At 39.0% G+C, this 123,010-nt stretch overlaps 2 protein-coding genes across 4 annotated transcripts; one reads left to right on the top strand and one right to left on the bottom strand.

The window, feature by feature from the left end:
* Positions 1-672: 672 nt before the first annotated feature.
* On the bottom strand, positions 673-36,033 carry HEATR1 (HEAT repeat containing 1). The gene is made up of 44 exons (XM_061471201.1): positions 35,665-36,033; positions 33,773-33,989; positions 32,692-32,833; positions 32,069-32,170; positions 31,227-31,367; positions 30,422-30,633; positions 29,062-29,195; positions 28,256-28,358; positions 27,810-27,920; positions 27,196-27,313; positions 25,837-25,944; positions 25,330-25,425; positions 24,261-24,349; positions 23,775-23,986; positions 23,390-23,511; positions 22,686-22,883; positions 22,010-22,193; positions 21,589-21,737; positions 19,927-20,119; positions 19,228-19,400; positions 18,741-18,908; positions 17,629-17,871; positions 16,794-16,925; positions 16,287-16,393; positions 14,904-15,047; positions 14,017-14,135; positions 13,625-13,746; positions 12,036-12,164; positions 11,202-11,432; positions 10,416-10,542; positions 9,376-9,542; positions 8,694-8,740; positions 7,733-7,856; positions 6,767-6,907; positions 6,269-6,558; positions 5,559-5,709; positions 4,912-5,070; positions 4,126-4,260; positions 3,762-3,866; positions 3,500-3,668; positions 2,628-2,782; positions 2,099-2,257; positions 1,314-1,422; positions 673-897 (listed from the first exon to the last, which is right to left on the bottom strand). Exons 1-44 carry the CDS (start codon positions 35,804-35,806, stop codon positions 809-811), a joined length of 6,468 nt encoding a protein of 2,155 aa, XP_061327185.1. The 5' UTR covers positions 35,807-36,033; the 3' UTR covers positions 673-808.
* Positions 36,034-51,832: 15,799 nt separating this feature from the next.
* On the top strand, positions 51,833-120,594 carry ACTN2 (actinin alpha 2). 3 transcript variants are annotated; one of them, XM_061471200.1, is made up of 22 exons: positions 51,834-52,250; positions 77,044-77,158; positions 77,727-77,846; positions 83,789-83,875; positions 84,948-85,035; positions 87,088-87,166; positions 90,512-90,593; positions 93,918-94,003; positions 95,419-95,511; positions 96,528-96,758; positions 97,904-98,051; positions 99,558-99,708; positions 105,817-105,925; positions 106,680-106,820; positions 107,214-107,396; positions 108,568-108,702; positions 109,178-109,357; positions 109,714-109,860; positions 115,572-115,649; positions 116,781-116,846; positions 117,738-117,896; positions 119,257-120,594. In XM_061471200.1, the coding sequence occupies exons 1-22, from the start codon at positions 52,116-52,118 to the stop codon at positions 119,413-119,415; spliced, it is 2,772 nt and encodes a 923-aa protein (XP_061327184.1). In that variant the 5' UTR covers positions 51,834-52,115; the 3' UTR covers positions 119,416-120,594. The 3 variants fall into 3 exon arrangements, with proteins under 3 accessions (XP_061327183.1, XP_061327184.1, XP_061327182.1); XM_061471199.1 differs by lacking the exon at positions 116,781-116,846 and having other exon boundaries at positions 51,833-52,250; XM_061471198.1 differs by lacking the exon at positions 115,572-115,649 and having other exon boundaries at positions 51,837-52,250.
* Positions 120,595-123,010: the final 2,416 nt, after the last annotated feature.

Here is a 123,010-nt window from a genome sequence, read left to right as displayed (position 1 = left end):
GTTGAGCAGGAAGTTCTCATGTGAACATTCTTTTTATTTGGCAGCAGACATGATAAATAGTTGTTTTCTAAGAAAATCCTGTAAGAGCATGAATGACCACAAAGGGGCAACCTTGCTGTAGAGATCTGCATGGTGTGCTATACCCTGAACAGAGGCCCGTTCCCAGCACTAGATGGGACATATGAGTACCTTCTTTATAGTGTTCTTACCAGTTGCATTTTAAATCATACTTTAGAATTTCAGTGCCTTTCATATTAGTGATGTAAGGAACCAGCACCTCCTGGTGCAAAACAGGTGGTGAATTTTTTGGTACATTTATTAACAGTGCAAACAATTTATTCTTCAGATAAGTAAGTGCTATTGCTTTAGCTTGTCTATAAAGACTAAAAAAACATGAATCACGATTTATTAGGATTTATATGAATCCTAATTTATTGTAACTTCCTTTTCAGTATGTTCTGTGGCTTTACTTTTTGCTTCCCTGAAAAGACAGAAAAGCAGATTCTCAGTACTGTACCCCAAACATAGCAGAACTCAAGTGTCTTGCGTGTCACTCTGTGCCCTATCAGAATTTGCTTATAGCTTGCTCCAGTCTCCCACTGTTAAGAAAAAAGCAGTTAAGGAAAAGTCATGCAGAAAGTCCCAAGACCATCCAGAAATTACAAAGCCAGATTCTTACAATGTTTTATTAAAAAGTTAAGATCTTAGCTCTGATAAAAATTAGTATGACTGACTAATTTTGCCTGTAACAGTAGCCTGTGTGAAGCTAACATGATTCAGACAAAATCTGAAAACAAAGGAAATCAACTTAGAAGTAGCTTTGAAGTGGTTCTCCTAAAATGACTTCTAGTTGTTGAATTGTCTTCTGACACAGCTGTTCAACTTCTTCACACTCATCTAGAAAAAGAAAGCAAGCAGGAATTAAGTAGAGCAACCACTGAAAGCTACCCTAGGAAGGCCTCATCACTCGTCAAGGCCAGAACTAGCTTGAAACACCAGGTATGAAATTATTATTAAAAAATACTTTGGCACTGCCTCAGGACTTGGGTGAATTATTTCTATTGTAACACTGATCTAAAACATGAAACTAGGGAGATGCGCACACTGAAGAAACTACCATAATTGAACTTTTAGAATTGTTGCATGCAACCCACTTCAGTTTGCACCCTGTGCAGTTTAACCTACTGTATACCAATATATAAGTTTTACAGCAACTACAGCAATCATACTGTCTGAACCTTTGAAAAGTGACCCTTTATTCTCTTTTTTGTCTTAGGCCAGTTGTCTGCACCAGTGCCACTTTAGAACATTACCTTCCATGAGTTCAGCTAAGAATGGAATGGATTCAGGTAGCAGGACCAAGTAGTTCTCTTTCAGTTTTTGTGCAACTTCTACCAAAGCAAGCAGAGCAGCAAATCGGACCTAAATCAAAACAGTAATCTTTGTAAGGAAACAAACATTTCAGTATAATTCTGTTTTCTCCCCTGCCTGCCTCCACTTTCTTTCCATTGAAGTTTGTAAACTAGCTCCTGCTACTGAAAGGAACTAGTTTTACACCAGTTTAAATCTCAAGATTTGGGTTAGGATAATGTGAAAGGAAAAAATAGGTCGCAAGAAGCAGGTAAGTTGATAAAATGGTCTTGAACTTCCGGTTGCAATGAGACTGTTTCAATGTATCAGAAGGACTTAGCTCATTACAATGACAACCCAAGTACTCCCCCGAAGAGCTACAGCCTGTCAAATAGGAGAGCCTTGACAACTGTATGTAGTAAAGTCTGGAGGTTTATATATAAGTGTCTTCCAATTCCCCCTCTTTTTTCTTACACATCTTTTACTCCAACAGCTACCCAATCTTTAAAGAACCTAAACCACACAGTGTGGAAGCTATCCACATGTGGAATATTGACAGAGCAGAAGGCCATCTTGTTCACATCTCTCTATGGCCTGGGAGTAGCACAGTACTCCCAATACAGTATCAGTATTTTAACTTAGGCGAGTATTTTAGTAGTGACTTGGCTAATCCAATTCTGTTTTCAGATACACTGTTCCCATTTTCTAATGCAACAAAAAAACAGTTTGAATGCTGACAGCTCCCAACCTTAGAAGAGGTGTGCCTCATTTTCAGCAGGATCTGGTAGTTCAGTGGTTTCCAAAGAGAATCATCTGCCATTGCCACTGCAAACTGAGCTATGCAGGGTATCAGGTGCGCTGTCACTCTGTCCTGGAACTTCTCATCTCCTCCAAGCGTATTTTCTAGCTGTGGAATAAAAAGCTTGTCAAACAGATCCAAACAAATAAATCAAGCCAAAAGCACTTCTAGCTTTGGCTTTTAAGTACTCAAGAGTTGCATCAAAGACCATCAATGGGAGTGCAACTGGTCTGCAAGAACTCAACAACATGCATGAACCTTACAGAATGATGATGTTTAGAAAGAGGATAAAAACGTAATTCAGAGCCTTAGGCAAAGCAATTAATACTGTTTTGTCTTTGGGCCACAGACAATAAATTAATTCCTCCCTTTTTAAGGGAGAGGACTGAGGTAAGGTTAAATAGGTAAAAATAATAAACCTTTCAGATGGGGAAAAAAAAGTCAGTTTTGAATTGTTTTTTCCTGTATATGTCAATACCTGATCAACCAGAGGCATCATCAAAGTTTCTGCTCTTTCCTTACTCAGGAACTTCTGGGTGTCAAACAGGAAGAGCTTGTGCAGACAATTCATGGTGAACTGCAACAGCAGACAGCTCTTCTCTGTGCTATTCTCACAGTCAAAGAAAGCTTCATCTGTATGTCAATCAAGAAGGGGAAAAAAAAAAACCGTAAAAAAAAAATCCCTGAAGCTTTCCCACAAGATAGAAACATCATTCATTTGTGAATATAGCTAAAGGATGACTACATAGCAATTATGTACTCATCACTCAGAACAATAAAGATGCAATATATTATCTGGCTTTTAGCTAATGCCCTAGCAGGTCTGGCACTGCTGTTCATAGTCAGCTGGGGATAAAAGGGACTAGACATGGGCTACAGGAAGCCACAGGCCATACCAGTGGATGTGGAGAATTTCTTCACTACAAATAGGATAAGCAATATAAGTTTCCCATACAAAAAACTAATACCTATTTTTGCCAAGAAAGCAGAGGAGTCTGAATACACCAGGTAACATGTAAGAGAAGTCAAAGTATGGAAAAACAAGAAAGAAGGCTGAACAAGTTGTCCTTTTCCCACACAATTTCATTCTCATGGAATTCACTGGGACTGACATTGAAAATTTTCATGTGGTCTCAAGTTTGTACTGGCAGTCCAGAGCCCATGGATGAAATATGTCCTTTTGTTCCACTAGAATAAGAAAGATGCCTTATTTATAAGATAAAGAAGAAATGAGGTATGTGCCATGAAGTAAATCCTGTAAGACTAAAGTTTCATCAGTTATAATTAACCTATTTCAGCAATTAAATTAGCCTGCCAACACTTCTCTATAGTTAGTAACTGAAAACTTACCAGTTTTAGAAACATTGACCTGGTTCAGTGTCTCAGCAAATGGCTTCAATAAATGACCAGCAAACAGGGTGAAGAGGCCCTTGAGCTTGTCTGCAATGCAATCTGCTATTCGGTGGAATGTCAGTAGTCTGTCTTTTAGGGCAGACTCTGTTTTGGACCAGTCAAAGAGCTGAAAGTGGAAGTCAGATTAGCTCTTTACTGTGTCTGTCCACTGGAAAACACAAATGTGCTGATGCAGATGTATTATATTTAAACTTCTTACCTTAAAGAAGAGGGGTCTGAAAGAAGCCTCGGAAAGTTTCATAACCATACTTATTAGACAATCAATAATGTAAGTCTCTGTCTTACCAACTTCCTCTAAATCATCCTGGGAAAAATTAGAAAAGAGAATTCCAAGTTTGAAATGTAAGACTTTCAGTTTTCAAATCATATTTTAGTTTGTTTCAGACTAAATACCTAACTGTGATGTTTTCTGCCCCAAGAACAATTCCCGAACGTAGAGTATTTGATACCCAGAATTTCCAAGCACAAGTGCCATGGAAACTACTAATATTTTTTTAAAAACAACTGATAGAATTAGCACGCAGAGGTTGAGCTGCTGTTGTTCATCCCCCTAAACAAGTCACCTTGGCATGATCTGTTCTGAAGTCCAGGGCTTTCATGAAAAACGCTGTCAGCTCAGACTGATGAGAGATCAGGTGCTCCTTCTCCATAGTAACAATGTGCTCCTTCAAAATGTTCATAAGGGGAACCAGGCAGTTCTGCAAAACAAAAGCAAAGCAATGCGAAGGCAACTGTGATACTGATAGTAACTGAGAAACATCATAACAATGAAATAGGATTTCAGCACTTCATACATTTACTCATTAAAATACTGTTGATAAAATAGATAAGCTTTTTCCTGTAATTTTGGGGGGTTTAAAGTAGTAGGATTCCTGAAAAGAGTCTGGTCTCTCTTGGTTGAAAATTATGACTCAACTTGTGTTCCCAGCAGATAAATCAAAGCCTTTATGAATGGACAATCTCTCAAGCATTCATCATCTAATATGCTAAGGATATTAAACTGGTGCATTTCTCCCAGGTCTAACTTTCCTGAATCACCACTTCAGTACAAAAGAAAACAGAGATAATATAAAGACTGTGCTAGGTTTGGCTGGGATGGAGTGAATTTTCTTCACAGCAGCTCACATGGTGCTATGTTTTAGATTTGTGACCAAAACAACACTGGTAGCACATTGACCAGTGCTCACAAAGCATTAAGACTTTCTTTGTTTCTCACTCTGCTGCCCCAGCAAGACAGGACACAGCCAGGACAGTTGGACCAAATTTTGCACTGCTTGGTTGTATTTTTTTTTCCCTTTCATTCTTTTTAATCAGAATGCAAAAGAATGATAAAAAATAGAAGTCCTTACCTTCCGGGTATTTGCCACTTCACTGTAACACTTCATAACTGCAGGCAAGAATATTCGGGGAGCAAGTCTTGTAGCTAGGATAGTTTTCAATGATGATACACGTAAGCTTATCTGGGAAGAAGGACCAAACTCGACCACAAACTTTTCCAAGCAGACAACCTATCAGGAAATCCAACAGAAGTGAGACATACTTGGAACAACAGGAACTTGTCTTACAATAATCTGTTGCAAATGGCAGACAGGAATGTTGCTGTTTGCAGCACCTGGAGCACCTTGTGTTAAGATGTCTGTGTACAAAGCTTCGCTGTCTTTTTCAGACTGAAAAAACACACGTCAGCAGTAAGGGGTCAGAATTACCCCAACACATTTGATGATATCATGGATATTATAGAAAGATCCTCCAGGATTCAGCTTCTTTTCCAAACAGGCAAACTACAATCTATCAGAGGGAGGAATAGCAGATGCTCTCATATTCTTTTAGTTATCTGCATAAGAAGGTGAGTGGAAAAGTAATATGTTATGACCTTCCACATAGTTGGCACATCTATTTCAGTTTCAGACAGAAAAAGTAATCTCTGTTATCTTCTTCTAGGAACTGGGCAGATCTTGTCCCCCTTTACATATCTGTAGGAATTAAGAGAACTCACCTGCAGCAAGCAATCCAAAAGATAAGGGCTAAGGAAGTGTGGTAATGTTTCTGCGACCTTCAGGAGAGCAGTAACAGCACTCAGCAAGTAAATCTCATTGGAGACCAGGTCCTTCTTATTTTTTAAAGTCTTCAACAATGCTGGCATCAGCCTGTGAATAACCAAGCATAGACAGAGGAAGGTGAAACCACTGAGCAGTTGGCGACACATTTCCAATCCCATAAATCCATCTGTTAAGCCCGCAGGGACAAATTCTACACAATTTTTTACATGTGTATTTGAGAAAACTCAGTATTCTTGGCTATTCTGCTGTATTTCATTTTTTCAAAGCTAATGAAGGGCATTAGATTTCAAATTGCAGAATGGTTCTGATCAGAAGCTATCGTTAAAATCACCTAGTCCAATCCCCCTACCATAGGCAGAGACATCTTTCACTAGTTCAGGTTGCTCGAAGCCCTGTCTTTTGTTTAAAGATTTAATGACAATAAGAAACTTGAACTCTACTGATTCTAAAACTCTTACAATTTCACCACTAGCTTCTTAGTTCTATGACCAGGAAGCACCTTTAAGCACTATGAATATCTTCATTCTTATCTACACAAAACACACGCAGGCAGACTGCCACTTGGCCTTCACCAGCATTCCTTCAGTAATGCATTTTAGCATAATTCCTGCTTCAATTGGTTCTGTTAAAAAGAACCCAACACTACCTTGGAAGCTGAGGTATTGCTTGGGCTTTCAGTGTATAGGTGACCTCAGCTATACATAGCAAAGCACTTCCTATCACATTCTTTTCCTCTTTCTCTGAAGAAATTAGATCAATGGCAGTTTTCAGAACAGGAACAAACGGCACTGGATTTTCTGCGCCAAAACCTTTGCAGAGCAGCTTGAGGCTGAACAAAGCAGTTTGCCTGTTGATGGCTTGCTCCTCCTCTTCGTCTTTTCTTTTACACTGTGCAATAGCAATGAGCTCAGGAACTAGCTCTAAGAGCTGCAGGATCTAAAAGGACAAGAGAACACACTTTAGGCATGCAGTTAGAAACTCAGAACATGCAAGGTAATGATGGTCAGGGAGCCTACATCTCACTACTCCTATGCTGCCTGCCAGACCTGGCTACTTGTCATCTTCATATAGACCAAACCACTTCTACATCTATTTCGCTCTGGTTACTTCTGCTAAAGGACTGAGCTTAACCACTTAGCCTCACCTGTCTCTTCTGCCACTTTGTGCGTTGCTGCACCTTATTGTTCAAAAGGTCCATTGCCTTACGTCTCACAGATGGAAGCTGATTTGTTATTAGTCCCCTAATAACAGGGATGAAGGTTTCTGTTGGCAATAAGGCATTAACCTACAAGAAAACACAAACAGAACAATACCATAAATGCTATTCCATGTGCTGTGACCTGGCAGCCTCCAAATAAAACAGGAAAACTCTCTTTGACTTCCCACATGGGTGTCAGGATCAAAGAAGAGAGGACAGGCCAGCAATGCTGGATCTGAGGCAAGCAAAAGAACAAAGCAGGTTCCAGTTACAGTACTTAACGTATGTTCACTGGCTGCTAAGCAGCCATTATCCACTACCTCTGAGATTTCCTCAGCAATTCCTCTTTACACTGGTGAGCTCTCCCTCCTTACCCTAAAATACTTCTGGTAGTGCCCTGTGCACATACATCAGGAAAACTGGAATATGCTTCACAGGCAAAAAAAAACACCCCAAATCCAGAAATAAAGACACATGCTCCACAGCATAAAATGAGATAGCCAGTCCAGTTCTACAAATATACTTCTGATCAGAAAAAGATTAGAAAGAAAAACATAAGGAATTTTTTTCTCAACTTCAATTTCATGTAGAAATATACAACAATTCCATTAGCATTAGTTAAACCCTTTTATGAGTTAACAGTGAGAAATGCTGCCAAAAGCCATTATTTTCCACCATGTAGTGAAATGACTGCATCCAGCCAGTAGAATACTAACTAAAAGAAACAGGCATTCCTGTCTAAGCTCTTAGCTGTAGTTACTGAAGTTAGAGGAGTTTAATCAATGATGCACCAGCCTGCAGACCATCCAATAAAGATTAGTACTAATCCACTAGGAAATCCTAAAAAAGTTGTATTAATAAGCAAAAGCTTATTAATGTCCCACTGCTAACATGAGAGCTAACGAGACATACTTTATCCAGCATATCATAGGACTTGTTAAGCAGAACCCTCCAAAATTTGGCTGTTGGCTTGTCCACATTTCCTTCTACTGAAGATGCCACAGTGTTAATATAGTGAAGAACTTCTTCTAATAGCCTAGGTAGAAAGGAAGCATCTTTTAGTAATAACAAGGACACTACAGAAGTTGACTTTCTTTCTGGTAAACATGAAATTTCACAAAACAGCAACAATTAAAGAAAATGAAACACCTAATGGAGAGACTAGCAGATCACATCATTAACAAAAAGCTATGGCAATAAGGACAATCACATGCACATTAAAGAAGTCTACCTATTACTCCCAGATTAGCATCTACATACAGCAGTAGTTCTACTTAACAACTTGAAAGCAAAAACGATCTGGAAAAATGTAGATGTTTAAAAATGAGCTTTTAAGGAACACAGCATTTAAAATAAATCCTATACCCTTTTTCACTTAAGTTAAGCTTCTGCAAAAGAAACCCTCAATTTTGTATCATTGGCTGTTATAGCCCAATGACTACAACTGTGATCACTGGTAATTTTATTACACCAGCATAGGAGCACCTGTGAACAATGATTTTTTTTTTTTTCCTATTAATGAAGCAACAAGTTTTGCTAAAAATCTGCAATTCTTTAAGAGACTCCATCAGCAACAGCATAACAGTTATGGCCAAGTATGCAAATAAGCACAAGCAGAAATGTAGAAAGAGTGGATATTGTGTAGAGCAATCTTTCAGAAATAAAAAGCTCTACATCATATAAAAACCAAAAAAATCAAACCCCAAACAAAACCCCAAACTAAATAACCTTTATATAATAAGTACAGGTTGTTGCTGAGCACAACTGAAAGTGTCCTTGGGGCGGAAAAAAAAGCCTAATGGAACTATATTTAAAAACAATCCCAAGTTGTAGTAAAAGCTAAAAATAATAGTGGAGCAGATTTAAAGCATACCTCTGTTCCAACTTCTGCAGCTCTTCTGTTTCTTCACATTCAACTATCTGGTTTCAAAAGTAAGAATGAACATGCCAAGTGTGAAACTTCCATCTCCTCACTGAGTTACCATCCCAGTATATGCAAATTCATTTGTTCTAAATGCAATGTCAACTAACATGGTAAGCATGAATTCCCCACATCTGCACCTAATCCATCATTCTAGAAGGAAATATGAGAATCTTAGGCAAAGCAGTCACAGTAGCAAATACATTTGATGCTGGTGGACGGCATTCAGTTGAAAAACAGGGAAGTACTTCCAGCTAGAGCCGCAGCCTAAAATTTGTAATATTTATTTTCTCTTTTCAGATTAATAGTATGAATCCCAGTCCAAATTTTGAGTTAAAGGCTGTGAGTGAAATCCCGGACTCCATAAAGCCAGTGGGAATTCACTGGGACCAGAATTTCACTTTATTACCTATTTATCAATCACACAAACAGTCTATCTGGAAAAGCTGTATTAAAAACCAATTAGCATTACTGAGAGGCTTCAAAACTCTGTCAATAAAGGTGTCAGTAAGATACACCAGATTTCATCCCCTTTGCATATAAAGCCATACTAAAAAGCAAATTAAATCTCATCTATTACAGTATGGCACAATTACTTAATGTGGTAAGTTTAAAAGCAATCTGCCATTATTACCTTCTTCACAAAATTCTGAGAGGATAAAAGCTGTGACATGAAGGAGACTGACAAGAATTTGAAATGCCGAAGTTGTTTGTCTGAGTGACACTCCACATCAAAGAGCTGCCCATCCTGATTTTTTAGCTTTGTCTTGCATGGTTTTGACTTTTTTGGCCCAGGATCATCTGTTGAAATGTTCACAAAACAAATTTGTAGCCAACAGAAAAAGATAAATTTTGATTTCTGGTTATGGAAGCAAAGTAAAATTACAGTCAGATGTCTTTCAAGGATAGTCATTCTGCAGTACCCAAAATGATGTCAGATTTCCAAGGAAGATGCTCTGGAATACCACAGGAGATTAATTTTTCATTTCAACAGCCTCAAAAGAAGCAGTGCCATTTCACTGCCGTGCCATCTGATCATTTTTACATAAAGAATCTTTTTTCTTGGTGCTAAAGCTATGGTAAACCGGCTACAAACATGGGTCTTTAGAGGCAGGACCTTATACACTGCATCACACACCAGAAATGATTGGCAGTCCCTGTGATCTTGTCTTCTATAACAGCTAAATTTTTCATTTCGGCTAAATGATGTACTTGATCTTTTAAATGAGGAATACTGTTTGATTCTAAGTGATCAAATTAATCTATAATTAAAAGGATTAATAAAAGGTAAATAATCACATATCAGCTGTATTATTAAGAAGCCATTATAGTAATTCATCTCCCTCAGTCGTCTGTCTAGAGGAGTAACAGAATCAGAATCATACAATGGTTTGAGTTGGAATGGACACTTAAGGTCATCTAGTCCAACCTCCCTGCCATGGGCAGAGACACCTTCCACCAGACCAGGTTGCTCAAAGCCCTGTCCAACTTGGCCTTGAATGTTTCCAGAGATGGGGCAGCCACAGCTTCTCTGGGCAACTTGTGCCAGCGCCTCATCACCCTCATCATAAAATATATCTTCCTTATATCTAGTCTAAATCTATCCTCTTTCAGTTTAAAACCATTACCCCATGTCCCCTGCAACTGGAGGGTTTACACGCATTTTGTGGTTACCTTCTTTGTTCTCAGGCAGTTCTGTCAAATACTGGATTATTTTCATCATGCCCTGGAACTGAGTCTGTACATTAAATTCACAACAGATGGAAATCCAAAATGCAGTGTCTGCTTCCAAAACAGCATCCTGTTTATGGTTTCAAAATTAAGAAAAAAAATAAATAAAAAAGATCAAGAATTAGTATTACTAATAATGATGAAAAGACTCAAAAATGCCTTACTGAGTTTGTGAAAATGTCCTTGTGAGCTGGATTAACACCAAGGGTAACAGCACTAAGCTCTTCGAAAGAATGTAGTTAAACAGTGTAGAGATTAAGTTGCTACAGCAAAGGCTGCATCTTTTCACCAATGTTGCTTTAGCCTTTTGATTTTCCCCATAAACTGTGCTTTCACCTAACTCATGGGCCTGCCTGCACAAAAACATTATAGTTTTTATCTTGGTCCGTACAGGAAGACGTGTATCATGTGTCACAAACACATGTATTAGAAAAAAACCTCTTAAAATATTGGAGCCCTTCATAATCAGATTATCAGCTCTTCAGGTCAAGCACTGCTGTACAATACGATACGATTTATTCAGGCTCCAGGACAAAACAATATTGTGTCTGCAATACAAATTCTATCGACATCCCGATGAGGTTCTGCTGTATTGCACAAGCTCAGAGCTCACTATATATTTTACTATAATCTAAGGGCTTGTCTTGAACCTCCTTAAAGGACAGATTGTGAAGAGAAAGGGGAAGCTCAGTCACTTCAGGAGAAAGGTAACCCCACTTGTCTTTTAACCTTGTCTGTGCTTGACGTTGCAGTCACAGTCTTGGTGACATACTGCTCGAACAGCAGCACTAGCAGAACCCAGAGGAACTTGTCTCCTCCCACTGTAGTGATCAGCTGAGCCAGGATTGGCAGGCGGCGGTGCTCCGGCACATGGGGCAAGGCATCCACAAACACACGGATGATCTTGATCACCACCTCTTCCACACTTCCAGAGGACTCTGACAGATCACTGTCTTCAGCCTGCGTACAAACAGGTACAGCAGTTCAAACAGATTAATGCAGGTGGGTACAAGTTCGTTCTTGTAAATTCAGAAGATAAGAAAAAGCCCTGCGTGCCTGACGATGGTATTACCAAAAGCAAAATCTCAAAGAAAACGTCAGTGCTCCAAAATAAACAGTTTTGAATCACACAGTTCCTTCTCAGTGTTTCAGGAAGATACTGCAAATAAAATCAGAAAAATAGGAAGGGGAAAAAAGAAAGGAAGGGGGGAGGGAAGGAAGGGAAATGGAAAAAAGGCAGGAGATTACTTGGCACCAGTTGATGATGAAAAACCTCAAATTTAAGTCCGTTTCAGGTCCTCTTTAGGTACAGGTGTGATACTGTTTTAGCTAAACCATTTATGAAGTGCGGGAGCTCATAACATTAAAAAGCAGTAGTCTGATGAACTGAGTTGGTCAGACAAGGAGCAACCTGTTAATACAGTTATATATAATTGAATTTCTATCTAAAAATAATCCTAGATTAGGCTACAATTTATTCTACCACTGATATTCTAAACCACTTACTCAATAATCTTATTGTTCACCTTTTTTGACACTTCTGCATCACATAGACAGATTTACCTGTATAAGAGCTGGAATAACCATCTGCACTGTCTTATTAATTACTTGGAATGTGTAAGTATCATCCAGACGCAAGACGTTTGCTCCCATGAATGTAAAAATAGGCATAATATTGTGGAGAACTTTATCCTGGAAAAGAAGACAGATGAGATTAATTTATTTTCTGAATTCTGCTGCTCTGCATATTATACCTTAAGGCATTTCTCCTTCCCACAAATGCCACAAGGCTCCTACAAAAGAAAATGAGACTCATTAGTATCTTCAAAATCTCCACTGAACTAATTTTAAATGTAGAGTGTCCCTTAAAGCCAATTACTATGTGACAGTTAGAGTTCTAAATATTATTTAGAAACCCAAGATACACTTCTAAGCAAGTAATTCTTGAGTGGAAATTGAGAGTTTAATCTGATGAAATACCTAGTGCCATGTAAAATCAGCTATGGGGAGATTTGCAGCAGCACAAATGTGAGTGTGGTGCAGTCGTTTTCATACCTTTCCCACCCACCCTTTTTTATATCTGTAAAACATCTGCAGTATCTACAATCATACAATGGAAACCAACCATGTTCATTTTAAGTTTTGTATTTTTGGCGGGGTTAGACTGTAAACACAGTAATTACTTTGAGGGCTGGGTTAGAGATGTCACCTAATTCAAGACTTAGTTTCCCAGATTTTACCAAAACTTAGAGCAAGAAAATATGGGCACATTTTTCATTCAGTTTTAGTGAACTGAACTAGTGTTTTAGATCTAAAAAAGAGAGATGAGACTCAGACAAAAATACTTCCTTGTACTTTGACCTTGAAAATCTTGTAGGAGCTAATATTAATGTAGAATTAAAAGCTTGGTTCTGTAGCAGGTGATGGCAGTATAATGGCGACAAAGGAAAACAACCCCAAGAATCAAAATCCAAATCCTCCACAGATTTGTCAAAAACATCCCAATTTATGCTTTTCAGAAAACACTATCCTTCCAAATGTGTGGAGAAAGTACTGAGGTAAAGATGAATATGCAAATTGAGTCTGATACATCTGGATACATTTTGTTGCTTTTATAATTTCAAAAGAATCTTAGAAGAGTGAGCGTACAGTCAAATATCAATCCATAGGCCTGCTTCTTGGTCAATTAAAATCACACCAACCTGGGTTTACCACCATTCAACTACATTTCCCAGTGTTGTACAAGTTAGGAACTTGTCAGAATAAGAATATATGTGCTACCTAATCTTACATAGAATAAGTAAACAGGCTGAATGTTTTCGCTCTGGCATATGAAAAAGCAGGGGAAAAAAGAAACAAGGCGCAAGAATTTTGACCACAGTGGGAGAGTGAGGCAAGACTGTTGTCAGAAAGCTATTTCCATTTTTAATGCACTTATCTGCAAGTCATAAATGACTCGTGACCAAAATATCAAGACAGATTTGATCTCAAGTTAAATGGAAATGAAAGCCCTAAAAGAGCAGGGAACCTGTATATTCCGCCTCTTGCTCCTTTCAGAAAGTTTCTCCCCATGCAGCAGTTCTGTCTGTTCTTCACTCTTCCCAGTATTTGGAACCTGAAGACTCAACACATAAATTTCAGGTACTACTTACAGGAAACATGCCAGCAACAGCACCAAGGAGAAGCAGTGCATGGTGATGTGTCTGGGGCATTTTAGAAATCCTGATGCACTGAACTATCAGTTCCACATTGAATTTTTCTTTGTCGAGGGTATCTGCCAGTAAAAAATATTAATTATTAAAAAATACTGATACTTCAATGGTCAACCATATAAGGAAGAAACAGCACACTCAAGCACTGGTTACAATTTGCAAGCCATACCTAAGGGATCTATAAAAAATGACTTAGAAAGCAACTCTGTGTACACTGTAGATGAATCTCTCTCTCCTTAACAATACTATGTAGACTGAAAGAAAGAAAAAGCCAGAGGCCATTGTTTCAATGTTGTACTGGTGAGAGAAGAAAGGAATCTAGCAATTTTTACCTGCTGGTATCTTGCTACGATCTGAAGTCAGTTTCTGACATATGCTTAGCAGGCAGCTGAGGATTAGCTGCTTTGTATATTCCATATTTTCTTCTTCTGATGCCATAGGTTCCAGAGACCTACACATTCAGGAATTATATTTAGAGATTGAAAAAGGAGACAAAAGTAAGTGACCAACTGCATACTAAGACACAAATAACCAATGGCAATCTTCATTCTACAGAAGTTCTAAATTGAGGCTTCTAAAAAGCATGGAAAAAAGTGTCTCCTTTTTTGTTTTCAAACACACCAACTGGTCTTATAAAAGACATTTAATCAAAGTGCTGTCAAGAGCATAAGATGTTTACCTGAAATATGATTGCCAGCCTACGTAAAGGCAAGTCTTAAGTAAAAAAGATAAATACCCAACCTATAGGTAAACTTTCCTAAGTGTCTGGAGATAGGGCTGGCAGGAAAGCAACAATTTTCTCAGGCTGCACTGCGTGAAGGCTGCTCTAGAGTGTTTTGAGAGGATTTCAGCCCTTAAGAGTATTATTGTAATAGCTTTGCAAAATACACAAGTCCCGTTGATTGTGCCAGTTTCAGCACTGGTATCATCCTTCTTAGCAATCCCAAGCACTCCACCTGAGAAACAAAAGCTTCACTAAGAAGCTATGCATCTTAACAATCTTAAAAAGCCCATCATATTGTTTAAAGGGGAAAAAAATCATAACAACGTCCTATTCCCCTCATCTGATTTACTTAAAAGAAGTTCAAGTAAAAAAAGGAAAGCTAAGCTACCAAACATGGCAAAAAAGTAGAGAGAAAGTAGCCCATATTTAACATTTTACAATGTCTGCTGCAGAAGAGAATGGTCAAGGACTTATGTGTTATGGAGGCATGATTACCGGCTCAGCAGGTTAAAAAGTGGAGATATCAATGCCTGCGGATGTCTGAGTTTCTTCTTATGCTGCAGCAATTCTAGAATAAGCATAATCCTCTGCCAGCTGAAGTGGCTTGTTTCTGGTGCCAATTCTGCATCTTGAGGTTTTCTAAAAAGGCAAGACAATCAATCAGGAGACACAAAGAAAACAGTAAAGTGTTTCAGGGGACAAACACGTGTAAGTGAAAAAATGACAAGTTTTCTTTCACATAGCAATATCCTTTACTGCTTCTCCTGGGAGAGGTAGCAATATGTTGGCTTTTGATTGAAACAGTGACGCATTTTGAACAATCAAGAGAAAATCCAGACCAAACTTGGAAAAACAAACAAGTATAGCATGCCTTCTGCATGTAACAATTCTACACAATGAAGCAGTCTTCTGTGGAAAAAAACCAAAATCTATTACCAAATAACTGTCCAAATGGTGATCTGCTTGCCATCCAGGAAACTTCCATTTTAGAACCGTTGTCTAACCACTGACTGTGCAGGAAATGGGAGTGTGTGTAAATGTGTGTGTGTTTATAAACTCTGACAGACATTTACAGATGGACCAATCTAATGGGTGATGATTGCTAAAAACGGTCAAGTGAAGGAAAATAAGAACAGCTATTCTAGGTCAGACCAAGAAAAGCAACTCAACATCCTGTTTCAACAACAGCTGACAGCCAATGCTTAAAGAAGAGAATAAGTACAGTGGACAAAACAGCTCCTTCCTTATGAGAATGGAGAGAAAAAAAAAGACTAAGATTTCTAAAAACTATAGAATCACAGAATGGTTTGGAAGGGACCTTAAAAGATCATCTAGTTCCAACCCCCCTGCCATGAGGAGGGACACCTTCCCTGCTGCTACATTCTGACTGTACCTATTTTTAATGTCTGCAGTTTTAATGATTATATTAACAATTTAACTGAAAAAAAAATTTACCGGTTTTCAGTCAACTATCAGGAATACTTTGATAAGTATCTGTAGGCTTCCACCTACAGATATGTAATACACCTACATATGTAATTTGGCCCACACATCTTTATTACTAACAAAGTTTAATACCTAAAAAACAAAGAATTTTGTCCAATTGTGTCAAGCCAGATTTATAAGAGCAAATGTCAACATTAAAACTACTGGATCTTTAAGTTTGGGGATTTTTTTATTTTTTTACTATAGTTCCATCAGTTCTCAAACAGCAACAGGAGTTGGTTTTCTCCTACTCAAAATAGCTCAGTTATTTTACCGTGCAGAGGAAAAGAAGAAATGGATGCTTATGCTTTCAAGATAAACCATGCAACACAGTAAAACACATCGCCTTTCCAAACTGTACAGTAATTATTTTGGAGTTTGTAGTTATTTTACCTCTGTTGCTGCATTTTCTGCCGTCTAGTTTGCTGAACAGTGGCCAGACTTGTGTTTTTTTCAGGAGGCTCCAGCTCTCTGACAATCTGCTCAGCACACACTGAAATCTGAAACAGTAGCAACAGTACCAATGAACAATGTGTTGTATCACACATTGATTTTTATTGATTTTTATTTTAAAATCACATCCCTTTCAGGCACATATGCATATATAATCCACATATTCAAGTCATATCCCAGAAAATGGAAATCAGTGCAGCAGAAAGAAGTGATTTTGGGTGAATTCATTCGCATAGTAGAGTGACTAATGCATGGCTTTTAAAGAAATACCTTCTAAATCAGTAATTTAATAAACTTTTCATGCATTAACCCAATTATATTCTGTGACAAATTGTTTCTGATTCCTTTCATGTTACAAATGATATAAACAACAAGTGTTACTAAAGTGACACAGAACTACTGCAACAGGTTTGAACATATTTCTGTGTTCTAGAGTTTGTCACTTACCCCTTTAAACACACTGCTAATTGTCTGGGCACAAAGTGGATTCTTGCAGTTTAACAGTAAGTCAAACAGCACTTTCAATAGCTTCTGTTGCACCATCCCGTCTGACAGAGCCGCAAAGAATGGTTTAGTAATCTGCAAAAGGGAAAAAAAGGATGCAGAGAAGTTTACTGTAAGAGGGCAACAAAAGTCACAAGCTCTGGAATTCAGCTATGTTGGATTATGTATCCAATCACACGTGCATGTTAGTGTGAACATATATCCTAAAAATATGCATATTAACTATGTATTTGTACATAATACAGGAATCCCCAGATGCAAAGCACATACTTGTGCAATAGCCATCAGACCTACTGATGCATGATATTTTTCATATAGCTTGCCTGGTGGGGGAACAAACTTGCTATTGCCAGCCTTTGGTAAGTATACAGTAATACCTTGTTAATAGAAGGCCTGAATTCGTAGCCCCCTTCAAATGAGACCATTTCTCACCTACTGTATTTTCTTGACAATTTTTCCTCAGAAGACAAACATGAAGTAAAGCTTCTGCCTGACTGACAAAAACTAAGGAGAATGGAACAGACAACGATAAAGGTATTAATTTGCATGCAAATACAGTGTTATTTCTATTTTGTGCTTGTCAAAATAAAGAAATAAAAGCAAGCAGCAATTTCTCCTTCTGGTAAATTTAAGAGAGAAAGTTTTGCAACCTGTTTAGATGTTTCCAAGACCCTATGGAGACCATTAAAACTAAAAGAAAAGCAGGTCAAAAGCTATGGACTCTTTAACCCTGAAAGTCCTGAACACTGCTATTGGCTTTAAGCATAAAAAGCCATACCTGCCCAAGAGCTGTGATCTGAAATGGTGGAATTTCTTCATAGATTTTTTTGGCAACATGCATACTTTTGATAAATAAATCCAGACTCTGCTGATTCTTACACAAGAGGGTTGCTGAATATTCATTAAACTTTCCAAGGATGAGATGCAGGAGAACAACTTCATCTTTCAACATTGCCTCAGGATTCTTAAAGACCTTCTCTAGCAACCGGTCTAGTGCAGGCAAGAGGTGAAAAAGAATCATCTGCAAACAGAGGAAATTCATAACAGAAGTTTTTATCCCTTCTCACTTCAACAAACGTCCAATAGCACACCTTTATTTTACTGCGACACCCCCTTTGGCAACAAACCGGTTACAGTATTTCATGCAACAGCTATTCAAGAGGAAAAATACAAGACTTATTGCAAGATATCACAAGTACATCCTCATCTGCTACTTTGCTATTCTCCTTTGCAGGGCAGTATTTCATATTTTCAAAGAACAGAAAAAAAGCAATTATTTTTCACTGATTTATGATTGCTGTCTCTTACAAAATCCGAATTTGAGCAAGAACACTCATCCTCTATGCAGTTCACAGTCCTTTTGAGACACATACAACTGAACAGAGCATAAAAATTCATAATTTCATTCATTTTTTGAATATCAAACTCATATATTTTCCAGCACTTGGAGAAGTCTGAATATACCAGATAAAAGGAAGTTAATACACACAAATAAAATTGGTATTATTATCTAATAAATTATGATTCTGTACAGAAAGCTCTACATTCACTGATACCTAACCAAGGTAATAAATTTCTTCTGGAAGAATCTTCCTACAAAACAGTCTTTTTCAGTAACATCAAGAGAGTTTCCTTAAGAATTCTACTACAAAATCCTGCACCCCTTGCATTCCTGGAGTATGCAAATATTTTGTATCACTAAAACATACTTTGCAGCACTACTGCATATTATTAGAGGTACCAACTTAATCCCTTAATACATTATAGTCTAATGTATTAGACTATAATAAATTAAAAAGTTATTTAGCAGCATTATTACTAAATGAAATTTTATTTCAGCATTTCAATCAAATGCAAAACTGAGAAAACGACTAGAAAGGTGGTACTTACCTCACCATGGACTTCATGAATCATTTTCATTAAGTTTCTTGTAATATATGATGGAAAAATGGGGTTCTGTACACAATCAAGTATATTTTCCAAAGTTTCTGACAATTTTTTCTGCTGGGATTTCTGTTTTGGTTGAGTCTCAAGCTCCTCAAATAGAGTTTCCATAATCTAGTTCATTAAGAAAGTGATAATTAAGTTCTTTCTTTGAATAAATATGCCTTAAACATCTATTGAATGCATTTGTAATAATGCAATCTAGATACAGAGTTCTTCATCTATAAATAAACCACAAGTTAATACCTCTTATTTGACTGATATTCTCAATTCTCTGTAATAAATCACTTAAATGTTTTTATAGCCTTAAAATAAATAGGCTACTATATTCTACAATGAACTTTCCCAGTTAACTTGATTTCTTTTAGAAAAGATAGCAGCTCACAGCAGCAGACAGAACTTGTATTAATGGACACTTCAGTAATGAAGATACCTGTGCTATGTATTTAGGGTCAGATATGATTTCTTCTGTCTTTTCCTCCAAATGCTGAAGAACAGGATGAAATAGAGACTCCTTTATCCCTCTCAAGGAATGGAGGCAGTTGAGAGCAGCCCTTCGTACTTCACTCACAGGACTACCCAAGTTAATTAGCAAAGATATCACCACTGCGAAAAGAGTGAGGGAAAGAAGGAGGAGGAGAAAACAGAATAAAGTGAGTGGTCAGAATTCAACATATCTGTCCTTCTAGAGGCGTCAACATTACTCTGGAATTAAAGTCATCCCTTTTCACTATAAACCACTACATCACACAAAACCAACATGACTCACAGATCATGGCCCTGAACTTCATCACGATCCTTATATTTGTGTTTAAGCTCAGACAGTTCATACATTGCTGCTGCCTGCCACATCCTATACTGCACAGAAAGTAAGGTGCTGTAGCTGACTTTTTCAGCATAAATGTGTTTCTTTAAAGCTTTTAAGAATGAAAAAAAAGAAGTGACTTCACCTGCTTTCAAGCTTAGGCTGGTAACTGCTGTAGTGAATCAGCAAGAGCTGTCTCCGCCTAGTACAGCTGAACATAAATAACCACAGATACCCTTTGTGGTATAAAATATATTAAAGTAGCATAAAATTAAGAGATACTGTGATTTAGTCTTAAGGTGAGAGATATAAACTGTTTTACTTTACCTGGAGATGATGGCAATAGCAGTTGTTTCTTTTTTTGGTGTGTCTGTGATTCAAGTAGTGCATAGCCAATATATAGAGCTTGAGTCTGTAGCATCGCATTGACTTCATAGTTCAGCTGATTTGAAAGGTTATAACTGTAAGTCCATAAAATTGAAAGGAACTTGAAGAGAACCTCTGAATCTTTTAGATGCACCTTAAATTTAACAAAAAAAGATAAAAACCACTTGTTTATTAACTAATTTATTTGGCAAAATGCTACTGGCAACATCTGATAAGCCATCCAAATTCAAGGAATACACAGAGAGAGAATTAGAGAGTCAGAAACAGTGTCTTTTGGGAAGAAAAAGTTACTGAGTTGATGCATTTGGGTAAACAGTACTTGCATATCCACAGGTCCAAATTCTTCTTAACAACTGGCTTATTTACAGATAATATGTAGTCTGTAGGTATGTAAATACAGTGGGGTTTTTTTTTCAGTCATAACAGACTGAAAACACATCCACATGAATATTTTTATAGTGTGTCAACTGCACAATTGTTATATGCAAAATAAATAACTTCTACTTGCTGTTTTGTGCAGCAGTAAGCTTAATATTAAAAGTTCTCCAAGTAATCCCCAAATTTTTCAGTCAGTCATACAACGTGATTTTTCAGAAGTCTATAAAGCAGTGTCTCGGAAGGGCTGGGCAGCACAGCGTTCTGCGCTGAATATTCACACCAAACTTCATTCTTAGAATTTACCCTGGCCGGGCTCTGGACAAAAAACTAACAAACTCTGAATCACAAACGTATCACTGACATCACAGACACAGGTCAGAGCGCCTTCTCCCCTCCTCGCCCCCCGTAGTAATAGATGCTCCAAGAAGATTCATTTCAGTTTTTCACTCATCGCTGCCTGTAACTAGCCAGGCACTGAATCAATCTCCTTAACAGCTCAGTGTCAGTACAACTTCACTAGATCTTGGAGTGCCTGATAATTAGACAAAGTTATATACATGAATTAACACCAGAAACATGTTTTCTCACTAAATCATTGCTATTACGTCCTTTCACTGTTTGTGCTTGTTTGTTCTTGCTGAAACAGATCACATTCTAGTAACAACAGCTTTCTGTCAATTACTTGCTTTTCTTTGCCTCAGAATGAACAGCTTTTACTCTCTGTCATCTAAACCCCAAACTGCCAAAATCCTTTATTCTCTTCACAAAAGTGCGTTGCTTGATGTGAGAAAATGTGGAATGATGTTACAAGGAAACATGTAAAGTCTTGTAAAAGTTTTCTTTTAATATTTTAATGTCAAAACTAACAAATTTTACAGAGCAACTGTTTGGTTTGCTCCCAGCTTGGACCAAAACTTTCAGCTCAGACTTCAAGCTCTTGACCTTGTCCTGCAAATCAGTGTGATGTTTCCACTTCTGCTTCAACTGGGACATTTATTGGCTTGTCTGGGTTTGCCTTGATTTTTTAAATTTTAGTTTTCTATTATTACTTGTAATCAGGCTTAACTAACCAGCTGAAGCTTAGACTTTCATCTGCCCACATCTAGCATGCCACAAGCAGCGCTGCATGATCAGTTCTCCATTTTCCTCAGTTTTCCTTGAAATTATGTAACTGCAGTAATAGTTGATGAATAATAATTCAAGCAAAAAATGCAAAAGTAATACCCTGAGTAAGAGGTTCATCAGTGCTCTGTACTGGACAGCGTTGCTTCCCTCACTTGCACCACAGACAAGCAGGTCAAATAGCCCCAAAAGGAGGTGCAGGTAACCTTGGCCATCTTGATTCAAAGCTTCGGGATTCCACCAAGTTTCCTCTAAAAAACACAGGGTATAAGTAAGACATAGTGGATGCATATGAACACCTTCAGAAACTAAAACAAAACACACATCTCTAGTTAAAAGAAGACAATACACTTGGCTGATTTCATGTTCATAAGTAAGTAATCTTTACAGATCCCAGTAACAGTAAAGGAATAAGGTTGAGGAAGCAAGTCTTGCTTGTTTCCAACAACTTCTGAAGACAAAATAATTCACCTTCCTTCTTCAGTTCATTGATATAAAAGACAGTTAAATCCTTAACACTTACCTTCTGAAAAGGAGAGAGGAGATTTTAGGCCATTAATGAAGGTTTTCAATAAGAACAGGAACATGGCTGACTCTTCTGCATGAGCAGTCTGATCGCTATTGAGCTTATCTATATAGGCAGTTAACAAGTCCTTAGGCACTAAAGTTTCCTCTGTTGTTTCAACAGACCAGTTTAGGGGAATTTCCTGTGAATGAAAATTCATTTTAGTTCATACTGTCACAATTTCATGCCATGGAAGACAGAAACTGAGCATTAAAATTCAGCAATATTTAACTTACAATCCTACTGAACAAGCCAGCAAAACATTTACTCAGTGAGTAAACCCCTGATATTCCTAAGCCTAACAAAGAGAGCACATGATGTTATGGGGTAGCTGATGGAAAAGCCCCATACTTGTGCCAAGCTCAAAGCACTGAAGCATTGAATTAGTTGGTGGGATGCTGGCTTAAAGCTCTGGAATTTAATTTTTCAATGCAGACTCACCAGAGTGGTAAAATAGAAGAGTGATTTTTAATGGCAGCTTCTAGTACTGCTGCCAAGTGTGTGGTTTTGCTCTGAAAAGAAATGAAAGTGAGATTTCCAGTCCTTCTCAAGGCTTCTGAGCTTCTTTTTCTCCAGTAAAACCAGATTTCTCCATCACAAAGAACATGGCCTCTCCACAATGTTTACATCTTACCTCTTCAGAGTCACAAGCTCTGAGACTTCTTATTTTTTTATCCAAGAAACGGAAGACTCTGATAGCCACTGAAAAATAACTCTCCTTCATCTGTGTATTGCAGCAGCACTGAACAAGCACTGAACCAATTATATGGGTAGTTACTTTCTGTCTCACACTGTCAGATTCCGATTCAGCAACGAGTATCAGATTATCAACCTTAGAAAGAGAGGGGAGGAAAAACAACAATAAAAAGTATGTAAGTCACTTAACTATGACCTTACACCTTTTCCATTTCCTTGTCCAATAAAAACCCTGTTACTTTCTATCATCAGTAACAAGTTACTGGCTGCTGTAATGGTACTCTCTGGAATCTAGTAATGCACAAACATCTTTTTCTATGAACTAACTGCAGGTATACTTGTTTGATCTCTGGAATTTTTATTCAGTAAACTAGATTCCTGGAATTTAGTTACACAAATCATTTGTCCAACAAAGGTAATAGCTTTGCTTCTTCTTTTCCTTTTATGAAGGTAGAAATCTGTTTTATCTAGATTGTATTAGAGTTTGTTATGCAATGTATACATATCTGCCTAGCAGCTTGATGACAGCACACTAATGCTAAGAAGAGCACATACAAAGTTCTTAGATATCATGTTTGTTCTACTCCAGTGTCCACCTGGAAAGTGGGATCTCTGAAGGTTAGGGTACCACGGTACACCTACCATTTGCAATAGTAAAGAAGGGTCCTCTGAAGCCATGTTTTCAGCAAACAGCAGAATCATTTTCTTGTTGGTCACTGCAATTAACTCTGCAGTCTTACTGGTTTTAATTGCCTCTTCAAGAGCTATTCCAAGAAAAAATAATAATCAGACAATCTAGGTATGCAAGTCACATTAAAACTGATGTCTCAGTATTCAGAAGCACTCAGAAACACACTAGACAATTTCTCAAAGAGTTTTTAAAAGAACTTCATGCACACTCACAGCACGATAACTTGTTAATGACAGCCAGCCAGTCTCCCTCACCATGTGCTCAGGTTCAGTAAGGATGATGTTCTAAACTGTCACAAGTTTTCGTTTCCCAGATTAGTTACAATCAATGCTTTACCTTCTTGCCAGCCTTTCAGTAAAGGGTGTAGGGAGCAGAGATCAGACTCTGACAGGCAAACAGCCATTTTCCAATGTGAAGATTCTGAATCTGCATCAGTGATTACCATAAAAGGTAACAACCTCATTACTGCTTCATCCAGGAGTTCCTTTTTCTCTCTCAAAACCTCCTCTGTGACCAAAATTTTTATTGCTTGCTCCAGAACACTGCACCTAAAAAAGAACAAGTCACACTGAAAGCCCATTGCTCGATCATACCACCAGCATTCCCTTGGCTTGTTCTCCATTTTCCATGGGAATTTTCTGAATCCAAATAGCAGTGAGAACAAACAAGGAATTCATGGGAAAGAGGAGGCAAATAATTGAATATTTTTCTTGTAATAAAAAGTATCTGAAGTAAAAATAATTTTTTAAAGTATTCTTTGGAGTTAGTTTTTAAAATGTGGTTTATACAGAAAGAATGTAGACTGAAAATGCACAAACATACCACTTTCCATCCTTTGAAACATCAGCCTTCTGGAAGATGTTCAGAATACTTAAAACTACTACTTCCGGATCAACTTGTTTCCTGAAAATCTGAAAAGTAATCAGGAAAAAGAAATGAAAATGTAATAAAATACATATCATAATGGAAAATGCATCTGCTCTATCAAGTGGAAACAGGGATCTACATCACTAATTGCATTCCTAGTGATAATCATGTAATAAAAATATTACCAGGGTAAACAGAAGCATATTGAGAGATATGCTAAAGTCCACAGAACTTATTGCAAGCAGAAAGGTCCTTCCCAATCCTAACTAATCTATGATTCTATGTCTGGTAAAATTGACAAACAATAAGCAAACCACTTTAAGAATTGCTTTTACTTTACATAGCATTAGTATGACAAAAATATAAAGCACATTAACAAAAGATATGAAAGTTTAAAGAAACACTCATATGCTTCTATTCCTATTTTTTAGTGATTGAGAATGAATGAACACAAAAGACCGATAATACTACTGCTAATAATATTCTGCACTACTACTAGCAGAAGCAATAGACAGACAGTTACTCTAGCTGGAAACAATCAGCACAATGCATACCAGAGTCCCATCCAGTAAACCTGAGCTGGTGTTTAGGACTTTGTGTGTCACTATCAACTGACCAAATGACTCTCACATGGAAAAACTCAACTGAGCACTTCTCACTAGTGCAATGACTTGTCACTGCATCATTTTCCATCCAAAAGGCAGATAACATGGCTTAGTCTTTTGTAGAAAAATGTATAGGATGAGCAGGAAGGACACTTCAAATAATAATCAAAGAATAAAAAACATCAACACAACCAGGTTAACTGCAAACACTTTGGGAAATATCAGCAAGCAGAAATTTGAGGTGGAATTGTGAGGTAGTAAACACAAGCCTCCTAAATTTGTGCTGCTTCATCCTGTTAAAGGACGAAAGCCATACACCAAGGACGTGAGTAGAATAAGGGCAACTACAATGAATATATTTCAGATACATATATTCAAGAAGAGCTAAAATCTCATCTGACATATCAAAAGCTACACACCTCCAAAGAACTGAGAGCAGACATTACAACATCTTTGTCGTCATCCTTGAGGCGATCAAGAATTGCTTCTTCTATGAAAGACCGATCAAAGCCTTCCTGAAAAAATGAAGGAAAATGAAGAGCCAAACAAAAAAAAAACATCATTTTTGGCAGCACAATTTACAGGCTTTTAATGAAATACCCGAATCTTTGCACAAGAAAAGTGGTAACATCATCTAAATTAAAACTCACAGGCAGACTTTCAACAACAAAAGAAAGCCACACATAAATGTTAACTTAGATCTTAGAATACAAGCATCTCTTAACAAACAAAAGCAGCATCCAGACTCCAGAATATGGGAAAATGGTGACAGAACCCTACTGAAAACACTATGAAAAACAGTGAGGATGACACACGCATAGTTTAATGTACCACCAATCTTCAACTGTTGTGTCTGGCACAAAACAGCTTTTTGAAGACATTGTATGTTAAGTCAGTTCTGTAAGTGATAGACTCAGGACACAAACCTTTGATGTCTCAATAATATCTTTCAAATGCTGAAGAGCCAGGACCCGCACAGCTGGCTGAGGATGATTCAAACTAAGCAGAAGGGAGGTATCAGAGTCTTCCAGAAACTGAAATACAGATTTCAGAGTGACACACTGCATGTTAAAAATACTTTAAGTACATAAAAGCATAACAGCAGTAATTTCTTTAGCATTTTTTGTATCAGAAGAAAACCTGCATAATTCAGACCCAGAAAGTGTCAATTACGGAACAATGATATTGTGTAACTGTTTCAAATTTGTTCTTCTTCACTTTGACAGACAGTTTTTGGAATATAGCTTCAAAAGTACAGTAAGCCACAGGCACCTTTTTGTCCCAGGAAAGCACTACACTTATCTAAGGATTCTGAGAAAGCTCTGGTGACACTGTCAGTGTGACAGAGCACAGATAGAAACCATTAAAAAGTTATCCCTGCCAGTCCAATTGCATGCACTTATCTCAGGAACCTTAAAGGCTAGAAGAGAGTCATATGAGCCTTTGCTCTGCATGCCTTGTTCTTCTGTTAATCCACTTGCTATGCAGTCACAGAATCTGTGCCTTTGTTAGATCAGTATAAAAAATACATGAAGCACTTTTTTACATAGTTTATCATCTTTTCCCAAGTGCTTTCAGTCTTTCAATAATTGCAAACAACAGCCATAACACTAACCATCTCTTAATAATAAATTCCTTGGACATACCCATATCTGTTGTATTTGTGGTTATTCTGCGTTAGGCTGAGTTTCAATTGCTCTTCAGAAATGCCACAGAAGAACTCTGTAGTCACTGTATTCATCAATGTTACTGACTGTGAACATCCATAAAATCAATGCAACAAACAGGACCATATCACCTCCTCTCAACAGCAATAAAGTTGTCAACTTTCGCAAAGCAGACACCTCTGACACTGACAAAATCTTTAAATGAGATGAGGCCTCGCTGGGCACCACCATGTTGTCACTATCGACCACAACAGTATATGTAGTGGCCATGTTCCTAAGGAAAAAAACTGTCGATAGCAACTGGGGCAGGTGGAAGTGTACAGATTTTAACCATGACAAGAAGCTCACATGGCTGTTCATGATAAACAAAACTTAAAAGATCTGACAGCTTTTGATTGTACCACAGTTTCGGTCAAAGCCCTCTCACAACACCACATTTAAGTAAGTTGTGGGTTTTTTTGGTGGGGTGTTCTGTTGTTATTTTTCTGTGGTGGGGTTTTTGATGGGAATGGTAAAGACTGTTTTGAAAGAGGAAAAAAGACCAGAACTTCGCCAATATCAGCCTTCTGACGGCATGACCAGATAAGAGCTAGGATCATGGACTGAGCTTCTACCTACCTTGTATTTGCCACAGCTTAATGAAAGAGAAATAAATTGGTGAAAAAGATTTTGGTCAGCTTCATCTGTGCAACCTTCCAGATGTTTCTCCAACACAGATTCTAATGCTTTAGGATACCTGCCAACAAACAAAACCCCAATGTTTTCCACAGAGTATTACAGAAGAATGTGTATTTATTAGAGAAAGGGAAATACAAGGAAGCTGAATGCACACACACTCATCTGAATGCATACACACACCTGAACTCATCTGAATGCATACACTCATCTGAACCAGCTGCTTTAAGTAGCTTTGCAAAGGCAATCAATCATTATGTCTTAACACAGATGAACACTATGTAGACTGCTAGGATAAATAATGAGCACAAAAGGTAATGCTACACAGCAAACAGCTGTACAAAGCCAGTAAGTCTGTGTCCACATATTACAGTGATAATAAAACATGCAAGGACAGAGCAGTAAAATAAAGTTTGGAGGCAAAGATTAGGAGTCAGTTATTTTTACTGTATTTACTTGGGCAAGAATATTGTGCTTACTATAGCAAATAAGCCGAGATGATAGCTGACATCACCACTCTACAGACTGAGAATCTGTCATAGCAATATGGAACTTACTTTCTCTCAAGAAGTCTGATAAGAGGAAGCACCTTTTGATTGAGTGCAGCCATTTTGGTGGGATTAGATTCAGTCTCTGTACCACAGGAGATAAACTCTTCAAGAAACTTGCTAAAATTACAAATGAAAGAAAAAGCCATGTTTTTGATAGAACAGTTTTCATTAATGTTATAAAGCACATTGCTAAACAGGTTAGGATTAATACACATTACTCATTGCAAGTACAGATTTGCTGCTGATCTGAAGTTTCACTTTGTCCCACAGGTACTCCCAACCAGCACTAAAATCATGGGTCTTCTGGATTACGGAATGTTTTTGTTTCGAAAATCCAGGTTTGCAGTTAACACAGAAAAACATGCCCATATAATGCTAATGCCATTGTCTGGAATTAGTTATTAAACCAGAAATTGCTGTAGTACTGCAGAAGAAAAATAAAGTTAACTCACGAAGCCAATAGATTATCTAAATCCTTTTCCAGTGGTATACTCTGAAGAAGAGCTTCAAGATGTCTGACATAAATCTCTGTCTCCTCAGATTCTTCTTGCTCCTCTGAGGACAACACATAATCATAAAACATGAACAACAGTTCCAGAATAATCCCCTCATCCTCATTAAAGCTAATAGCTTGTACAGGCATCATGATCTGGTGAACCAAGCACACAACTTGAAGATCACAATGTTTGTGGATTACTACCATTAACTCTCTGTGAGCTGCTAGCAATGCTTTATCCCAATTTCATTAAAATGACAAAGGCTGTATTGCTACCAATAAATTCAAGAATGCTTTAGAATGTTCTAGACCTGCTGCCACAACCAGTGACAGCAATTCCCCACAGCATTCCCTGGCGTGAATCTGGACCTCTTCAACAAAAGTTTTCCCCATAACAATTTGGCAGTTACAACCCCAGAGTAAAAACAGACTTAATAGTGTAGACACAAGCTACTGTGTACTCTACTCGAAAATGGTTTTGCAGTACTGCGATACATCTCTAAGAGTCAGAATTCATATATCAAAATTGAGCTACCGCTGAAATACTGCAAATCACACCTAAATCAAATCAATGTAAATGTAACAATGCCTAAATAGCCTCCACTGTAGAGCTTGGAAAAACAAAAACCAACACACAAAAGCTCAATCAGGCCTTCAAAGGTATTGGTGCAATTTTAATAGCGGAAGCAACTAAAACTGGACAGCTACAACATTCACCATAGCCATCTGTCAACAAAATTGTAATACTGCATGATAACTTACCTGTATCACCTTTCATGACAGTGCTAACAAGGTGAGGCAACAGGTAATGCAGAAGAGGAGAAATATCGTAGTCTGTTGAAAGGCCTTGCAAAAGCGTTACAAGTTCTGGGGTTTTGCACAGATAATGAAATGGCCTGCATAATGGAACAAAAGAAACAAGTATGTATTCTCCTGGTTACCAACACTTCCAAACCACGCAGAGTTCATAAGGATTCAATTTTCAGCAATAAGGGCAACAGCCTCATTGTAAACAATGCTGAAAAGACTCAAAGGGTTCCACTTCCTTATTGCCAGAGGTTCATTGGCACCTTTAATAACCAAGAAGAAAACAGGCTGCTGCAGTCATGTTGAGCACAGCTGCTGCGACAGCACAGTAACGTACCCATGTTTTTGCAAAGTTGGTAGTACTAGAGAAAGTGCTTGTATAGATTGCATGAAGAGATATCCCCATATTTCAAGGAGCATATCTATTACCCAGTGGCAGCAAAAGGAAGGGTGGAGAAATAATAGCTCAATGACAAGAGATCCACAGAAAGAGTAGAAGTAATTTGCCTTCCTGCTAATAAATTTCTCTCATCTTGTCTCCTTTTATGCCAACTGGCTGGGTGCTGCACAATGCATCAAATATGCCTCCCCTTAGTTCCCCACACCTTAGCTTTTAACTTATTTTCCTTTACTATGACTGTGTTCGAGTATCTGGAAGGTAATCACTGTACTTTCCTCAGATTTATTCTACTGGAATACCCACACTAACATCTCTGCAAATTCCCTGTATCCTGCAGGAGTTCCACCACCATGTTCAACATGTTCACGTCAACAGCACTAGCTAACTGTACCTGGGCAGTGAAGACAGATCGATGGGAATGAGATAATACATGTACTTCCAGAATACCTGACTTGTGGAACCAAAGAAGTGCTGGTATAGAAACATGTACACTTCACGTGTCAAACTATATGAAATCAAAGCCCTTCCACTGAAGGAACGGACTATTTTTTTCCAAGCTATTCAAATAACCTCTGATTTGCACCACCATTATCATGCTGTCTTCTCTTCCAGGATTCCCACTTTCCAGTAAACCTACTGGCACAGCTCAGTTTTACACATTGACAGCAATCCTTTACTGAGGGAAGTGGCTGAAGATGGACCAAAAGACGACACTCACCCCACTGAGACTCCTGAAGCTGTACCCAACATACAAATTTTCAAAGCAAGCTCAAGGAACTTCCAAGCCCTTTGAAATGTCAACTACCAAAATTTCTGACAGAAAAGTATCCCATTAATGAGGATAAAACCCTTCAAATTATACAAGTGGAGTCTGAGCTTTTAAAAAGTGGGAAAACTCAATTCATGTAGACTTACTTTTTCCCAAGTTTGTCTCTCTTCTGAGTTTGCAGAAGCAGGTTCAAGCACGCCAGCCCATCCCTGACCAGTGAGGGCACTTTAGATAATGTTTTGCTTATTTGTAACATCAAGGAATTCACCAAGGAAGGCTCCACGGTCACTTTTACTGTCATCTGACAGATTATCATGTATGTTGCAGCTCTGTAATCCTGTATAGATGATTTCAAGCCCTAGGAAAAGAGACAAAGGTGAATTTTTAACACACACACACACACACACACACACACACACACACACACAGAACTACTAAAAAATAACCGTAATACATTAACATAAAAATAAGTGTCATTATGACATCCATGGAATCACACTACCTTCTCTATGGGTTAACTTCTAAAGGATCTATAAAGTAACTTTCAAGAAGAGAAAACTGTCATGCAGGGTGCACAGATACAGAAGATATATCCGCTAACTGCTGCTCTATTCATTAACAAAGTAACAATCCTAGAGGAAATAGGATATTAACAGGGGCTGTCCACCCTGACTCCATTTCCTCATCATTTAGCACAAGCCTCTGAAACAAGGCTAATTCAAACTGTGTATCCATTTCTCACAGTTCCAGTCCTCATGCATACAGTTCTTAAGTCTTCATCTGAGGTGTGAAAAAACACTATCCATGGACCTTTACCTGCCTGATGTTTCAAAGCAGGCCAAGTGATATGATAAATTTTACTTGGAAAGTCCCTCTCAAATGTTAGCTGCAGATGCATGTCTGCAGAACACAGTACACTTCACACAGGAAGCAAAACAAAGCTTCAGGTACCTTTTGAATGTAAGGAAGCAGCATAGAGACTATAGTGTTTGTTATCTTCTCTGCGGCACCAAGAGCTGATACAATGGTGGAGGCATAAAACACAAGCAGAACTCTCAATTGAGCTGAGTTGCCAGGACACTCTGAAAAGACCTGGACCACAGAGAAATCAGTTTTCACACATCAGGAAAAAAGAAAACACACATACAGCTTCCTCACAAACCAGCAAAACCTCAGAACTCCAGCATGTAAGATCTACCAGCTCCTGCTGGCACCACTGAAGTCACCATCTTATCCTAGCAGTAACCCCCACCAGAGGTTACTGCTCCTTCCTGTAGATGAGGTAGAAGTAACATATTCTAGCTCTCTAAATAATTTGAGCTGTCACACATCTTACCCTTCTGACACTATAAAACTAGTTCTCTATTTGGCATTAACTGAAAAAAAACCCAGATAAATTTACTCACCTCCTAACATTCTGAAGTTCTCATTAATATTTGAATATGTACATTTGAAAGACCTATGACAACCCTCAAAAAAGATACCCAAATTCCAATCAGTTACAAACTAATAGCAGAAATTACTTTATTATAGAAATTAAGACAATTAAGTACTTTGAAGTGATACAGTATCGTTAAATAATACAGTATTGCCAAATTGTTTTGTCATGTCTCATTCCTTACAAGAATTTCTGATAGACTGTCCGTATAAATAATAAAAGATATTTTCATATTATTTACTCCTTATACTGTTTGATCTGTAATTCAAACTATCAGTAAATAGCGTAACATTATACAAAGATGGGGAAAATCAAGTGACAACAAATAAATAATCTGCCAGAATAAATGAACAACCTTCACAGATTTTGCCACCAGCCTGCAGATGAAATCCATGAAATCCAGGTCTTTGTAGCAGTGTGTAATGACAGTACCCCTTGCCAGCGGGACTCCGGGTTTCTTTACATGGTGAAGAAAGTAAAATCAGAACACTCCAAGGTAAAGTGAAGCACCCGAAGCAAAAATTAATATAATCTCTAAATTAATCCTACTGATAAGTTAACATCACTTAAACAGAAACAAGCAATGGAAACCCGCACACCCCTCTGGAATTTTTTGTACCTACATTCAGACAGACAACTGAGAGCATTACATGTAATCTATATTCAAATAAACATGAATTCTAGTAACTGACATATCTTCCTAGTAGTAGCAAATACTTGCACCCTAAAAGCACACTTTAAGTTTGCCCAAGCAAAGAGTAATTACAATCAAAGCTTTTTATAAGTAACTTTATATTTGAACAAAGATAGGAGAAACAACAGGTGGGCATCCAGGCTCCAACCCTGCAATTAAATCTTTCCATACAGTTCTACAACTAACCACATGAACAGGTGGACCTGTTCATAAACCCAGTAAGAGAGTTATTATTAATAAAGTCACTCATGTTTATCCTAGCTTGCATCTGTTCAATACTTTACCCTTATTGGATCCATCCAATGCCATTTATGAGTTGGGCTTGTTATATTTAAAAGCTGAATAACTCTCACAAATAGATTAGTCTCGTGATATGGCAGAACACAACCAATCAAACTGTCTTGATTGTAGAGATGGATGTGAAATCTAAGGGAGAAAAAAAAACCCAAACAAAACATTACATCCGCCTTGTGTATGTATACATATATACACACTTGGTTTTTTAGCAAGATGAGAGATCACTTCCACACTGACTCAGACATATGGTCCACCTACAGTCCAGAATCCCAAGGTGGCCCCTAGCCTGCATGTGCTACAGGAGAGAAACACTGCTAGCAATTTTTTCCTCACTCATTTTAGACTCCTACAGAACTTCAGATTGCCGTATTTTCTTCTGCATAGATTTCAATATTAAACCAAACATTACAATAATCTAGCATGAATTTCAGTATAATACATATATTGGAAAAAAGTTGTGATTAACAGGCTGTATCGACAAAATCACCCACTCTCCCATGACATATTACATTTTCTGCATCTGGACAGGAAAATGTATATAAATAAATACAACACCACTCACAAAATAATCGGTTTGTTTTTTCTTCACACCTTTCTCCATAACCCTGAAACAAGAATACTTAGCCCATGTTATAATATAGGGGCATGCTAGCCATGGTTCACAGTTAATACTGAAAATTAGCCATATTACACAGCCCATTGCTAAAAGTGTATTATGTAAATGCCTCTCTAAGTCCTCTGTAACACGGCTAGAGCTGGGCAAATTTGGTGAAAACTAAGCACAGAAATAATTGCTTTTATACAGAATATCCTGACAAATCAAAATTTTCACAGAGATTTATCAAAATAAAACATCTAATTGGAAAACAAGACCATCTGGCCCCATACAGACTAAGCCTGTACATTTTAAGATTTTAACCTCGGTTTTAGTTTGTTGTTTTTGTGGTGTTTTTTTTTTTTCCTCCAAAAAACTAAAGTAACATTATTTGAAATTATTCTAATTAGGGAAAACAACCTGACATTTCTAGTAGCATTATCTGTTGACATGTAGGATATTCAGTGGATTACCTGTGAATCAGCCATTCAAGGCACTTCTGGGCTGGTTTAAGCATAAAATAAGGGGACAGGTGAATCAGAAACAATGAAATATTCTTATTGAGCTGCTGATTTACTGCCTTAGACTGAACACTGCGTTCCAGGCCTTTGGACGTGGAACTAAACAAACTGGACTGGAACACTTCAAATGAAGGATCAATTCCAATCAGTTCTTCTAAGCCAGTGCATCCTGTGGAAAAAAAAACAGAAGAATGCTTTAAGTGCAACAGTTCTCTTTCCTAGTCCTACCCACTTATCTCCTCACTGATATGTCCAACTTCTTTGCTATACTGGTATACATTACAGTCACTAAGAACGCTAAACCAAATAGTAAACAGGTCTAACAACAAGATGTTTGCTACGCTTAAAGTATTTAGCTGACAAAGAACTCTCACAGGTAGGCAGCAGGCTGAGAAAGGTGAACTGTGCTCTCCATTTGCAAGAGTAAGTACTACGTACAATTCTGAGCTCGTCAGTAGGAGAAAAACATTACCATATAGGAGTGAGTCCAGCAGAGGAACGCGAATATGGCAAGGGGAATGGAAAATAACACAGAAGGAAAAGAAGGAACTGAGTTTGTTCAGCCTGGAGAAGACAGAATCAAAACGAAATCTTCCTGCTAACTACTTAATGGGATATAGTGTAGGTTTTCTAGAAGAGGGAGCCAGACTCTCCTCCGAGATCCACAGCGGAAGGATGGGAAGCAACAGATGCAAGATGGAGCATATGAAACTTCCAGCCAACATACAGATTTTATTCTTTTTTTTTAAACACTGGGGTGGTCAAACTGAATTAGAGGCTAAATATTGGATCAGAAACCATAAAACCTCCATCCTCAAACTGAACCAGACACAGCCCTGTAAATATTAATGGCTAATCCCAAAGGAGGCAACTTCAGCTGAAAGAAAGAAACCAGGCAGCTGACTGAAACGTGGGGTTTAAAAATTATTATATGCAGCAGTTCTATAGTAACTATTTAAGAAACCCCAAAATGCTCTGTGTTGCATCAAAGACATACATATCTACAATCTTGTTAGGTAAAATTGATTTACAGTATCAATCTTCATGGTTTTAGAGAACAGTTTTCTTATTCAAGAAGCATCCCATTCCTAGGTAAAGTTCTATATAAAAAATAAAAAGAGATAAGCACAATGGGTTTGAAATTTTTAAATCTCTTCTGCCACTTTACATTACTTGTGGTCATAAAGTTACCAAAAAGCAGGGCATCTCAGCATGTTATCATGAAATCAGAGAATTATGGTTGGAAGGGACCATGGAAGATCTCCAGTCCAAGGTCCCACTTAAAGCAGGGTTAGCCCTGACATCACACCAAGTTCCTCAAGGCATTACTCATTTGCAGTTTTCAAAAGGATGGAGAGCACAACCTCCCCAGACAACCTGTTCAACTGCTTGACTGTCCTCAGAGATAAGATGCTTCTTTTATATCCAGTTTGAACGTCTTTTGTTTCAACTTACACCCTATCCTCCAGCCATACCCTTCTTTGGACCACCTGATCCACTTGAACTCTCCACACAGGTATCCCCAGGCTGCTCCTAGAGCCCTCAAAGCCTTCCCTTCTCCACTTCTCCAGACTGAGACCAGAGATGTTCTTCCAACCAACCTCCCATTACAGGGCAAATTCTCCAGCTCTCACCCACTTTGGGGTCCCCGACTCTTCACATGCCCAGAAATGTGCTCCAATAGGACCCACTCCATTATTTCCCCGAGGACCGGAGTGATGCTGACTACCCTGTAGTTTCCGAATCACCCTTCCAGCTTCTTTTGAATACGGGTTTGGCCCTCCCATTTATCTTTTTTGGGTAGATGATTTTCAAAGTCACGGCATCCGGACAGCCCAACTCACCAATTGCAAAGAACGTGTCCCTGTCAATGGCAGCGGCTTCCTTGCTACTGAACAGCAGCGATGCTACTTCGCTGCGGTTTAGGAGGCTGGGATCATTCTGGGGAAGCGCCAGCCGCTTCAGCTGCTCCGCGAGGGACGTCATGCTCCGTGTGCCCGGGAAAGCAGCCTCCAAACAAACCTAACGAAAGGGAAGCGGACCAGGCCCGCCGGTAACGCAGCTGCACGGACACACGCCGCCTCCCACCAGCTCCCGCTGCGGGCCCCGCTGCCAGCTGCCCCCCGAGGGGCGCGCACAGGCGGGGATGGTCAGGGCCCAGCCAAGCCGGGAAGACGCGAGACAGCGGCCGGCGGTGACAGCGCACCCGATCCCGGTCCCGGTCCCGGTCCCGGTCCCGGTCCCGATCCCGGTCCCGGTCCCGATCCCGGTCCCGGTCCCGATCCCGATCCCGGTCCTCAACACCGACCTGGCTCCGCGCTGCACCACTCCACGCCGGACCCCACGTGCCCTGCGCGCTCCGCTAACCCGGAAGCGAAACGGGAAGTTCCCTCCCAGGCCCGGCGCAGAGCCGCTCGCCTGGTCCCGCCGGCGGGAGCGCTGCTGAGAACGCGCTGCCATGCCGGAGGGGGTCTGTGGTGTGTGGGTGCTGCGGGTGCGGCGGGTGCTAAGGGCGGGCTCGCGAGTCCGGGCGGCTGCCTCACAGTGCAGCCCTGGGCCAGGCGAGGGTGTGGAGCCCCGTAGCGCCGGCGAGCGGGTGGTTTGGATGCCGCAGTGCCTGTGAAGAGGTTTTGTGCTGACTCCGGCAAGGCAACAGCTCAGGCTGCTGGTGTAAGGGTGTGCGCAACAGCTGATGCTCACCGTAGGATTTTTCCGTATCTGGAATGAGATGGTACTGTCAGGGAAGTGCGGTACTCCTATGAGGAAAAGGAAAGCTACAGCAGTGTGTGTAGGCTAGATCCCAGCTGCAGCACCATGGCTTGTAGGATAGAAGAGCCCTCTAAAAATCAACCAGTCTAGCCCCAGAGCAGGGCCAGTTTAGAGCAAGTCGCTCAGAGTTTTGTTCATGTGCATTTGGAGTATCTCTTTGGAGAATTCCACAGCTTCCCTAAGCGTCTCATGCCAGGTTTGGTTACCTTCAGATTTAAAAGAAATCCCTCATATGAAAACCCATGGTTGGACAGGTTGAATGGGGCTTTGAGCAACCTGGTCTACTGGAAGGTGTCCCTGCTCATGGGAGTTGGAACTAGATCGTCACTGTCCCTAGGAGTGTTCACAAACCGTGTAGACGACGCCCTCAGTGACATGGTTTAGCGGCAGACTTGGCAGTGCTGGGGAACTGTTGGACTCGATGGTCTTAAAGTTCTTTTTCAACCTAGCTGATTCTATGATCCTGTGACTCTATGGCTTGTGACAAACCAGGAGAAGCCTGAAAAAGAAAAGGGGGCAGCAATAAAGCTGACTTCAGTTGATGTCAGCCAATGGACAAAATGGAGCCAAATGTAACCATTCCAACAACCGATCTGTAAAATTATTTCCATATATTTGCTGAGAAGCTGTATAGCTATGGCAGAAATAACAAATATGTTCACATAGTAAAGCTGTCTTTATTGGCAATCATTTAGCATACAGTATAAACACAAAAAGCTGATAAACATTTAGGGTTGAAGAGGATTGTTTAAATGCTTAACTGTATCCATTAGGAGTATCCACTGATTTCAACAAGACTTTGCTTACATTAAGTTAAACCTGTGTAGGAGTGGGATCAAAGGGAGGAAATGAAGCTGGATGTCACTGTGCCTAATTGTATTTACTGGTGCCTTGTCAGCATGTACTAACTATATATCCTGTTATTTCTGACATGGTATTACCTGGATGTAATGACAGCAGCTGCTGACCTGTTAAGGGTTGTTACCACTGGAGTTATAACAACATTAAGGTGTTTGAGGGCTATTACTGATTGCTATAGTTTTTCTGATTGTTCTAACACTGAGATTCTGATCATCTGGCAAATGAGCTGGGTAGGGGTGGTGCAAACTAAGAGACCAGTTTATTGCACTTTTCTACATTCCCTGTGGCTTCTGCGCATCTTGTTCCTTTATGAAGCCTTCATGTGACCTTATTTTTAGCATAGTTTAAATCTGCATAAATATGCATGTTTCTGTGTCTAAAAATACCAAACATTAAAATATGCAGATTTCACAAAGGACAGAAAGCTGTTTCTAAACCAGAAAACTAGTAATTTTTTAGCAACATGGTTCATTATTTGAATACTCTAGCCAGAAATATAAACCAGAAGTTTTAAATGCTAAAATGTGTTCAGGTTTTCCAGTACTCCAGGTTTTCTGTGGTGAGCTGCAAGACAAGAGTTTTATACCTTTGTGCTTTTTGTTCCATCCTTATTTGGTTTCAAAGTAAAGCTGGGATTCCCTTTGGAAGCTAATTGGAGGAACATAAATACCTTCTGCAGAAGGAAAAATATTTATTCTTCATTCCTTTTTCCTGGGAAAAATTCAAACCCAGGAAGTCTATTAAGAAATATGCTTAGTTTGCACTGTAATTCTCCACTGGTGAAGCTGAATATCACAGAGATTTCCTCCATGCTGGACTACAAGGAGGTGCTTTTCTGAACTTAAATCCAAGCCGCTTTCAGCTAGTCGCCTTGGTTCTCAGTGCCTGCATCTTCATATAGCTTGTCTGTACAGATGTACAAAGCCATACTACAGCAGAGATCACCTCTGCTGATGGCTGCTATTAAACTGCATTTGACCAATTAGATTGCCTGTTAAAAAATCCACTAATTTTTATATGGAAAAAAAAGATCTGTTTCAAGTGTTTTCTGCCAGCCCATTCACTCATAAGCATTGGTGTTTGAAAAGATTTGACTGAGAATTGCAAACATTATGGCATATTTAATGTTCTTTACATCTGGGTAAATCTGTGCTATTGCTGGGGCAAATATAATTGTCGTCTTTACAGAGAGAACTATCTAGTCTTTATACCCCTTTACTTCCAAGTCACCTCACCAGCTGTGCATATGTAGGGCTATGTCTACCTTGGGAAGTGATGCAACCCAGAAGGAGGAAATCTGTAGAATGATGTGGTGCTGAAGAACCTTCACGGCATGGTGTGTCAGAGGTTTTGTGCAGACTAGATCTTGTTATGCCCTATACACCAAACTCCCATTAGGTACAATCCCAGAGTGCATCTTCTGGTTTGGTTTCATGCGTAGGCAACAGGTGGTGAGGGATTTCATTTTAAAAGGAAAAGAGAATAATTTCATACAGAAAAGGAGTGTACAGTAGCATTCACTAGCAATAGATCAAAATGAAGGTAAGGAATTGAGTACTGCCTATAGAATTTATTTACATACAAAGAGTGCTCTTAAGTACTCTGAAAAGCTTATTAATTCATTTGCTAAGATGATGCTTCTTTTTCCTTCTTGTACCACCTCCTGTAGTCCTGCGAGCCGCCATGATTTTGGATTGCTACAACAGTTTGGAAGGAGATTGAAGGGAACCACCTTCTGTGTGCTTCACTGTCACTTGCTAATACTCTTGGTATGTTCTCTGATGTTTCCCCATGCCATTTCTAATAGGGAGTGTGACAGTGCCTGACATCTAAAATGTAATCTGATTGCAGCATAATGAAGTAATACTAAAATCTTTCTAATATATGTGCAAAGGAGACTGTAACTTCCTTAGAGTGTATCAAGTTTTCTAAATTTTTAAGCAACAATAGATGCTAACAGGTATCTGTGTTTAATGTGGCTACAGGTATGCTAACTGACCTGCAAACCAATCCGTATTCTGGAGCAATGGCTTCCTATTTTGTAAGTAAAGGTATCCTTATTGTCAAAGGACATATCTTGTTTTGCTGTTGATTGTAGGAGGCATGCCAAAGTTTTGTAGTTTTGCAGGCTGTGCAGTTAAATCTGCTACTAGGAGCTAATCTGTGTCCTTTGGTCTTAATTTGTGTAAACATCTGTTCCCTGTTGGAACTTTATAATTAAGATTGCATCAAGGATCTCTGAATTTATAGAGTTACTGTAATTATCAGGAAGAACAGTGCTTCATAACTTAAGGCTGCAGTAATGTATTTTCCTCTGTTTTCAGTTCTTTGTAGTCTCTGTGCCAATGCAGCAGTCGCTCTTCACCTCTGGGCATTATGAAATGATGAGACAATACCCTTCTGCAGCGTATACTTTGATAAGGCCTTCAGGCTGTTATTCATTGCCTAAGCTTTTGTTAGAAGCAATGAAATTGGAGCCATTTTATCATGTAGCAATGCAAATACATAAAACAAGAGAGCTAAGATTTGTTTTCCCTACCTACACTTCCTTCCCTAAGGGCTTGATCTTTTGTGCTCACATTAGTGAAACTCAGGGTTAATTCTGATGAGGTCAGTGAAGTTGTATGAATGTGCAGCTGATGTAACTGGAGTCCGAAACAAGCATGATTTGATGATGGTTACAGGGAATTTCAGTTCTCATTGCTGGAACATGACTGAAGGGAGAATAAATCTTCAGCTGAACTGAAGGGCTGGAAGAAGCTTCCATGCTAGGCAGTGTATCAAGCACATCATCGACTTACTGACTACTGTGGCAGGCAGAATCACATTTCCCTGGCTTTTCTTGGAAAATCTACTGCAGCTTCCCCCAGCCATAAATTCTCATGTGTAGCTGCATTCCAGATCTAATAATAAATAGAAGCCCTCTGGATGGGGTGATGGGAAGCTATTTTGGGGATTTTACTGTATCAAAGGCTTTCTGATGTGGTAATTGTCGTGTTTAAACCCAGTCAGGCAACTCGTTCACTCACTCCCCCCCTTCTTTCCCTCCCCCTACTCCCGGAGGGACGGAGAGGAGAATCGAGCACACACCCCCCCCCCCCAGCCCAACCAAGCACTGACTGATACCTCCTCCCACCCCGCAGTCTCCCAGCCCTTCCGGGTAACTCCCAGTCATCTCCTGGGCATGACGTGCTGTGGTATGGAATACCTCTTTGGTCAGTTTGGGTCAGGTGTCCTGTCTCTGCTTCCTCCCGGCTTCCCCTCCTCCCTGGCAGAGCATGAGGCTCACAAAGTCCTTGGCCAAACCAAAACATTATTGTTATCAGCTCTGTTCCCAGGCCAAAAGTCAAAACACAACACTGCACCAGCTACCAAGAAGGAGAAAAATGACTGCTACTGCTGAACCCAGGACAGTAATATAAACTGGGTGCTTTTGAATGAAAATTATTATAAAGGAAGATTTTAAATATGTATTCTGAATAATTAGAAATAAAACCCAAATAAACAAGCTAGCTTCAGCTAGGCACATGCAGAGAAATCATTGGCTTGAAAAGGGTAGGTAATAGTCATCTTTGTAATTTTGTAGGTCTAGTTTGACCCAAAAACATCACAGAGTGTAAGGAAGATAAATGGAGATGGTGAAAAATGGAAGAAAAAAGCAGTCCTTTCAGTGCTGAGCAATTTGATGAATTGTGATTTTTTTTGTTTATTGTTTGAAATCTCAAACTAGAAAGTTGAATTTTAATGACTGCACAATTGTTGCAATGAAAAACAGGAAGATGTCTCATAATTGCTGTGATTGTGATAGTCCCTTGTCATGATGTGGTATTTATTAGGCTGGGAAATATGATACTGTGTGTGTATGTTAGCTGTTTATTATTGTGAAAAGGTACCTGTGCCAGACAATCTACTGAGAGAGTAGGTGTCATAGATGTACTGTGTGGTAGTTGTGGGTCACGCTGTTTAATATATTGGGAGAACTTTGTAATCAGAGTGTAGCAATGTGGCCATTAGGGACTTGAATGTAATAAGCAGTAAGGAGAGTTTTGTGTATGTGTACTAGACGTGTCTCTTCTTTCACAGCAGGGCTGTAAACAGTAAAAGAGACAACAAAATGAAGGATGTGGAGAAGGAAAAAGGGATCAATAGGGAACATACTTAACACAGATACATTTCTTACTGCAGTATACTGTCTTGCTATCATCTCCTTCAATTGCCAGTTATTCAAACAACTGCCAGGCACTGGAATAGGAGTAGATCTCATATGGTGCAACTATCCATTCCTGATCTGCAGCTGTTGGAACCTCTATTTGCTTGTCAGACAACCATTTGTTGGGGTTTTTTGAAATGCTGAAGGAGAAAGTGTCATTCCTGTCTGGGTGCACATTTCAGCTTTTTTCCAGGTTGGCCATTGGAGCCAGTACTGCTTTCATTTCTTCATTTGCCCCAGTCATTGCCAGTCCATGGGCCTTGTCCATACCTGGTGAGTATGTGGTTTGAACTAGAATGAGCTCCCAACTTTACATGGTAATGCCTGAAAACAGTATGATCCACATTTAGTACCAGAGAGAAGAATATATATCTGCCAGTTTTGCTGTTCCATTATATTCAGTTACACGTTTTTATCTATCCACTTTCAAAAATTTATTTATTTTATATATTTTTTTTTTTGTGTAGGAATGAGTCATGTGTTCATGTAATGTCTACTGGGAACACTAGGAACAACTGAACGTGTTTTAACATATATATATGTGTGTATCTGCATTTCGGTGCCATTTTAAAACATTTTTTGCTTTTGTAGTGCCTTTATTGTGCATTGGAAGCTGTTTATGCTGTTACGCATCTTTGGAATGCTTGGGAAAAGCCCCTGTTATTAGAAGAAATAATGTGTTTGATTTAGATGATGAGGGCATACAACTGAGTTTGCTGGTGGTAAGCCTCGATTTCCAGATTTGCTGATTTACTAGATGTGCCATGTTTACAGAGTTAAGATAGCGGCCCTGCTGTCTCGAGGTGATGTAAAGGCTCTGTGCTGCCTTTCATAAGATAATCTTGACAACTGGAAATGTTCCTTATAACGGCTAGTAACTCTTACTGGCAAAAGTATATGTCAGTGTTTTCTTTGATGCATTTCTTACACTCATTCTGCATACTTTGTGTATGCCGGTGACTTAAGAGAGTTCTCTGCAGAGAAACTACTTGGGAGAGAATTAAAGGCCCAGTGACATCAGAGGCAGCTCCTTGGGCACACTGAGAGAAGGGTGCTGTTTCTGCAGAAGGCTAGACAGGCACTTAGTATACTAGGTAGGAAGGCAGCCTGGTCTTGAACATGTGGTGAAGGGGAGTGTGTGGTGCTAAGAATCACGTGATTCTGCACTGATGCTGATACATCTCTTTTAAATAAGCCTGGCGGTGAGGGATAAAACAGTTCCTGCTGCAATGCTCTCTAATACAAAACCACTTCAAAATCTTACTTGCTTTACTTGTAGTAGCATCCCTTTGGTTTGCAGCGCCATCTGATTCTTAAAAGTATGGTGATGTATGTGCCTTGTTTTAGTCTGCAGAGGGGGAACAAAAACGTAAACAATTTATGACTCATTTAATCTTGAAAATGTGCGTTGTCTGACTGTGTCATTATAACACATTTAAAGACTTGTGTGTGAACTACAACAGACAGATCTGAGGTGCAAACCATGGTGTTCTTTCTTGAGCAGAAGCTGTAATGGTTATGTAACTGTAAGACCTCACTGAAAACCTTGAATGCTTTCCTTAGTTTTTTTTATTAAATGTCATTCAATTCAGAGCTTATTTCTAATTACTTAATTTATCATGTATTTATAATTAGTTGTAGAGTGTATATCTTAAAAGACCATCAAGATCACAAGTCAATGATTGATAGACTATGCCAGTTAAGTTTCCTAAGTCATCTTAATTCAGCTGTGTCACAATGCAGACCTTGGCTGCATAGCCACAAACTACTTTGTTTCCAGAAATCCTTCTGTTTCAGAGTACTGCATAAGCAATAAACAGTGCTCTGCAGCATTATAATTTCTCTTTTTTGCTCAATGAAGGTCTGTTGCACTCATCTGAAGCATGTTCATGATACATAATTTGTGATTTTTGGCTCTGGTCATCACAGTGTTGGTATTTGTCTTCAAGTATTCCACATCTCTTGGGTATTTGATTTTCACATATTTCCTTATTCTTCATAGCATTAGTATTATTCCTGGCCTACAAAAAGAAAACTGAGGCACATACTCCAAACTGTTCATAGTTCTATTTCCTCATTCAGTGGGTGGTTTTAGGAGAATGAATGCTGGTACTGTGAAGTCTGTCTTTTCCCTAAATATCTTAGAGAGTACAATTGCATACTGTCCTTTTGCCGACTTGGTGTTTTGCACCTTCAGGTCCAGCAGAATCCTGTATTTGTCTGTTATTTCCATCACACGTTGTTTTAAACATTCTCTCCTGCAATTGAAAGCACAGTCTGAGACTCTCCTGACTTCCACACTTGTACTTACCTGTAAAAAATCAGGCCCTGCAAAAATAAGAGTCTGATTGGCCTAATTTTCCACAGATCACCTGTGTGCCAGGTTTACCCATAGAGGAGACGTAATGGGGATTGCTGAGCCATGTGGAACAACTGAAAAGGTGTCTTTGTGTTCTAGAAGTGCATCTGTAGCTGAATAGACTCCCCTAGAGAAGTCCAAGCTATATTTGAACTGCAAAATAAGTGTTCTGCTGAATGCTTTTATCTTGGGAAAAGAGGCCAGGAGAAGATGTGCTCAGACATCTTAACTAAAAAATAAATTCCTAAGTTTGTATAAATACATGTCTTCCAGCCTATAAGGGCAGGTTCACTTTTGTCCTAGTTGCTGACTTCACCTCCAGTAACTGTTGTCCATCTGAACTGAAAAAATACCTACAACAGCATCTGACTTGAAAATAAAACCATACACAACCAAGTCTTGAGATTGGCTTGGATATGGAATTCTGGAAAACTACAGGTATTGTGGATTTAGCTGTGGGACACAACAGAGATCTAGACTGCATATTAGCATAACTCCACTGCATTTATCCTATAGACAAACTGGTTTCAAAGTGAAGAAACACACAAATACTCTCCTCTCCTCTTTTGCTTATGCTAAATGGGACTTACACAGAGAGAGAGGTGAGCCAGTTAAGAAAAAAAGGACTTGTCCACATTCAGAGGGATTGACATTCTGCAAGAGCCTTCACCATGAGTAGGTTTTGCTGGTAAATCAGAAGAGCAACTGGTCTCATACTGGAAAGTATGTTGTGCAAAACTGATATCATTGCTCCTGAGATGATAATATGGCCAAAGTCAGTGAGAGAGATCAGAGTTGGACAGGGAACAATTGTCTTCAGAACAGGAATTGGAAAATTCAAGCCTTGCTGCTTTCATGTCAGGCATAGCAGGAATGTTGCTCGTTTTCTCAGTGCTGATTCTTAATACAGCTGAGTGTCAAAGTAAAGCTTTGTGGGGCAGGACGTAAGTGCAACAGTTCTGGAAAAAGAAAACTTGTGCTATACATGTTGCAAAAAGAACATGTTATCCTTGTTTGTCAGTAATTCAGGTTATGCCTAACACTGCCTTAGAGATGAATTAATTGTCCGTTTTAGTAATCTTTGTATTGCTGCTGTGGAATGAATAGTAAGTTGTAGCTAGTATTCATTGTGACAGACTGGCAATTTGTTCAACCAGCTTTCCTTCTTGAATGTGTAACCTTAATTTCATTAATGTTAGTGAAATTACACCAGTATATCTGGAAAGAGAAATGAGGGCATTAAGACTGCAACTTGTCTAAGGTCATTCAGGCAATCCATACAAATGCTGAGTGTAGAACACAGCAGTGTCTGATATCCAGTGCCCATATCCTGTGCCCATAATCTCTACCTCATACCTCAGTGACTTAAAACCTGCCAGGTCTCCTCTGTGCCCCTTAGATAATTCTGGAAACTCTGACTTAGTTGATGATGCTTGTTTCTAGATAAATAAAGGCATGTTGTCTGTGCATTCCTCACACACATCTCTGTTCTCTCTTTTCAGTGTGGCCAAAACTATTGCTGAATAATGCTGAATGTGCTTTTTTAGACAAATAGTCTTGGGTAAATCAGTTATGGGTCAGAGGCTGGCTCACTAAGGGATTTTTTAACTAGTTCTATTCATGAAGTACAAATTGTACGGTCAGTTGAAGGCTTTCACATTGCTGTGGTCGCACACTTTCTTCCTTGCTTAATATCTTTGTGTGATAAGGCTAAGCCAACATAAAACAGGAACACAGCCAGGATTCTGGAAACACGATGATGTGAAGGTTTCTTCAGGAGGTTTGTAGCAGGCCATGCTATACCCCTAGTCCTGCCCATTGCATTCTCGTCACTGAACCATTTTTAAAATCCTGGATCTGCCTCACCATTTTTTCCGATCTTATGCCAGCACTATTTGCAGTTTCCCCACCTGTTCCTGTGTGTATTACGTGGTAACTGTGCGTATTGCTCTACAACTTCAGAGTGCTAGCAGTCCAACCGCAGCGTTGTGTGTGAGCTGCCATATACATTTCCCAGTTTTTCCTTTGATGTTACATTTCTAATCCATGCAAAGCATTTGTTGAAGCTTCTGATATTATTTAGTTTATTTAGTGATTTAATCTTTGTGAGTTGCATCTACCCAGACAAGAACCATTAAACACAAAAGGCACCCACAAGAGGCTAGCTGAAGGGATAATGGTTTATTCTGAAATATTTAATAGAAATACGTCAGAATGTAAGGTTTGAGGGCTCTTCTCATTCAGGAAAGGTGATCTTGTGTAGTGTTGCCGGGCAGTCACCATCACAAGGGGGTTTGCCGCTGCTGTATTAGGTCTTTCAGCACTCACATTGCAGTTTTTGATTGTTATTATGTAGCACAGTAATGCCTAATGATACTGTGGCAGAGACCAGATGTGGAACGTTTCATACTACTATCTGCCTTGAAACCTCTCTAAGAACCAGGACCATCTGCTGCGCGGGCTGCAAGGCAGCAAGTGTGGCCCTACAAATAGTAGGGACACCCCCTCCAGAGTATAAGGGACCCTGAATGCCTGAGCAAGCCTGACATACTAGCTAATGGTAGGCATTTTTTGGTGCGGGCTACACACAGGCACAAGAGACAAACAGGGGGGTGAAGGGTGTACGACAGGTAAAGCATGCTGTAAACATAATTGTTCTGTAAGCTTCTCAGGGCTTTTAGACAGGAAAAGCCTCTACCCCTGAGAACTTGTGTTGTAGGTGGACATTAAGGACCAAAGGAAGCATTGCTAACACTATTTTAAAGATGGGATAGTGCAGCGTGAGAAGCTTGTTTCTGTGTCTGTCAGTAAGAGTAGTCTGATAGGCCAACACTTAGCTTTTGGGGAAAATTTTATCTGAATTGACATGCTCAAGGTCACACAGGGCATGTTAAGCCAGTATGGATCATCCCATGTCTCAGCCCCGTGATTTTCGTTCCACACAAAAGGTTGGCAAAAGCCAGTGGTCTCAGCGCAGTCAGCATTTTCTCCATACTTCTGAAGCCCAAGATATGCTTTGGTAGTATTTGTCTGTCCTATAAATGCTTCTTGCTACACTTCATCCATGGCTGAATTTCAGGGACAGAGTAAGTTGCCTCTATATATAGCTGATGAAACACTTTGGGATCTTCTGACAGTGTCAGTTGCTACTATGAAGCCAGCAATGCGGGTTTTTTTTTCAGATTTCTATGCTTTTATTTCCAAACCTGTCACTTGAAACAATATACTTTAAAAAAATATAAGGTACACTTGGTTCTGTATAGTTAATATCATCAAGTGTGAATAGAATGGGTATTTTTCAGTCAGAGTTTGTGCCTCTTGCTGCAAGATATAGGGGGGCTAATATGTGCAATGCCCTCAACATTTCTTAGCTCAGACTAAATCAAAAGTTTGGTTCCCAGATAGTGTTCTTTTCTTCTTCCTTTCTGCCTTTCTTCTGTATGTGTTCATATTGGGAATATGAATCAAGTGTAACATTTATTCGTGTTGTCTTTGTACTGGGTTTAATTCCTCATTTTGTAAGTTTTTTCTAAACTTACAAAATAATGCATTTCCTCCATTGAAGAAGATGGGTTGTGTTTATTTTGTTAGGAAAAAAAAAAAAAAAGGCTATTTCTCCCAAACTAATAAAAATTAAATACATTTTATAACACACCCCACAGTTCTGTTTAGCTTTGTCTGGGAGATTTAGCATAGTTTTTGATACAATCCAACATTTTGGCCCAATCTAAATTATCAATATCTTTAAATAGTTCAGATATTTGTTTGCTAAGCTTTAAATGAGTGGATATTTACCACAAGCAAAAGTACATTTTTAGGGACAGTTATGACATGCTTTGAAAATACGAGGGCTTTTTGACCGCACTGTTATTATTCTTCTAACAATTTACACAAGAGGACAATCATTTTGAATTTATTTTCTTTTATCTTTCATTGACTCCTTTCTTGAGAAGCCATCCTATTGTTCTTTTTCACAAAGAAACAGGCTGTGCCTATGGAAAGAGGATTGCTTAAAGACTCTTCAAGTCGTAAGATGTCATAAGATTCCTTATTTCCTACGGCCTTTCTGAGACAGTTTTGGCGGAGATGAACTATTGTATTCCTGCACAGGAGTGTAACACATGAAAACTAATGGTAATCGTTTTCACATCAGTTGCCTATTTCATATGTGATTGTTTAAGTAGGGAAATCTGGCTAATTTCTTATTCTAAATCTCACTAAGTTCAAATAGAAGAATGATCTGGTGAAATATTGTTGCAATGTTCAGCATTTTGGAAGTTTTATTAAAAGTCTAAGGTTTTGTGAGGAGGAAGAGCAAGAAGCGGGTTAGAGGGATTGAAAGTCTGATGAACATCGAAAATACAGAGGAGTGAGTTCTGGATAGAATGATATGATGGCTTTTGGGAAGCAAATGGGTGTTAAATATAAACTGAGTGAAACAATTTTCATTTCATTTAAAAAAATAATTATAAAGATTGACACAGGAGGTGAAAACTCTGTTTTCCTTTAGTTAGAAAAGCCCTTTGATTCTCACGGAGCTTAATGCAAAGCATGCCAGGAGGCTTTCACTTAGGTGGTGTTAGATTCAAAGATCCCTCCTAAGTTGGAACAGTGATAAGAAATGCTGAGTAAGTTCATCCACAGGCCTGCTGCTGCTGTTAGGAAAGTTCTGGCCTTCTCATGGGCAATGACATCTTGTTGCCATGGTGTTCTCCTGGGGTAAAGGCATTCTTCCAGATAGGCCCTTACTACCATTTATGTTAACATGAGCTCACACCTTTTCCCAAATAAAAGATAAAAATAGTTGACAATTCAGCTCTGCCATCTCCATTTCTGGCCTCCCTGTGCTACCTTATTTCTTCTGATCTGTTTGGCAACCATTGATGGTGCTTGGGTATCTTGCCATGTCAGCTTAAAATTCTGTATATATGGTTTACTGTGTTTCTTCCTCTTTTTCTGCTTTAGGTTTTTGTCCTTTCCTCCCTGCTCAGCTCCCTTATTTCTGTTTTGATTTGATTTTCTTTCTCCTTAGGCATAGTTTGTAGCTGTGAGGCTCTGCCAGCTTCAGTGGGGATAGTCCTAACCTATCTCTGATGTGGGAATAAGCTGATTGAAGCACATTGCCTTATTCATAACTACTCTCCTGGGGACAGCTTTCCTTTTCTCTAGGTGAGCTGGAAGAGGCAGATCCCTTTCCATTTCAAGTTTGGCATCAGAGTTCCATTTTGGCTCTCTTTCCACTACGGACCTCCATTCATATGCTTCCCATTTACCATCCACACAGTTCATTTATAAAATTAAATTAAAGTAGTAAACAAAACACTAGATACTCCTCCTAAAGCTCCATCTATAAATATCTCCCCTGCCTACTCATGCTGTCTGATTAAGGGGAAGTAAGCAGTTATTTAAAGAACCTGAAATGGGTCAGATTCCATCAAGATAAGCAGGTTTTTAAAACGGGGATATTCTCTTTAGCTTGCTGTTTCATAGGTAAAAAGCCCAACTGTCTCAAATGCACATTGAGGAAGTTGAAGCCGTTTATGTTGAGTTAAAAAAAAACAAACAAAAAAACCAACAGATTTTTCATTCTGAAATATTTTCTTTTTCATCCAAAATGAATTAACATAACCTACACAAAGTGGTTTTTGAAATATTTGCACCTTATAGAAAAATGTGGGTCTATTCCTCTTTGGAAGTAACTTGAAATCTTTTTATTTTCTCAGACTAGATGAGAGATGATACTGTGGGTCTACCTGTTGGTTTCTTAGGACAATGGTGACTCCAGTGCTAATCCGTAGTGTGACTGGATACCCTTTGTCATCATAGTGCCTCAGGTTTTATTTCATGACATGAGCACTCTGGCCTTTGTTACAGGATAAGGGTCAGCAAATAAAACGTGGCTTTTAACTAATACCTCCCTGTACGAAGCCTCTAGTACCCGTAAAGCTCCCCTGTACTGCACAGTGGGAGTGGTGTGGTACTGTCTGACTTCGTCAGCCTTTAAAGGTTGGAACAGATGGTCCTTGAGGTCTTTTCCAGCCTGGAGTTCTATGATGGCATTCTATGATTCATCCAAATAGATCCTCAGAGCAGGCAGTGCCAAGAAAAGACATGAAGATGGTTGCAATGGCTCACCTCTAGTGAGGTAGTGTGTAAAAAGTCACAGGTTTTGGTGGTGCAGGAGAACTCTTTGCACGAGAGACAGCTCTGGTTCAGAGCATTACAGCTTTGCATGTGTACTTCTGGGACTCCTCTGGCTTCTCCCTGCTCTTCCTCTAGAAATAGAATAAGAAGAAATAGTTTTACTGACTTCAAAGGCTTACATAGTCATTTAGGTGATTGAAATCAGATATGTATCGCAATCTACAGATGTCTGCCCAGCTGTAAAAATAAACCACACAAATTACACCAGGATACACATAATGTGTGCATACATTAAGTATTTTGGTTTGTAATTGCTATTTGATACTGTCTGAGAGTATCCTAAGAGAATGATCATCACAGGTGGAAATATAGCAACCTTGAGAATATTTGCATTGAGCAGGTGAAAAGCATGTGATTCTGACTTTTCTGCTTAAATTTGAAATTTGATTTTTAGACTGTTTATCTTACAGTATATATACATCAGTCTTTGGAAGTTCAGCTTGCTTTGCATGAAACATGTTGCAATCCTTTTCTGAATTCCAGTCTGCAACCTTAGTGCTGCATTTATGACATTTTTTGAGCTGATGGGCAGGTATTAGTGGTGCATGTATGCGTGTTCTTCTAAATTGCGTAGACTCATGGAATAGAAGGTGGCTTGGCAGGAAGTGCACCTTTAGTTAGTAATAGGAAGTGGAGGACACATGATGTTAATTGCACTGGTTATTTGTTCACATTGGCTTAGAGACCTCTGGTTGCCTCTACTGAGTGTAGTTCTCCCTTGTATCTGACTGTCTTTTACAGCTTCCAAAAGCTCAGCTTTTGTGAGCATTTTCTTCTTCCTAGGTAAGGCTGGAATTGTATCCAGTGTGGACAGTGCTGGAGGGGATGACCTTGGCTAATGGTAGGTGCAGGCATTAATGACAAGCTACATGAAGAACCTAGTAAACTTGCCATTTCCCAGAAGAAACATTGTCGCCAGGGCAACTGAAATGATATGTATGACATGGGAGATAAGGGTCATGCTTGCCAGGATGTGTGATCTCAGGGCTGGCTTTTCATATTTTACCCTGTGGAAAGCATGGCTAAATGTTTCCTGCCACATATTTATAAAGTTACTAGTTCCAGAGACCTTTGTATGCGCTTCTTGGGATGTACTGAGCATATTTCCTCATTAAAAAGACACGTGTTGCTTTTCTACATTGTGCTCCCGTACTTTGTGGCTTAACGCCAAACCTGAGCTCCACCGGAAAGTTGTTTCGAGTATCCTTGTCTGCACTGGCTCTTGGGAGCCTTAGTCTGGAAAGAAAAGCGTAAAGAGGCTCAAGGGTCCACTTGGACTTCAGACTAATGAGAAGCAGTGTCCAACTACATTAGCGAATTATAGATGAAGTAGAAATCGTGTCAGCAGGGAAAAAAAGGGGGATGAGAGCCAGGTATTTTGTCACATTGGAAGCAAGGACAGACAGACAGAAGAGCTGACAGTGATTTGGGGCAGAGCTCTTGCAGGCGGTGCGTTCCTTACCCCCTCGCAAGGCGGTCCCGCTACCCGGCACAGAAGCGGCGCCGCGCCGCGCCGCCCCGCCCCTGGTGCAGCGGGTGGTGGCCGGGCCACGGGAGGGCCGGGTCCCGCCGCCGCGCCATGTGACAGCCCGGCGGGGATAATAAGCGGCAGCGATGAGCCGCGCTGGGCTTCTCCGGAGGGTCAGCCGCAGGGACGTACAGCAGCAGTAGTAGGGAGAGAAGGGGCAGGAGAGAGAGGGAGGGAAGGTCACCACAGGTCAGCACCTACCTGAGTTTCAGCTTCTGCTCTCAGCAACTCGTCAGTATTCACTGCCTGTCACCTTGGAAAAAGAAAAAAAAGAAAGAAAAAGACACTGCTACTTACAACCCGTCAGCAAGTAAACTAAAAACGTAGTACAAGCCACAGCAGCTGAAGCTGATCCCCAGGTAGCATGAATAGCATGAACCAGATAGATACAAACATGCAGTACACCTACAACTATGAAGAAGATGAGTACATGACCCAAGAAGAAGAATGGGACAGGGACCTGCTCCTGGACCCAGCATGGGAGAAACAGCAAAGGAAGGTCTGAAAGTAATGTGTGTTTGTGTATGCCTCTGTGGGGAATGGTGTCCTTTCTTACTGCCATGCTGCATCTGGAGTTGCCAGGGCTGTGCAGTAAGGGCTACTAGTTTTGTAAGAGAATATATTTTACATTGTATAAAGCATGTGTATGATGTATACTAGCTATGCCATATTTTGAGGATAAAGTATTCACTTTTTGAATTCTTAAACGAAACCTATGTAAGGTGAAACTAATGGATGAGAGGAGTTTCTTTTTATATTGCACTGGAAGTATTCTGTCAGTACCTCTATATTTATATATTGGTATTTCAGTAATTTTTAACTTTAATTCCTGGGTCTTCCTTTCAGAAAGCAAACTCTGAAATGATGTCTGTGCCTGGTTGCTTTTCAAAAGCAGTAAATGGCAATTATAGACAGGGACATGAAGGAAATGGTTCACAACTGGTGCGCTAAAATTTTTGCAATATTCCTGAGAAAACACTGAGAAATCACTTTTGAAATTGTGATCTTGCAAGTCAGCTTTATTAGAATTTGCTCTTAATTCTGACTGAACGGTCTGAGAAGGAAAATATTGCCTAGACATAGATCCAGGCTAGAACTGAAAAACTGTATTTCATGATTAGGTTCCCACATGCCAATTCACTGTCTGGGAAGAAACAGATCTGTAAACTCCTTGCAACATACCATTGCAGAAGAAATGCTTCTTACCTTTTAGGTATAAGAAAACTATTGCACAAGCAAGTACTGCACATGCTCTTTTTCTGAACACAAGCAGAGATTATATCCCATTGGTACTTTTGTCAGTGGTTTGGTACTTTAGTAATATTTGCAGTATCTAATTTCAGAACACCGAGTTTTAAGCAGCATATAGAAAAAGAGAAATGTTGTAAAGGATTTGTTACTTCCTGATGTAAAAGGTGATGCTGAAGGCACAGCTGACAGATCTGGGATTAAAAGGTTATCTGCTGGTTACAAGAATGAAAAAAATAAAGAGGGGGACTCAGAGAAATGGTGCTCTGGGCAAGAAGGTTGAATATACTTTTTGTGAGCAGCTCACTTAGTAGAAGTTGCCATACTGATGACAGTCTGGCCTGCTGTTACCGTCACAGCTTCTATAAAAGCAATACTATAAAAGTATAGCTATAAAAGTAAGAGCTGTTAGAACTGTTGGGGCCACTAGGTTTGCTTTCCATTAAGATGGGTAGACCCAGTATTTTCCTTTCAGTTCTCACTTATAGCCTTCCTTCTTCCTGAGTTTTAGGTGGTTTTACTCATTTTCTTGCATTTACACTTGTTAGGATCCTCCTGTACAAGTATAGTGGGAGAAATTCTGGGGGAGGTTGAAGTTCACGTTTGTTGATCTACCACCTGCTGCAACTCTTAAGCAATTATTAAGCTGTACTCATCAACACATTTGTTTTAATTTACATGGTGGACTATGCTTTTTTTTTTTTTTTTTATAGTGACAATGGAAATTATCTTGGTGCTTCAGTGCTTTAGTGATTTGAAACTGCTCAGCCAAAACAAGTCTTGATTACATCTGATTAGGATTCAATTGTCCAGCATTTCGGATAATTCTGTTTTCAAAATAAAGAAATAATGCACTGGTTGCTAGATAGCACTAAGGTGCAGTTTTCCTACGATGCAGATAAATAATAAAAAATAAAGCTAATTTGGATTTTCTTTACAGTAAGTATCTTGACTTTTACAGAAGAGCAGGGAGCAGTTTGTATAAGACCCCATAGCAAATGCTTTGTTCCCATTCCTCCAAACAGACAGTGATTTTTCAGAAAGTCAGGTTTCCACATTGATCAATTAAACCAAACTTTGCTTTACTTCCACAGAGTAGGAAGATTGCAGCTTTGCTCCTTTATGTTGGCTTAGTTTTAATATTAAGTTGGTACAACTTCCAAATAAAATTCATGGGAGGGAATCCTCATTCCTTGTCCTGGAAAGGAGCCTAAATTTATTATTACACGAAAAATAGGTACTTTTGTGATAAAGGGCCTGCTAAACTTTATAAAATTTCAAGGCTTCTGTATTTTTTCTAAGTGGTGCTAAGAGTTGCAGCAAGTGGTTTCTTTATTTCCTTATTTATGAGGAGAAGATTGCAGATGCATGGGCACAGATCTTTGCTCTAACTGGTAATACAATATTGAAAACTGATCTCAGTGGAGCCCTGGCAGTTGGCAGCATATATTTTCTATTAGATAGTCTTGGAACAGACCAAAAATAAATGCCATTGTTTCTATTGTGGGCTGCCCTCTCCAGACTTGCCATTTCAGTGATACGCCTGGTATGAGATCTGTCAACAGATGCTGGTAACACATGATGACGTCCATAGGATTACAATGGACGTGACGCCTAATTATAACCATGGTTCATAGAGTATTATGGTCTGCTGTAATCCAGGCTCCTTGGTGGTTGCAGATGTCAGATTAAATATGAAGTACACTATAGGAAAGGAGGCTGAGTTATAACTTAGCTCTGTCTCCCTGAAAGTGAACAACAATTTAAATGCTTTAGTTGGAGTTACATTTAGCCTGTGTCAAATAAAGAAATCGGGAAAATACAAGAATTCGACCATTTGCTGCATTAGACAGTATTGGTGAAAACTTAAACAGGTTTATATGGTTGGAAGTTTCAGGCAGCAACTTTAAAGACAGACTAAATGACACCCCCCAAAAAAAAAAAAGTCATATTTTGGATGGGCATGCTGTCTTCAGTAGGAAATAATTAGAGAACTAATTACAGCCTTGGTGACTTCTAAACATGTAGATGGGAAGCATGAGATTGGAAACTTCTGAAATCTACTTGACCCAGCACACTTCCACTGGCCACATGTGCTTAAACAGCAGTTGAAAGACCTATGGAAGTGGTCCCTTGTTCATTCAGCACCACATGGAAACACAAAAGTATATAGGAAAACAAAAAGTCTGGCCAGAGGGGGTGGGATTCTCTTGTTCACTCTGCTCTGTAACCTTAGGCAAGGTCAGCTCACCTCAGACTTTGGTTTTCCCACTGTTAAAAAAGATGGCAGCAGTGATAATTGTAACAACTGATAGAAGTGGCTGGTTCTGGGGGATGTCAGACTAGTGATTAGCGGTCTCTCAGTCCCTGCCCTGATGGACTGGAGTGGAAGTAAAAATCATGCTATCTCATAGTAGAAGACTTAAAACCTCGTTTCTCTTCTCTTGATGATAAATTTATTTCTTAAACTTCAAAAATATTTCAACAGATTCCACAAACCTTTTAATTTTCACTAAGCCTGTGTCTTAATGTAACTAAAAGGAACATAGGAAAATGCAATGTCCCTTAGCTTAGGAAACCAAGTACAGCAGTGCTACTCAAAATGCAAACATACTATATACTGTTTGCAACATGTTTGAACTGCCAACCCTCTTAGTGAGCTGTGTGTTAAATGGTGCCCTTTCTTATTTGTAACTTTTGCTATAAATACTTTATTTTAGGAGAATGGGGGTTTTGATCTTTGACGTGAGGTGTGGTTTGTTAGTTTTTCAAGGAAGTCTTCAGCCTTCAGGATAAAGATCTGAAGCTTGTGATTTCTTCTTCAGGGCAGTTGTATTGTAAAGCACTCAACTGGCTTCACGTATTTCATGTGGGTCTTCTCCAGTCATTCAGACATGTCTGTGACACTTCTGCATTAACACATGTAAGGAAATAAACAGAAACATACTTCTTGCCTTGCTGATACTATTATACATAAATGATCTTATTCTAGCTTGCTTTATGGCCCTGATACCACTGCTTTGTTAATGCAGAATGGGTTTTAATGTAGGTCAATGAAATTTCTGACCATTTTGATGGGGTTTTATGCTGGTATAGAACAAACAAGCAGACTCAGAATATTTATTTACCTACATATTGCACTCTGTCAATGCAAATATTCTTGATGACACTGAATGCTATGCATGAGTGAGGACTTTGGAAAAGTTTTTTGGGAAAGAAGCTGTGTCTTTCCAGTCTTCAGCAGTACATAGCAGATTACATTTTCAGTGTGGTCTATAAGGATTATCTGCATTACCTCCTTTGGCTGGTAACACAACTCCTGTTGTCCTTGCAAATAAGTAAAAAAAAAACAAAACCAAAAAATTAAAAAGAGCATTTGGAAGTTACATGCATGACAAATTCTTTGGAAGAAGCTACCAGGACTATGAATTATGGATAACACCCTTCTTTTTCTAGTGTTGCTGCAACTTCTAAGTTCAGCAGATTTGAGAGGTTCATTGCAGTCTGAAAGAAAAGTTGACCTTGTGTTCAGTCTGACTTCAGTGTCTATAAATAGATGTACAGTCAGTGTCCTGGATTCACTCTGAAGCTTGTGTGGTCTTCTATGGATGGAATCTAAACTGATTTCTTATCAGAAACCTTTTCCTGGAAGAAGTCTACTGGTGAATGAGAAGACAGATGAAGTAGTGGAAAGCTTTATGCTTCAACCAGGAGGAGGAGGAGAGAAATAACCAAGCCTGAATGAATGAGACAGAAATGTAAAGCAGAAAAAGGTTGGCAGGAGAGGCTGGGTGCTACTAGCAAAATTCAGTACTGTAGAACCACTCCTCATGGATTTACAAGCTCTGAATTGAAATCATTGTCATGGAGAAAGTGCAGGTCTAACAGAAAACAGAAACAGAGGTACTAAAAGGAGAGTATGAGGTGGTTCCATCTAGAGACCCCCTCTTCCTGTCCCAGTACCCATACAGTATTGAAGCATGGAAGGGTCACAAGAAAACTCAGGGGGTGCGATGAAAGCTGAATAGATTGGAATGTCAAATCCCTATTTTCACAATTTATGTGGGAGTCCAGTCTTGTGGAGTATGTGAATGGTGGAAACCCCTTGTAAACTTGAGGGTTGGACTAAACAATCTTTATAAGTCCCTCCAACCCAAACCATTCTGTGATTCTTTGAGAATACAGCAGTATCTACAGTGTGTCCAGGGCATTCCAGCCTAGGTCTTGCCCTTTTACAGAGATTATCTGGAAATAATCAAAGTTGGGGGTTTGGATGTGGTTTTGAGGGGAGGCAGCGTTTGGGTTAAGCTCCCATAGCACACAGAGAAACCAACCATCTCGAGGGCTTTAATGGGGTGAGACTTTTTACCCATGTGGAACATCAGTGGGATTGTTGAGAAGGCACAGAGATTCATCTCAGCAGTGAATGTAGGAGGTGTGAGGGAGGCAAAAAGTACACTCCTTTCTAAGGGAATATCAGCCTTCTCATTACTTATTCCCAGTACTGACCTGTTAACAGTTGGATATTTCTTATAAAGGTGGTGGTCCTGGGTTGAGTATATTTAGGACTAAATTCAGGAGGTGATTTAATTTGTTAGGAGGAAAATCCTCCAGAGTCAAAAGCAGAATGATAATCAGTGGGAAAATCATGTGCTGTACTGAGACCTACGTTGCAGTTCTTTGCCTCCCTTCCCCTTTATGCACCAAATTAGGATGACATAGGTACCTTGGGAATTATATAGCCTGAAATGCAGGATCTATAGAAGAACAATGTCTTGCCAAATGATACATACCACTATAGATGCTGGTGTGCCTTTTGGTAACATGAAGTTTCAGCAGTCCAAGGCCAAATGCCTCCCCTCCAGGTGCATCAAGAATTTTCAAACAGTGGATGCCAAAACCTCTAGCATTAAGAGCACACATGTGAAACATGTTATTTCTGTTCGAATCCTGGGTGCTCTTCAAGTGACCTTCTCAGTGGTAGATGGCCCCATGTAGGGTCTGACTCAGAACTTGGTAGTCAATGGTTGGACTTCAGGGTTTTTTTTCTGCCACATCATGTCTTGATTTTTCAGCAAACACTACAACGGTCCTAAACATTAGACACTGATACAATAGAAGGGTATGAAGTTGCAGTTTCTCTCAAGCTAGGAAGAGTTGCCATGAGGGTAGAGGGACTCTGTATAGAAATATGGGATGTGTTTATGGCTTGTCCTGTACAATTGGCCTCTTCAAGATTAGTGCTTTTTAAAATAGTAACATGTTAAATTCCTCTTGCTGATGTTACTTGCATGGAATGGTGCTTGAGAGGAGCATGCTGAAAAGATAGTGGAACAATCATATTTTGTCAGTGCGCTTCATATTCTGTCTTGGAAGCTGTCAATAAGGTCTGCAGCTAAAGAAGGCTCGAAATACTGTGGTGCTGGTGTAGGAAGGAAAATTCAAAGAAAGCTATTATGAAATTCAGTTAACTAGAAGTGTTTATGGAGGTAGTTTTTCTTTTGAATGGGAAGGTTTTCTTTATACTAAGTGTAAGAGATCAATATCTTACTCAATATTATATTTTTTTACTTAAACTCAGATGGCCCTCTGAATGCTGACCCATTCCAGGCTCGGTGTGCTTTTGTTACTGTCATCAAATGGGTAATTCCTACAGTCCCAATTCAGCTGCTAATTGCTAATCACTCCCAAATATCTGCCAGCAACAGAACTTGATGGTTATGAAAAGAAAAAAGAACCATTTTATAATGGGAAGCAAAGACTACCCCCTGCCTGCACTCACAGTACACACCATAGCTTCCCCTGAAATTCATATAGAAAAATGTCTGCAGATACACTGATCCAATTAGTAAGACAATAAGGGTGGGAAGAAAGTATGGCTCTAAGTGGGTTTCCATAAGCTGCAACCAAGGTGCTTAAGAGCTAGAGAAAAGCTGTGTGTTAAGCAGTGGACTTTGCTATAATCTGTTTGGGGTAGGAGGTCTGCATCTTGCTGTGGATCTGTGTTTGGGTCACTGGAGAGCTGGAGAGGCATGGGAGGTGTTTGCTTGGAGGAGCACTGAGAGTCTTCAGCTCTGAGACTGCAGAAAGCAAGGAATCCGTGCTCATACAGTTTGTAGCCCTGTGGAAGCAAAGCAGAGCTGCGGTGTATTTTGTAAACTAACGAATCGTAGTAAGAAAATACCATGATTACATCATCAATTTCCAAATTAAACTAAGACAGCTCTGCAAGCTGAATTTTGCTCTTTGCCAGTGGGGTAACACAGTTCAAAATCTTCCACCAAACCCCTTCCATCCTCTTATACAAGCAAGACAGAAGTGGTTTCATCATTATAATGGAAAAATTGGATACCAAATGCCTAATATAAATTTAATAGCTGTTGTAAATTCTGATCTCATTTAATGATGTTTGGTTTGGATAGTAATTTCTGTATTGCACTGTACAGTTCTACTGAATTAATTTCAGTGTGACTGAGCATTAGGATTTTCTTCAGTTGTGAATGATGGAGGTTGAAGCTAGATGATCTTCAAGTCCCTTCCAACCCAAACTATTCTATGATTCTATGGTAATGATAGTATTTTAGAAGTTGTACTGCAGAGCCTGCTTACAGAAGAATGCACTGGATTTGTATCTGGACTGCAGAGGGACATGGTGCAGGAAGAAATGTGTCAGTGAAATAGAATTAGGTGGAAATTTGTGCTGCTTAGCTTTGTCCCAAGTCAAAAGACATCCCTCCCACATGTTATTTTATATCCCTGCAAGCAAACAAATATAAAAGTGCTTACACAGCTGGCAAAGTTGAGTTGTTCTGGATAGCTTTACTGCCAAGCATATTTTATTCTGAGCTCTAATTATCAGGATAAACAATGTGTAAATGTGGTTGTATTCCTTTACTGTGAGCAGTGAAAAGTTGCTGACCCTGAATGTGTCTTTTATGGCTATGCATACTTTACTCTCAGCTGATACCAGAAGGAGAATGCATTCACATCAAGCACTCCATTTCCTCCTAAATTAAATTTAATTCCTAGTAGTTTAGGGTGATTATACGTTCTTCAGTGTCTGAAGAACATCATTTCATGAAATGCTGTGAAGAGAGTGCATGACTTTTGTTCTTATAATTTCACTGGTTTTGTTGGTTTTAAATATGCCTCATGTTGAGAGGCGATGTGTGAAGCTGATCATAACTATAAAGGTGCTATACAGTGCTCCTTTTCTACCTGATAAAATCAGGCAGGTATTTAAAGATAGAAGTTAGCTCTTTCCACATCATTTAACTAGCAAATACAATGTTGTGATCACCCTCTGTGACTGTTTCTCTACGTATTCTGTAGTTGCTCTTTCTGCTTTCTCTTCAATACAGATCAAGATGGCATGGTCCTAGTAATCCTCAAACTACTGGTATGAAATTATTACAGGCCAGGTGTTACTGCTCTGCAGAAACAGAGCATCTGCAGAGATATGTGCAGCAGACTTTGAAATTCAATGAAATTCATCTTTTAGGAGGTGTTCCACTTGAAATGGTAGCTGTGGAAATACACTTGATTCTTTAGAAAGCCTGTCCGGAGGGAAGCAGAAGCTGCCAGTTGTCTGGCTAATGTTTAGTTAGTTTGTATATTTGTACCTCAACTTTTAATGTGTGCTAACAGGTGAGAATTTTTGAATTTGTGCTCTATGTGCAAGAATGGGCACTGCTGCTCCTGGATTTCCCTTTTTGAGTTGTAAGGAAATATCACTTTATGTCTTCCTCTCAAAAATAGTGGTTGTAATAAGTGAGTGCTGGCTTTACAGATGAAAGTGCTAAGTGTTTACTGTACTTGGTATGGGTAAGATTTTCCCTTTACTTCAAATGCTTCCTCCCAACTCTTCTTAACTGTCAGAATCCTTCAACTTGAAGTCTGATGCTTGTTCTTATTTCTCTTCAAAACCGGTGAGAAAATCAGTCCAGCCATCCATTATTTTGATAAACGGCAGAACCTAATTTAGAGCAGATGGCTTCTACTCTGAAGATCCCCCTAGAAAAGCCTTGCTCACCCCCACTACCATAGCAGGAATCTGTGGAAAGTGACTACCCTAGTCTAAAATTAGTATCTGTGATTATTCCTTAAGTGTCTAAGGAAACGCTCGTATTTTTTATAGGCATTGAGCACCCAGGCATTTCCACTGACGTCAGGAGGAACTTCTGTCTATTTTGCACCTCTGAGAATCAGCCTGCTATTTTGGCACTCGCAGAAAGGCCTCACATCTAGCATTAAGCGGTAGTTTTATTTAACTCCGTTTCATGTTCAGTCTTGGCACCAGTGTAGCTTTTCACTGCTGCACGACTTAAGACATTGCACTCTTTAATATGAAGAAAATTGGTACCCAGCTGCACTAAATACAAATAAAAAAAAGATACTAAATGATTGTGTAGCTCTGGTGTGTTATTTCACCTAGAGGAGTTTCTTCAGGCTATGGAAAAGCTCTATAGCCCAAGTTTATCTCCAGCTGTACTCTGGAGTGTTGGTTCCACCATGAGTTTTCTTTGACAGAGCAACTGACCACCTTTGACTCTACCCTGTCCATAGACTTCTAGTCCCCTTCATTCACTTCAGTACAATGATCTTCTACTATATACAAGATCACTGAAGAAATATGAAGCAACCCTCAGTGTTCTTAGCAGTTCGTAAACCAGTTTGCATTGCAGCCCCACAAGCTGTGCATGTACACATTATGTAAATGAACTTACCATCCATCTGACATTGATGCCAAAGGACAAACAAAACACCATACATGAGGCTGAAGTTGCTTTCCTTTTGTCTATAGCCTTAATTTCCATGACCAGGCACAGTCCCAGCGGGGCTCCTGTTAAGAATAGATCTGCTATGAACAAAGAACTGGGTGTTTAATTGACAGAGCAGTTTGCTTATCACACTGTGCTGTCTAAAACACAGGTGTTTATGCTTTCAGCAGTTACAGCCATCCTTGTTTGTTTACCCGTCTATTCTTAGCTAAGTACTTGAGAACAGGTTACTTAATTAAATTTCATATTCCTATATAATCAAGCTATCCAAAGATCCGGAGTAATTATTTGCTTTTTATTTTGGTTTGTGGTTTATTTTGTTTGTTTCTTTTTTTTTGTTTGTTTTTTTAGAAAAGCTCAGTAATTTAGGAACCTGAAGCTCACTAAAAATTACTTAGGAACTCCAGATTTTTTCTGAAAGTCTTCTGGTTTATAGGATATTTAAAATAGCTTAGGAAATGTTACTCTGTAGCTCATGTCTCATTAAAAAAAACTTCAGAGTTAAAAAAAAAGAAATCAACTCGATATGTTTTAGTAGTATCTTGAACAGCAGAGGCTACCAAATTCTTATAAAAACAGGTTTTTAAAACAAACATGAAATTAAAATTGATTTTTTTTAAATCATTATTAACAATAATAAAGAAATTAACACAGATTATATGCTTTGTGTACTGAGAAATATTGCATTGGGTAAACTGGCATATATATCACTGAAGAATTTTCTGTTGCATAATTGGGAATTAACGCATGAGGTTTTCTTTTCTCCGTAAGACTCTCAGCTGAAACCTTAGTTTAGATTACAAGTAAAACTAGGTTGGGTGATCTTCAAATGTACTAAATAGGAGAGAGCAAAGATGACAATTTCTGCGCAAATATTGTGGGTTCCGACTATTGACATTCCTTTCCCATCATTTATTAATATCTAGGACTTAAAGATGTGTGTTGGTTTGGTGGAATTGAAAATCTTTCAGAATCTGTTTTAGTTTTTTCAGTTAGAATACATGCTTTTCTGATGATGGAAGTGTTTTAAGGAATGTTGATATATAGGACCATACTTTTATCTCACTCTGACTGTATTGACCAATTTACAATGGATTTACTTACTCACCTGGCAATGTAGTATATAATTACTGGATAAAGATAGCATGGTGAAGAAAATCAACAGAGAAAGCAAGGGAAAGACATTTGGAAATCCAGTCAACTAAATCCTGGATTAGCCTACTTTAATAAATCCCTCTATTTCCAGACAGCATACCTTTAGTTCCTTCCATACTATAGTGTGTGAATATTTCTTTAATCTCATCCTAAATAGTACTTGGTTATTTAAATATGTATCTGCTGAAACAAAAATGTTAGCCAGCCCTGTCTGCATACAGGAACGCTGTAGAGCACAGCTGGTGGAAGAAGGACCTGAGACTGGAAAGGAGAATAGAAGATATGATCTCTTTATAAGAAGCTCATTTTGCACTGATAGGGTAGTGGTAATGCATCTTCTTTGTTTAATATACTTGAGAGAAAGCCCCAGGCAGTATAAAGGGCATAGACTCCACCTTTAAAGCACACATGCAGATTTGTCCCTTTCAGATCCAACACAGTATGGGACATTTTATTTTGGCTTACCTATAGTTTGTTTTGAACTCTCCATGGGAAGAGGCAAATACAACAGAGATTGGATTTGTTCCATAATAGCAAAGATGTGGCCAATTGGAAAAGAATATAGATAAGAGATAAAACCCCAGAGAAATAACTGGTCTCAAATCTTTTATCATTGTTGAAATGGTTTCCTCCAAACCTGTTGGCATTTTCATTGTGAATCCTTTTTGGAAAATGCCTTCTAGTTTGTTGGTGCTCTTGTGAAGTAGAAATGCTGAGCATGGAAGGTAGTGCTCCAGAATTAGCTCCTTTTGAGCCATGTAGCAGTGAATGGATTTCTTTTGACCTTATGTTTGAGTTTTTGTATATATTTTGATTCCATGACATACTAAGTACCTTTTTCTACCCTGTGTTTCTTAGTTTTCCAGTAGTTAGATCAAAAAAATGTGCCTTAAATGTGGTTCTTTGTCTAATTAATGCTTACAGTGAAACCTCCCAAATATCACTTTGCTCAGAAGCGAGCTGGAATGCACCAGAATGCAAATAGCTCACTGTTCCATTGATTGAGTATGCCTTCAAAAGTATCAGGAGTTGTTTTGATTTTGTTCACAAACTTGTAAAGAGCAGGAGAGAGAGGGTGCATGAAAGATGTGTATGCAACCATGCACCAGTACATTGGAGTTTCTAGCAGTACCTGCACTTGCTCTGCAAGCTCACTGCTTAGGTCCCTAGTTTCCTACCTGATTGTCTGCGGAGAGGTAACTTTTGGGCAGCACTTTGAGATATGAATATATAAATGCAAAGATGCAGTCTTTGTTGCATGGGTGATAGAGTTCATTAAAGGTTTTACAAAAATGTGCGCAATGTCTCTTTGCTGCACTCAACTTTGTGCATTGGCAAATTCGTATGGCTGGGTATGAACTGGCTTATCTGTAGATATGCACTGTAAAGTTTTGTGGTGTAAAGTCATCAGGAATGCTGTGTAAGCTGTTAGTTACTATAGCCATACTACTTCATGTTGCAGTGTTAGAATTATTTGGTTTTCTAGTGTAAATTCAAGGTCTGCAAAGTGCAGTGGATTGGAACAGAGACTATGTTATGTATGTTAGTATGCTCTAAAGTTAGGTTACCCCATTAGGGGAAAATACTGTAGTGCCATGCAAATAGTTGGCAGTCCTCAGAGGTTCTAGGTGCTGTACACTCCCAGCCATGCTGTATGGGAGTACTGTGGTACAGTCCTTGCGGGCAATGCTGCTCTGTTTCTACAGATTTCAGTAGGAGACAGTTTGAAGGGCAACATTTGGCAGTTGCATGTAAAAAAGACCCCAAATCTACCATGATCTGTTTGTTGTTAAATTATTAAATGCTAGAAACAATATGGCCTATTGAAAGAGATCCGCATGTTCATAAACTTTTCCTTTAAAGGAAATACAAAATAAACATCTGAAAACAAAGGAAAACAAAATCCTTGACCAAAAATAGATTATTCAAAACTTCCCACTTGAATTGCTCTATTGGTCCTTTTTTTTTGTTTGGTTTTGGTTTTAAAGCTTTAATCTCATTTAAGAGCTGAATTCTGAATATGCTTGATTCACAGATACTTTTTTTCAACAATATTTGTTTTTTGAGGCTTGTGAAATAAGTTTTTCCACTTGCTACAGCATTTTAAATTTGTGAAGCGTACATCAGACTGTAAAATACTGCACAACCAAATTGAGAGATGAACGGCGCCCTCCTAATTCTGCATTTAGAACTCTCAGTCCATGGGGTGTATTTACATTTCACCTCTACTGTGGGGTGAAGTTTTTGGACAGATGTGTGAAGAGGTTTTACTACTTGAAAGAAGTTGTACAAAAAAGCAAGAACTCAAATGTTGAGTCTTTACTTGTCTGTCTTTTCACTCTCATTAGAGAAAGCAATGTGAGGGCTATTATAACTCAGAAATTTGTTTGTGATTTGAGAACTTTATGTTTCCTTCATAGATTATACCACTTATTTACCATTCTGTAGTGCTAATCTTGTACATTGAGAGTTTTAAAGCATTGAATAATGGTATGTAATCTGACAGAGGTATTAGTTCTAGTATAACAAGATCTTGACGTACCTGTTTTTTTACACAAAGGCAAAGAAAGTAAAGTCATCAGAAAGGTGGTGTATAACTGTGAATGATGTCATGCATATTGTTATTGAAGATGAAGAGGTAAGATCATTGCAAGCAGCAATGGATTACTCCCTGTTGCTCCAGGGCTGCTGTAACACAGCCAGACATTCTCATTTGAACAAAGTGTTCACAAAGAGTATTACCTGTAAGCTGTTTGTGACCATATTTCCTCAATGATTCAAGCATATGATGTGAATGGAGAAACACTACGGCAAAAATAGCCATTCGTATCCAAGAAAAAGCTGACTTCTAAACCCCCTGACTTTTGTCACTGCTTTGCAAGGTGGTGACAATGTTCATTAAAAGTATCAGTATTGCAAAGCCTTTCGAGTGGAATATTCTAATAACTCCTACCCCCCAACTCATGATGAAAGATAACCTTGCACTGAAGATGGACTTTTAATTTATTGGTTGGGAATGCATGGCTGGGGGAACCTTTCACTTTTAGGTCAGTGTTTTGAACCCAGGCCAGGTGAATAAGTGACAAGGTTGCTAACACACACAGACTGTTTGGTAATGTCTATGAGGTGAGTTGTACTCTCAGTTTAGCTCTCTGGGGGACAGGTGTCCCCATCATTTAAACCACCAGAAATGGCAGCTTCACTGGAGGTGCCCAAAACTGACCTTATTAGTGAGAGGTAGCAACAGTGACTTTTCAGCCTAGAGGTGAAAGCTAAAACAATTTCTGTATGTGAAAATGCTTTCTCAGATTGCATCTGTGGGGTTATTCACAGACATTGCTCTTCTCTAACAGTTCACTTACTTAGTGACTTCTTTCTCTATACTTAAGTGGCTGGCACATTTCATACCTCACTAAGAGTTTAAGAAGCAAAAGATAAGTAGCAAGAACTCAATTTACAGTAGTGAGTAACTGGTTCATGCTAAACACCTAGCTTTGATTTTTAAATGTAGAATTAGCTTTGGATGACTGAGAACAATTGTTGAAAATGTTGGTAATCGTGGTGTTGTTTTCCATCTGTTCACAGTAGGTTCTGTTTCTGATTAGTTTTAAAGTTCTTTAATGACAAGGCATTTATAGTTTGTCAACTTTCTTGCTACAAGCTCTTTTTTGGGCTTTTTTAAGGGTAGTATTTGAGCACCTCAAAAGCAATGGTGAATTTTCCCCCACAATAGTGCTGTGGAATATGGAGGGTTTATTATTCTCATTATCCTTGAATACTGAAGTGGGACACTTGAAAATACTCAGCTATGGCTGACATCTGCTCCCATTAAGCTTATAGTCCCATATGAAGAATCATGGGTCATAAAATACTCAGCATTTAGGACAAAAACATTTTTAAAATTCAAGTCTTAAATTACTTAAAGGTTGTCACAAAACTGGGGAGAAAATATGAGTGTCAGGATCTCTTCTCCAGGATCATAATACACACCTTGGGAAATGTGTCTACCTATAGCACGGATCATTGAATCCACTTTCATTTTAATCCTTCATTTTAATTTGGTTTGTTTAACTTTCCATGAACACTCTGCTGCCTGTTGATTTTGAATCTTCCTCCTTTTTTTTTTTTTTTAGTATTCTCTGTGTTCACCCTTCTACTTTCTGTTTCTCCCATGTCCATGACAAATTTCCTACAAGATCATATATATTTTTTTTGTTGTTGTTGTGAAGGGACATCAGGGGTCATATGAAAGTAGGAGATGGAAATGGGGATCACCATACAAAGAATATGCTGACAGAAACAAAATTTACAGCTATCTGTTGCATGCCAAGTGCTTGGATTCCTAAAAGGGAGATGCTTTCTGCTGCTGAATGACTTCTTATTTTGTAGTCTTTGGATAACATATATAACTAAGTTTTAGGGCTTCTCAGCCACAGAATCTGTAAGGAGTCGTCTTGCCTATTCTCCCTTTTCAGGACTGCAGTGTAGATGCCAATTAGGATGGGAATCTTCCATGAACATCATAGAAAGAATGGCTGGAAAAGAATTTAGTCCTACTCTTGGGCAGAAGCAAGTATGATCATGCTGTTCCTGACATGTTTATCCAACTTGTTCCTGAGGATGTCCAAGAAGGATTCACATTTACCCAGCCAATCTCGTCCTTTGTACTTTGATGCTTCTACAGTTAAAAGTTAATCTGAATCTCCCTCATTGGTTTTTTAAGATCATCACTATCTATCTATCTATCTATCTATCTATCTATCTATCTATCTATCTATCTATCTATCTCAAGCTCTATCTTCAGTGAACACAGAAAACCAGTGTATTCTTTTCTTTGCTGTGACTTCTTAAATGTTTGAGACAAATATTACTCTCTTTTCAAACTCCTCATGATTAAATCCATGCAATGGTTCTGTTATTCATAGATGAAGTTTTCTAGAATTTTATTCTTTTCATGGCTGTTTTGTGGCTTCTGTCCAACTGGTCCATGTTCTTCCTGAATTTCATGCCCCAAAGAGGGGACAATATTACAGCTGATCTCTTTCCAGTATTGAGATCGGAAAAAATACTTCTGATGTTGATACATCATTCTTCTACTTAGGCGTTCCAATATTGTATTTGCCTTTTACAACAGCACAACATTTTTTTAAATAAGGTTAGGTTGTGATCTGCTGTTACTCCTAGATCCTATTCTTCAGCGCTACTGCCCTGCCGGCAGTTCTCCACCCTGTGTTTTTGCGCTTACTTATTAGTGGAGGAGGGCAGTACTTCAGACTTGTTGCTAATCTGCATCCAGCTTTCTTCAGGTAATTTCACTGATTTGTCAAGATCGGTTTGAACTGTAGCTCTGTCATGAAACATGCTCACAGACCCATCATTTTGCTGTCATATTCAAATGTTATAAACACACACTCTATTCTGTCATCTAAATGAGTAAGTGAAGTGTACTATAGGAAATGCTTCAGGGCAGCTTCCTACAGAAGTATACTTAATAAGCCCTTCTACTTAATAGTGAGCCATTACCTACCATTAGCAGGAATAAACACAGGCTTGCTAAACATTCCTTTCTCTCCCTTGCACCCTCATATGTTTTGTGTTTAGTTCTGCTTTTAGATAAATAGCTCTCTGCTTTTGCAACTAGCTTAGCTATGTGACGTAAAAGAGGTCTGCTTCTATAGAGTCCTGCTGGGGGGAGCCTTTAAAATGCCCTAGCTTAACTGGTGGAATGAGGAAGAACGGCTAGATAGGCAAAATCATGAGGAGAGGGCATGCACGTACCGAAATGCTGGCTTAGAAGGGTAACACAACATGTATTTTTTCTTGCTTGTCCTTGGAAGTTTAATTTTTCAAATATAAGATTGGATTCTGCAAAAGTTGAAGTTATATTGTAAAAATAAGAACAGATAAAGATGTCTTGCAAGTTTTTGTAGTGCAAGATAAAAGTGTGCCTATGCTTTTACTAAAGATTTTAGTAGGGTTCTTGCCTCTTTCATTTCTGTGTTGTTTTCCTGAGCAGGGTTCTCTTATTTAGTGGTTCTTGAAATTCCAAAAAATGAAAAGTAGACTTAGACCAGAATTGTACCTCAGATCCTGAACACGTTTTAGTTTCAAATAGGATTTTAAACATTGCATGTGCTTTTACTTCTAAAACATCAGTGTTTCTGATTGAAATACATTTAAAATAGAATTATTTTAACTGATCAAAACACTAAAATGGACAGCCCTGTGGTGCTGCATGTATTTTGAGAAATTGCACATGCAAAACTTTCAGATATGGGTGTCATCAATAGTAATGAAAAAGGAAGGGGAATAGACCTGTTGTAGCATTATACTGATGGTCCATCTAAGTCCTGAGTTGTCTGAAGACTTACCTAAATTTTCATGCTTAGACTGACACTTCTCTTTCACACATAAAGATGAGCTCCTGTGCTGAAAACTTCTGTATATTTCCAGCTATCTTAGGTGATACAATAAAGATATTATGTGTCTACTCCTAATAAACCTTGCAATATTTTAACCGGCTTAGTCCCTCCAAAAACCTTGAGAAAGCTCTTATCTTCCTTCTTTTCCTTCCTGTTCTTCCATTAAGAAAAAAACACTGAGGTGAGGGCAGTGCAGGCAGTGACCATGTTGAATTTCCAATACATCTTGCTGCCCCCTGAGTTTTCTTCCATTTTAGTCCAATGGGACAAAGTAACCTTTCTTCTTGTCTCTTCTGAAAATAAGAGCAACACTCACTTTGTAACAAAAGGCTCAGTAATCTTGACATTTACCAGGGTTCAGCCTTGCCAAGTTACTCTTGAAGGGGTATTTACAAGCTCTGTTTTTTTAGTTAATAGTGAGTGGTGTTAAACAGACGTGCAATCATTCAGTGCTGGGAGGGGGTTGCATGTTTTATTGGAAACCCTAGACTCTCATAGGATTAGGCCACCTGCTTTGTAAGGGCTGAGGTCTCCCCATGCTTTTCCATACAAGCAAATTGCAGAGTGCTACCAAGACGTGTGCAGTGTCCTATGTGATGAATGCATCCCTTTGATAATGTCTGCTGTGAATGATCAAATTAAGGAAGGATGACCAACAATCAAGGGAGGTGATTCTTCCCCTCTACTCCACTCTTGTGAGACCGCACCTGGAGAACTGCATTCAGTTCTGGGGCCCCCAGTATAAAAAGAATGTGGACCTGTTGGAGCAGGTCAGCAGGATGTCCACAGAGATGATCAGAGGGCTGGAGCACCCCTCCTGTGGAGACAGGCTGAGAGACTTGGGCTTGTTCAGTCTGAAGAAGAGAAGGTTCCTGGGAGACCTTAGAGCAACTTCCAGTGCCTAAAGGGGCCTACAAGAAATCTGAAGAGGGGCTTTTTACAAGGGCCTGTAGTGATAGGACAGGGGGGAATGGTTTTGAATTGAAAGAGGGGAGATTTAGATTAGATATTAAAGAATTCTTTACTCTGAGGGTGGTGAGGCACTGGCACAGGTTGCCCAGAGAAGTTGTAGATGCCCCATCTCTGAAATCGTTCAAGGGCAGGTTGGATGGGACTTTGAGCAACTTGGTCTAGTGGAAGTTGCCCCTTCCCATGGCATGGGGATTGGAACTAGATGATCTTTAAGGTCACTTTTAACCGAAACCGTTCTATGGTTCTATGAACTGAAAGTTCCCTTAGTTACTAGAGCGGATCTGCTGACAGTGCAGTGTATGCTAGCATGTCATCTCTGACACCATCTGTTCAGCTATATATATGGATGTGGTTAAGCAGGGAGGGCTTTCCCCAACTTTGAATTTGGGGGCTTGTGATAAGGCTTCTAAACTTCTTTTTTAGCCAGTTCCATGGTATCCTCTCTCTTCTTCCCAGGAATTTGGCTTTAACATACTGCCTATGATTTGAGGGTTTCCTTTTAAAGACCTTTGGAACACAGTAAACATTTTCCCTACTTTAGCCTTCATATCAGCCTTCATTATCCTTTTACTGGGCTTCACTTGAGTTGTTACTGTGCTCTGGTGTGTTCTGTTTTAAAATCCCATTTTGTCTACCAAGTGTTTTGGCATGATCAAGTTGTACTAGTGAACCACCTCTCCTTTTATAGTCCTTCCAGTTTTTTAACAACATGTACCAATGCATTGAAACAAGGGGAAATAAGAGCAAGGGGGCAGTTAATAATATTTCAAACCAACAAGTAAAATGTAAAGGTCTATTTATTTTCAATTCATAAAAACATGTTATTGCACCTAATATGCTAAAACTGCAGCGAATCTAGATGTTCTAGGAACATCTAAAAGATACATGTGTAGTCATTGGTTCACATCAAGCTGTTTAATAAAGGCTGTGCAATTTTCTGCTGTGTGTCACCTTAATGCCCCTTTTGGGAGCAGAATTAAATAGTTGAAAGAATGAGGGCCAACACAGACCCTATCCCAAGCCCAGAGAAAAGCCCTGATCCTGCAGTCATTAGAGCACTGTGTGGTTACATGAGCTAGGGGATCATGTTGCAGGTTCACAACTTATATTTTAAAACATGGATAACAGACAGATGGGAAATTCTTCAAGGGGGAACCTCAGTCTGGCCTAGTGGGAATGTTCTGGCAGAGCTCTTTCTGTAACACCCTTGCCATGTACTCAGAGCCCAGTAATGTTCTGTATAGCTACAGAGTGAATCACTGTATCCCATTTAGCCTAAAAGTAATGAAGACCCTCAGCTAGCTAGAGAGGAAAAAAACTTTAGAAGAAGAGTTATAAAGAAGAGCTTTAAGAAACATCTCTATCAGATTGAGCTAATTAGGGATAACATGTATGTATAGAAATGTATTCAATGTTCATATTTGAAGTTAGTTTTCTTCAAGTGTCTTCTGCCCTGGGTATTAGAATTTAAGGTCCACTTAAAATGACTTTTGCTTCTGCTGTACTTAACAGACACAGGAAGTATCATGTTTCCTATAAGTGCAATATTTTTCATAGCTCATGTAAAAATTGGATTTTGTCTTTATTTTCTTATGTAAATGTTACAGAAAGTCCAGAAACTCAAACCTGAATGGCTCATGTGGGCTAGTAGCCTTTTTGGAAGGGGCACAGACAAGCAGGCACATGCCTTCTAAAATCAATATTTTAAAACTTGTAAATATTATAGGAGACAGGAATTGATTTGCACTGGAGAGAGTTATGAGACATAGGTACAAAATAGGATACAGGTCTGCAATCCTTTATTGGGCTGGATTCACTTCTCAATTTCAATTCTCAGGGCAACTAAATAGATCTTCCTGGCATGTACCCTGTACATGTCCTTATGCAGGGTATGCAGCTGTTTTGGTGATGTACATTTTGGACTCACTGTAGTGCCAAACTTGCCCTGAATCTTCAGCAGGGGGAACAAGTTGTCTTGTGGCCCACTGACAGGTTACAGTTTTGGAGAGGGTGGTTAACAGTGCCTTCTCAATTCTCTCTATCCCTATTATCACACACACATGTGAAAATTAATATTATAGCATCTTGTTTTCTGGCTTTGAAGCATTCTCAAAAGTAAGTTATCATTACACTCCCATAAAACTGATGTGTGGGTTTACTCAGGAGTGTAGGAGAATTCATCTTTTAGCGATACCACTTTTCCCATCAAAACATATCCTTTACTGTGCATGTGTAAAAATATTTGCACAGAATGGGTGTACCCTATTATTTTTTTGGAATTAGCTGCAGTTGATTGATAATTGATTAGGGATAGCTTCTATTTCTGCCCATTGGTTGCACTCCTACTTGTCAAGGGCTTGTGAAATTAGGTGGCTTGAGTAAATTACCAGGTATAGTTTGGTGGTTTTTTTTCCCTCAGGTACACACTTTGCTGTCACAGCTTTATGAATCCAAATTATGGAGAATATGCTATTGCCAGTGTTCATAATGAGGCCAAGCGGGCATAGAAGATAAACTGAACTCCCTTTTCTAGAGCTAGCTTTTCTAAAATAGACCTGTGACAGCAGTGGACAATTAATAGTGCATTAAGAGAACATTTACCTGTGGGGCTGCAAATTCTTTGGCTTCCTGCCCCGCAGCCTCTCTTCTGTGGTCTCTCATCTAAGAATGCCAGCAAAGTTTCTTCCGTAGTAACAACTTTGGAAAGGAGAAAAAGTGATTTATTTATTTTTAAAATTAGTAGAGCCACCTATGGTAAATACATTATAAAAAGAAATGTCTAGCTTTCTAGGCACTTACTTGTATCCCTCCTGGTATTCGGTTTGGTGCCTTCTGTCCTGCCTTGTTTCTCTGGTCAATCTGATATTCTGAAATGTGCTGTACAGTTCAGCAGAAAAAGGAATTTGCATTGTCTAAGTCATTTAATAGCTTTTAAATCTCAGTGGATTACAAATTTGCGGGGTACTACATGCTGGCTGTATCTTGATCTCCCTGACTTGAACGTGCTTTGAATTGTTTCTTAATAGCTATGAATAGAATTGTTAGTTAAAGCCAAAGCAGTGAGAACAAGTGGTGTCACAACAAGAATAGAAGGATGAGGGTGAAGTAAAATGTGGGTTATGGAAACTGTTAAAATTTGCAAGTTAAGTTTTGCAGTAGCTTCAACAGAGTCACTTACGGGTTGCATCACTGAAACATAGTAAACACTTCCTTAAGCAGCATTCCTGTAGCCATGTTTGGTCCCAGTAAAATAAGCCAGTTTGTAAGGCATCAAGCTATTAAGCCACATGCCAAGAGTCTGCTGTAATGTACTGCAGCAACACTTCCCATGAGGCTCAAGACGACTGTCATGAGGGGATAGCACCATTTCATGACCTGATGCACTGATGAAATAGAAAGCTCTAAGAAACTGTGGTTTATATAAAAGATCTAAATCTCATATTCAAGATACAGAAGATAATCTAGGCTATCTAGATACAGATAGTAAAGAACCCACACACAATAGAGTGCTTCAGCAGAACTTCATGTGAATGGAGGCTTTCTAGGTAATTCCAAGTTTATCCTTTAAAATGCTACAATATTGATGACAAACTCCCATGCTACTGGAAAGAATCTTAAATAACCTGCAGATATAAAAATACAGCCCATAAAACCAGTGACTGTCATCAAACTGTTTATTGAAAACACCTTGACTCAGCAGTAGTAGCATCTTTTCCTTGTTTATATCATAGCAACACTGGCTGCTTAGTGTCTTCGTAAAATGAACAAGATTCAGAAGAGAACTTGTTTCTCAGCAAATTCAGTGCCATAAAAATGTCTGTTTAAAATATATGAAAACTTTGTGATCTTTGGGTAAAACTTGTGTATCTATCAGTGTGGTACTCAGTAATTTGAAACAGCTGTTGTAGGGGCAAAATAGAGGACCACAGTGAGATTAGAGGTGGACAAAATTCTAATTTGCTTTTATATATGTATTTATATATACATATATAAGGTAAGGCGTGCCTGGTTCCATTTTTCCTTAAGAAACTGAGAAGTAGCTTTCTTCACAATAAGAATCAGATTTGTATTTTAAGACTGCTCAACTGGTGGGCTCATTGTCATTAAATTAAATGAAAACTGGGGAAATCTCATTTACTTGAGTAGTACAGGGTCAGAATGTTCACTATAAATGTCTAAAAGAGGAGATAAAAATGGCTGAGGTTTTTCTTCAAATTCCTTGTGGAGTTCACCATGATGTGCTGGAAAAATTCTGCAGACTGCAATAGTGTCTGCAGAGAAGCACATCACTTAACCTTAATTCTACAGACTGCAATAGTGTCTGCAGAGAAGCACATCACTTAACCTTAATTCATGAAAGGCTCATGCATTTACTGGTTCAGCTTTCTAATACTTTTGCCAAATTGCCATGCAAGGTTCATGTGCATTTACCCTTGGGTTCTTTCATCTGTTTTTTCTGTATTACCATAACATTGTTCCTTCCAAGGGTACTTGTTATAATTTTTTGGTATTAACAAATGACTTAATGTGGTGCTAAACCTTTCTAGATACGTATCAGTAGAACAGAATACTGCTTAAGGCAGGCAAATTAATCTTATAGACTAGATCCTACCCCTATAATGATCCAAACCAAATACTGTCTTAAGACTCCATCATGTTGAGCCCTGAGGGTAGAGGTGCCTAGTATCTCTGCTGTGTTGCTTGATACACTGATTTCAGGTCTCCCATAAGCTCAGTAAAGCTAGTTGCCTTAACATGAGGAAAGTTCTACCTTCTCGAGTGACTGTTTTTCAAGCTAATATCCCTTTATTAAAATAGATACATTTACAGAGGTGCTTCAGTGCAGCTATACTTATCTTCATCTGTATATGCAAAGATTTTCTTACGCTTCTGCTTGCAACTCTCATCCTCTGCAGGTCAACAGAAACCCTGCCCAGATCCGCTTCCAGTACTGTGTTTTCTCCTCTCTGTCTCTGAATATCAAGAATTAGGGATTTCACTGAACAGCCCCCCCATATCCATAGCACTTCTTGCTTCTTCCTTTCAATTGAATAGAAGTGGATAAAACTAAAGTTTAGCAAGCTGTTTCTTGTCACTGTAGGAGCTCTGAGAAAAGAGCCCAGCAAGCTGCACATAAATTCTTTGCATAAACTGAGTGTAACCCGGCGACAATCAGAACGTTCTTCTTTAGCAGAAAGTTGCATTTTCAAGAATAAGCCATTTTTGAAAATTCAATCTATATCTTCTTAAGGTATGAAATCTGTCTAAAATGTATGAGATTCAGTTTCAGGGAAAGTTTTTGCCTTCATCTAGTTGCCTTTCTTATTCTGTTTCTGAAAGGTCGGAAATAAAATGGCTTAAAAAAACAGGCAAGAAAAAAGCCAACAAAAATTTCATATTGACAATGGGGATTTAGAATATATTTTATTTTTAAAATCTAAATACATTACATATTTTTAATCATGGTAACAATATTTAAATTATATATTATAGTATAATAATATTATTTCCATGGCAACCATGGTAATAACATTTAAAATCATGGTAATTTGAAATAGCAAAGGAAGGAGAATTCCAAATATGTGGCAGTTTTAAGAAGCGGAAGTCTAACTTACCAAAATGTATGATCCTGTCATATACCTACAGTTAAATACCTGGTGAAATACCTAGTAAATTTTTTTCCGTATCTTAACTGAAAAGCAAGGAAAATTTGTCAGAAGGCTGAGGAGTAGTGGGTATTTGAAAAAGGCTGATTTTAACAACTACATTTCCTACTAGCCCATAGTTTTATTTCATTCATATGAAGGTAACATATACATGACCTGTGTAGATCAATGGACTTAGTTCTGCTTTTTTCTGTGAGTAAAAGCAGACTTGGCTATTCTCCATGGAGAGGGAAATGTGCGTGGTTGCTTTTGTGACCTATTTCCCCTGCAGATTTAAGTACCTGCATTTGTGTGTTTCCTGAAGTTGTAGCAGTTTTCTGAAAATCATACAGTTAAGAAATAAAACCATTGGTAAGGCAGCTCATAGCTGCAAGATCTGAATGCAAAACTTCTGCACTTGAATTATTGTAAGCTTTCAAAACCCATTCTAATTGTTCATGTTTTCAAAAGGCATTCTGTTTCCCACTGTAGTTGCAAGTAAGAGAAGTCTTTCTTCAGTTACTTCATCCTAAGGAGTGTTCTCGCAACTTTCTGCCTCTTAGAAATGCATGCTATTTGCCCCTGGCATAGATAATCTGTATAAGAACTGTTTATCATGAGTTCAGGTAGTGGAAGTTTTTGCTTCTGTGCTTGCTATTGCCTCCATTTTTTCTGTTACCCATCTTCCTTTTTACTATATAAATCTTTCCTTCCAGAAAGAATGTGTAGCAAATAAGTCCCGACATAAAATTATGTGCTCAAAGAATGTTGAGTAGTAATAACTATTAGATAACTTTTGCCTTTATGTGCAAATCTTTTTTTTTTTTTTAAGGATACATTTATGAGCAGAATCTACCATATTGCTTCTAGTCAAGCAATTCTTTGCATCTTCATGAACATCTGGGATAAGAATTTTGAACTCAGCAACATAAAAAATCAATGGGAGTTGGACATCCAAATTTTAAGACTGCAGTAGTGAAAATCTCAGATGCAGCTTTTACTGACATGGCTTAGCAATTGTTTTAGAAAATGCCTTGTTGATAAGATTCTTTTTTAAATTACTATTACAGACGTTTACAGCCTGGTGCAATTCCCACCTCAGGAAAGCAGGCACGCAGATTGAGAACATTGAGGAGGACTTCAGAAATGGCCTCAAACTGATGCTCCTATTGGAAGTTATCTCAGGTTGGCTGAAATGAAGTTTGCTATGTATTTACAGCACGTTAACTGAAACACTGTTAAAGAGCAAAACCGGTTAACAATTCAAAACAGTGAACACATCCTGCTTTCTTAATATTCAGCTCCTCTACCACAGACAGGAGCAATGACCTAGAAGTTGAGTAGCAAGAAGCACTCACCTGTCAAGGACAGGTTGGAAGAGTCTTGGGTGACATGGTTTAGTGTGAGGTGTCCCTGCCCATGGCAGGGGGGGGTTGGAACTAGGTGATCTTAAGGTCCTTTCCAACCCTAACTATTCTGTGATTCTATGATTCTGTGTTTAGGGCAAAGGTAAAAATTTACTCTGGTTTTACTGCTATATCAAGAAAAGCCTAAGTCAGATATTTCAGCATTTGAATTTTCTCCTTGGGGTGTTGTTCGAAGCCCTATGACATGCTTTCAGAAAAATACCTGTTAGAATGACTGCTACCCTTTAGACAGTGTTCAGGGCACATTCACTCTTGAGTTCTAATCGCTTGTGTGTCTGTAGCCAGGTGAATGTAACAATAAACACTTTACATTTGTTACTCTGCAGGGGAAAGACTACCGAAACCAGACAGAGGGAAGATGCGCTTCCATAAAATTGCTAATGTCAACAAAGCTCTGGATTATATCGCCAGCAAAGGAGTGAAACTTGTGTCAATTGGTGCAGAAGGTATGTGACAGAGCTTGACAATGCGTTGTGTTTAGATCCTAGGCATTCACATGGCAGACGTCTGACAGAGACACTTGGCCAAATCATGTGGGCCACTCTTCATATATAGATGCCTCAAAAATCCATTAATATCTATTGCTGACTTATATCTGTGAAAGGACAAGAGGTGGAAATTTGTGGACACCTGGAGAGAGATGGGGTATAAATGGTCTCTAAGATCAGTTTATCTTCAGTGTTAAATGGAATTGTCTGTTTCAGTGGGTGTTCAGATAATGACTTCTTCTTTCAGAGCATTATGTTTTTCTTACACATTATTAAAAGTAAGGAGCTCCTTTAGAAATCAGGTTGGATTCTAGGGTGTGTTTTATCCAGTTTGGGACATTTGTTAATCTTCAGGAGGTATTATTCAGACAAGACAAACGCTGACATCACTACCAGGTGGCTGGGACCTACTTCCATTTTATTATGAGACTGACTGTGGATATGGCAGCTGTGTTTCTAAAATTCACATGTAGAGTTAAGGGAGTGATCCAAAGAAATGACAGCTTGGGAGAGACTGAACATATGAAGACAGTGGGGTTATTTACTAAAGTTATTATTTTTTTATTGTTCTGTTGTTCAGGTAGTTAAATACCAACATGCAGTTGGCTAGCTAAATGCTCACAGATGTAAACTCTAAGCGAAAGAAGGCAGGCTCTCACTGCAAGTGAACCTACACCTCCTATGAGAGTCAATTCATTGTTTAATTAGGATTAAAAAGGTCTGTCTAGAACTAGCTGCTCCATGGAGATAATTGTATTGCTTCACATCCCTAGGCCTTTTAAGATTGATTTATGTGCCTTCTCTTCTGGTTTTCTGGTTTCTCCAGGCTTATATCTGTCTTTATTCTGGCTTTCAAACCTTCATCTCAGGGAGCTTAGTGTAATTGTGGCTGAAGCAGGAAAATTCTTAGGTGGGATAGGAGCACCTGTAGAAGTAGTGGAGAGATCTATCAATATTCATTGATTCCTCAGTGGTTTGACCTAGCCCATTTTGTTCTTCAGTATTGTTTTCCAACCGTGTTCAGTTTCTAGATTTAGAACTCCAAAATCCCAATATGTGTTCTCCGGGCAGAGCAGTTGTTTGAACTCACCCTTTACTCATTAGAGTCTGAACTGGATGGCCCATCTGAGGCCAAATCCATGCCATCTGTCTTTAAGCACATAACAGACGTTTTTGGGGAATATGCCATCAGCAGGGAGAAACAGGCAGTTCCCTAAGCTATTTCAGATCTCAGAAGAGCTCTACTGCATTTCAGAAGTGGCTGCCCCCCTCCATAAGTTGTACAGGCAGTCAGAGGCAGCTGGGCCTTTTGCTTTATTAAATGAAGTTGGATCGAAAAATATGCCACTACCTCTAAACCTCTGCTATTAAGGTTATTCTGAGAGCGACATGGCATTGAACAGACAGCAGAGGGTACTGAAGAGACAATTTATGTATGGAAATGAAAATTAAGATAGCTGGTGCAGAAATACTGAGAGTACAGAATGTGGAGCAAATGAATGATAGTTTCTCTCATATCATGCTGGGACTCTTAGGCTTCATGACTCAAAATAAGAGTGTAGCAAGAAGAGCGGTCATGGGACAGAGTGGTGATTATCTCTGATCACAGGTTGTACTATGTTTTGCACCAATGTTTTCACACCTAGGTCCTTCAAGTAAGGCTGGAGTATTTAAACCAAGACACATCAGTCATATCTGCTTCTGAAAGGAGCAGGCCAGCTCTCTGCACTCCCATCTTCCTCATTTTGCCCTGCTTATTGCAGCTCATTACTTCCATGGAACTCAGCGCTTGAGCACTTTCTGTATCACCTGAAGGCAAAGCATCTGGGATAGCTCATATCAGCCATTAAGCTCATTTAAACTAACCCTACTGTTCTCCTTGGCAGCAAGCGGCATGAGTTTAGATGCTCTGTCACAATAGGCAATTCTCTCTGGGAGTGAGGCAGGAACAAGAGGCAGTAACCTCTTCCAGCTTCTCAGCTAGTTGCTGTAAGGTGATGTCTGTCCTTGCACTCAATATTTCTTCCTGCATGTAACAGCAGGCCATACTTAGTAAGCCAGGATATTAAGGTGATGTTCTTGGGTGTGCTGCAGGTTTTTATTGCCTGTTTCTGGAATTTTTGATCTGTAAAATGGAGGGATTAGAAGCAAAAATTCATTTGTTAGCATTAAAAGCCACATGTTAAATTCTTGGATGGAAGCACAGGAGAAAAATCCACTGATACTGTCATATCAGCTGCAGAGAGGATCCTGTCATTGTAAGACATTGCACTATGTCAAGTATGGCTGCTAACACACTTTAGATTACATCCATGTGGGCAGGAGCAGATAGATTTGTGTGCCTTCCACTCCTACTCTAAGCAGGCTGAACACAAAGCCAGCTCTGGCCCAGGCGTGCTTAGTGCTCTGTTAAAGTTTACCACATCCCTTCTACTAAATTTGTTATCTAAGGCACAGTGCCGTGCTGATGCAGCAATGCAGTATCACATCTGACTGGGTATAGTTTCAGAGTGTGGGACCTCTGGCACCAGTACATGTTTAAAGAGTCCCTGTGCCCCCTTGTCCTGCATACTTGCTCCCACACTGCACAGCCCTACCCTGTCACTTAGGCTGACAACTGTTTCTTGAGCTATGTTGGAGGCTGGATCAGCAATCTGATCCGGGTTTAAAGCACACTTCACCTCTTTTCCGCCTTTTGTTACATTTTTCAGCATTCTTGACTGGGCAGTCATTTTAGGATGAAGATGGAATGAATGCCAGCAAGAAGGCAGAGGACAGGCTCCTTAAGCTTGTATTATTATCAAAGTCCTTAACCCCTTAACTCACTGCCCCTGTGTGTAAGCATGGGGTATATGGGCTTGTCTGCATCCATCTGTTTTGGCATTCTCTGAGTTACACGGATGCTTGGAATACTTTTTCATTTCCAAAGCATGAAAGTTTTGCTTCTATATCTGCTGAGGATCATGTTTTATTATCTGACATGCTGAGGGATCTATAGCATGTAGGCCCAAGGAGACCAACTGGTATTTAAAATGGGGCCTCAAAACAAAAATTAAACTGTGATTCCTGTAGGAAACTAGTACAAAACTCAATTTAGTATTTTTAAGGAGCCAGGAACTGTCTTTAAAGGCATTATTACTGTTCTGAGGCTGACTTCTTTGGGCTGTCTGTGTAGTGGAGACAGGTGATCACCTTTAACTGTGATACTGAGCAGAAGTCTAATTTAGCTACCCTGATCTGCCTTGTGGAAGAGTCTTTCGCTCCACTGGTGATGAAATGAGACTAGAGAGTCAAGAAGCTAAAGCAAAAGCTGTGAAAGTAGTCCTTACGAGCCATGCACAGTCCAGGAGTTAGAAGTTTTCCCTTAAGCTTTAAAAAATGCAATAACTCCATTTGTAAGGTAATTGCATCCAAAAAAAAAATATGAACTGAGATATGGAGAAACACAACAGATAAGTATCTTGTTAATAGGAAACACTTCTTTCACAGCTGTTATTCTGCAGGGGAAATGTATTGCTTTTCCAGGGGGCAGGAGAAATCAAATCAAAAGATCAAACGATCTGTGAATCTGCTACAAGGAGGTTAGAATAAAAATACATAAATAAACCCAAAGCAGAATGAAAAAATGACACTAAAACCTTTGAGAACTTGCCACACTGCCTTGCTTAGCTTTCTCTTGAGGTAGTTTTTATTGTTCTCCCTTTCCCTTCTCTCCTTTCCTGTCTTCATAGGCCAGCAAGACCTTTTATTTCCAGAAAGCTGTAGCTTTGTGTATGTGAGGCGTAGGAACTATATTCCTCCCAGAGCAAGCAGACAGTGTGAAGAAAACACTGAAGTCTTTTTATTTCCTGTAGAGGAAAATGATAGGATTGAATAGGTATTTTTTCATCACTGATACTTTTCAACATTTAGCAACTTTGTTTTCCTTCTGTTTAGATATTTTCCTGTCTTTTATGCATGTCTTTTTTGTGTGTTATGCTAGCAGTAGATAATAAGAAACCAAACCTGGCAAATTGCTTGAAAAGTCTCCTTGAGGCACAACATAGAAAAGCCCCTCTCTTGCTCTTTCGTTCTGTCTGTGTGTACATATGGGTATGTAAATCAAAACAATGATGCAGTGATTAGGCGAATCCATGAACTGATTGCTTGACAATCAACAATGCCTCCTGAGTATTTAAACTCATTTATTTTACATTTGAAGAAATTATTCTTTACTGCATATACATATCAGACATCCTATCAAAATACAATTAAATACTTGACCAAGGAGGCAGGAGGAGAGAGAATTACTTTCATGCTTTAACTGCCATTTGGACATTTTTGGCTGGGAGAGTTTAGTTCTGATATTTGAAAAGACTTGAGGACTTCCAGGAGTAATAGGGTAATAATAATGCATGGAAGGCAGACTAAGGTAAGAATTTTGGTAAATTAGTGTAGAACACAAATGGGAAATCTGAAAAAAATAGCTATTCCTATTTCAAGTTGGATTATCACACAAGAAAAGTAAGTATAGAATAGTGATGGGTGGTATATCTCCTACCACATTTGTTAATTCCATAGGTTCAAATGACAGCTTGTGTCACATACTACTGCAATTTAACATATATCTTAAGTCTTGGGGGTAGCAGCTGCTTTGTTCTTTAAAAGTTGCTCCTGGATTCAGAGATCTTTTAAGTAGCAGAGAGACTGCATTTTCTGCTGGCACCTCCATTGGCATTTGATGTTAAATTGAGGAAATTCCTCCTGCTGCAAGTTCTTCCCTCTCCTTCCCTGGAACACCAGTGGGCCCCCAGGCAGTCACAGCTGCTCCACTGCTAGAGGAAGGCTGGAGGTGACTTTCAAGTAAGAGAGCAGCTGGTGCCTTCCTGCTCCACTGCTTTTGGTGTGAGGTGACTGGGAAGGCAGCCTGTAGTTTCTCTTTCTCACTGTTCCACTGTCTCCCCTGCTAGTACTAGACCCTTATAGTCTCACTATGTTTTCCCGAGTCTCTCACCATACTTTTCAGGTTGATTTAACATTTTCACCATGCCTAAGTGGTCTGGCTGTACATTTTTTTGGTGTTGAGAAATTTAAGTGGTATCACTCTTCGTATTACAATGTAGGAGCACTGAATTCTGACTTAGCTTGTGGAGGGGACTGCCATGAATATGTGAGAAGGGCTGGAGAAAGCACCTTCCTAGAACCCTCTGTTATAGGTTGACTCAACCAGTCCTGAAACAAATTGAAACCTCAGAGGTAGAAAATCCCTTCTAATATCAGAGATGCATAAATGTGCCCGGCATCAGAGCTGTAAGACATTACAACGTTGTGGCCATGTTTCTGAGCTGCTTGACAGGAAGCTATGTAGCTTAGTCTCAGGTAGTGCTGTCTCTTGATCTGTTCTTCATATCTAGTCTGTGTTGGTACTATAGGTAAAATTTTCAAAAAAGGTCTAAATAATATAGGGGAATTTTTGATAACCATTTTATTAAAAAATAATTGTTAATGGCCTGTAGTTTCTTAAAATCTGTGGCAAACTGTATTTTTTTCAGTTCCTTTGTATCTGAAAGAAGTAAAGCTGATGTTCAGACTTTAAGAATGAATTTCCCCTCAGGGTCTCTTAAAAAAGTCAGCCTAAAAGGTAAAGATCTGGAACAATTACAACTACCTGGAGAGAAGCCTTTCAGTGTGGAAGGGCTGAAATGACCATGGCTTCAGTGATCTTCACTCCAACTGCCAGGGTAGCACAAGCCTGAGTTTGTTGAAAATAGAACCCAGATGAACTCTGTCGAGATAAAGAAATATGGTCGGTAGATACAAATGTCTTAGATGCAATATATTGTTTATTGAAATACATGATTAAAATAAGAGAAAATGCAAAAAAAGTCTAAAAACTACTACTATCTCTTTTCTCACCTTAGAAATTGTTGATGGCAATGTGAAAATGACTCTGGGTATGATCTGGACTATCATCCTTCGCTTTGCTATTCAGGATATTTCAGTGGAAGGTAATAGGAATGCAACTATGTTAAATAATTAAGAAATTTCTTCAAGACATTTTTATGTGAATTGTGCCCAAGGGAGATGACTATTTTAAAAATTAATTATTTTTTCACAGAAAATGATGCTGAAAGTTCCCTACCCGGTGACAAAATAGATTTCTGGAGGGAAAAAGTAATTACCCTCCTTATCCTGACAGAGACCTTGAGCCAGCTTTCTAAATGCAGAGGTTCTGGGCATGTCTGTCAGTTATAAAGATAGATACATGCCTGGGTTTCTGGGCTTCCATGGCCTCAAACTATGCTTACCTTGTACGGTTGTCCTATTCCCAACATATTTTCTTAGTACTGTCCATTTCTTACATTCTTTGCAAATATTATCTGATTATATCCCTCTTCTTTCTAAAACTTCCCCCCCTTCCCCCCTTTAGAATTTATTTTCTTAACTCTCATTGGTAACTGGCTCCAAACGTGTGTTGTAGTTACAGTATTATTTAAATCAAGTCTGTGCTGTGAAAAGTCTAGAATTCTAGAAAACTCATCTCAATTTTCAACACAAGTAGTCCCTTCAAGCTCAGCACACTGTTCTGCCCGTAATTTGTGGGACACTAAATGTGGACCTAAGGGTCTGTTTGATCGTTTCTGTCCTTTACTTATGCATTCAGATGCCCTTAGGGTTCAGATAATAAAGGTATTTGTTCAGCACTTATACCTTCCCCCAAGCAAACTGACTGAGGCTACAAGTATTTTCTGTCTGGCTCTATGATGTTTGTATTAGGTATTCTTCTCCAAATATACATTCTGTTAACCCATATAATTTCTTAAACTTCTAATATCCCAGAATTATTGTGCAGGCGGAGACTGTAGTCTGAGTTGTTCCATTTGAACTGACCTCTGGGTCCTAATGGAACCTCATTAGTCTATTTGTATCAGTTATCTTTTAGGATTAAATGTTGGCTTATGCCAGGCAGTTTCAGGTGGCTGACCACATTTTAGATGACAAGAAATTAATTACTTAAGCACTTGTTACATGATTCCTTTCCTTTTTTTTTTTTTTTTAACTCCCTGGTGTCTTTTACAGAGACCTCTGCCAAAGAAGGGCTGCTGCTGTGGTGTCAAAGGAAAACTGCTCCTTACAGAAATGTGAACATTCAGAACTTCCATCTTAGGTAAACTTCCATTATTTCAATGGGTAGAAGCAGTCAAAAATATTATAGGTAATTTTTTTCCAACAGTTGTGTAGGTATATATTTAATAGAAGAATTTCACTCTTCGCTGTTAACTAGATTAGTTTCAAATTTTCATGCTTTATCTTCAAAGTCTTTTTTTTTGTTTAGCCTTTGGCATTATTTACCATGGCTTACATAGCATTTAAAAGAAAAAAATCTCTCCTGCATACAGAATGACCATATTACATTATTAGAGGTCCTTGGTATATGGGAATATCTGCAGCATAGTGACTTGGCAAATGACTGCTTTCAAATGAAAGCCACTGTAGCTATAGACTGGTTTTGGCAAAAACACCAGTGTGTGGAGTATGGAAATATCTCATTATGATGAATCAGTCTTTATAATTTTGTAATGTAACTATAAATAAAGAGCCAGAAATGCATTCAGTACACAGCATTAGCACTTTAATTACATTTTTTTTCCAAATCAGGACTATGAGCTAAGCTGGAAAATTTAGGGAAGCTCCAGCCTTGTGGTTCTGTGTTTTCAGTAAGGGCTAGAAAGGGAGTTCTAGGCCGTATGCAGGCTGCCTGGTTTTGGAATTTCGCTGAGCTAGGTCCTGTAGCTCTGCCAGTGACCTGCCTCATTAAACTACACGACTTGTAATTTGCACTGTTTAACCATGTAATCTTGCCTTCCCTGGAGCCCTTATAGTACTTAAAACAAGAGCTCTGTATTGTGTTTTAGTGTTTTGAGTTAATTTGTAATGACAACACCTAAAGCCCATGTAGTGATAGAGAAGGTAAGCTCACACATGCATCCACAGATAAAAAGAATTTGTTTTATTTACAGCCCCTACATTGTCTTTAAGAGATTTGAAATTGATTATGTGTTACTTTCCTTGAATGTACAGAGGTATATTTCAGTAGAGATTTATATGGATGCAAGGTATGCTGTAAGTTACAGCATGAGAATCTTAGTGTATATGCATACGTATGCTGGTCTGATACATGGTATGGGGAAAACATCTTGAGTTGAAGTACCTTGCTTATTGTTTGGATTGATCAGCTCTTACAGAGCTACTTTACAATGGGTTTTCCAGACTGCTTCAGTCTGTACCTTTTGGAAAAAAAGCTTTTTGTTAGTTTGGTGCTCATTTTCATTCAGTTTTACCTTCTGGATGATTTTATACTATACATTGTATGCATTTGCTGCTTAATTTTATTACATTTTTATTGGAGGTGGATCTATTATTTGACAGACCTAACCAGACATCTTCATGACAGGGATTCTAACAGTCTTAACATGTTTAGTAAACACAATTACTGCACAGGGTAAGACCTCAAACTCACAATCCCAGTGATTGCATAAAGGGTTTCCATAAAGTATCTCTAAGAATAATTGCTTCCGGCTGAAAGCAACTGCTCATAATCTTTCCAAATAAATGTTATTTGTAGCTCCATTCATTGTCTACTCTTGCCTCAAAAGGTAGTGGTCCTGAAGTCACACTGAAGTGTAAGAGCTCAGATTGAAGCTATCATATGTGTGAAGTGTTTTAAATAAACTAAGCTGATTTATGATTTCTTACTTCTATGAGCATGACATTGTTGTGCTATTAAAATTGTCTGAAATAACTGACACAGAAAAAGCCAATCACTTCAGCAAATTCAAGTAGTTGCAGGTCTGCTCTCCTTTTATTTATTCACAAACATGCTGCAGGTGTAATAGGAGATTATGCAGTTTCATCAATGAACGTGTAATCCTGGAACACTGCACAAATTAAGCAATTGAAATTGGGACCTATTGTACATCATGTACACTGCCTAGAAAGTATTGTGGAGTCCTTCTATGTGTATGGAGTGTAGAGTAAGAGATGTACTACAGGAAAAGGAGCAGAGTAACAGAAAAGCTCAAAGGGATGATAGTTGACAGTATGTGTCAGAATTTGACAGGAGAGTTCCTGCTTAATTTAGGCCTTGAAAAAGGATCACAGTGTAAAATGCCATGACTTTATTAACTAATCTTTTTCCATTCTATTTTTTATTGTAAAGCTGGAAAGATGGCCTTGGATTATGTGCACTTATCCACAGACACCGACCTGATCTTATTGACTACTCCAAGCTAAATAAGGTCATCAGTCTGGGTGGTACAGCATGCTGTCCTGCAGTGATTTGGCTCACTTCTGGTTTGCTTAGCATGTTTGCTACAAGACAAGCTGACTGAGGAGTGCATACTAATTCTGACTGGCTTTCTAAACATGTCACCAAAAAAATGGTGACATGGAGGAAAGGACCCCATGTCTGTCCTGTGTCCTTTCCTTTCCATTACAATGACTTTAGCATTTAATTGCAAATAATCTAGTCCTCAACTGCCAGGCAGTTGATGAAGTCTTTTGTGATGCCCAATATGGATATTAAATCTGATGCATTGTAATTCTCTATTCACCATTGGTAGTAATTTACAGTCTGTCCTGTTCTGAATCTGGTGTAAATGACTGTAGGTTGCAGAGCAATAAACAATGACTTGATTATTAATCCTAAAATTCCTTAGAAGAAACACCTTGGTAGTCAGGACTACTCAGTAAATTACAGTCTACCATGGAAAACACCAATTTCACCAATTATACTTATACTTTCAGACAAGTGGAAACGAAACCAATGCCCTTACTTCCTTAGGGTAGGACCTCATGGGGATTACAAAACTGTTTTATTCCAGTGTGCTACTCTTGGCAAAATGCATGCTTTCTAAAAGATACCAGCCACTTTGGCTTGAGGGGGAGGAATGAGGAGCAAGTAATAATGTGAGAATTTCTGAGTACCATTACTGCAAAATAGAACCTAAAAAGAAAGTGGCTTTTCATGTCTTTTCATGTTAGCTCTCAATTCATACGTACCATTTTCTGCTCCCTTGAATGAATGCATCTTAAGGTCTCACATAAACATCAGTAAATCAGAAAACTTAATCATGTGTTTAATTTGTTGAGTGTAACTTCTTACTGATGAGAGAGAATGGAAATCATAGACTATATTTTTGATTCCATGCACTTCCATTACATACTGATTTTACTAGGGATCAGCTGTTATTAGAAAGCCTTTGATGAGGGAAAAGATCAATGAATGAAATTATTTGAAAACTTAGTTTGCTTTATATATATGTCAGATATATGCTGGGGTCTTCAAGGTGAGCAGTGATGAAAATTAAATGAACTAACTCCTGAACACTCACGATTTTAATTTAGGCAGTTGTGAAGACAGCTGCAGATCTGAACCAAAGGGAAAAATATTAACTATCAACACTAGTTTGGTCTCTAATGCTATATATAACCTTTCCTACAGATAAACATATTCATGGAATGAATGCAGAGACAGCTACCTGTCTCTGCATACGTGTTCTAAAGCATGGCACAAACAGTAGTTAGTTAGAGTGAGTTTGTGCTTTGAAAAGTGGTACACAGTAGTAAAGAACTTCACAGTACAACCATCCTATATGAGAGGACTGAGAAAAGGGTATAGAACATAATTAGATCTGCTTCAGTATTACTATTTCCCTCTTAGAGGTTTCCAAAATAAGAACAGGTCAGGTTTCAAACTGAGGCTGAGCTGTGGCACATAAAGCACATGCAGAAAAATCCTAAAATAGATCTTGCTTTTCTGACCTGGCTGTGTTTGATTGACTGCTCATTTTGGTTACATTAACAGCTGTCTTGGTGTCTTGTTTCGTGGTTACTTATCTCCTGCATGCTGTCCTTTCCTTTTCTCACCAATGTGTTTTGTGTGAACCCATAGCTGGAAAGATGGCCTTGCTTTCAACGCCCTTATCCATAGACACAGGCCTGATCTTCTTGCTTATGACAAATTAGATGAGGTATTTCTTTAGCTGTAGCAGAGATTTTTAGTTACTGTGGCTTGTAGTTTTGTTTAAAAGGATGGATGATGGGGATCTCCAATTATTCAGAAGTTTCTGTGGTTTTAAACAAATCCTTTACCAGTAGAGCACTGTTTACTCATGGACTCGGTAACAAACACACAAATAGGAGGTGCTCATCACTCATCCATAAGCAGTGTTTTAAACTAGTCAATAGGTCTCACTTAGATTTAGTGTATTTTTGTCCCATTTAATTTCAGTAAGAGTTTTTGTATACACAGTTAATGTGCATACACGTTTTATTACATATAGTGTCTTATGTAATAGAAGAAATAAGTTCATGGGTTTCAAATATTCTTCACATTTGAAACTTCTCTTACAGTGATGCATGAAACTGCTAAATGATGATAAAGTGATAACTTATAATTAGAGACTTTGTATTCTATTATACCCAAATTGTTAGGTTTCAAAATGTAAACTGTTCTTCACGACATATTTTATTGAACATGCAACTTTCAAAGGAAAGGCTAACTAGTATCGTATGTTTATATGATACCTGACATATGTATGCGCATGAGGAACAGACTTCTGTGAAACTTAAGCAATTGCTGTCATTCCATATTAAATAATCTTACTAGGTTTATTTCAAAGGAATGCAAGAAGCATGCTTGAGACTAGATCCCTTTCTATGAAGTGTTTGTATTCAAACGGAAGCCCTGGAAATTCCCCATAGAGAACAAATTACCATTTTTTCAGTGCCATGCAACATCTCTAGCTTTGCTCTTTCTGTGTCTTATTTTCCCAACCTCTCTCTGTGGACATCGGCATTGTTCAGAATATATGAAAATAATGAAAGCATTAATGGCATGGACTACTGTTTCACATAGGGTGTTTACTTTCCAAGCTGATACGAGAAGGCTGCCCTAAGACAAGCCCTAACCTGTCACTGTCTTCCATTGTCCGTAGCGTAAGATATGAAATAAGTGCTGTTTATCTGAACTGTGCTCACTGTTTCCTTTCTCTTTTCTTCAAAAAACCAAAATCAAAATCTCAAACCCAGACGAAGTTCCATTTGTAGAGGCATTACAGATTTGTCTGTCCAAGCCAAAACTGAGAAATTTTGCTCCTTCTGGAGAGTTGTTCTGTCTGTGCTTGCTTTCTCTCATGCATGCACCTGACCGACCAAAAACTCAGTAGAATTTGTATCACTAGAACGTAACACAGAGTAGCTATAAAACATGCGGGATTAACTTTATGATGAATTGTCTAGTATAGTCTACTGGACCAGCGGCCTTTACTGTATGCATTACTGCTGTACTTTATTCAGAATTAGCTCAGAATTATGAGTGTACACTGCATACATTATTTATGTTCCCCTCCAGAATATACTTGTATCAGAGTCCTAGTCGTACATGATAGGTTGTTACTGTTTACTTTTGAAAGTATAGCAGTAGATAAACCAAAAGTTCACCTAGACTCAGCTTTTTGAAGAATTATAGTTGTGACTCCAATTTCCAGTTTGGAAAACAGAGTCAGTTTTAGTGTACGTACTGTAGTCTTGCTTCAAGGAAAGACTATCTTTAACTCGTTGTCTTTTCTTCTTTGATACAGGATGACCCCATAGGAAATATCAACCTTGCCATGGAAATTGCTGAAAAGCATTTGGATATCCCTAAGATGTTGGATGCAGAAGGTGAGAGTTGTATCTTACTAAATTTTGCGTTACTCACTAGTAGAAGACAGTAAAACGTATTATGTAACTAGGAAATTTTCAACATTCCTTCCACTGGAATCATAATGGAGCAACCTGCTTTGTTTTCAAACATTTTTTTTTCCTTCTTGTTCCCCATGTGTTGGATAATTTCACCCTGGTGGTTTGCTATTGTCTATATTTATTATAGTACTTTGGACCCTCACCTCAGGACATCTCAGCCCCCACAGTGATAATTGGGGTAAAATACAGGATCAAAAGATCCTTGCCTTCAAGAAATAACTGTCTCATAAAGGGAAATAGAACTGTTAGCAGTTTAAAGCATATTCTATTTTTAAAATGTTTAAGTGAGAGGGACAGAAATAGTACAGAACTTTGAAAATATACTAGCAACGTGCATCATATGGAAGAGAGCTAGGTTGAGAGAAGTAAATTTTTTGTTTATTTTAGCTGTAAACCTTTTGCAGTGATGGTTTTAACAATAATTTGATATTTGGTTTCTCCAATAATCTTTAGAATTTGTTGACAAATAACAAAAAATAATATTTATGAAAGTTTCTGGAATTTCTTCAAGACAACCAAACTTTTGTGCTCCAGGCAAAAAATGCTGCCAAAATACTGGAATTTGCCTACACTAGTGCAAAGCCTTCTTCTCCAAGTATGCAGCCTCTGCTCTGGTGGTTTCTCAGTAGAGCAGAAGTGACACAGGAATTATCCAGAACACTCATACTGGCAGTGTCTACTCTTCTTCAAGTCTTTGGCATGAAGGTTAGGCCAGTGCAGAATGATTTGGAAAATCCAGGTTGTGATCACTTCATTGAAGAGGTTTCTTGGTTTCACCTTTATGCTTCAAAACACATTGTTTTAATCTTTGGAACTGCAATTGCCATTTGAAGTAATAATTATTTTACTCTGAAATACTGTGCAAGGGAATATACAGAAGTGCTACCTCCTTACTATTGAACCTCATTTTTTTCTCTTCACATACAATGTAAGACACCTTTTTTTCTCCTCACCAGATTTTCTATACATTCTAGCCCTTATCTTACTATTCTCCTTCTTGCAGAGGAGGAGGAAGTAAAATCATGCTGCTTCTAATACCCTTTAAGTATCCATCATCACTTTTTCCTCTCTTTATTTCCACTGTGCTCTCAGTGGAAACTTTGCAATGTTTAGTTCACAACTATGTGAAGCAGATGCAAAATCAATAAATACTTTGGTCCTGAACTTGGAAATCTCACTGTTAATACAAGAAATTGTCACCTCATTCTTGGGTCTTTTCACACCAGTATCTTCCCACTCCTTAAATTGGCAGGAATCCTTACAGCTTGCACTGGCATCTTTCGTCACTCAGCTCTAACTGGTGTAAAACCACCTTTTTCTGTTAAGAACTGTAAGGGTCCATTTTTACCAATGTATCTGTATGTTGATTGCACCCTCTGTACTTCTATTCTTTCTTGCGGTAATAGGGACAAAGCTATCAGCCAGCCAAGCCAAACTCTCCTGTGATTTATGCTATTAACTAAAAAGAGTGATTCAGGGATTGCAAAATTGTTACTGTCCAGGCTTTTCTTAGCACAAAATATATTTCTACACTGCAGGAGTTATACAGGTTTCAGATATATGTCAGTACCCCGTCAGTCATGGAGACCCTGTGCTAATGTACACTATACACACTCCTATTTTGTGACTGTCAGTGGTTGTGTTTAACTCTGGAATAATTCTAGTGACTTAGATGAATTTGCTTTGGAGTGACAGTGAAGCTGAACGCAGTAATTCTGCCAGCCATGCCATTTGCTTGGAAGTTTTCACAAACCAGAAGGTAGCGATACAGTCTCAGCCTTCAAATGCTTTTCCATTTCAAGGGGCGTTCGATCTTTTCCATTTACCAATTCCTAAAGCTTGGGTAGTTTTGCACCGGTATCAGTAAACAGATGCAACCTGAATAATGGTGTATTTATTTTGAATCTTTACAGCACTGAGGTGGCATCATCAGCGTAATCTGACGGAAGTACCTTGTGAGAATTTCTGAGCAGTTAACCCTCTTCTCTCTACACAGATGTAGTAAACACTGCCAGACCTGATGAAAGAGCCATTATGACTTATGTTTCCTGTTACTACCATGCATTTGCTGGTGCTCAGAAGGTGAGATTGTAGAAGATGGATCAGATCTCATCCTTCACCTTCTGTCTTGTTTCTTTCAGCAGTTTTTCTGTTTCTGATCCTTTTCTCACTAGTTTCTAGAACAGCGTCTTATAGCTGAGCTCATTTCCTGTTGCCTGATTTTCTCTGTGAGCCACTGTCTCGGTAGAGCCAGTAGTAGTCTATCCATTTGCTCCGTAGAAACAAACCTTCCTATCTCATCTTTCTGTATATTTATTAATAATATCCAGTAGGGTTTTGACAGCTGGTTACTGAATGGAATAGAGGACATTATTCTCTTTAACTTGTGTTAACTGAACTTGTGTGCATTCTTTTGAAGCACCTATAAAAATGCAAGATGAAAATAAACTCATAGTGGAAAAAACAATTACAATAGCAGAATGTCATTGCTTCCCTGCCTGCTGGATATTATTCCTGTTACAGATGTCAAAATCATCATAACAGATGCTCGGAAAATAAACCCTTCTCTTAAGCTTTCAGGATTGTTTTTAAAATATTAAATGCTTAATGGTAAGTACAAATGGCAACATAAAATGTTTCTGCAATGCAAAATGGACACAGAATCATACACAGGCATCTCAGAAGAGCTCTGGAATCATGTCATAATGAAAAGAGGGAAAATTTTAAAAAGCAATGCTGTTCAGAGTTGAACATACTTCAGGTATTAATAATATAAACAATACGGATATGCAATGCTAAGGTTATAACTAATCCACATGCAACTTCCAGAGAACATCTCCCTGGATCAAAATCTGGCTTTCCTGTGTCTTAATAAACCCCCCACACATTCTAAGTCACCAGACGTAAATGCCAGTTCTAGTGCAAATAGTCCTGGCAAAACCAAGTCCACTTCCCTTGTGACAGTACTGCAGGATCAAGCTTATTAAAAAAAGTCCATCTCTTTGTAAGAGCTTGTGTTGAATTTCTAGTGTACATTTTATTCTGTCAGCACCCATCAATCTAACACTAAATTTATTACAGCTTCGTAGAGTTTCTAGAACACAGCGCTATGGACAAGAAAACAATCACAATGACACAAGTTGTGCTTTAATTTATGCATTCTGTTTTCTACTCCTCAATTCTTTTTTGGTTGATTTTTGGCTTTTGTTTTGTTTTGTTTTAATTTCTCACCCCCTCTTGTAGATATTGTGAATACTCCCAAACCTGATGAGAGAGCTATCATGACATATGTGTCCTGCTTCTACCATGCTTTTGCTGGAGCAGAGCAGGTATCCAACTGTCCCTTCAGGTTGCTGTGTTTTTGACTGGTTGTTTCACATTTCCACTAGTGTATTAAAACCTCCCTAATTTAGTTCTTTGTGGTTTTAATTAACAATTGCAAGTATTATTTGAGTACTAATACTTGTTTTTAATCAACACTTGATTAAACACCTGTTTTAGTTACATGTTGTGTAGCAGGTTGAACTTCCTTAATACCAATGGACCTTTCTGTTTCTAACTTTGGGTCTTTATTTGGTGGTTATAAAGACTATTTCAGAAAAACTATATTGGAAGATACTGTGAAATGGAGTTGTTGCTTGTTGCTACATCAACATCTTATGCAGTTGCTGCATAAAAGAATGCTTGACTTTTGGAGATGGAGAGTATTCTAGATGTACTCATGCTGACTAGTAATGTAGGACTAGATTTTCAAAGATGCCTGAAGACACAGAAGGGCACAGAAGACATCCAACACAATATTTGTGCCTGCTTCCCACTGAATCCAGCAAAATTATTTGTGGATCAAAGTACCAATATAAAAGACAAGAATCTGTCATACAGAATGGGATTCTCACATATGTGTCATTTCCCACCGTTCCGCTTCATACAGTTCTAGCCTGTAAATGGCCATAAACCAAGTTATGTAGGTAAAAAACAACTAGCCAAAAAAAAAGAACTTTTAAAGTAGGCAAATTTTGCTTCATCCTCAGGATTTAATTTCCCTTCCTGTCTAGTAGGCCCTCTACTCCCTACAGCTATGCCATTGTGCCCTCTTGCTTCTGGGTATGAAGGTTTTGCTGTTTATGCAAAGGGGGATTCCAAATACTCTGTAAGACAGGAGTCTCCACAGGTATTTATTTGATTAGATGTACTCCAGACTCACATTTGTATGAAAGTGTGACCTGTGATGTCAACCTACCAATGGAAATGTTAAATATGGCAGAGCTGCACAGTGCCTTCACAAATAAGTTTGGCAGGAGGCATGAAAAGATTTGCTGTCAGTGGTTCAGCTGCATATATTCTCAAGGGTATATTTACATATGATGTGCAGATATAAAGTGGTCTGGGACTCCTGAATCGCATGTGGTGTCTTTACAGTGTAGCTAACAAATCTAATACTTCTTGGTGTGATTTAAAAAAAATAACCTAATGGGATAACTTTAGGAATGGCCTAAGTCATCTTTGGAAGTAAAAGATTTGTTAGATGACTGTAGTGGCAGTGCGCAATTCCCCTTGTATGATAAGGCCGCTGGAATCTGTGACTACGGAAGGAGATTAAATATACATCCAAGTAACATAGGAGCACAAATCAACAACTAGAAACCAATGTGATTTTTTATTTTCAGCAGGCACATTCTTCAAGCCTGTACCTTGCTCAGAATGCGTTTATGAATACATCCTGTTTATTTGCTGTGTTTTACAGGCTGAGACTGCAGCTAACCGGATCTGTAAGGTGCTTGCTGTGAATCAGGAAAATGAGAGGTTGATGGAGGAGTACGAGAGACTAGCAAGTGAGGTAAAGACAGCTGTTATCTGTATTGTGGTTACAATTATGTTGGTAAGGTACTGAGAGATTCATGCGTTCTCTGCAAGACAGCAAAGTGAAGACACTATACGGGTAAATGTCACAGGGGTAGGATACAAAGCTCGGATGCCCAAGGTGTCAAGGTTCAGTGACTCCTTTGCCATAGACTTTCTGTGTGACCTCCAGAAAATCACTCAGTCTCATTAATGGGCCAAAAAGGATGTTCTGAGAAGTGTCATTGGTCTGCCCCAAAGCCAAACTTGCTGTCCCTGTAACATCCAAAGGCAGCCATCCTTGTCCACATGTGGACCATCCAGGTTCTTGTCACTCCAAGCAAGCCTGTTGGCTTTGTGCACTATAAAGCACCCCCAGACAGGGTCAGTCAGGGTGTTCACAATGCACCTGTAAACGCAGGCAGCAGTGAATGAAAAAAGGGGCATGTTGTTCCCCTCCTGTCCTTTCTTGGTAAATGGCAAATTGTCGAGTCAGGACTACGGATGTGTAGTGCACAAGTCAGAGCTCGCTTGTGTTTAACGCATAACATGCGAAAACACACTGGGACCAAAGACACAAAGACAGTAGCATTATGCTGGCGCTAACTGACTTCTGAGTGAAGGTTTTTATATGACCTGAGTTACTTGGCTGGTGTCTGTCCTGATCTCGTAACTTTGACTACTTGGGACATCACGACCAATAATTTTGAAAGTGGCAAGTGATTTTAGGTAACTCAGGTTTTGAGTAAATAGCTAGAGACACCTTATATGTGTCTTCATCTTCTGAAAATTGGGGTATTTCTAGAAATACACAGAATGTCTGGGAAAACTAGTTACAAGAGTATTGCTCAGCCTTAGAAGCATTATGCTTACTTGCCTTTAAGGCACTGACACCGACTGAAGTCATTAATATTAAAATGGAGCAAACTCAATTAGGATTTGTGGATTCAATATGATCTTTTTTCGGTTGCTTTTCCGTTGCCTTTATTTCAACTGTTTGTGTTGGTTTGAAAGCTTTTAGAATGGATTCGCCGGACAATACCTTGGCTGGAAAACAGGACCCCAGAAAAAACAATGCAGGCTATGCAGAAGAAATTAGAGGATTTCCGGGACTACCGCCGCAAACACAAACCTCCCAAAGTCCAAGAGAAATGTCAGCTGGAGATCAATTTTAACACCCTGCAGACAAAACTGAGAATCAGCAATCGGCCAGCTTTCATGCCATCAGAGGGGAAAATGGTTTCAGTAAGTAAAGGAGGCATCAATATTCTGTTCTCCTTTTTATCAATATTCTCACAAAAATTTCAATCTGAAGGATTGAAATGCCATTTTAATTCATCCTCAGAAACTTCAGTTTGTTGCACTTCAGTAATATCAAACCGGCCTTTTTACTTGTCACCTTTCATTCTAGAATCTCGCTTTCTCTTAAGCATGCTCATGCCTCTTTGAAAGCTGTCCCCAAGAGCAAATCGTCTTGAAATGTGAGACAGTACAGAGCTTCCTTTGGGAGTGTTATCAATACCTCTCTATCAGTGAGACCAAATATGGTTTATTGAAGCAAAATTCACAGTGGTTTCTCTGACATGTTGGCCATCAGACTCACAGAAATAGACGCTGCTTAATGTATGTTTCTGCTCGTTTATACTTACTAAATTTGTTTTTTTTTATTCTGTCTCTAAAGATGAGAAGAGTCAGTACTAAGAATTCTCATCTTCTGATAAGTATTGTGAGTTGGCTGTGGGTCAAAACATTTCCTGTGGAAGACAGCAAACCAGTTTCTGTACTCTGTTCCGTCATTGTGTTTTGGCTGCTCAGATTTGATAAACGGAGGATTGCATTAACTGAAAAGGGCCATTGTCCACTCCCATGTGCAGAAAATAAGGGCCCTGTTACTTCAGTTTCCTACTTATGCCTTGAGTTTCTGAGGAAGCTCACAAAACTTTGTGCACTACAGAAAATGAAATGAATTTGTATTTCAGGCAAAATACACATCAAATCCTCTTGATGCTAATTATTTTGATACTGTCAACTTCTGAGAGCAAAGCACTTTTATTTTGGGAATAGATAGGATTGTCATAAAAGAACACTGTAAAATGGGAGGTAAAAGCAATGTATCATGAAGAAACTGAATGTGTCTACACTTGAAGCCATTTATGAAGGGGTTCCTTAATGAACCTACCTGAATAGGATGCGCTATTAGAAGTAAATGCCTGGACTGCGAGACTTCCTGAGCTGCTTGACAACATTTTCTATGATTCTGTGATTTTACAAAATCTGGACATAAAAACTTCTGGGTTTGGAGCAAAATTGTGAATGAATCTGAAATCTGCAAATTTGGATTAAAAAAGATTATAGTTTTATCCCTTCCCTCCCATGTATTCTCTTCACAGGATATTGCCAGTGCTTGGCAGAGACTTGAACAAGCTGAGAAAGGCTATGAAGAGTGGCTGCTGAATGAAATACGAAGGCTAGAAAGACTTGAACACTTGGCTGAAAAATTTAGGCAGAAAGCTTCCACTCATGAACAGTGGGCATATGGTGAGCAGAGATGGCTTCTAGCATTTTTCATGTATAAATGTTCGAAGTCGAACTTTGGTGCTGAATATTTGCCAGCCAGAAACCCACAAGTAGTTCGGACAGGTTTAGAAATCTAAAATAATAACAGAAAAAATCGCAGGCGTTGTTGACTGTAGTCATGATCCTGACTTGTAAGCATTGATGCTAATGAAACTGTCAAAATGATACCCTTGAGGTAGTGACTCAAACTTCATGGGAATATTCAGCATTTGAATAGAGGCCATTACTGGTAACGGATTCCTATGTATTTGTGCATCAGCAATCCAGTGACACCACTGGTTAAGTGTGAAATTATTAACAAAGTTATTCTGAGTTGATTATCAGTTGGTCATCATGATGTTTTGAATAGTCCACATAAAATTACATGATAATGGACTCATTTCTGCTTTTCTCCATACCACGGATTAGACCCCATTTCTAGTTGTATTTTTTAATGGTAACCTAACCTTACATGAAGTTGTAACAGCCAGAGGACCATACACTGGCATACAGTTTTGTTTGGGACAATTAAACATAGATCTGCTTTATCATCCTATTGTTTGCTCTGGCAACAGTCTTCCTGCTTCTGCTGTGGTTCTGGCTTTTTCCAGCGAGAATCTTTTCACACTGTGAAAGGAAACCAGAGTCCACACAGTTGCTTGACGCATACAAGGCTGTAAACAGCTGCCAAGCAGATACTAGAAGGTAAACTACAATGTTTAGCAGGGCAGAGAGCTTATTTTCTGAGCATAAACTGCTCCTGGTGACATGTCACACGTTATGCAGGGAAAACTTCACATAAGCTGGTACATAGCAAGGAAACAATAGTCTCTTGTGGCTCTAGAATTCAGAGAGCTGTGTAATGGCATGTGGTGAGCTGCAGTTGTAGGGGCTATCTGCATAGATTCAGTTGTCCAACACAGGAGCTCCTGAAGAGTGGTATTTCAGTTTCTGATTTCCGCTTTGCTCCTCTACTTTTGCAAATAGGTTGGCATTTTCCATTCAAAATTCCATGTTTGATACAAAAGGCAGCCACGCGTTTCTTTTTTAACCCTCCTTTGGAAGTGCTAAAATGAACTGAAGGCAGGACATGAAAAAGTCTAAAAGGACATTAGTAAGAGCGAAGCTGAGCATAACAGTGTGATTTCTGGTTTCATAAGTCTATTCTGCAGACTTATCACAACAGTTTAGAGCTTCGGTTTTTGCCAACACACCATTTTTATGCCAGTTTCTCCAGCAATGTGTTACTCGCTATTTTAGACTAGTATAAACAGACTATGCAAAAATGAAGGAATTACTGACAGATCTCTAAAAAAATGTATTTCTAAGTAACACATATGCTGACAACTTGCTACTGATTTCAGTGGGAGTGGGACTTCATCTCAAACATGTGATTGCCACTGTGCCTAAGTTTAAAAAGTTGACTAAATTCGCAATTGTTCTAACCAATAAATAAAATATTACTAATACTTAAATTTCCTCATTCAGGCAAAGAGCAGATCTTGCTTCAGAAGGATTATGAATCTGCTTCTCTGACAGAAGTCCGCGCCATGTTAAGGAAACATGAAGCTTTTGAGAGCGATTTGGCTGCTCACCAGGACAGGGTGGAACAGATCGCTGCCATTGCCCAGGAGCTGAAGTATGTTCCATTTAAAGGCTTGCAGCTGCTGACATTTAACTTTGCGATAAACTCTTTCCAATGAATTTGATAGTCATAGGTACCAACGTAAGAATTCCAGAGATAGCTTTGTAAGTATATTATCTGAGCTGGTCACCGAGACCTTTCCCTCATCTCCCCCTTACCCCCAACCAAATATGGACATTCAACAGACCAAAATTATCTGAAAACAAACACTTTAAAAGTGACTTAACAATATTCTTTTAGCATTAGCACTATTGATGAGCCCATTACATGTTAATGGGAATCCCGGAGGTGTTTATTTTTCAGTTCCTATGGTCTGCTGAGAGGTACTGGCTATGAGTTGCTTAACTTAGAAAATACTTTCACTTACACAAATTACAGGTCTAGCATCTTCACATTAAAATTAAGGATTTTCCCCCAAGTATACTGGTCCTTTCAAAAAGCTTCACATCCCTAAATTATCTCTATAGCAGTGGAAAGTGCACTGGCTTTTCTGAAGATTAGTTGTCTCTAGCATACTTACTTTCTTATTATACTGAGAAGTGCCATTGTTTCCTTTTTACAGAAAGGACAGCAGGGCATATGGGAACTAAATAACTTGCTCAGGGTCACACAAGCAATCCAGCACACAAGCTTTCCTATAGGAGAGCAGGAGTTTTCACCTATAGTTCTGTCAGTGTAGCCACAGGACCAACACTTGCTTACTCAGCATACTATGCCCAGTTAAGGCTGTTAATTCACCTATGTGAAGCACAGTTTTGTCAGCAAAGGTCTGCTCAGGACTGTACTGTCACATGCTGATGTTGCTAAGTAGTAAGATCATCTTGGTATATGCATCAAGGAAAGCACATTTGATTTTATAATCTTTTGCAGTTAATTGTACTGAGTTTGTACTGTAAGTCAGTGGCACTACCCCTGATCTTAGCAATTTGGCACATAGTTAAATTCATTGCTCACTCACAGTATAAATCTGGAAAGCCAACAGGAACAAATGTGCAGTAGTGGTCGAAACAGGAGCCAAGATCAAAATTCTCATATTCCTGCCCTTGGCTTCAGCTCTCCAAGTTTCAATTTCTCACCTTCTTGAATAGGCAAAAGAGTTACTATTCAGAAATCAAGTGTTAAGAACCATGCCCTCTTTTCACTTGGTGAAGGACCATGACTCATAAACAGCTCCACATTCATTAACAATTTAAAAATCCAACAGTTGTCTAAGAATGTAGTTCATTCCTGATAGTAGCGGCACTTACAGTAATCATCTAATTCAAATGGATTCAGAAGAAAAATCCTATTTTTTCCAGACTATTCAAAGGAGGAAAAGTAAAGAATGTACTGGGGCTTAGTTAGTGTGAAAGAAGTCTGAAAGATACCGAGAATGGAGATTTCATCGAGTATGTGAACTTACGAAATACTTTCTGGCATGCCTTGATCTCTGCTGTGAAGTTATTTCATAGACTTACAGAATGCTTTGGCTTGGAAGGGGCTTTAAAGATCATCTTGTTCCAACCCCACTGCCTGTGGCAGGGACACCTTCCACTAGACCAGGTTGCATAAAGCCTCATCCAACCTGGCCTTGAACAGTTGAGGGATGGGGCATCCACAACTTCTCTGGACAACATGTTCCAGCATCTCATCACCCTCACAGTAAAGATTTTTTTCCCTACCGTCTAATCTAAATCTCCCCTTTTCCAGTTTAAAGCCATTATGCCTTGTCCTGTCACTACAGGCCCTTGTAAAATGTCCCTCTCCAGCTCTCCTGTAGCCCCTCTTAGGTACTGGAAGGCTGCTGTGAGGTCTCCCCAGAGCCTTGTCTTCTCCAGGCTGAACAACCTCAACTCTCTCAGCCTGTCTCCATAAGAGAGCTGCTCCAGCCTTCTCATCATCTTCATGGCCCTCCTCTGGACTCACTCAAGCAACTCCACGTTCTCCTTCTGTGGGGCCCCTAGAGTTGAATGCAGAACTCCAGGTGGGGTCTCATGAGAGTGAGTAGAGGGAGAGAGTCACTTCCTTTGATGTGCTGGTTCACGCGCCTTTTGATGCAGCCCAGGACACAGTTGGCTTTCTGGGCTCCAAGTGCACACCGCCAGCTCATGATGAGCTTCATGTCAACCAGCACCCCCAGGCCTCAGGGCTGCTCTCAAGTCCATTTTCTGCCCAGCCTGTAGCTGTGCTTGCCCCAAGGTTTGTTTCTCTTTATACTAAAGAAAAATTGTGGAACACCTAATCATTTTTAATGCAGGTTCAGCTTTACAAGTGTTGAGTAACTTTGGGAATGCAGTATACATAGCGCAGCATCTGCTTACCAGTGTTTTGAACCCTGTGTCCTTTACCTCTGGTGAGGCCAGTGAACACTGTATCCTGTCTATTTTAGGACTGTCTCTTCTCAGTTGTTTCAGTAATTTGCTGTGTGAAGTTAAACAAGTTATTTGTGTCCTGGTCTGCAAAGGTGCTGAAAACCCATTGCTTCTCTGCTTCCTCATACAATGGGCTGTCAGTGCCTGATTTTTCACCGAGACTCATAGTTCAGTCAGGCTTAATGCCCTTGGAGAACAATGAATGAAGGGTCATAAAGGTCAAGTTTTATTCTTAGCTGCAAGAAATGGGCAGCTTTTATTTAAATGCTGATTTCAGGGATAATTCCTCACACAATGCAATTACAGAGGAAAACGCTAATTTATTTCTCCATTCGTATTTTTAAAGAAGGATTGACTGACGTCTGAGTGCCAAGAAATGAGCATTGGCACCTGATAAGAGAGTATTTTAGTCAATGTGGGTATTTTTTTCCTTTGCTTTTTTGGTTTTTTTTTTATCACTGGATCAGGCCCTTAGAGAAATCATCATGATCTGTGTCTAAATGCCAAGGCAGTACAGCTCTGTGGTTTGTTTCAGCAAATCTCTTGGCTGCCTGATGTTGCTGTTTCCAAGTAGAAAAATTGCTATGTGACCTTGCACTCTACTAGTTCTGGTTTCCTCTCTGTTTTGGTATTTTCTGCTGCAGCAGCTCAGTTCACTGCGCACTTAAAGTTGTACAAGCTTGTTCATTGGTGCTGTCCATATAGAGGATTTGTGTTTACGCGCAAGCAGGTGATTCCAGACAGGATACTGCTAGAAGATTGTTGTTGTGTTCCAGTCGGTATCGACTTAGATATTCCTTGGCAATGAGGCGTGGCAAGGCATGGATAGGGCCATATACAAAGCTGTAAAAAGTCAGGCAATTCTAAAATGCTAAATAGAACCTGTGTGAACTGTACTATGAAATGCCATATTCGTTTATGCCATACACATTTAGGAGCCTGTGTGTTCATTTCAGTGAGAAAAGTTTTAGAATGTAGTTTCTTGTACATCCATCACTTCTAATACAGCAACTGATTTTCAGCCAAGAAGACCACTATCTGTAACACTAATTTGGAGAGTATTTTTGTTTCTGGGAACATGGGCTCAAATTGTGCTTACGTGTATGATTAACCTGAGCTGGTTCTGAAGCTGTGTTAAAGCATGTTGCTCAGCAGGTTATTTTTGTGACCCTATCACTGTTGCTAGAGTGACCTCATACTTAAGTGCTTCTCTAGATCAGGGCAAAAATTTGAGTAAATTTTTAATTCTTTACAGATACGACTGAATTATTTGGAGGATCAAAAGGAATTGCTTAATGATTTTTAAATTCCAAAGCCTGTAGACGTCAAACATCCAAATTAATAGAAATGACTGTTTTCTTAGAAGGTCTGTAACACATGTGCAGCAGTACTTCGTGACAAGCAAAACTTCCTTTTACAAAATGTCTCTTCACAGCTTAAATGTTGAGATACAAAAATTAATAGGACAAGGAATATAAAGCTGTGTTTCATTTCTAAGTAAATAATCTTCTGAGAGTTGTTATTTCTACCTCTGCTCCTGCTATGAGCAGAAAAATGTTGTTTGATACCTATAATATACTTGAATATTACATACATTGATATTTGAAGTAAACTACACCAGGCCCAGACAGGTAGTGGAGCGATGCTATTTAATGCCACTTGGTAATTTAACTTACAATTTTTGACCCACCGGTGCCCTTTGTAAAAGTTGTTTTGATATGATTCCTTTCCTACCTGTTCGTCCACAGCACATATGCCTGGAAGAAATGGGATAGCAGAGATCTTACGTGGAATGACTGAACCTCTGGCAGGGCTGCTGGAGGAATGTTAGCATGTTAACTTCCAGAGCTTTTACCAGAGCTGGTACAATCAGTCCCTCACTTTCACAGAAGGTCACCTGCCCTTATCCTAATCGACAAAAGGAGATAGGTGATCCACTGAAGCAAAAATACAATCTGCAGTACTGTCAGGGATGTGACCTGGAGTATCTGGAAAATCACCCTGTCCATATTCTGGTATATTAGATATGGTACATGAAAAGAGATCAGAATACAAATCTCCACATCCCATCCCCTTAGTGAGCTCATAGATTGCACAGAAACATCATCAATATGCTATAATGAAAAAAAAACACCCAACAAACCAACTTCCAGCCAAAAACTTATAGCAGCAAACTGTCTCACCCTGTTTCATCCAAAACTCCATGCTTCTGACATGAAATTTCTTAACAGATAGATGGCTTTTGTTGTATCACATAAAGGCTTACAAAAAGGCTTGCTCCAAAGGAGGAGTAAGTTTTCAAGTTCAGGAGGCCTTTCCTGGTATGACTTGGTAGCAGCTTCCTCTTTATGTGTAACAGTTCTTTCAGTTTTGGGTTGGTGTTGCTATTTTTTAAAATTGTTATGGCATTTGATTTTTACTTGTTTTAGCATTCTTCACTTTCAACAATCAATACATTGCAGCACATCTGAAGCCTCTTTAAACAGAAAGGTTTACATACGTCTCAACTTCATCCCAACTACATTGCTCTGACTGAGCTTAGAGGAGGAAGCATGAGCACTGCCCCTGCCCTACAGTGTAGCTTCACAGAGGAAAGCTACCTATTTTCTCATTTTGACCTCTGTGATTCTCTATGTTACTGTCAAAGTGATCTGTACATTGGTCTTGCCAGTTGTCTAGAGAAGAATGCTCAAAAGAAGAGAACAAATTCTATCTGCATTTAATGTCTTGTTCAAGTCTTAAAGTAAATCTTAGCTTCATATTTCCACACTGTCACATATCATAGGCTCTGCAACGTTTAGTATTGGGCAAAGTGTCCTCAGGGAGCAGCCAAGAGCTAAATTCAGTGGATGGTGATTCACCAATAAAAGTGAGCTTCTAAAGAGCCAAATACATATATTTTATTATGGTCATGATGGCTGCAGCAGAACCAAAGGGATTATCTGCCACTGAGGTAAAAAATTCAATTTGAGATAGACTTAGTGCAGAATCTCAGGACAGAGCCTTAAAAAGTTACCCAGTCTTAGGCAGAGTAGTAAGTTGCTTTCTGTCAGGATAATATAAGCTTATTAAGCAGCTGAAAAAGCATTGTTAACTGCTGCATCCTTTGCGGGTGTGCTGATTCATGCTGGTGGCATACATGGGTCTGCTGATCCCTGTCCTCTGAACCATCCAGTTCCGGGGAGTAGCTCTGTGGGGAGTTCCTGGAGAGGAAGATCAAAATTGCTCTCTGTCCCAGATCTGTGCAGCCCATATTAGTATTGATGGGCTGGTGAGAGAGACTATGCTTGGAATGCAACCTGCAGTCTGTTTCTCTGTTAAATCATTTCAGAGCATATGAAGCTGGAAAGGATCATTGGATTATTTCAAATGAAATGTATGTTTCTGAAACTCTGTCAATCTTCAGAAACTTGATAAAGCCCCAGACTGAAGCATTCTGTTCTTCAGGAGATCAAATTGCTTATGCCACAGGAATAGCTGAGGCAAAGATGGTTAGATACCTTAATTCTCTTTAATACCTGGGTGTCACAGATAGGTACTTCATTTTTCTCATAATAGAGGAGGCTGATCCTGTTCCTGTGCTTCACTTCTTGAAATGCTGAATGTCTAGATCACACATGTCTGTATTGCCACACTTGCTTACCTGTAGGAGAAATATTGCAAAAAAGAGGGGAGGTGGAAGAATGTAGACAGTGCAACTGCTCCTGTCTTTCAGAAAGTCACACAGATTTTTGTCTTCAATCTTTCTTAGTGAACTGGACTACCATGATGCTGCAAGTGTCAATGATAGATGCCAAAAGATATGTGACCAATGGGACAGCCTGGGAACACTTACTCAGAAAAGGAGAGAGGCACTGGAGGTAAACCATGTAACAGTGATCAACAGCTCAGCTGAGGCAGGCAGGGCAACGAACCATTTGTTTCTGATCTGGAAACAATGCCATTGAGCATCCCCTTTGGAATCCAAACAACAGAAAATCCTTTCCTTGAATCTCCATTTCATTTTGATGTGGTTTAATTTGCGGATGGAATTGCTCAGAGCAGACTTGACAGTACTCAGCTGACAATGACAGCTCTAAAGAAACAACAAATGGCATGTGGTTTGTAGCACCACTCTTTAGGAATTTGATGTCCAGCAAGGATAACAAAAGCCATTAGGTGCTTACCTTTTCACACTTGTTTGAGGTTAATCAGGTGAGGTACAGGATAACGGCCAGCACTGAGTTAATTTTTTGGTAGTGAGTATTCCAAAACCTTGCTCCTTAAGAAAAGAGGAAGTCACACACATGTATGCTAAGATGGAAAACGTATGTTTTAACTCTTCCTTTCTATATTACAAAGTAAGATTAGCAGATTTTAATTGACTTACAAGTAGTAATTTCACCTGTCATCCTTTTTTTTTTGGCATGTACCCTTTTTAACATGTTGCATATGACAGTATCTACTGCAATTAGTCCTGTTGCTTTGAGTGAGAATCCTTAAAGCAGGTGGTGAAATCAGTCAGCAGTACAATCAGTTGCTTTTGAAAAGAAGAGGCATGACTGTGCATGGATGGGTATGCGTGCGGAGTCTTGGCCTGGTAACAAAGGAATGTACCTTTTCTGATCTGTACAGAGGACGGAGAAATTGCTCGAAACAATTGATCAGCTTCACCTGGAGTTTGCCAAAAGAGCTGCTCCTTTCAACAACTGGATGGAAGGTGCTATGGAAGACCTACAGGATATGTTTATTGTTCACAGCATAGAAGAAATTCAGGTACATAATTGTTTATTTTTTGGCATACAGTCACAGGGAAAACAAGAAAGCAAGCTTTTCCTTCTTGGAGGATAGAACACATATAAGAAAAAAACAGAACCTATCGGTCTTGACATTTTCTTTATGATAGGCAATGTCTCTCTATTATAAACAGGGGGTTTCACTGGTATGAAAGAATATTCCAGAGATCATGGAAGAAGTGATAGTCCTGATAAAGTCAATGAGGAGTGTTTCATGGATGTATCTGCCTGTATTATTTTCTGTATCTACAGATACATGTAGGCAGGGTATTTGAAAGGCTGAATAGGATCTGTGCTTATTTACAGCAGATCTTCCAGATGTTGGAAGAAACATTGAAGTTATCATGCTTTCCTTCTCTCTTTCTGATTTTAGAGTTTAATCTCTGCACATGATCAATTTAAAGCCACTTTGCCAGAGGCAGATGGTGAAAGACAGGCCATACTGTCAATCCAGAATGAAGTTGAAAAAGTTATTCAGAGTTACAGCATGAGAATAAGTGCAACTAATCCTTACAGCACTGTTACTGTGGAAGAGATTCGTAGCAAGTGGGAAAAGGTAATGTATGCTAAATACATAAAAGACATTTTAACATGGTATTCTAGTTTAGGAATAGTGAGAATATTCACCGAATTTTACACTAAGTCTGTAAATTATTCTAGATCATCAGATGCCAGAATGAACTTTCTATAGTATCTTATGCTCTCTCTTATGTTTGGTAGGCTTGCTTCACAATATCCCTTAATCCCATCACTCAATCTTACCTATGTCCTTTTTGGCTTTTTGGCAGGCAAGAGAAGCATGAGTTAGAGGTAGTGCAAAGCTGGTGGCTAGCCAGCAGATGAGCCAGGGGGTGCTCTCAAAAGAACAGGAAATGATTGTGTTCTTTCTCTCGCTATAAACAGCAGTTCGTGTGTCTCCTGTACCCCGCTGCTGCTTTTCACAAATGTAAAAAATTATCATCTTTGGACCATTAATGTCCTGTAATTAGATTGAAATCAGCAATTACCTTAAAAAATTACTGGGGAGGGATTAAAGAGAGGCTCCTAGAGCAATCACACAAACTATTTCATTTGGAACCAAGACAGATAATATGCTGAAGGTAAATGATTGTGTAGAATGTGTGGGTTTGCCAAATACATAAACTTACATGGACAATAACACACCTTCAATGGGTTATAAAAAACAAACAATCAGGACTAAATTCAGAATGTCCCAGGCAATCCAGAAGGATAAGCAAAAAGAAGAAAAAGAAAAGCATTTACAATTCTTTAGATACCTTCAGCTATACATGATGGACAGAATGTGTCTCACGTTATCCTATTGTAACGTCTGTGCTCAGATAAAAGGTTTTGCACTCAGTTTTCTTAGAATTCTTACTTGGAGATTGAAAAATCACCTGTGTTTCAAAAGAAAAACAAAGTAACTGCTCTAATAGCAGTCTGAGTTGAGTAATTGTCTTGAACTTCAGTACAGCCAGAGGTGAGAATTTCTTCTCTTTCCATGTCAATCTCTCTCTCTGGTCAGGCTGTCTAAGACCATGTTAGTAATTTCTTATGTTAGTACAAAATTGGTAAATAAAATAGTGATTATGTTTCTGGCTTGTCCTGATATCAACCTTCAGACTAATAAGAAAAAACAGTAACTGTAGACTTATTTGCTCCATTTGTTTTGCTCCACAACTGTTCAATTGTGCCTACTCACACTCAGTGCTTTCCCATTCTAACAGGTGAAGCAGCTGGTGCCTCAGAGGGATCAATCCTTGCAGGAGGAACTAGCCCGCCAGCATGCCAATGAGCGCCTGCGTCGCCAGTTTGCTGCTCAGGCCAATGTCATTGGGCCATGGATCCAGACCAAGATGGAGGTGAGTCTCAGACCCTCACACAGAAACTGATGAGCAAAGTGGTTTATCATTTTCAATCTCTGCTTTGTATGCAGGTCAGCAGCAATCTCCATGATAGTTCACCAGCTGTTTGATTCTGAAGTATTTAGCACCTGTTAAAATGTTTTTTAGAACTGTGGAAGCTTGTACAAGTGGTAACTTGATGGTGAGCAGGAGATGTAGCTTTGAAAAAATCAGTCACTAAACAATTACTACTTAGCTTCTGCTAAGGAAAGAGACCAGGATCACTGGGGTCCCAATACTAATTCCTTAAATCTGCCTCATTTATTTTGAAATATGTTTTCTACTGTAAAATTGATCATCTTCACTGTATGAAGGTTTTATTAATATTGCTTCTTACTATGAAAGTATTATATATTTTTATGAACATTGGGCAAATTAGCAAATCTGAAGCTTAAACACTGTGGGTGGGGGGTGTCTTTGTCTCTTTTGACAGGAAATTGCCCGCAGCTCTATTGAAATGACAGGGCCTTTGGAGGACCAGATGAATCAGCTGAAGCAATATGAGCACAATATCATTAATTATAAACACAACATTGACAAACTGGAAGGAGATCATCAGCTTATACAAGAAGCTCTGGTGTTTGACAACAAGCACACCAACTATACTATGGAGGTAGCCATTTACTCCCTTTTGTACTTGTTAGTTTATTCTGCCCTCTTCTGCCATCTAACTACCTTCTCTGATCTGAAGAGCCTGCAACAGATGATGGTCTGTGGCAAACTTTCTAATAATCTCAGAAGACCTGTTTTATTTTAACTTATTTTTACTTTTAGTGAAGAAGTACCCATTTAGAAAACATATTTTTATGAAGACCATTTATATTTTTAATGATCTTTGGTCATAATATAGAGATTGTGGTATGGAAAAGGTATCATAAACACTTAGAGCTGCTACTTTGCTTATAGTACTTTTTATACTCAGAAGAATATATTTGATTCTTTAATAAATCAGTATTTTCTCTCTCATAGCACATCCGTGTTGGATGGGAGCTCCTACTTACCACCATTGCTCGAACTATCAATGAGGTTGAGACTCAGATCCTCACAAGAGATGCCAAGGGTATCACCCAGGAACAAATGAATGACTTCCGAGCATCATTTAATCATTTTGACAGGGTACAGTACTCCTGCTTTTTCTCAACTCACAACATGCATTGTTCCCAAAAGCAAGTCTCTTTTAATTCCAAATGGAAGCCTTTTAAAAAACTGCAAATGTAGTTTCATGGTCTTTATTTTAAAAGAGAAAAAAAAGATCAGTTAACAAAGAATTGACAGCCTTATGAAATAACAGCATTGTACAGATAAATTAAAGATTAATTTCTACTCTTTAAAGGTAATGAAAAAATATAGTTCTGCTAATATGGTTAAGTATTTGTTCAAATAACAGGCAGAACTGGATAAATCTCTGTGGTTTGGAATATAACATGCCCCTTTATTTTAAGGCAGTGCAGCATGTTCTACTTGCCAGAGGCTTCCATCTCATCAAATTTAGTTGTAATCTGGATTCCAGGTTTTTTTCTTTGAATCACAATATTCCCCTAGAAAAGGTTTGTAGGGAATATAATTGGGGCACTGATAGCTGTCAAGGAAAATCCTTTTTTTTTTCTGGCTGCATGTGGGAAATACGAGGTTGGGTTTTTTTCGGTTAATCTTATCATGGATGAATAAAAGTAGGAATGAAAACACTACAGAAACTCAACTCAAGATTAAAAAGAGAGCTACTAATTGACACAATAGCAAAATACATGCAGACAGCAACCTAACATTCCCAGCTGGAGAACAGTCTGTGTATGTGTTAGCTCTGCTGGCTCCATGCTCACATGAACCCACCTTCAAAACCAAATTCACATTTATAATACTGACAGAAGATTACCATCATACAGCACCAGGCTGTGCCTTTTTTCCCAGTACAGATTCCTGAAGTTAGCAGACTGTGCTTAAACCCTAACTGTAATTATGATTATTCTGTAATCTCATGAGTCGGATCCTTCAAATCATTTCAGGCTATAACAAAATGCTGCTTTCTTCTCACTGGTGTCCTGTTTGTACAGACCTACTCAAAATGGTTACCCATACCTGGACTTCTACTTGATGTGCATTGGATGCTGACAGTCATAGTTTGCTAAATGTTGTTTAGAATATCCTTAATTATTTGGAAAGAAAATCAAAATTGTATTGTCAAACCTCTGTTTTCTGAAGAAACACATAAGCATAGGGAAGGTCAGCTACACAGGGACCAGGAACAGATGTTATGGAAAATCTTAATGTGATTCTAGTGCAGCGTAATTCCTTTTTGTATTTTCTAAGGAAGCGGAAGATAACATCACAGAAGCAGAGATAAATTTCCTGGGGTGGAAAGAAGTAGGATACTAAATGACTTTCCCAATGCACTGGAGCAGATAACTGAGCAATTTGAGCTATTAACAGCAGACAGAGTACCAGTCCTGGACAAATTACAGGCCAGTATTTGAGAGACCCTAACCCTATTAAGGCAAATCAGGGACTTTGCACAAAGATTTGATAGCTCTCTAAAGATGAGGACTGAATCCTAGTATATCTTACTCTAGATGGCAATTTCTAGCATCCATGTGTCTTTGTAGTTCATAGATGAATTCTCTGCCACGCTCGTGGCAAGGCTGGTTCAGTGGCTAAGGGGATATTACAGGCATTTTTGGTGCCTCAGAAGGTCCTGAAGGGAGAAGCTAAATCCTACACAACCAGCAGTCTGTTATGGACCTCTAGGCTTTGCAGATACAGTAAAAATTTGAAATAGCAAAGGATACAATAGAGCAAAGCAGGTTGCGTAGCCTTGGAAGAGGGTGCTGGTGTCACACAGCTGCAGGCAGGTTGGAGATGGACTATGAAAATAATGCATAACATAACAGATCCTAGATCCTTGCCTAACCCTGGCTGCCTCCTTTCTTCTGCCTGTAATGAGTCATGGCTTCAGGCAGTGTCCGTTCTGCCCTTGCCTCTGTTGCAGGAAGCCTTAATGGCTGGGTCAGAAGTGGGAGATTCTTCATCAACTTCTATAGCCTCAACAGCCCGGGTCTGGACTGCAAGTTTAGATGCAGACCTTACCTTCCCCCATGACAGATATCATCCAGAGACTTAAAAAAGAGGCTTGGAAGGATCATGATAAGGAAAGAACCATTTTGCATATGCCCCCTTTAGTATAGTCCTTCCTTTAGCATCAGACATGGGAAATTGGTCTAGAAGGATTTTTGCACTGACACAGTGCAGCAATTACATTCTCAGTAGCTGAATGCAATTAAAGAAAGGAAGAAGGTAAGATCTAAAACCACTCAGTCATCAAGCCAGGCTTTCTGCAGGGGACATATAGTAGAAACACTGATAAAAGAGAAACTTAAACTGATTAAATTACCCTGGGCAGATGCAACTCGATCTGCACAGGCTAGGAGGAGACATTGGCCAAACTGTGTTTGAGAGAGGCACACTTGTTTTTCATTTTTATATCCTTCCTATGTCAGATGGAATTAGCAGTGTATGTATTAAGTTTTGTTGTGCTTAGCAGCATTTCTGAATGCCTGACAGGGTTTAAAAACCACGCTGAAAGAACTGGACCTCTGTTCACAGTGATGAATAGCTGGAAAAGATCCCCAAAATGAATACTGTCCCTGAGGAGTAGGCTTTAAATACCTAAGCACAACAGAATCATTTATGCATTCTATAGCTCTGACTTCTGTGGCATTTCTCCAATGTAAGACATACTTTAATGTCTTGACTCTTAGTATGTTTTGAAGATGTGAGCAAAGTACTAATATGCAAAGTTGTTCCCTTCCCTGTTTTAAAGAATGTATTTTGGTAGACATAAACCTAACAACTTCTTTTGCTTATAGATCTGAGGAAGGAATTGCTATCTTCCTCCCCAGGAAGAATATATAAAAAAATAAGAATCTTGCAGTTGATAATCCATTATGGGGCTTAATTCTGCAGTTCTTTATCCTTTGAAAGAGAGCTAAATAACTGGGTGAATTGTTTTAGCTGGCTTCTACATCTTAAACATTTGGAAGAAAACTATTCAGGATACAAGTGTTTTTGAGGGGGCTACACACCTCTGACACTCAAACTGCAGTAAGTGGGCACCATGCATATAAGAATTACACAGGCAGGAAGAGTTGTGCCTCTTTCAGTGTATCCACCAGCAGAGGTGAGCTAGCACAGAAATCATAACAAGTTATCCTTGTTAAAGACAAGTGGTAAATATGCTATCTCCCTTGGGTCATAGGGGCAGCCCTGTAGGTTTCTGTGCTTCCGGCAGGCATGTTCGCACACTGATACCCCAGAGGTTGTTATTCCTGAGGAGGATGCTGCTTACCCACTACTCCTTGCTGGAGGCTGTGCCTCCAGGCACAGTCTAGTTGTAGGTATAAATATAAATCTTTAACAATGCAGGTTTTATTTCCTTCCTTATTGTGACTGCATAGAGAAATAAAGTGGGACACAATGTCTGAATCACAGAAGCAGTTTAGAAGTGCTCAAAATGGTGCATAAGCTGAATAATGGGATGCAGACAAATAGGGACACCACACAGATGCATTGTCAATCACTGATCTTTAAGTCTTTCTATGCAAGGATTCCTTTTTCAGATTCAGTATATTTAGTACATTCTAATAAGATTGCAAAATATGTGCCAAAATACCTGCAATTGCTCCGCATGTAATATCCTAATGGCTGTTAATGTATTCTACTATTGATCTTTGTGCAAACTACAGATTTTAAGTAGGAGCTCTGCATGCCAAATGATAGCATCATGCCACCCTATATTTTACTAACAGAAAAACAAGAGCTCCCTATTAAAGGAACCACATGATCAGGCTTATGCAGGTCAATTAGCATTCAGGAACCTGGAGGATGTATTTAAGAATGGATTACTTGGACTCAGAAGCTCACTTTTTTAATAAGGCCACATATAAATCACAAAGGGGAAGGAAAAGATTTCTGGGGACTAATAATGAAACAAGAAAGGAAATTTCAGTGGTTTACTTTTTATTTGCAGGAAAAGATGAACGAAGCAAAGTTATTTATATGCTTTAAAAAATTAATTTCAGTGCTTAATGGTGGTCTGAAACAATAAAAATAAATACAAAGAAACATTTCCCAGTGATACAGCACTTGCATGGACTTGATCTATGCATTAACTGCAAAATACCATTGTATCCCATGAAACTCTGATGCGCTGCAAAGGCAAAGATCCCTTTTCAGGACATATATGATGCAGATTAGAAAAAATCACTATGAGAATGTGAAAACCCGCTTAGCATGTGGCACAGCTACTTGGACCCTCACTGGGGAGTCTCACTTAACCAGATGATGGTTGCGAGCTCCAGCACAATCATTGCTCTCCTCTCCTAAAGAAAATGGTTTCTTGGTAGAACTGCTGGCATTTCTTACTCCCATCTGCCTTTTGATACCTGTTGTACAACTACCGCTGCCATGTGTGCCTGGTTAGGGGGCTCATGCACATACTGACCCAGGGTAGTCAAGTAGCTAATAGTCCTCTACCAACACCTGATAGATAAAGTCACCCAGTATATCTTCAGCTTTAGAAATAAGGTAAAATGAGCTGACTTCACTCCTGGTGCGACCTGTCTCAGCCTGTCTCCAGGATGGTTTTTGAGAGTTTCAAGTCAGCCTAGTTCATCATATTCAGAATGATTTATAGCAGGAATTATCCTATAAAATGGAAACTTTAAGGGAAAAAAGTTTCACTGTGATTATGGCTTTTAACTAAATGCTGCTTCAGTTTTGTAGCTTTGCTTTATCTCTCATCAGTGACTTCCTGTCGTTATTTTTCATCTTTTCTTTATGGAGCTGGTGGAGGTTGATGCAGAGGGAGTCAATATAATAACAGCAAGATATGTCAAAAATGCACAGTGTTGCTAACTTTATAAAGCGCCACTTTATCCTATGTTAAATAAACCCAGTGCATTTGTTAAAACTCATATCATTTTAGTTGTGCATAACTATATAGAAATTTAAAAAAATAGATTATTCATTTAGGAGGCAAATATGAAGCAGACAGAAAACCTTGGATCTTCTCCAATCTGCCAGTCTGTAAAATCAATAAGGGTAATATTTCATCTTAGAACATCTCTTTAATTGTATTCAGGTTAACTCAATTTGAAGTACACCACTGATAGGACACATTTGGTATGGACAGAAAGAAAACGATGAGCCAGTCTGTTTTTAAGACATTAATGTGGGTTTCTTGACCTGCCAGATGGAAAATAATATTGGTTCAAAACAATGATCCAGTTTGATGTGGTGTTACTAGGAGCCATTTAACCTGGAATTCAATGGGACTTTTTTGAAAGTCAGTTTTTTGAGCAAAACTTTATGTATAGGTTATTAAAGAAGACAGATGATTGAAAATACGTTATGCCAGTTGTAAACTCATTTTGTACTTCTACTGTCTTTTGAGATATGCATACTCTGTTGTTAAGTAATATTACCAGTGGGAAAAAAATGTTTTGCTTAGATTCAGTGATCATTTTATTGCATCTCGCATACACTATATGACAACAGAAACTGAAGGAAGCAAATGGCAGTTTGGTGGAATAAAAAGTGCTTTGTCAGCAAAAATGTTTAGAAAGGACCTCTAGCTGAAGTAAAGATCTGTAGTTGAAGTAAAGACCCTCTTTTACTAAGAAAAAACCTACATCACGAAACTGCAAAAGTTGTATCCTTTTTAGGTAATTCATTGCAATATGTAGAATGTTCTTTACTAACCAACTAACCTGATCTGTGATTTTTCTTTCTTTCCTTTCACCTTCCCAAATGCATGACCTCTGATGGGATGCTAGGATGAATCTGACAATCTGCATTCTGATGAATTTAAAGCCTGCCTCATCAGTCTAGGCCAGGTTGGAAATGACCTGCAGGTAGAGGAAACCAATATTGTTCTGTTTGCAGATAGACCAGATAATACCCAAAGAGATTGTGGGTTTAAATTACAATGTACTGGTCATAATGCTTTGAAAAGATCCTGTCTCTGGGAAGACAACTGGATTAGATGGACTGTCAGCATCACTTGGAGCTGTATTTTTCTATGCATTTTTCAAAGACCTTTCAGGTTGTTTCTTTTACTTGGTTTGAGATGGTTTATTTGGAATCTACTAGGTAACTCAAGGAGCTCCTACACTTCTTACACTCAGACTTTTGCTATTTTTTTCTTTTCCTCGGGCTCTATACAAGCTCTCTATTGCTGTGTCCTGATTTAGGATGACACAATTCTCCCCTAACAGCTACATTATATCATAAGGTAGAGGAAACATTTATTTACTTTCTAACTATAATACATTTAATGTTTACTCAACTTTGAGTCAGGAATGCCACAGATACGATATTGCCCGGAAAACGAGCAACCTCCTTTTGTACAAGGTCATCTACTGTTCTGCTTCCAAGTCTTGTAAGTCTCATCCTTTGAGCCAGTGTGCACATCTCTCTGCTGTAGTCCAGGTCTTGCAGTCAGAAGAAAAATCCCTTACTTCCTGTATGTCAGCAGACAGCTTTCATAATGCACCTACCTTAGCCTTGGAGTGGAGTATTTGAAACAGTCAGTGACACACTATTTTCAGACTGTTTTTAACTATACTTTAAGTCACTACAGCATCCCGTGCAGAACCTTTTAAAGACATTTCATATTAGGGAGGCAGCTTGAGCATCTCCTGAATTTGACTAGTTTAGTAACAAACTTTTCTCATTGCCCTTCTCTTTGTCTTCTCTGGTTGTGTTCTCTGTATTTTTGTCTCCTTCACCTCCTTTTATCCTTTATCTCTCCCTGACCTTTCCTGATGTTACTTTTTGTGGTGAAAATGTCTGTTTCTTGTGTGTAACATGTTAGTTACTTCTTCCTGCTTTAAAACTGATGATTCCGGTGACCTGCTTGGGCAATATCAATGAATATGTTCATACACTGGATCAAATATGCCAATGGTCTAAACTCGTCATCTCTGGAAAATGGATTCTTCAAACCTTCTCTTCTATATTCCTTATGTTGTTTTGGTCAATAGAGGAAGAATGGATTGATGGACCACGATGATTTCAGAGCTTGCTTAATTTCAATGGGTTATGATTTGGTATGAATTTTAAGAAACAATGGCAAATGATTCTGCTTACAGTTTATAACATTAACAGAGTGGCACTAAAGCTTATTTAAATTGGCATATTACTAACAATGTAATTTGCACTTTGGAGATTCTTGTTTGCCTTTTCTCTATTTCCAAATGGTGAAAAAAGAAAATGAAAAGTAAAACTAGACACTTGAAAACCATATTCTGTGATTCACTTCACTGCTCTTTGAATTAAGGAAACTTTAAAAGTTGAAATTAACGGTTAGTTATTGATGTTTTTTTTTCTTTCTCCTTTTTAAACTGCATGAGGAAGAATGAGTTTGATGCTATTTAATTCTCCTAAGCTAGCTTTGGGCTTGCATTTTCTTTCCTTCACTTATTTATTTTAAAATTTCACGCCCAAATGCACCCTTTTTAGTGGAAAAAAGGATTAGCATTAGTTCATCTGTCCTATATTTGGCATGAAATTTTCAGAATTGTTTCCCTTGTAGACACACTGAACCAAGAAGTAAGTACACTGCTTCTTAGGCTATTGTTTCACCTCCCTTTGTGTTACCTAAATTGCAATGGATTTAGGACGGGTGGAAAATAGTGTTAAGTTAAAACAAGCTAAAAGGGCACTGAGGGAGGCTGGGAGGGGGGAGAAGTTACAGAAAGTTAATTGAAAGATACCATATTTAGGAGAAGGAGTACATTTTTCAAAAGCACTGAGTCCTTTCTACAGAAGAGAGGTGCGCATTTAAGATCCCAAATTTCACTGACATTTATGTTCCTAAGTCAGGAAGATGCTTTAAAGACTTGGTAACCACTGGTCCCTTCTGGTTCATGAGAGACATGGGCTGTTGGCGACTGATGTTATGGTGACCACTTTTTTTCTTGTTTTGGATTCTGTGAAAGGGTGAAGCAGAGTTTGCCCGAATCATGTCTCTGGTTGACCCCAATGGGCAAGGAACCGTCACTTTCCAGTCCTTCATTGACTTCATGACCAGAGAAACGGCAGACACAGACACGGCTGAGCAAGTGATAGCTTCCTTCAGAATCCTGGCTTCAGATAAGGTCAGTCATCATGCTGCTGTCCAGGAAGATTCAACAGCTCTCCTATTTAGCTCTTCTTTGCTGAAAGTCTTACACAAGCCTTTTAGTAAGAGTGAAGCTTTATTTTCAGTTTGTTAAGACTTCAGAGAAAGCCTTTGCCTTTTCTTCTTGTTTGGAACCAAGACTCTTAGCTGAAATAGGTGCAGAATTCAAGACTTTGTCTGTGTACCCTCATATCACAGAGGTAACATAAAATCAGACATCTTAGACAAGACTTAGGCAGTTTGTCTATATAACAGATATACTGTACATCAGATTGTTTCCACACAACAGCCTTGATTAGAGGGGAAATCATTCTGCCTTTTGTGCTGTTGTCTGGATGTTTCAGTGCAGAGTCTGGCCCTCTGGAATACAACCAGGGTCAGTTGCACAAGACAACACCTAGTTGTGAACCATGTTGCAACCTGACAGCTCATTCAACAGGGTGATGCAGTGTGGTGCACCCCTATCCTAGGAGGAGCAGGAGAAGAAGGAAGCCTCCTCTAGTCACTGAGTTCATGGAGGAAGCTTTGAATTTGGCATACTTTCCTCCCCACAGCCAGATCCACTGGTGAATGAGTGGTGTATGAAGATGAAAGGGAGGATAATGGCAACACAAGAGCTTCTGAAAGAGTCAGGGCCATAAACAGTGCTGCCAGGAAACCAATTCTGTGCTACGGAGAAAAAAGAGATCACAGCAGCCCTAATTGCCCAAGCTCGCTCTATTGATTTTCTCCTTTTGGCTGTTTGTATTGATTTTGTGATCCCAGTTACTGCGGATCACATTTGGAATTCCAGACATGTTTTTAGTAGGAATTCATGTGGAAGGTGAAAGCCAGGGTCTCAGGAAAAAATGGTTTTCATTACGTTGCCTTTTTAAATAATGTCAAGTCTCTTAACAGGAGGGTATCCTTCATATCAGAAATACAAACCATTAAGAGCATTAATGCATCTTTATTGCAAATACATTAGGACCTTAAAGCTAACAGGATCTAACTGAAAATGTGCCTGTCCTGTTGCTGTGGAAGGGACAGCAGTTCGCTTTGGAGATACTGACTAGCTATCCATGGATGGATGAGCTGTTATCAGTAGCAGTTTACCTATGGCTGCACACTGCTTGGTAGCTAACACGTAGACACATAGCCTGAGACTGGATTTTGATCTAATCAGTTTGCTGGTAAGATATTCCCCTTCAACTCAACATCAGGGACGGAATTTACTGAGGAAGATATTGGTCTCAGAGAAACAGGCAGGATGTCCAAGCTTAATAGTCACAGATACAGATAATATTTTGCGTCTGAAAAATACATTCTGAATTTGTCAATCCTTTCCCCCCTCCCAGCCCTATATCCTGGCAGATGAGTTACGCCGAGAGCTGCCTCCTGAGCAAGCTCAATACTGCATCAAGAGAATGCCTCCATACACTGGCCCAGGTTCTGTTCCTGGGGCTCTGGATTACACCTCATTTTCGTCAGCGCTGTATGGAGAGAGCGACCTCTGAATCTGTAATTGACCATCTTCACGGTAGACACTAAAGATACCCACCTTATTGCCCAGATTGCTTCTCAAAAGGTTCGACAAGCTGATTTAAAAATGAGTTTTACAAATACAGTAGGTAACGTCAGTGTAAAGTGCTAGTAACTAAAGTAACTAGTGTGCAGCATGCTAGATTTCTGCATTGTTGATTTTAGGTTGTCTGTCCCATACAGTGATAGAAAAAATATATAAAAAAATTACAAGCTATTAACATTGGAAATATCCATTCAGAAAACAGAATGTAAAACCTAGAAGTATTGAAACTCACAAAATATTTCTCCATTTTCAAAAGGTTTCAATGCCATACGTGCTTCTTTTACAATGTTCATGAAAGTATGTTAGAAGTCATGCTTTTTTCTTTCGTAGAGCAATATTATTTTCCTCTATTGATTTCTGATTTTGTATGCTTCTACTGGTGGAATTTAATAAAATAGTAAAATGTAGTTTTTCAGGGAAGATATATAGCAACCAAGTAAACTACTTAATTGCAAAAATAATCCAGAATGCTATGCTTTTGTCTCTTAACAATGGTTTTATCTTATCACAAACAGTTGTAATATAGGGGAGAAAGCTGATTAAATTGCAGGTTTAGAGTTCTGTAAGCAGTACTTTTCTTTAAGGCCTTTAACTTTTACATCTGAGGGAGTACAACTTTTATAATCTGAAATAATAAGGAAGCTAATTTCATGTGAGCTTTTTGTTTTGAAACCCTCATTTTTGTCTTGTGTTGGACAGTCTTTGTTTCTCAGTATGATAAAGTCAGCCCCTTGTTTTATTAGTGGGCAACATTCATCTCTATCCTGCATAATGCAAAATCCCATCTGAGCAAATGTAGTGTGGTTGTCTTGCAGCTTTAACTGTTCAGTACTCAAGTTTCAGTTTGTCTTGACTTCTCCGGGATAGCAGGCAGTTCTGTCTGTATTATGCTCCTGTGTGCTAGTTGTTTACTGTTTTTTTGTTTTTTCCATCTTGAGAAATGACAGAGAAATAAAAGCAGTAACTTTTTTACTTGAATCCTACCGACACTGAGGAAATGCAATGTAATCAAACAAAACCATTTACAAATGGTGATGTGAGCTGTGCAGCCCAGTGCTATTAAAGCAATGATGTGCCTATTAAATAAAGTATGCTTTTCAAAACCTTATGAGACTCTGTTATTGGCAGTTATCTAGTGGTGCCCTCCAGAAGTGGAAACACTTCTGAACATTAAAGGAGGTTTCAGTCTGCTAAAAGTTCAAAAAAGCCTGTTATGCTTTTCTGTACACTGTGTTTGCTTGAACAACAGTTGCTGCATGCTGGAGGGAGATGTATGACTTCACCAAGTGAGGTGGAACTCAGAATGCATGGGACAGAGTTTCCATTTAAGTCACCTGAGCACAGCTGTCCATAGCTTGTTAGACTCCTAGCTTAGATGGATTTCAGTAAGACTTAGGCACTAATGCTTTTGAAGATGTTGGCCTTTTCTGTATCTCTCCTTTTCCTCATGCAAAAAAAATGTTAAATACACAATGATGTTTTAATGGCCTTTGCTCTGCAATCAATGAATTGGAAGCATTAAAAATGTGTTTGTGATTTCAGTTCTGAAGCAGGCATCATGCAGGTAAGGTGCATGTGGTGGCAGCAATTTCAAAACAACCCTGGAGGAGACAGGCAATGACTAAAGGCCACTTCCTTCTCCACCTTGTGTTCAATGACCAGCAGAGGACTTAGAGAAATACTAGGCCTAGAACCACTACAGTGCATGTGCAGCCTTGCACACAGCCAGAACCTGCTGCTGCCACTGCTGATACTGAAATGTGCAGTGCTATCATCTCTTTTTGTGATGACAGTGACTGTTCAAACTAAGTTGGGAAGCTCTGCCATAAACTGGTAGCATTTACAGCTAAATGACTGCTGGGCAGGCTGAACCCTATTAAGAAATAAATCTGTATATCTCTCATTGAAACAGTTTAATCCAACTAGAAGAATAAAACCTTCAGCTACCAAACATGGCACAAAAGCAAAATCTCAGTGCTATAGGCAGGATTATGCTAAAATTTGGCATAGAGACAATTTATATGACACCTCTATCAAGTGTCATTCATGTTCTCTACCTGCTAATTTTTGTATTGTGATATTCTTCCTAATTTTCATAGTATAGAAGAGACTTCTAAACTGCTCCTTTAGCTAAATGTTCTGTTGATCAAAGAATGTGAGAGATAATGCTATCAGCAGCAAGAGAAAAAGACTTTTGCAAAGTAATTCTTTCATTCCCGTATCAGGTTTCTAATTTCTAAAGTAGAGGGAATAGAACCAGTGGCAGAGAGCTGCAGGGATTTATTCCCCATCTTTACTTGCCTAAAATGCTATACCATATTTATTACTTTCATAAATATGAAGTAATAAATACGGTATATGGTGCAAGATGTATTAATATTTATTGAATACATCTTTCATGTAAAAGAAAGATGTATAATAAAGTTGTTTCTCCCAGCATCAATTATTTTTAGGGTAACTAGATTAAACAAGTCAGCTGTGCTATTATATCCTGAACTTTTCAGGTTCTTTCGTCAAGTTCCAGGGCTATGGGCTTAGCAGAGAGTTTTCCTTTTCTTCTGAGGCTCCATTTTTAGTAGATGGCATTTGCATTTTTCTGTAGAATCACTCTTATCACATCTGGAATCAATGTAGTGGCACTTTCTGTCTATGCAGTTCCGGCAGCAAACTAGCTTTTTACTGTAAAAAAAGAGCACAGTAACTAAGCCCAAATATAAAGGATACAGGAAAACTGACAGTTCTAAACTGGATTTTATTTTCATCTCTTTATAAAATGTGTGATTCTTTCCTAATCTTAAGCCAAGGTGTGGGCTGCAACCACAAAGGACAAGTCTATCTATCTCCACTTTTTCAGTGATCCTATTTATTTATAAATAGACCAGTTCCCTGGTCCAGTTACCATGCTGGCTGGCAACACATATCCAGGACACTGAGAATGGCAAATTATCCCCTCCAGCAGCAGCCTGTATTTGCATTGCCTTAAAGTGATGGTGTATCTGTGTAATTGGGAACACAGCCACACACTTTCCCTGGAAGTCCCTTACTATTCACAACAGAAGAATGTTTATGTGTAGACAATAAATCTTGAGCCAGTACTAGGAATACCAGTCATTTCCCTTATAAAGTAAGAGAGCTACATTAAATGACAAGCCCAGTCTTTCCTATATGTGAGCTTGATGAGGATTTTATATTCTAAGCTTCAAAAGAAATTCTTCTGCCAATTTGCTAGATTTTGGGAATTTTCGTTAACATTTGTAATTCTGCTTTGCACAAATTTATTATCAGCACATTACTTTAATTAATTGGAAATTAAGTACATGACATGAATGTCCTGAAGGGATAAATCTCCTGAGCCTATTATAACACCTATCCAGCCCTCGTCTACTTGCCTCATCTACTGGCTGTTCTGTTTCAAAACCTGGCTGTTTTATTTGGCCCCAGTTCATGGAAATTTTATTCCCTTCAAGAGACCTGTTAATGCTTTAAGTGAAAAATGCCCTTGAGCTCTCTTCTCAGAAGGACTG

The sequence above is a fragment of the Pezoporus flaviventris genome, unplaced genomic scaffold (genome assembly GCF_033815535.1).
Source record: "Pezoporus flaviventris isolate CSIRO_AGI_PZ_B2104156 unplaced genomic scaffold, CSIRO_AGI_Pfla_v1 ptg000066l, whole genome shotgun sequence".
NCBI classification, from domain to species: Eukaryota; Metazoa; Chordata; class Aves; order Psittaciformes; family Psittacidae; genus Pezoporus; species Pezoporus flaviventris.
Note: the sequence above shows the minus strand (reverse complement) of the source record. Positions and strands in the feature narration are given on the sequence as shown.

Excerpts from the sequence above, each read along its gene's own strand:
- ACTN2 (XM_061471200.1), top strand. The coding sequence starts at position 52,116 with ATGAATAGCATGAACCAGATAGATACAAACATGCAGTACACCTACAAC. Across the intron at positions 109,861-115,571 it reads CATTTAATCATTTTGACAGG|GATGAATCTGACAATCTGCA; the intron begins GTACAGTACTCC and ends ATGGGATGCTAG. Across the intron at positions 116,847-117,737 it reads TTTCAATGGGTTATGATTTG|GGTGAAGCAGAGTTTGCCCG; the intron begins GTATGAATTTTA and ends ATTCTGTGAAAG.
- HEATR1 (XM_061471201.1), bottom strand. The coding sequence starts at position 35,806 with ATGACGTCCCTCGCGGAGCAGCTGAAGCGGCTGGCGCTTCCCCAGAAT. Across the intron at positions 27,314-27,809 it reads ATCAGACTTCTTGAGAGAAA|GTATCCTAAAGCATTAGAAT; the intron begins GTAAGTTCCATA and ends GTTTGTTGGCAG. Across the intron at positions 13,747-14,016 it reads TCGTAGCAAGATACCAGCAG|ATACCCTCGACAAAGAAAAA; the intron begins GTAAAAATTGCT and ends TTTTACTGGCAG.